Source organism: Spea bombifrons, chromosome 4 (assembly GCF_027358695.1).
Source record: "Spea bombifrons isolate aSpeBom1 chromosome 4, aSpeBom1.2.pri, whole genome shotgun sequence".
Taxonomy (NCBI): Eukaryota; Metazoa; Chordata; class Amphibia; order Anura; family Pelobatidae; genus Spea; species Spea bombifrons.
The window spans coordinates 49,403,633-49,547,811 of record NC_071090.1 but is presented as its reverse complement, the minus strand read 5'-3'; the positions used below and the strand labels follow the sequence as shown (position 1 = coordinate 49,547,811).

The following is a 144,179-nucleotide window of genomic DNA, read 5'->3' as shown; positions in this document are numbered from 1 at the left end:
GCTGGGTCTTTCTGGAAGAAAAGTGGCATACTTACAGATAAATACACAGGGATTTGGAATATGGGAATGACATAGGGTCATGCCCACTTAATGAAAGGATGGCAAGTAGAAGAATGAGTTGACATATGGAAGAAAACAAAAATATAACTTTTGTTACACTATAACAGTGTATGTACTAGGTCTAAAATAAACCATAAGTAAGTTAAATACTTACCGCCTTTCAAATGAAAATATTGGCAAATATTCCTACTTGTTTCTAACTGTCGTTTTCCCACAGTTCTGACAGATCAATGAAATTCAACCATTGTGGCAGGTCATAGAATGCAGTATTCCTTCTGAGATTTTGAGTATATTAAAGTACATATACATTAACCGATAATGTGATTATCTGCAGAGTATGCCTGGTAAAAAAAATGCCCTATTTAAAAAAAAATGCCACATTTGATTTTAAAGTCTGTCATTTTTGTTACAGAAGCACAAGCAAAAATGTATCTGGTAAATTATGTATTCAGGTATGTCCTTGGATTTTGTTTCTGCTTGCTAATAATCCTCTTCTCACATTGACTCTTGAGTAACACAATGTGAACTGAAAATAATTCTGCTTATAAACTAATAGGTGGAGGAACTGAAAAAGTAGGGAGAAAATCTGTAATAGCAACCTGCCAAGGAACCGTGCAGAGAACATTCTGAAAAAGCTTCACTGGCCTGAAAGAAGTCATAATAAAAGGTGCGGTAATAAAAAGCTTAAATATGTTATCCTTCTTCCATGTCTTCATACTATTTACCAGTGCTGCATCGCATAAGACAGTGCCTTTAAGTGTGGTATCACATAAATACTCTCCTGCTGGCCTGTGCTTTATAGAGGTTGAGAGTAATTGTGTGGAGCTTTGAGACACCCTGGTAGCATGACCTGTAACTCAATGAGCTCAGTACTGAAAATACCTGGAGAGTGAGAAATTCATAACTACTCCAACATTTTGAATTAATATGTTAAAAAATTGAATTCTTTATTTTTGATGGAAAAGTTGCAGTGCTGCAAGCGAGTCTTAATAAAGAAGTGCCTATTAATTGTATATTTTATACACATTTAGGTTCTTAAAATTAAGAAAGTTTTATATTAGAAGTGTCTGGAGCTAAAACTGAACCACTGTCCTTTTGTCTCCCATAATGCCTGTCAAGGCTGAGTGGGGTTCGGAGCGCAGCGCAGAGAGACACCGGGTGCAAGGGAGTGAAGTAAGGGCAATCCAACACACAAAGTCCAGTATCTTAGCCAAGGGTCAAAAGTCCGTGTAATCAAATAGAAGGTGCGCAGTACAACAAGGGTAATCCAAAGGCAAAGTCCAGAAATCCAGCCGAGGGTCAAAGTCCGTAAATCAATCAGAAGGTTCGCAGTACAAGGGATAATCCAAAAACAAAGTCCAGGAATCAAGCCGAGGGTCAAAAGTCCATATAATTCAAATAGAGGAATAACAGCTACAGGGTATAGGAATCCGGTAGGGAACTTGAACAACCAAGTAATGAAGTTACAGGGTTGCAGGTTTAAATAGCCCGCCTAATTGATACTCCTCCTCTCTCTGTGGCTGTCAATTAGTCCCTAACCCCTCCCCTGGCTGTCAGATAGGTTTGGGAGCGCAGGACACGCCCCCCCTGGCTGCCAGTAGCCGTTTGGGAGCGCAGGACACGCCCCCCCTGGCTGCTAGCAGCGGTCTGGGACCGCAGGACACGCCCCCCCGCCATACTGCTACTCCCTGCTTCTGCCGCGTGCGGCTGCCGCCGCAACGGAGACCGGGGACGCGGCCCGCGGCACGGAGATGCCGTGCCGTGAGGCCAAGGACGTGGTTGCTCGGCGGGGACGCCGCCGGGTAGGGACCGCCGCCGCCGCCGGGTTGGGACCCGACCGGAACGTGGCCGAGGACGCGGGCGCCCGGCGGTGTCGCCGTCGGGTGAGGACCCCCGCCGACTACCGGTAGGGTCCTGACAGGATCCCCCCGGAGACGCCACCTCAGGGGGCGAGCAGGTGCAGGCTTGGAAGGATGTGCCAGATGGAAAGCACGAATCTTCACTGGAGCATGGAAGTTGGAGGCAGGTTCCCATGTACGTTCTTCTTGGCCATAGCCCTTCCAATGAACCAGGTATTCTATGCGTCCATACCGATGACGGGAATCCAAGATGCTGTCCACTTCGTACTCATCTGCACCCGACACCGAGACCGGGGGAGGTGGAGGAGCTTGTGGTTTTCTTTGGTGCGTATCGGGGAACCATTTCTTGATGAGGGATACATGAAACGTGGGGTGTACGCGCCATGTGGTAGGGAGATCAAGGCGAACGGCCGAAGGACCATAAATGGCGGTAACGGTGAAAGGTCCTAGGTATTTTGGACTTAGTTTCTTTGATGGTCCTGGTAATTTGATGTGGGCAGAGGATAGCCATACTTTGTCTCCGACTTGATAAAGGGGTGCTGCTTGTCTTCGTTTATCAGCATGCCTTTTCTGATCCAGTTGTGCCTTGTGTAAGTGGGTCTGTAGGGTCTGAAACCCCTGTTGTAGGAGTTGTAGTCGATCAACAGCTGGGGGAACGGTGGCAGTAGGAGGTATGTCCACATGGAACTGCGGGTCGTACCCGTAATTAGCCCGAAAGGGCGTCATCCGAATTGAACTCTGTACCTGGTTGTTGTATACAAATTCAGCCACTGGTAACAGAGGGCACCAGTCGTCTTGGAGGTGTGACACATAGCAACGAAGGTACTGTTCCAGAATCTGGTTTATTCTTTCAGTTTGCCCGTTGGTCTGGGGGTGATATGCAGATGAAAGAAGTCTCTTGAGACGTAACCCTTTACAGAATGCAGCCCAAAACCGAGATGTGAATTGCACCCCTCTGTCGGATAGTACTGTTTTAGGGATGCCGTGGAGACGAAAAATGTGGCGGATGAACAGGTCTGCGGTTTGTGCGGCGGTTGGCAGTCGGTGAACAGGAATGAAGTGTGCCATTTTTGTGAGCCTATCGACCACTACCATGATAGTAGTATGTTGTTGGGATACCGGTAGGTCCACTATGAAATCCACCGCCACTTCTTCCCATGGTCGTTTAGGTATGGGTAGTGGTTGCAAGAGGCCAGTAGCCTTGACTGGTTGTTGTTTGGCTCGGGCACATGTATCGCACGATTTGATATATGTTATGATGTCCCGTTTCATCGCAGGCCACCAAAAGGACCTCTTAGCCAATTCATAGGTTTTCCGAACACCCCCATGTCCAGCTAGAGGATGATCATGTACGGCGTTGAGGATGTCGGGTTTGACTTGATCCGGCACGTAAAGCTGGCTGCCTCTGTATAGGAGACCATCATTAGAGTGGAGAGGAACGTCACACACCGGAGACGGTTGAGGGGTGCTGTGGGTTCGGAGTTTCTGGAGTAGAGACGTCCGGAAGGCAAGAAAGACGCCAGCAGGGAGGATGGTGTTTTCGGCCTCTGTGGTCTTTTCTTGTTCATCGTATAACCGGGATAAGGCGTCCGCTTTTCCATTGCGGGCGCCTGGTCTGTATGTTATGTGTAGGGGAAATCTAGTGAAAAACAGTGCCCAACGAGCCTGTCTAGGACAGAGTCTGCGTGCTGTCTGGAGGTATTCGAGGTTCCTGTGATCCGTGAACACTGTAACAGGATGTTGAGCGCCCTCCAACAGGTGGCGCCATTCTTCCAAAGCCATCTTGATGGCCAGTAGTTCGCGATCACCTACGCCATAATTGCGTTCGGCAGGGTTGAGGCGCTTGGAATAAAAGGAGACAGGGTGCAAGGAGTCCTTCTCTCCGTGTCTTTGTGACAACACCGCGCCTACTGCGGTTTCCGAGGCGTCTACCTCCAAGAAATAAGGTTTTTCTGGATCAGGCAAAACGAGTATGGGTGCAGTTGTGAACGTTTGTTTCAAGAGTTCAAAGGCATGTTGGGCTTGTGGTGTCCACTGGAAACGGTTCTGTTTGGTGGTCAACTGTGTGATAGGACGGATGATTCGGGAGAAACTGTTGATGAACCGCCTGTAATAGTTGGCGAAACCCACAAACCTCTGTACGGCTTTGACCGATGTTGGCGTGGGCCACTGTAATATGGCTTCTACTTTTTTGGGGTCCATTTCAATGTGACCTGGGGTTATGATGAAGCCGAGGTATTCTATCCTTGTTGTTTCAAAGGTGCATTTTTCAATCTTTGCGTACAGTTGGTTCTCCTGTAGGCGGTTCAAGACCTGTCGCACGTGTTTCCGGTGTTCCATCAATGACGAGGAGTACACAAGGATGTCGTCTAGGTATATTATTACGCAGGTGTCCAATAAATCCCGAAATATGTCATGGAGGAAATGCTGGAATGTGGCGGGCGCGTTACAAAGGCCGAATGGCATGACCCTGTATTCGTAATGACCATAGCGGGAACGAAAGGCCGTTTTCCATTCATCCCCCCTCCTTATACGTACTAAATTGTAAGCCCCTAACAGGTCGATCTTGCTGTAGATACATGCCCCACGTAGCCTATCCATCAGCTCAGGTATGAGAGGAAGCGGGTATTTGTTTTTAATGGTGATTTTATTTAGTGCACGGTAATCCACACATGGTCTAACTCCACCGTCCTTCTTACCCACAAAAAAAATACCAGCACCCGCAGGTGACGTTGAAGGCCTGATGAAGCCCTTACGTACACTACTTTCAATATAGTCCTTCAAAACCTTGAGTTCCGGTTCAGACAGGGGGAATATCCTCCCGAAGGGAATAGCGGCACCCGGTATCAAATCAATCGGACAGTCATATGTCCTATGAGGTGGTAATTGTTCCGCTTCCTTTTTATCAAAGACCTTAGCGTAGTCCTGGTAGGGTATGGGTATCTAGGTTGACGGCGTGGACACGGTGGATGAAACAAAGTGGGGTGTAGGTGAACGGGCATCGAGAAGACAGTGCCGGTTACAGTGAGGAGAGGAGAATGTCAGCGCACCAGCAGTCCAGTCAATACAGGGGTTGTGACGGCGAAGCCACGGTAACCCCAGAATTATGGGAAACAAAGGAGACGGTGCCAGATTGAAACATAGAGTCTCTTGGTGTCCGGTCCCAACGGTGAGGGAGACCGGTATGGTTTCGTTGGTTACTGGGCCTGACTTCATAGGGGTGCCATCCACCAGATGGATCGTGAGTGGTTGTGCCTTGGATTGGGTTGGGAGACCTGAAGCACGTGCCAGCGCAAGGTCCATGAAGCATTCGCTGGCTCCGGAGTCAATGATGGCCTTCTGCTGGATCCTTTTTCCGTCCCACTGTAATGAGACAGGGATGGATAAGTGGCTAGACAAGCCCCCAAACAATACAGGATACACAGGTGGAGAACGCTTACCTCTGGAGGCTAAGGCAGGGCACTGGTAGGAAGTGTGGCCCGGGCCTCCGCAATAGAGGCAGAGGTTAGCTTTCTTTCGTCTTTCTTTTTCTGCTTCGGGTAACGGCCCACGAGCCATAGGTTCCTCTGTTGTTGCTGGAGCAGAGGCAGGAGCAGTATGAAAAAACGGTGTAGGACGGAGAGGACCAATATTGGCGGACCGTTCCGAACGCCTTTCCCGAAAACGCCTGTCCATCTGTATCACCAGTTGAGTCAGATCCTCCAGGGTCTCTGGTATGCCAACCCTGGCTAACTCGTCTTTCAATTGTTCAGAAAGGCCCAAGCGAAACTGATGTACAAGGGCTGGTTCATTCCATTGGGTTTCCACAGCCAATCCACGGAATTCCGCTACGTATTCCTCCACATGCCTCCTTCCTTGCTTGAGGACTCTCAGACCGGTCTCCGCTGTGGCGGTTCTGTGAGGGTCATCATATAAGGCATCCAAGGAGCGTCGGAAGTCCTCCCAGTTATTCAAGGACGGGTGATCCGCCTGCAGAAGGTGGTGAGCCCAAGACATAGGGGCTCCAGTGAGCAAAGAAATGACGGTTCTTACTTTTACGAAATCCGTGGCATAGGCCCTGGGTTTAAGGGCAAACAGCAATTCACAGGTGGTAATAAACGCTTTATACTTGGAGCGGTCCCCGGAGAACCGGTCAGGGAGCGGTACATGAGGGTCAGGTGCCTGTGCGGCCATAGCGTCAGCAATAGGAGGAGGGACAGGAGGTGCAGGTGGAGCCGCTGCTATGGGAGCTGCTTGTAGGGCTTGCACCTGGGCTTGCAAGGTTTGTTGATTATCCTGCAGCCCTTGCATGGTGTGAGCCAAAGTTGCAATCTGCTGCGTGAGCGCCATGAAGGCATCGGTGACTCCTGCAGGCTCCATATGACTTGGTTGTTATGTCAAGGCTGAGTGGGGTTCGGAGCGCAGCGCAGAGAGACACCGGGTGCAAGGGAGTGAAGTAAGGGCAATCCAACACACAAAGTCCAGTATCTTAGCCAAGGGTCAAAAGTCCGTGTAATCAAATAGAAGGTGCGCAGTACAACAAGGGTAATCCAAAGGCAAAGTCCAGAAATCCAGCCGAGGGTCAAAGTCCGTAAATCAATCAGAAGGTTCGCAGTACAAGGGATAATCCAAAAACAAAGTCCAGGAATCAAGCCGAGGGTCAAAAGTCCATATAATTCAAATAGAGGAATAACAGCTACAGGGTATAGGAATCCGGTAGGGAACTTGAACAACCAAGTAATGAAGTTACAGGGTTGCAGGTTTAAATAGCCCGCCTAATTGATACTCCTCCTCTCTCTGTGGCTGTCAATTAGTCCCTAACCCCTCCCCTGGCTGTCAGATAGGTTTGGGAGCGCAGGACACGTCCCCCCTGGCTGCCAGTAGCCGTTTGGGAGCGCAGGACACGCCCCCCTGGCTGCTAGCAGCGGTCTGGGACCGCAGGACACGCCCCCCCGCCATACTGCTACTCCCTGCTTCTGCCGCGTGCGGCTGCCGCCGCAACGGAGACCGGGGACGCGGCCCGCGGCACGGAGATGCCGTGCCGTGAGGCCAAGGACGTGGTTGCTCGGCGGGGACGCCGCCGGGTAGGGACCGCCGCCGCCGACGGGTTGGGACCCGACCGGAACGTGGCCGAGGACGCGGGCGCCCGGCGGTGTCGCCGTCAGGTGAGGACCCCCGCCGACTACCGGTAGGGTCCTGACAATGCCCTACAAACCTGTAATCTAAGCACATCACAAGTATGCCATGTAATGGAAGTAATATGTAGAATTTGTTTATATTGAACTAGATTTTGGAGGATTTATTAATATGTATCATAGAAGAAGTCTATAAATGTATCATGAATAATATAAATAGGGTTCATTTTTTGGTTTTGGTCGATTCATTTTTGAAGAAAGAATTTTGTTTCCTGCCCTTTCGTTTATGACCAAATTTGGAGAGATTTTTTCATTTGGAAACAAAAAAAAGTTGACCGCTTCCATGTCTCTGTTTCTGCACCTCTGATTTTTCTCTTGTTCTTTTGTAGTTTTTAGTATTTATTCTTTTTTCAGTCTTCTTTCTTCATCCGCTTCTCTCCGGTATCAGCTATGTTAACCAGTTATTGATGGAAAAGTTCACCTTAGGGAAAAATGGTGGAGCTTTTGTGGACGTCCTCTCACCCGATTGGCGCATAGGACATAATGTAGTGCGAACTTCCACCAAAATGGCGGTGCTTCCAGTGACATACGCTTTCCCGATTGAGGGATCAGACATAACCTCCCTTACAAAAAAATTACTGCAGTTTTTCTGAAGTAATACTGCTATTTTTTGGGCATGAAAAAACTGCAATACTGCACTTTTACTGCAGTATTACTGCACATTTACTGCAGTTTTACTGCATTTGTACATCACTGTACTGCAGTTGTACTGCAGTTATTTTTGTACGGAAGTACAAATGCAATAAAGTTGCAGTACATTGCAGTACAACTGTAGTTTTGCAATATATAAAAAAAAGTGCGGTAAATGTGCAGTAAAACTGCAGTACAGTGAAGTACAAATGCAGTAAAACTGCAGTAAATGTGCAGTAATACTGCAGTAAAAGTGCAGTATTGCAGTTTTTCATGTCCAAAAAATAGCAGTATTACTTCAGAAAAACTGCAGTAATTTTTCGTAAGGGCTGGCGTGAACTTCTGTCAAAATGGCAGTGCTTTACGGATATACTCTCATCTGATTGGAGGATCAGGCGAGAGGACATAACTAGAAGTCTAGCCATTTTGGCCGGAGTTCGTGTCAGGTTATATCTGCAGAGATGCAGACCATGATAAAAGATGAAAGAGAAGATGAAGGACAGGATACAGAAGTGGTCAGCAGAGAAGGCAAACATTTAGAGAGAGTGAAAGAGAGCAAGTGAATGCGGGCCTATAAATTTCAGTAAACATTTCAGAGCTTTTTGCTTTCTTTTTGTCCAATTTGTGTGGGGGGGGGCTGGTCTTGTTTTTGTGGCTTTGTACGGATCACCAAATTTGCTGAAATACAAAAACAATACACTTATATATATATGGCTACAATTTTGTGCAAGTGTACCTAGAAACGTTAATGGTGTTTTGAAGACAAAGGGTGGTCACATCAAATATTGATTTGATTTAGATTTTTCTAAATCACTTTGTTACATGATAAAAATAAACTATTAACTTCTCTTTCTGAAAGCATTCTTACTTTATAGCTATCTGCTTTCGCAGATATTTGTTTAAAAAAACAATCTTTCCATGTGCATTTTCTTGTTGATCAAGAAAACTACACAATACCCCTCTTGCTCCCACAAATAATCATTTTTTCTCGTATGAATGTGAAAACTGTTCTTATTATAATCTATTATGTCTGCTTTGGAAGAAAATTAAGGTCTAATGAAATCTGCCTAAACAGTTTTAATCATAGTGAAGAATAGTGTCACCTTCCTCTGAGACCTGATCCTTATAAATGTCTGTAACAACCATTGCATAAAGAAGACTTCTACTGTCTTGTAAATATTTATTTAAGCTGCCCAAAAAATCAACCCTATAATGTTACACAAATAGTATTGATTTTTACTTACGTATTATTAATATACATTATTTGTGAGATCATGTATGTAAGTGTGTGTGTTGTCCCAGGCACCCTTGTATGATAAAATGATGGAGTACGCACATGTAGTCTCACCGTAATTATTCATTTTTAATAACAGTGTTCTCCTGTTTCACTTTCTCATGGAACACTTACTCTGCTTAGAGAGCTCCATCTGCTGGGTACAAGTATATTGTGGCTTGAAAACCCACCTCAACAGGAGCAAGTCGGCAACTATCAGCTTACCAAATTTAAAGTAATATAGTGATTAGGGTTGCAACCTTTTCATCAAAAAAAATACTGACCATAGTTATGGGTCGGGGAGGGTAGAGCCACAAAAGGTAGGAGCCTCAATGTTGCATGACTCTACTAGATTGAGCTTCAGGCTCTTTGGTACAGGAGACAGGTGTCTGGAGCTCAGTTCTCATAGAGCACATCCTGAAGCACATTGATGTCCTAAACAATTGAACCCTACTTTGGCTTTGTTGTTATGTTGACATGGTTATCCCACCACATCCGTCTGTCTAACATACCTAACAAGGCACTGTCTTAGAGATCTTTGTCGGGGAAAGGGCGTGGATGGAGGCTCCACCATTTAAAGCAAGCACTCCGAGAGGCCTTGTCAACTGAGCTAATACTGGGGAGAAGCGGATGATGAAAGAAGACAGAAAAACAAGAAGAGGCAAGAGAAGAAGCGGAGCTTCAGGAACGGAGACAGGGACGCAGAAGTGATCAGTGGAGAAGGAAGGAAGGAAGACTCAGCCGACACAGACATCCACATTGCACTTCTTGCAAGATGTGCTTCTACTATTCAGAACACCCAGGTGCGGTGCATCCTGTGCACCTGCCTATGTGCAGCTATGCATTTGTATTCACATATTCTGCCTGCTCAATTAATATACAGATATGTGACAAGTACTGGATCTTTATTTTCCAGGAAACTCTGGGGCCTCCTGCATTGACAGGAAGAACTGGGGAACATTTGCACACCTGGAAGCAGAACTCTGCCACACCTGGAAGGGCCCTGGAATACAGTAGGGGGATGTCATTCGGTCCATATAGTCTGCCCATTATTCCTGACTCAAACCCAAATCACTCATTGGTCCAGTGCCATAGTCAGGATAGCTTTATGCCTATCCTATGAATGTTTAAGGCGGCAAGGTGCGGTGTAGAAGGTACGAAATGGCTTGCCGTTTTGGGGGTTGGTGGGAGAGGGGAGTTAAGGGAAACTATTAATAATTTCCCTATTTATTTCTCTTTGTATATGTGTTTCTTCTGATTACTAATATTAAGTTAAAAAAAAAGAAAAAGGAAGGGGGAATGATAATCAGTGGAAATCCAATGTTCAAGACAGCCCCTTGGCTTTCGTAATTGCACATATCATTTGTGTTGTGTTACTAGACATGTGATCTGATGACCAACTGTCCATCAATGGACTAATTCTTTCCCCAAAACATGATGAGAAAAATCAATTAGATATTAATTCATTTCTAGGTTAGGGATAGATGAGAATACCCATGAGCTTATTTATTGATTAATTGATTTAGTTGATTTTTCTGATCATGTTTTTGAGAATTAATTAATCCATTGATTATCATTTTGGAATATTATGAATTATGTTTTGTTTATAATAAATCATTTACTATTATAATAATTTTTTTAGTACATATATTCTTGAGATTATGCCATTGTTATACATTCTACATATTGATACTGTTCTCACACGCTCGTACGGACATTTAACCCGGCACAGACTAACTAATTGAACAGGGAGGGAGACCAGTGGCATCTGCAGGGTAAGTTGCAGCATTGGGGTTTTAAATGCAACTTACCCTGCTGATGCCACTGGTCTCCCTCCCTGTTCAATTAGTTAAATGTCCGTACGAGCGACTTTATTGGTCGCTCGTACGGACATTAACTAATTGAAAAGGGAGGGAGACCAGTGGGATGTGCCGGGTAAGTTGCAGCATTGAGGTTTTAAAACCCCAATGCTGCAACTTACCCTGCAGATGCCACTGGTCTTTAACTAATTGAACAGGGAGGGAGACCAGTGGCATCTGCAGGGTAAGTTGCAGCATTGGGGTTTTAAAACCTCAATGCTGCAACTTACCCGGCAGATGCCACTGGTCTCCCTCCCTGTTCAATTAGTTAAATGTTCGTACGAGCGACTTTATTGTTCGCTCGTACGGACATTTAATTAAGGCATCAGCAGGGTAAGTTGCAGCATTGGGGTTTTAAAACCCCAATGCTGCAACTTACCCGGCACATGCCACTGGTCTCCCTGTTCTATCAGTTAAATGTCCGTACGAACGACTTTATTGCTCGCTCGTATGGACATTTAACTGATAGAACAGGGAGACCAGTGGGATGTGCCAGGTAAGTTACAGCACCAGGAGCCTAAAAGTCTGTACGAGCGACCAACAGAGTCGCTTGTACAGACTTTTAAAATCCCAATGCTGCAACTTACCCGGCAGATCCCACTGGTCTCCCTGTTCTATCAGTTAATAAATGCTAGAACAGGGAGACCAGTGGGATCTGCTGGACAAGTTACGGCACCAGGAGTTTAACAGTCTGTACGAGCGACCCTATTGGTCGCCAGCAGGGGGCTCGTCTGCCATCAACCAATGGCAGACGAGCCCCCTGCTGATGACCAATGGAATTGCTCATACGGACATTTAAACTCCTGGCGCCAGAGCGGCTTTAACCCCGTATTAACCCCTTAACCGGGGAAAATGAAGAAAAAACGAACACGAAGAATGTCCACGAATATTCGCCCGAAGAGAAGACAGGACCAGGCGAATATTCGCTGAATACGAAGTTGTTTTTTTTCCCGAAGACGAGCACGAAGACGAACACGAAGAGCCTCCTGGTGCCCAAGTCTCTAGGTTCTTCTCCTTACCTTGTATAAGATTAAACTTTGACCTATTTGTTACATAGAGGACAATCCCTCTTTTTCTACCTACTCTATCCATTCTGTATAACAAGTTTCCTGGTATAGCAACATCCCAAACATTTGTTCATTGTGTTACCACATGTTGTGGTTTAGCTATTTCTTTATCTAAGCTGATGCTGCTATTCTTTCCAAAAGTCCCCAAACCTAAGCCCTAACATACACTACCCCTTTAATGCTATCCTCACTCTCCTCCCACATTCAAATTTAAAATCTCCTCCAACCCTCCAACCGTCTTTTCCCCAGTATAGAAACTCTCACGTTGTTGAGGTGCAGCCCATCCCTGCTATGCCTGCTATAGAGTCTGTAGATAACTGCAAATGTCTCTAAAATCCCAAATCAATCCTTCCCACACCACTTTCACAGCCACACATTTATTGCCTCTCTGATGTAGCACACGGTACAGGTAATATTTCCAAAAATATTACCCTGGAGTTTCCTCTCCCTAAGATTGTCACCTAGTGCCCTGAAATGCCAATGTGTAATATGACTGCCAGATCATCACCTGTTCATCCCAACAATCTGTCTACAACATGCGGAACATAAGCACACTGGAGACAGCAAACTGTTCAACATTCAGGGTCTTGGTGTAAGATTATCTACTTTTCTGACAATTGAGTCCTCTACAACTGTAACCTATCTAGCCTTCTAGTACATCAATTGATGCAATATCAATAAAAATATATACTGTTCATACACTATGTTATGATGGTATCTCTAGTGCAATCTCTTAGACTAGGTGTATAGAAATTTTACTAACAAGAGTCATTACAGAACTTTTGTACACTCTATTGGACAGTCTATTGGAAATGTCTTGAAGCGTGTTTAATGACAAAGAAAAGCCTTTCATTTTTATTAAACACACTTGAAGAAGCTCTCACAGTTGAAGTGGCTTTCTATGAGTAATAATGCGTATTTGTCTAGACATTTTATGACCTTTACAATGTGTTAAGATGGCTTGGTTTTGTTTGAGAAAGAAACAACCCACTCATGTAGTAGACTAATGGCACTTTTAACAGTTTTTACCATATTTTTCCACTTTTTATCAATACCATGTTAATATGATATATATATATATATATATATATATCAGGAACCGTTGTTCAAAATACAAAGCCAAATGAAACACAGGTGCATTCATTACTAACAACAGAAACATAAAAGAAAAGGAGGACAATAATATTATTATTATTAACCAGCCTATAATTAAAATGACGTACTCTTTTATTCTCCCTCTCTCTTCCTTCTCTTTTTCTCCCCTCTCTCCAATCCTCTTTCCTCCATCATTTCTTTTTTAAATACCTCTTTTCTGTGACTTCTTCTTTTCCCTCTTTTTGTATCAGAATTTCTACCTTCCCTCTTTTTTCAATGACTCTACTACTACTATTCTTCTGTCTCTTCCTCTCCCTAGTCTTCTTCTCACTTATTTGCTTATTTTATTTATTGGAAGTGCTGACAAGAGCCAAGAGGGAGCGGTGACTGGCAAATGGACAGGGATAGCAACAAAGGACACATGCACTGCATGTTCACTCTGATTGGCCTTTACTTTAAGCATGACAGACAATTCCAATAGTGGCAAGGCTATAATATATACTACCGTTCAAAGTTTGGGCTGCTTAGCTGTTTTCCCAATGCAAAATGAGTTTCTATTTCTAATGATCAGGCTGCTGTACGCCTATGAAGATGTTCCTTTAAAAATCATCCGTTTCTAGTTACAATAGTCATTTACACTGACTACGCTGTCTACATTGTAGTTTTGATCCATTTGATGTTATTTAAATACATATATGCACATGAAAGAACTCATCCATTACTTGTTTTGTAACATATTTATGTTACAGTGAAAGACCGAAATCTGTAGAATGTTGACATTCACCGGTGAATGTCAACATTCACATAGTCGCTTGGTGTATGTCCGAAATATTTGCTAAATACCCTTATTTCTTACTTACACCGGCCAATGTCGACATTCACCAAGTACTAATGGTGAATGTCGGAGATTTATATTTTCTTCTCCGTATTTCAGTGGCGATAAAATATCACAAGGGTGACGTAACTTTTTCGCCTCTCTTTCCGAGAGGAGTGACCAAGAACTTAAAACAAACAGCACATTTCCAATAAGAAAAGAAAATATAATATTAATAATAAAAGGATTCAATTATGTGATTAGAAACTTATTTATTGCAACAACTTAAACTATTATGACATTTTGAATTACACAGAAGTCCCTTGCTTTTGCAACTGCATTTATTTGTGGAACACTTCCTTTTGCAATGACAGCGTGTATAGCCTTGCCCGCCGCTTCTCGAATTAGCTGCAGCTGCTTCTCTCAGCCCTCGGCTCCTCTCTTTTTGACCTCCACCAGAGCATATCTGTGATTGTCGACATACACCGGTGAGGGTCCGAATGTAATATAATGAAATGAAATATTCCATCTTTCACCGACGTATTTGGTATGTGTTGACATTCACCGGTGAAAGTCGACATTCACCAATTTTGGTCTTTCACGGTAACATTTATACTCCATCTCGTTTTGTTGATCTTTTACACTAGAGTTACAGGAAGTAGCGTATCTAGCGGGGGGCGGGGGCAGTCCGCACCGGGTGCAGCTGATTAGGGGGTGCCAACTTTCCGACACCGGGCACCCCTCCAGAGACGGACAGTAATATCCACCGGTGGAGGAGCAGGCTCGGTTGGGGAGATCAAGGATCTCCCTTTAACTGGCTTAAAATCACTCAGGGGACCTGGAGGTCTGTTAAAGACCTCCGATACCGCTCCCTTGCGATGCGTGTGGCAGCTTCTGCTGTGGGCCAGGGTTTGTTGTCAGATCCCGGTGCACAACACTGAAGCCGCGCCCACCGCCGTTGGTGCCCTCTGAACCTGAAGGAGACAGAAGAAGAAGAGCGAAGAGGAGGAAAAGGAGCTGACTGTTGAAAGGAGAAAAGTGACAGAGGAAAGGTAGGGGCATTCAGTGAGAGTGACAGTGAGAGTGGATTAGTATGTGTGGATTGGTATGTGTGGATTGGTAAATGTGGATTGGCAAATGTGTGAGAGTGATGGGTGTTATGCTGTACCATTTCCAATGTCTTTTTCATTATATAATTATGCTCTAAAGTACATCATAACTCCCATCACTCTATAATGTTCCATACAGCGGCAGAGCTGGGAGACAGAGGCCTCGTACTCCCACCGCAGGACTCCTGAAAGGTAAGTGAACTTCAAAGGGGGAGAGGGTAGATAGTTAGGAGGGGTGGATAGGGGGTAGATAAGGAGAAGGGAGAAGCGAGTTAGAAGGGGTAGATAGGGCAGAAGGGAGTGAGATGGGGGTTAGGGGGTAGATAGGGAGAAGGGAGTGAGAAGGGGTAGATAGGGCAGAAGGGAGTGAGAAGGGGTAGAAAGGGCAGAAGGGGATACAAAGGGCAGAAGGGAGTGAGAAGGGGTAGACAGGGCAGAAGGGAGTGAGAAGGGATAGATAGGGCAGAAGGAAGTGAGAAGGGTGTAGATAGGGCAGAAGGGAGTGAGAAGGGGTAGATAGGGCAGAAGGGAGTGAGAATGGGTAGATAGTGAGAAGGGAGGGAGAGGGGGTAGATAGTGAGAAGGGAGGAGGAGGGGGGTAGATAGTGAGAAAGGGCGAGGGGGGTAGATAGTGAGAAGCGAGGGAGGGGGTAGATAGTGAGAAGCGAGGGAGAGGATTGTAGATAGTGAGAAGCAAGGGGGAGGGGGTAGATGGTGGGAAGGGGTAGAAAAGGGGAAAGGTAGATAGTGAGAAAGATAGTAGTAAGTATATTGGAATAAAGAACGAGTGAGAATGAGTGAGAGAATACATGAATGTGCGGATGCATTGTAAAAATGAGTGAGAGAATGAATGAATGTGTGGATGAATTATCTGAATGAGGGAGATAATTAATGAGTTTGTGAGAATGCATTAATGAACAGTGAGAATGAGTGAGAGAATAAATGAATGTGTGGAAAATGTGTGTGAATGAGTGAGAGAATAAATGATTGTGTGAATTATGTGAATGAAAGTGTGAATTAGTGAGTGACTGTAAAAGTGTTTGTGTGTATGATAGATGTATAATTGATTTGTGGAAAGGCAAAGATGGCACAAGCAGGATGTTTGAGCCTTGGGGACCAAGATGACACAGGCAGGGTGGTTATGGGACAAAGATGGTACAGGCCGGGCTGTTTGGGGACAAAGTTGACTCATGCTAGGCTGTTTGAGGACAAAGATGGCAGGTCCTATGTGTGTAATCTGGGTGCTGGTCAGGTTCTATGTGGGCAGTGTGGACGCCAGGGCTGCCTTTGGGTTGTTCTATGTGGGCAGTGTGGACGCCAGGGCTGCCTTTGGGTTGTGCAACCTATCATCTATGCCTGTAGTTTTTATACCTTTATTGCTGAGTTTTTATGTGATTTCCAGTTGATCTATACCTGCAATGCTATGTTTCCATACATTATTACTGTATACTTGCAAATACGGGATTTGTATGTCTGATTATATGCCTCCAGTGCTGAGTTCACATGTGAACAATAATAACAACAATATTAATATATATACACTCCTATCATGCCCAGGCAACCAGTACATGCTAGAACCTGGACATGATAGGAGTGTGATTGCTGTTAGCAATCATAATCCTATCATGCCAAGTCAGCTAGTACATGCTGGAATCTGGGTATGCCTGGGCATGATAGGAGTGGATTTTTTTAAGGTGGGGGGTCATATTCGGTTTGGCCAGGTAATGCTGCATTTTCAGTTTCAGTCCAGAATTCGTTTCGGTGCATCCCTACTACTAAGCCAGACAATGAAGTGGTAGGGCTACACCACATCAATGTTTGGCTTAGTATATAGTGATAGGAGTTATGCTGCACTATTGTCAATGTCTGGCTCAATGTATAGTGATAGGGATTACGCTGTACCACTGTCAATGTCTGCCTCAGTATGTGTTATGCTGTACCACCTTCATTGTCTGCCACAGTATATAGTGGTAGGTGTTATGCTGTACCACCGTCAATGTCTTCCTCAGTATATAATGATAACAGTACCACCTTCAGTGTCTGCGCCAGTATATAACGATAGAAGCTATGCAGTTTTAAAGTGTGGACGGGGGTGCCACATAGAGGATCCGCCCCAGGTGCCAAATACTCTAGGTACGCCCCTGGTTACAGGCTAAACATATACAATTAATTAAAACTGCTTAATACTAGACTTGGGCGCCGGCCAACTCTTCGTGTTCGTCTTTGTGTGGGGGGGAATCTTTGTATTCTACAAATATTCACCCGTTCTTGTGTTTGGTTCGGGGAACTATTCATGTACATTCTTCTTTTTCTTCTTTGTTTTTCTTCGAGTTGCTCGTACCATGGTCTCCCCAGGCCAAGTTTCGCCGGCAGATGTTTAAGGCCTGTGCGAGGGACTCTATTGGTCGCCGGCAGGAGGCCCCTGTCGGCGACTAATAGAGTCACTCTTATGGACCTTAACTCCTGATGGCGAACTTACGGATTTCCGCTCCCGTTATCTACGCAGCATCGCAGGGTAATTATGGGAGAGGAAATCAGTAGGTTTGCTGTCAGGAGTTAAATGTGTATAAGAGCGACTCTATTGGCCGCCTGAAGGGGCCTCCTCTTGCATCAACCAATTGTTTGATGCCAGAGAAGGCCCCTGCAAGCGACCAATAGAGTCGCTCGCACAGCTCTTTAACTCCTGACAGCGAACCTACGGATTTCCGCTCCCCTTAATCCATGCAATGCTAAGTAGATAAGGTAGGCTAAATGGGGAAGTGACCAGGGAGATTAGTAAACGAAGACGAACAATAAGATTCTCTGTGTTGTGTGTCTTCGTCTTCGTCTATGTTTTGCCGCCATGTTCGTTTCTTCGGTATTTGGGCTGAACAACGAAAACACATTTGTATAAATTTAACAATGACATTCTCACCTTATATCAGCTGTTATTGTCTTTTTACCCAATAGAAAATGTGATTGTTGTAATTCATCAAAACCTTGTTTTGTGCAAATACAGCATGAAAAAGTTTTTTTTTTTTAAAAAAAAACTAGTTTCAATCAAGCCCGAACTAGCCATCTTGGTTCAGGCATAGTTTAAATGGTGGCAGTAAAGCATTATGCCCTACACTTACAATATGTTTGGTAGTTATTCATCTCAGGTTACAGCTTCTTTTTACCATGCTGTTTCTAAGGATATAATGCTTATGTAAATTGTTTTATTGTTTTAAAACCATTAAATATGTGCATTTATTTCATAAGCTTTAAATGCAGCATTTGAGAAAAGTGATAAAAAACTAACAAGAAGTGAAATACAGTGCTAGCAAAACAGCAAGAAAAGCTCCAAACCAAATACTCAAGGTGGTCTCCCTTGAACACACCCAAAAACAATAAAGTGAAAAAAGAGCTGTGGATAATAAATCACTAAATCAATATAAATCAATATGTACAACGTGTTGTTCACACCCTACATATAGAAGTTTATTCTGCGGGACCTTGACTGATTTTATTTACTCTTTATGATACACGCATATAGCACTTTATTAGTGCCGTTGTAAAGTGTGAGTTTGATACTGCACAAATTTTCAATCCTATTCATCTTGTAATTCGAGGTTGCGCTGTGTATTATTTGTTTTTTTATGTTTCATGTTACGAGTTCTAAATATTTGGACAGAAGATCCTTCCACATTCGGATATAAGTTAATGTATCTATTTTTTATATTAGTTTTTGATATCACAGGGTGTGAACAACACGTTTTACATATTGATTAATTTGAGAAAAGTGGCAAATCAGTGCTTCAGTGCTGAGTTGTTTTTTGTCTTTGGCCATCATGTCAGTGTGCTTCTAAGGTCCTCTGAAAATAATCATAGAAAACACCCAAGCAGTAGCACTGCTCAATATCTTTTTCATTACATTTACAAATACAATAAAGGAATTAGATGTTACTTTTTGAAAACAAGAACCTGGTGATGATTTGTCTGTCAATCTAAGGTTTGGTATTGTTCAGAATCTTAATTTTACATAACATAGATACAATTATTTTAAAATAAAAATAAGTACAGCAATAAACCAAAAATGTTTAAAATATAAAGTTCCCAGTTTTTCATTTCTTTATGCTTTCCCCTACTGTGCATATTTTACAAATCTTCATTGCTTGGAACACCAATAATTTGTTAGATTGGTGAGATTTTATATTAAGGCATCTGTAAAATCAGAATATACGGAGATAGAGCTACATTATATGCATTATGAGTAAAACTCAAATGTTGTGACACAGAACGTCTCCCTTTAACTGGTAGAGGTTCATAAGCTAATGGATGAGCTAATGAGTTTAAAACATATTAACTAAATGTAAATAATGTAATGATTAAATAGTAACCTTTCAAAGTAGATTTGAAATATGTGGGTTTTCCCTTAACGGAAACCCCTTAAGGGAAAATGCTAGAAAATAGTTCAAGGAAGAGTCCTCCTGTGCGAAATAATGGTTCACCACATGCAAAAGGTATGGCTTTGCATCCGGAAGGAGAGCGATGAGATGAGTTCAAAAATCTCTGTACATACAATACAGTAATGTTCTATAAAAATACTAAAAATAAATCCCTAGTGAAATAAATAGTGTGGAAGAAAGGGTGAATGAAGGGTGAACAAGTTTCTGTTAGGTCTATTTGAAATGTCCCATCGTTTCAGATAATTTGTAAAAAAAAAAAAAAAATAGAATAAAACATGGCCGGGTCATGATCTCAGTAGGCACATAAAAATGTATACTATAAAGCAGTGATGGCGAACGCGTGGCACGCGTGCTGCTGTTGGCACGCCGAGCCGTCTCTGTGGGCACGCTGTGGGCACGCCGTGACTACAGTCATACACTGTAGTCACGGTGTCGGCTCCCGCGCAGGGCCGGCCTTTGGGGCACAGGGCGCCACACTCCAGGGGGCGCCGCCGCGGGGTCCGACGCCGCCGCTCATCAGGGGGGTGCCAACTTGCGGCACCCGGCACCCCTCCAGAGACGGACAGTAATGTCCGCCGCAGGAGGAGCAGGCTCGCAAGGGAGCGGTATCGAAGGTCTTTAACAGATCTCCGGAGTTAAAGGCCTCCGATACCGCTCCCTTGTGATCCGCGCGGCAACAGCTGCTGTGCGCCGGGGTTTGTTGTCAGATCCCGGCGCACAGCACTGAAGCCGCGCCCACCGCTGTCCGTGCCCTCTGACCCGGAAGAAGACAGAGAAGACAGAAGAACTGAAGAAGAGGAGCGAAGAGGAGGAAAAGAAGCTGAAAGAAGAAAGGAAAGGTAGCAAAGCATTAAGTGAGAGTGGATTGGTATGTGTGTGGATTAGTATATATGTGTGGTTTGGTGTATATGTGTGGATTGGTGTATATGTGGGTATTGGTGTATATGTGTGGATTGGTGTATATGTGTGGATTGGTGTATATGTGTGGATTAGTATATATGTGTGGATTGGTATATATGTGTGGTTTGGTATATATGTGTGGATTGGTGTATATGTGTGGATTGGTGTATATGTGTGGATTAGTATATATGTGTGGTTTGGTATATATGTGTGGATTGGTATATATGTGTGGATTAGTATATATGTGTGGATTGGTGTATATGTGTGGATTAGTATATATGTGTGGTTTGGTGTATGTGTGTGGATGAGTATGTGTGTGGATGAGTATGTGTGTGGATGAGTATGTGTGTGGATGAGTATGTGTGTGGATTGGTATATGTGTGGATTGGTAAGTGTGTGAGAGTGATGGGTGTTATGCTGTACCATTTCCAATGTCTTTTTCATGATCTAATTATGCTCTAAAAGTACATCATAACTCCCATCACTCTATACTGTTCCATACAGTGGCAGATCTGGGAGGCAGAGGCCTTGCACCCCCACCGCAGGACTCCTGAAAGGTAAGTGAACTTCAAAGAGGGAGAGGGTAGATAGTTAGGAGGGGGTATATAGGGAGAAGGGAGTGAGACAGGGGAAAGGGGGTAGATAAGGAGAAGGGAGTGAGAAGGGGTAGATAGGGGAGAAGGGAGGGAGAAGGGGTAGATAGGGCAGAAGGGAGTGAGAAGGGGTAGATAGGGCAATCATACTCCTATCATGCCAAGTCTGCGAGTACATCCTGAAATCTGGATATGGCTGGGCATGATAGGAATGTGAGTGCTGTTCCGGCGCTCAGCTGTGAAGCGCGCACCAGGGGAAGACGGACGCCTCCCGCTCCCACCGCAGATATTGGAAAGAGCTAATACTTAATTCTCTGTTGTTATTATTTAAGCTCAATAGTTTGCATCTCTTGTTTCCCATAGTCCTCTGAAATGTCCCCTGGGTCCCACTGCCTTTCCTAAAATAATATCTTTCTATGAATATGTTATATTGATGCATACTGTTGTGTATAGTTATTTTGTACCGAAAAAACGTCCTCTCCATGTTTAATATGCAGTGTTGGCACTTTGAGGTCTGCAACTTGTTTTGATGCACAAAAATGGGCACTCAGGCCCAAAAACGTTCGCCATCACTGCTATAAAATAATGAGTTGTAGCTAAAATTAATAACACTTTTTAATATATTTGCTAAGTTTATTTCCTATAAAAAAAATCAATTTGTTATCTTGTCATTTGTAAATGCAATGGGCATATATTAAGTTTAATATAAAAGCTAAATGTGTAATATAAATGGATATGATAGGATGAATGAAAGTTACTAAATTACTTACCTTTTGTTCTTTGTCAAGATCTGTTGTGCTGTAATCAGCATATACTTTGTTTTAAGTTTAAAAAGAGAACTGTCACCATCACACTATTTAGCAACAACTAATTTCCTTTATTTAAACTCTCAATAGGCTCTGCTATTTGTCAATGACAGTAATTGTTTAGGGTATAGCAGGGCCATTATTTATTAAACACTAGTCTGCAACCACCAGACAAGGCCAGAGGCTTGTTGTTCCCACAGAAATCTTTTAGTGCTGCCACCATTGCAATGGATTCTAGGTAGGTATGTGCAAAATAGTTTAACAATTAACTATGTCCACTTTATTCTTTAGGAGATAGATTTAGTTTAAACATTCACCTCATGGAGGCTAAAATATGTTCTGGCATAACCAACATAATTTACTATATTTCCTGAATGGCAGTTCTGTCCTTTTCCCTTAGCCCTTTATAAAAACTTGACCAATCAACAACAGTCAGTAACTTAACTGGGTAGTGATAACTTGATGAGGGGGAACAATCATGCAGAGTCCCAGGAAAGCAGCTCCCATTATATATGCATAAGGTGGGTTTGTAAATACATATATTTCTTATGTCTGGACTTACTTAGTGTACAGAACTGTGACACCTGGAATTACCTGGTGTTCTGCATTAATTGTTCATAAAATCTGATCTACATCAGAGTCACAGTAATAGACAAACACAATGTACTTAAAGCAATAAGACACAAGCAATGATAATCTTTCATGTCTTTATTGAGCAAACCCATTAAACATTCACAGTGCTGGTGGTAAAAGTAAGTGAACTAGTCAAACCTCCTTTGTCAGCAAAAACCTCAAAAAGTGCTCCCTGTAACTTTCAATCAGACCTGCCCAACATACAGGAGGAATGTTAGACCAGAACTGCTTAAGCTAAGCCATATTCCTAGGATGGCTGGTGTAAACAGCTCTCTTGTGGTCATTCCACAGCATCTTTATTGGGTTAAGGTCTGGGCTCTGTCTTCTTTACTTTTTAAGCCATTCTGTAGTAAATCTACTTTGATATTTAGTATCATTGTCCTGTTGCATCAACCAACTTCTACTGAGCTTTAGCTGGTGGACAGCCACCCTGACATAAGTTCTGCAACGCCATCTCTGCCACATCTAAAATGGCCACCCGATATAGTCAATGGATTCTCCTTGGCTATTCTGCTCACTCCTGACCTTGATCTCGGCTTGAATTTTGACCATGCTTTAGTGTACTTGTGTCTGACCTAGCTTGTCTACTTATGCGGTTGTGCCATATTCTCCCTGGCGCTGCCACCTGGTTCTGCGCTGTGGATTCGCCTCTCCAGTTACAACCAAACCTACAAACGGTTACACTAGGATTCTTTTTTACCTGATTGATCATTCTGCGTTGTGCCCTTGGAGTCACCTTGACTGGGGACCACTTCTAGGGAGAGTAGCCACAGGACTAAGTCGTCTCTTGATTGTTGGTCTTCAGGCATGGTCCACATCAGCAGGTGCTTCTTGAAAAACGCAAACTCAATATGTTTGAGTGATTTTTTATGTCAAAGTGGCTCTAAAACACACCTCCAATACTCGACTCCAATTAGCTTTTGTTGAAGTGATCAGCCTAAGGGTTCACATACCTTTTCCAACCCAAACTATAAATATTTGAATGATGTATTCAATATGAATAAGAACAATACAATAATTTGTGTGTTATTAGTTAAAACAGAAATTAATTTTCACTTTCACATGCTCTCCCACACTCCCATTCATTTGGTCTAATTATTAATGCAACCAAATAAAAAACTTTTCACCACTTTGTACTCCTCCCAGGGAACGTCTGTTTCCTTTTTTAACTCCTACTTAAAATAGCCTATTTCAAAAGAGACTATCTCTATGTAGAAGCAACGCAAGTGTTTCTGGGATAAGTGTTACTGATCATATGATCTTATTTCTTTGAATATTTAGTGAACAAAGTTTGTCAGTGAAGGACATCCAAGGTCATACATGACAAATAAAAATACCAAGTTCACAGCACACTCAAAGAAGCAACCAATTTGATTCATTGGTTTGACTTCTTAAATAGCTTCCTTGTCAAATAGCCAAAAGCAAAGGGGGGAACTAGCAAAGTTAAGAGTCACTAACGTCATTCTGGTTCAATGTATAGCATAGATAAATTAAAAGCTACTATTATTTATCTGATTGGTCCCAGAGTGGTTAGCATGGGAATTACCAGGGGTGACACCTGCCTCATCCGTATACCAATCACCCATTTGCTAAATTATGGAGAGTTAGATGATTCAGCAAAAGACTGAGCAAAAGGGCATGAGTAAGCATCCTACAGCCTATACAGCTGTAATCATGCAACATGTTAGATATTTAAAAACAATTACAAAGGTCACTTGAATTTCATAAAAGAAAGGCTTACTAAAGACAAAAAAATGTCTGCATCTTGTAAATTAATCTGGAAAATTAAAATGTTGTATGCCTAATAACTAGAACAATTAATTATTATGTTATAAGAATATTTAAAATGAGTTTGGATTTAACGTTTCTATCCTCTGGAGAGTTTCCAACATAATAGTTACTTGGAGGAAAATAATTATTATACAGTAAGCATAGAAGCAACACAAATTAGCCCTTTGTTTTCCTATATTTAGCTGTATCGTGTAATCAGTGTTATAATTAAAATGTCATATTATGTTGCTAAGTGAAAAGGGTATAAATCAAAGATAACAACTGTTTTTAATGTAGCATCTCCATTATCTGTTTCTCAGTCCATATTGTGTGTAATTGTTAAAAACATTTATTTGGAGTAAATAACACTTTAATTAAATATTTTGCTGAGTACTAGACATGTGCAAATGGGTCAAAAACCAAACAGACAATTTTTTCGGTCAGATTTTGGCCCATTCGTTATCAGACAACAAATTCCGTTAAATTTTGAATTGAAATTTGTTGTTCAGTGCCCACATTTTCCCCCCAAATGGTAGAACTTCCAGTGATGTGCCAAGCAGGCTGAACAGGTTAAGCAGACTGAGCAGCTGGACGGGCAGAGCAGACTGAGCAGCCCAGTGATTGAGCGGAATAAGTGTGTGAAAGGGCTAAACAGACTGTGTGGGCCCGAGGAAAAGAAGCAAAAACAAGAAAATCATCATATTCAACAGTGGATTATTGGTAGCTGGTATAAGCAGTTTTGGACAGCAATCTATGGACAGTGATATTCTGCTATTATTGGAATTTCTGGTTGATTAATTTTCACTAACATTTGACTATAGCGGAAATATATATCATAGCCATACCTGGGATTGCCGGGTGAGCGATGCTCCTCTGGTTTTCCGGGTCGCGGGAGCAGGATCTTGACCCCGCTCCCCGCCCATTTTTTCATTTACATGGGGGTGTTCCTCCCGATGTCAGCAGAACGCCCCCGACATCAGCGGGAACTCCCCTGACGTCAGCGGGACTGCCCGCTGACGTCAGCATGCAGTCCTGGACGCGTCCTGCAAGGGAAGGCTCCGGGTAGCCAAAGGCGAGAAGTTCCCAGATATGATCATAGCTAATATGACAACTAGGAGGAGAGGCAATGTAAAAGCACACAAAATTAAACATAATACAAAAAAGAATCCATCTGAAATGGAGATAGAAGAGAGAGAGCCAATAAAGCACCAAATAGACCATCTATGTAGTATCACAGGATCAATCACAATCACAAAACCATTTATCTTTACCTATTTTCACCGATACTTTGGTGAATAATTCTGATCTGACAAGCTTAAAAAATGCAATTTTACACAACCACAGCATGTGGAAGGGATTACAAAAGAATTCTTGATTCAGTCTTTACAAATTCAGGTAGAAAATATCAAATCAGAGTTTAAGGCATCTATTGAGGATATTAGAAAGGGGATAATAACAAAGAATCAAAGGATAATTAAATCAGAAGAATAGATTAAAGATCTTTAATATGATTCAGCTTGTGTATAAATTCAGGTTGTAAAGATACAACAATTGTGTCTCTGAGATCAAAGGTAATAGATTTAAAAGGTAGAAGTAAAAGTAGAAGATATCATCTAAGAAACAGAGGCGTTCAAGAAGACATACTGCTAGGTGCTCTTAAAGATTACTTGTTGGATTTTTTCTCCTCATTACCTAGCTGTGTAGGACCATAGGATTTGTTAATTGAAACATGCCATAGGCTTTGTCCACCAAATTCAATTCAACTTATTGGTTCTAGAAACATAATTATTAGATTTTCAAATTTGGTTAACAGAGATTTGATTTTGCAAGCGGTCAGGAAAAAGAAAATTCAGTTCACACCTGATAATTTTCCATGATCTATCTAAACATATAAAATCCAAAAGAGCATCATTTAAGGCTTGTACAACAATATTAGTAAGAAACATATAACCTACAGGGGAACTCCTCGCTAATTACACTTGATAATAAACAGGCTTTAAGAAATTGAAAAGTATATGGTCAGAATATGCTCTGTAGGTTTACGAGTATGAAAAGTCACGGTCTACTTATTTCTTTTTCCTTATAGGCCTACCCTTGATGGAAGGTGTTAAAGATAGAAAGTTGAAATAGATCAGATAAAATTTATTGTACTATGTTGATTTTGTGTGTTAAAAAGGAGAGCTGAACATAATGATTATATGTGTATGACCATGGAATGTAAATTCTATATGCCTGATTAAACCTATTTGTATAATAATATTGATAAAGGGATGTATAGGGAAAAGAAAAAATAATGAATAGAGAGAAGGACATTGTATAAACTATTGTTTGATATAATCATACTACATTTTGATGTTATTCTGTGAATTTGTGTATATTGGAGCTAATAAACATAGTTGGACCCCATTGGTCACTAATTTTTAATTTCTGATAACAATAGTTATTAAACCTGAAATGGGCCTGAAGAAATACTGAGTTTATGGTAGAAATCCATAGTAGGATCACGAGCTTGAATAAAATCATGGTTTAGTTTTTCAAAAAATGGCGCCAAAATCCTCCAATTCCTATTTAAGTCCTCAGAAACCATTGAACCTTTCCCTCTGATGGTCATGCCTATGTTATAGTTCTTAGTCCACAGTGCATGTTCTCTGTACAGTTTCCTCTGTTTGATCCCAGCTTGCCATTTGTTGATCCTGACTTCTGGTACCCTGATCTTGGCTAGTTTTTCGTTGTTCTTAACTTCTGGCACCCCGACCTCAGCTTGACCTTGACCTTGATTTCGACTCATCCTTCTGGTCCAATTTTACTGTGTGTGTGACAGATACTGGAGAAACTAGCTTAATAAATTTATGGAATACTCTTAAGTGTTACATGAGGGGGCAATTTATTAAGCTTAACCCCTTCAATCCCCTATAGACGTACCGGGACTTCCAAAAAACGCCCATTAAGAAACCCCTATGGACATACCGGTACATCTAGCCCTTCGTGCATGGGAGATCAGGCTGTCGTTTGACAGCCTGGACTCCCCCCTGACAGCAGAAGCCAGCATCGCTGGCTTTCTGCTGCCCGATCTCCTGTGACAGCTTCCGACACGAAGCCGGAAAACTGTTACAGATAGAAATGCCCGATCACGCGATCGGGCTTTCCCTTCCAGGCGACGTCACTACTGACGTCACCTGGAAGTTCACAGGAGGACAGGGTCTGTCTAGACTATCTGTCTAGATTAAAATAAAGTAAATGACACAAAACCTTTACTTTTCCTCTCATTTATTTCTGGGCCTAGAAAGGTTTGTGACTACAAGTTCAGGATTCTGGATAAGTAAAAATGAAATAGTTCTACTTATTCTAGGGATGCACCAAAATGAAAATTCTGGACCAAACCCCCAAATTCAGGGTTCACTTAGCCGAAACCGAAAACAACCCCCCACCTTTAAAAATTATAAAAAATCCCACACTTTTAATAAAAGTAAGTTACACACCAAAATTGTGCAAAAAATATAATAACAATGTTAATTGTTAACAGCAATCTCAGGCATACCCAGATTCTAGCATGTACTGGTTGGCTCGGCATGATAGGGGTATGATTGCTGTCAACAATCATATATAAATTAATATTGTTATTGTATTTTTTGTCCAATTTTGGTGTGTTAACCACACTTTTATTAAAAGTAAGTAACATACCACAATTGGACAAAAAAAATTAACAATATGACTTGACATGATAGGAGTGTGATTGCTAACAGCAATCACACTCCTATCATACCCAGGCAACCAGTAAATGCTGGAACCTATGCATGATGGGACTGTTATTGCTGTTAGCAATCACACTCCTATCATGCCAAGTCAGCCAGTACATGCTGGTGTAAGTGATGTACAGACCCCATACTGCTGGCAGCATCAATACACAAGGGGGCAGCTAGCCAGGTTTCAGCATGTACTGGCTGACTTGGCATGATAGGAGTGTGATTGCTAACAGCCCATCATGCCTAGGATCCAGCACTTACACGTCCATGCTATCACACACACACTAATTCATTCATTCACAGATTCCCTCAATCATTCCCTTAATCACGCATACTCATTCAAACACCCTCCCCCATCCCCTTCCCTGCACTGCAGCTCTCTTGATGCCGCTCACAGACTTCAGCAGGGGACGCAGCCTCCCTCTGCGCTCTCTTGTACTGCACAGAGGAAGCAGGACTGGAACAGAGTCATGTGATATCACGTACATTCACGTGACTCTGCTAGGTTCCCCTTCCTCTGTGCAGTACAAAAGACCCTCCCACAGGTAAGCAGCGAGCTCTTGTGATCCTGGTTGCCCTGGCTGCCAATCTCACGCAGGCCGCACCTCGAGGTGCCGCAGGCTGCATTTGGCCCGCGGGCCGCATGTTGGACACCCCTGACTTAGCCTCTGGCTAAGACCACCTGTGAAATTTAATGTGAAGGCATCCTTGCGGTATTGTGCAGATTACCGGGACCCCCAGAGCCGGTGGGCAATTCAGGTCTCCAGAATCACCTGACACAAAAACAAATAGATTGGAAAGATATAGGCAAGGGTTTTACATCTGTAGGATATCCACATGAGCAAATCCTTAAAACCTGAATTCTTGAAGAGACCAATAGATCACATTTAAAAAACAGTAATGTTATTACTTATTAGCTTTTTGTTATAGTAATTTCTGAATCTAGCTCAGTTAGTGGTAATTTCAAGTGTATTAAAAGTAGGCTATTGTGGATTTCAAAATTATATAGTTGAATCCTATAATCATAATACATCCTGTGGAGTAAATGATTTCCTTTTTTATTATTGTTGCTTTGGATTTAGAAATAAATAAGGTCCATTATACAATGCTAAAGTATAGCCTTTATGTGATTTACAGAATCCACAGGATGGCTTCATTTTGTTTACTAAGTTTTGCAGCCCATTGAAATACTGTAATTAAAAAGGAACAACTGAAAATCTTAACCTGTTAAGCATATTTAAGGAATTAGTTATGAATAAACCATCATATGTTACTTGGGCGTAAGTAAACTTACCAGCATTTATGTATACATATTAAATATGGTCTGGTCGTCATCAAAGTAACAATAATGAACAAACACAATCTGTTTTAACTAATAACACACAATTTATTGTATTGTTCTTGTTCATATTGAATACACCATTCAAACATTCACAGTGTGGGTTGGCAATAGTATGTGAAGCCATAGGTTAATCACTTCAACACTGAAGTCAGGAGTTAGCAAACCCAAAATCTAATCAATGAAAGTGGATTAGAGGTGTGTTTTAAAGACCATTTTTTTAATAAATGGAATCGATTTAGTACTCTGGCCACTCTCCCCAGAAGTGGCCGGCCAGCCAAGATGTCTTCAAGAACACAACACAGAGTGCTCAGTCAGGTAAAAAAAAGAGCCCTAGAGTAACAGCTTAAGGCTTCAAGGAATCACTGGAACTGGCTAATATTTTGGTTCATAAGACTATCATACACAAAACATTGAACAAGCATGAGGTCCATGGCAGGACACCACAGAGATGGTCTCCAAAAAACATTGCTGCGAATCTGAAGTTTGGCAACAAGTAAATTGACACGCCCCAATGCTGCTGGGAAAATGTTTTATGGACTGTTAAAACTAAAGTTGAATTGTTTGGAAAGAACATGCAGCACTATAAAGGAGTAAAAAGGGTACCCCATACCCACATGAAAACATTATCCCAACAGTGAAGTATGGAGAGAGAATTATGACTAGGGGCTGCTTTGCTGCACCAGGGCCTGGGCCATTATTGAGGGGACAATGAATTCCCAGGTTTATCAAGATATCATACAGGATATTATCAGGGTGGCTCTCCTCCAGCTGAAACTCAGTAGAGGTTGAGTGATGCAGCAGGACAACTAGCCTAAACATTGAAGTAAATCTACTACAGAATGGCATAAAAAAGTAAAATCAGCCTTTTGGAATGGCCCAGTCATAGACCAGACCTTAACCCATTAGAGATGCTGTGGAATGACCTCCAGAGAGCTGTTCACACCTAACATCCTAGGTATATATCTGAGCTTAAGCAGTTCTTCAGAAGGTTGTGCAGGTGTGATCCGCAGCTACCGGAAGTAATAGGTTATTGCTACCAAGGTAGGTTTGACCAGTTATTAAATCCAAGGGTTTACTTCCACCAGCACCAGGCCCGGACTGGCCATCGGGCACACCGGGCATTTGCCCGGTGGGCTGGGCCGAGGCAGGGCCGGATTGACTTAGGGGCTAATGGAGCTGCAGCTCCAGGCCCCTACCTTAAAATAGGCCCAGTCACCTGCCCCTTAAGTACGCAGCAACTGCGACCGGGCCCGCCACTCTAGTAGCGGGCCCGCCACTCACCTGGCAGACGCGCGCGAGCAGCGTCTCTTCTACCGCCAGTGGGACGCAGGAATCCAACAGAGTCATGTGTCGTACGTCACGTACATCACATGACCCTGCTGCGCATCTGCTTCCCCTGTGCAGATCCGGGGAAGTCTGCGAGCGGCGCGTGCATCATCAGTTCAGGTAAGGGGATGAGGGAGGCTGTATGGAGTATGTGAGATTGAATGAAAGAGTGAATTAATGAGTATCTGTGAAGGAGTGAGTGAATGAATGTTTGTGAATGAGTATATGTAAATGAGTATCTGAATGAGGGAATTAATGAGTATCTGAATGAGGGAATTAATGAGTATCAATGTATGAATGAATATCTGAATGAGTGAATGATTATCTGTGAATTAGTGAATAAATATTTGTGAATGAATATGTGTGTGTGATAGCATGGATGTGTAAGGGGGGACAAAGATGCCACAGGCAGTCTGTTTTGGTGGCAAAGATGCCACAGACAGGCTGTTTTGGTGGCAAAGTTGCCACAGGCAAGCTGTTTTGGGGGCAAAGATGACACAGACAGGCTGAGTGAAACCGTCCGTGGAAACCCTCCGGATACGGGTATCAGTGTGGCAAAGCCTGTCCTGGTGTTTGTGATTGGGTGTCAGTGTGTAAGAGCCTGTCCTGTTGCGTGTGTGTTTGGGTGTCGGTGTGGCAGAGCCTGTCCTGGTGTGTGTGTGTGTGGAGGGGGTGTCGGTGTGACAGAGCCTGTCCTGGTGTGTGTGTCAGTGTAGCAGAGCCTGTCCTGGTGTGTGTTTGTGTTTGGGTGTCGGTGTGACAGAGCCTGTCCTGATGTGTGTGTGTTTGGGTGTCGGTGTGCCTGTCCAGAGCCTGTCCTGGTGTGTGTGTGTCTGGGTGTCAGTGTGGCAGAGCATGTCCTGATGTGTGTGTCTGGGTGTCAGTGTGGCAGAGCCTGCCCTAGTGTGTGTGTTCGGGTGTCAGTGTGGCAGAGCCTGTCCTGGGGTGTGTGTTTGGGTGTTGGTGTGGCAGAGCCTGTCCTGGTGTGTGTGCGAACACAGAAAAGAACCCCAGCACTCCAATCAGCTTCCAATCCTTAGGTTACTTTATTCAAAGAAAGCAAAACAAAAAAGCAACGTTTCGGCCAAACAGGGCCTTTGTCAAGCTCAAAACGCCCTGTTTGGCGGAAACGTTGCTATTTTTGTTATGCTTTCTGTTTTTGTTTTGCACTTTTTTCCTGCTAGCACTCAGCTTCCTGGGAGTTGAGTGCTGAACCATTTCTTCTTTTTTAACTGTCCTGGTGTGTGTGTGTGTTTGGATGTCAGTGTGGCAGAGCCTGTCCTGGTGTGTGTGTGTTTGGGTGTCGGTGTGGCAGAGCCTGTCCTGGTGGGTGTGTCTGGATGTCTGTGTGGGAAAGCCAGTCCTGGTGTGTGTGTGTTTGGTTATCTGTTTCCTTAATTTACAGTAGGAACTATTTCATTTTTACTTATCCAGAGATAAAACATAGTGACTTCAGGGGGCAAAACATTCAAGGCCCTGAAATCATTTAGTGGAAAATATAAGGTATTGTGTTATTTACTCTATAATATTTATTTCAAGGATTAGTCGCACTAAATTGTGGCTTCAGGCTTCCCATGTTGAATGACCAAGTATTATGTATATGTATGTACATATATGTTTTTTCATAAAAATGGGCTGCTCAGTCTGAAATGCCCGGGCCTATTTTTTGTCCCAGTCCAGGCCTGACCAGCACTGTGCATTTTTTACAGGTGTGTCCAATAAAGACATAAAAATATGTCTAATGTTATTGTGTTTGTCTATACTTGTGACTTAAATGTAAATCACATCACATTTATGAACAATTAACACAGAAAACCAGGTAATTCCAAAGGGTTCATTTACTTTTTCTTGCCACTGCATTTGTGCTAGAGGTGTTTAATACTGTTTAGTGTTGCAACAGCTTCAGTATTACTCATAATTTGTTGCACATATGAAAAACTATTTTTGTTACATTATAATTTAAGCACCTTGCATTTTTAATGGCCTTTCCTGCATAGTTTTTTCCTTCAAGTGAGCTTCCAGCTTTTAATGATTTGTATGCAATCCCAAGTGTGTTATTGTTCCTTCCTATGAAGGTTATTCCTGCTGTAAGAACATTCTGCTTGTAGAAACATTTTTCTCTGGTCCCCGTGGTGTTTTTATAGAGGTAATTCACTATATCCTACATTTAGTGTTTTGTTTTAAAAGTACATTTTTGAAGAGCTGCAAAATTGTCTTTTTTCATGATTCTTACAGTATGCCCAAAAGATTGTTTTTCCAACAGTTTGGAAGCCTTTTTTTTCTTAGTACTGTTCTGTGTAACTTAAAATAGGTCTAATTCTGCTTCATGATTGTAAAATACCACATAAAAAAAATACCAATAGCATATGGTTAGGTGTCAGGTATGCATGCAACTATATTTTATCGATAATTATCACTGTAAAAGCATGGGATGGGGGATGTGCAAATAAATGGCAAGTGATTGTTTCTACTACATGTAATCAACAATAAGAAATGTCATACAGTATTTGAGTGTTGGTTCCTTACTTGTACTGAAATTTAGAAGTGCATTCTAAATTTAGTTTAATTTCAGTCTTGTTAAATCCTGGATATTTTTACCTACTTGATAATTGACAGTGGGTGACTTATTATAGTTTTATCCGTTAACAGATAACTGTTTCTATTAACTAAACATCTTGACTTTTCAAGGCAGATTATGTAATCCACACATTTTGAATGCCAATTTGTTTGCAATTCTTTGGATCAAATGGTGTCCTGTGAAGTTTTTTTCTGCCTTCTTTGTTAGAATTTACAGCACCAAGTCAGATCACAGAATATTGCATGTGTGAGCATTCACAACTCATTAAAATATTAAATACAGTATTATATTAATAAATTAACCCCTTAAGGACAGAGCTGTTTTTTTGTACCCTTCGTGACAATGACCGTTTTAACATTTCTGCGGTTCTCATGTTTAGCTGTAATTGTCTTCTCTCTCATTTAGTGTACTGACACAAGTTATATATTGTTTTTTTCAGAACAAGAATGGCTTTCTTTAGGTACCATTTTGATCATATAATATAATTCAGAAAAGAAAATGATAAAATATGGTGAACAATTTAAAAACCTTTTCTGATTTGTTATTTGAAAAATCCATACTACTCATCTACAAAAGCTAATGAAAACAATTGCTAAATAAATTCTAATATTTGTCCTAAGTTTAGAAATACCCAATGTTTTTTTTGTAACTTGTTTGCACGCTATAGGACAATAAGTACAAGTAGCATATTGCTATTTCAAAACCATTTTTTTTCAAATCTGATCATACTGCCCCATGTCATATTTGTGACAGCTTTAAAGCCAATTCAATTTTCCCCATCAAACAATATATTTTTGGAAACTAAATACCTAAAGATATTGCAAATGCTAGTTTTTTAACTCTTACTTTGTGGGAGTAATTTTGTTGTGTTTATTTTTCACAAACATTGTACTTCAAGTATAATGTATGGCTCCCCCAAACACCCCCAAAATGTGGTATGTGCAATATCTCCTGAGTACAGTGATACAGCCTATGCATGGGTTTGTCAGGTTGTTTGGGGGTAAAAGGCCACATTTGGGGCATGTTCAATTCAGGTTCTGAACTTGAAATTATATCAAACCATATATGTTTAAAAACTTAATTTTAAAAGCTGGTATTTTAACCCTTTTCATGCACACGTTTTACCACCAGTTTTTGTCAAAATTTGCAGTAATATTTTTTGTGTGTGCTTTTTTTCACACACATTGTACTTGAAGTATGAACTTACTACTTTGGGTATATGTCAATGTCAAACAACACCCCAATATGTGTTCAGCAACATCTCCTGAGTACAGTGATACCACCCATGCATAGGTTTGTCTGGTTGTTGGGGGCCTAATAGGCCATTTGGACATCTTTGAAACTGGCAGTATTAATTTAGCCCATCAAATCATACATTTTTTTTAAACTAGACACCCCAAGGATATTATACGTATAAGGATGGTTCTCCTGATGGTAACATTAGTGGGAAATTATTTTTATGTGTTACCACATTTAAAAATATATATATATATATATATATATATATTCATTTTTCTGCATACCTGGGAACCATCAGAGTGTTTGCCCCAATCTCAGGTTGAAGGGGCAGATTCTTAGGGTCACATAATCCAGAGAGGATTCTGTTCAATTATACTCTGCTGTTAAAATATATGAGACTCACAGTCTCTGTTTTTGCTCCCAGTGTGTTATGGAGAATATCCTTGCATGAATGCAGATGACTCAGTTACAGTGAAGGAAAATATATTTGATCCTCTGCTGATTTTGTACGTTTGCCCACTGACAAAGACATGATCGGTCTATAATTTTAATCGTAGGTTTATTTGAACAGTGAGAGACAGAATTACAACACAAAAATCTAGAATAACGCAATTCAAATAAGTTATAAATTGATTTGCATTTTACTTAGTGAAATAAGTATTTGACCCCTTTACAAAACATGATTTAGTACTTGGTGGCAAAAACAGAGGTTTCTTGTAGTTGGCCACCAGGTTTGCACACATCTCAGGAGGGATTTTGTCCCACTCCTCTTTGCAGATCAATAAACATAGAAGTAAAGGTAACTCCATCCCTAGCACCAAATGGGAATATAGGCAAATGTTTAAAGGAAATCACCCCTATTAGGCTACATAGCAATAAGATCAGTGAGTGGTGGGTTTTATATTTTCTTGCAGCAGATATAAAGTTCTATTTGTTACCCTTTGTTAAAACACATGTGTAAGCTATGTGACAAAATGAAAAGCAAGACACACAAGATGTGGTACAAATAAGGATGTGTTAATAATTGTATTAACATTTTCATATTGCTTAATTGGTTCAGCAGCATATTTGCTGCCCAGCATGTTTACTTAATCAGCTGTTTAAATTATACTTCAAAGGAAAATGTCAGTGCTCAAATATTGTTTTTCATGAAGGAGTTTACATAGGAGATCAATAAGTATACCTATTGACTGATGAAAACTTGTCTGTCCCTTTCAGGCTATTTTCCAATTAAAATGTTTAATTATAATTTTTTTTCCTTTTGTTGAAGAATAATACACAATTCCTTAACGAAGAATAGGTGGAATCACAAAATTAGATACTTTTGAGTGAATTGTTAAAGGGACAGTGATATCTGTTATATTCTTCATAAGGATCAGTGAAACAAGTAGTGTTTTATGTAAATGAGCAGTGTTACACTTAAGGACAATGGTGATTTACTGTACTAGTGGCTCCTGCCCAGGGGCGTACCTAGAGTATTTGGCACCCGGGGCGGATCCTGTAAGTGGCACCCCCCCCCCAAATGTAAAGACATCTACAAAATTATGTTGGCAAGAATATTTATTGCACCAATTTGTAAACTGTATGTCAACTGTAAACAACAAGAAATCTGAAAAAATAAATTAATAACTTATAAGTAAAATAAATAGGTTTAAATAACATTTACTGAACATATAATAGTGCTTTCTTTAATAACCCCCCCAAAAAAACAACAAACACAACAAGTTTCTAAGAAGACCTAACAAATGAGTGACAAACATTACAAATTAAGTACTGGCTAAGCAGCTAAAGACACTATAAACTAAAAAAAATTCTGATATTATAATCAGGAGTCACCATAACATTGTTCTCTTTTTATTTAAGCATTTGCATATATAGTGGTGTTGCCATGTCGACTCATGATTATATATACCATATGAACCAGACACTGACTGTGGTATAGCATGACACCTATCACTATATACTGAGCCAGGCAGTGACGGTGGTACAGCATAATGCCTATCACTCTATACTGAGACAGACATTGACGGTGGTGCAGCTTAAGTAATTTCATTATATATTGAGGCAAACATTACAGTGAAACAGCATAACTCCTATCACTATACACTGAGCCAGATACTACAGTGGAACAGCATAACACCTATCACTATAACTGAGCCAGATATTGATGGTGGTACAGCATAACCGCTATCTTTATATACTGAGCTAGACACTTATAGTAGTACAACATAACTATCACTATACACTGAGGCAGACATTGACAGTTGTGCAGCACAACTGCTATCATTATATACTGAGACACGCGCTGACAGTAGTACAACATAACTGTTTCCATTATATACTGAGGCACGCGCTGACGGTGGTACAACATAACTGTTAATATATACTGAGGCCCACATTGCCGGTGATACAGGATAACACCTATCACTTTATAGTGAGCACACATTGACGGTGGGGCAGCGTAATCCATATCACTATACATTGAGCCTGACATTTACAATAATGCAGCATAACCCATATCACTATATACAAAGCCATTGATGTGGTGTAGGCCTACCACTTCAGTGTCTGGCTTAGTATATAGTGGTAGAGGTTATGCTGCATTATTGTAAATGTCTAGATCGATGTATAGTGATAGGGATTATGTTGTACTGCCCTCAACTGCAGATCAGGGGAAGACTGTGAGAGTCAGTACAGCCTTCCCTTCTTCTGACTGCACCGTGACATTGGGAGGTCCTCTCCCCGTAATCATCCCCAAAGTCCATTTGTCCCCTACGTCACTAAACCACAACTCTCTTTTAATTACTCCCTGTAGTTCAGGTATAGATCAAATAAACAACACATGGAAACAGCACGTGCAACTGAATAAGACATAAATATCCTGTATTTACAGGTATACATAAATAATGTATGGAAACATAGCATTGCAGGTATAAATCAACAGAACACACAAACCCAGCATTGCAGGTATAGATCAATTGGAAATCACTCAGCACTGAAGGTATAGATCAAATAAACAACACATGGAAACAGCACCCCAGGTATTGATCAACTGAATAAGACATACAAATCCTGTATTTGCTGGTAAACATAAATAATGTATAGAAACATAGCATAGCAGATATAGACCAACACATTAACACACAAACCCAGATTTTCAGGTATTGATCAATTGGAATTCACATAAAAACTCAGCATTAAAGTTATAGATAAAACACCCTAAATTACAGGCATAGATCACAGATTGCACACCCCAAAGCCAGCGTCCACATTGCCCACATAGAACCTGACCAGCACCCTGCGGTGGGGGTGCAAGGCCTCTGTCTCCCAGCATTGCCACTGTACGGAACAGTATAGAGTGATGGGAGTTATGATGTACTTTAGAGCATAATTATAATGAAAAAGACATTGGAAATGGTACAGCATAACACCCATCACTCTCACACATTTACCAATCAACACTTACCAATCCACAGATTCCACACATACCAATCCACAGATTCCACACATACCAATCCACAGATTCCACACATACCAATCCACAGATTCCACACATATACCAATCCACACATATACCAATCCACAGATTCCACACATACCAATCCACTCTCACTGTCACTCAGTCTTAATGAATGATTTCCTACCTTCTTTTCTACTTCTTTTCTTCTTACAGCAGTCTTATCTTTTTACAGCAGTCTCCCTCTTCGCTCCTCTTCTTCTGTCTTCTTCCGGGTCAGAGGGCACTGTGGGCGCGGCTTCAGTGCCGCCGGGGTTTGTTGTCAGATCCCGGCGGCACTGAAGCCGCGCCCACAGTGCCCTCTGCACAGCAGCAGTTGCCGCGCGGATCGCAAGGGAGCAGAATCGGAGGTCTTTAACAGACCTCCGGCTCCCTTGAGTGATTTTAAGCCGGTTCAAGGCTTAAACACTAGATAAAACAGTGTGGAAGGTGGGAGGGAGTTAACCTGTTTGTTGACAGGCTCCCCTAAAGAAGTGGGTCTTAAGGCATTTTTTGAAAGACCAAAGGCATGGGGAAGAACAAGAGCTTTAGTTGCATTTTGCATTAGGAATAGTCGAATGTGGGCAATATTTTTAAGGTGTAGATAGCAGTTCTATGAGACCCAGTGGATGACACCAAGGCAGGGAGTGTGTGTGGACGTGGTGATAATTACACCATTGATATTGAAAGAATCTGGTGAGGGAATGTTAACATTGGAGGGAGGGAAGATAATAAGTTCTGTTTTGGAGAGATTGAGTTTTAGCAATTGTGAGGACATCCATTTAGAAATAGAGGCAAGGCATTTATTGACACACTCTAAGACAGAAGGAGAGAGATCGGTATATGCTAATGGTGTGATCAGAAAGGTTGGATGTGAACCAGGAGAGAGCAGTGTCACGGAGGTCAAGATTGCTAAGGGTTTGAAGCAGGGCTGTCTTTAATATTGATTGGACCCTGGGAAAGCATTTCCATGCAATCACCCTCCCTCAACACCAATAAAACACAAAAAAGGCTCTGTAGATTAGAAGGAGACTGTCAGAGTAAGTGCAGTCTTCCCTCCTTCTCACCCTAGAATGACTCCATGTGAGATATCTTTACACCACACGTGCTGGGGAGGAGCACAATATTCTGTTGATTGCATTTGACGTAAAACATGAAAGTCGCAATCATAGCCGGCCTTAAGTGTTCAGGTGCCCTGTGGTGTGCCCCCATCATCACCCCCAGGGTCCCTTTGTCCCACTCCTTCACTCTGCCACATCTCTCTTTTCCACCTCAACTTTCTGGCTGATTAGCAAACATAGAAACATAGAAAATGATGGCAGATAAGAACCATTAGGCCCATCCAGTCTGCCCAGCCTCTGACTACTTTCCTTAGTACCTGCCCTTATCCTATATCTAGCTTGGCCTTAAGCCTATTCCATACTTGCTTAAATGTCTTTACTGTATTAACATCTACCACTTCTTCTGGAAGGCTATTCCATGTGTGCACTACCCTTTCCGTAAAGTAATATTTTCTGATGTTACCATTAAACCTTTGTCTGTCTTCCTTTATCTTGTTGATTCCCTTTAAGTATTTAAATGTTTGTATCATATCCCCTGTCACGTCTTTCTTCCAGGCTTTAAATGTTAAGATCCTTTAACCTGGGTTTATCCTGTAATCCATGAACCATTTTAGTAGCCCTTCTCTGAACTTTCTCCAACATATCTATATCCTTCTGGAGATACGGTCTCCAGTACTGTACACAATACTCCAAGTGAGGTCTCACCAGTGATCTGTTCAGTGGCATGAGTGCTTCCCTCTTTCTACTGCTAATACCTCTCGCTATACAACCAAGCATTCTGCTAGCATTACCTGCTGCTCTACTGCATTGTCTACCTACCTTTAAATCCTCAGAAATAATTACCCCTAAATCCCTCAACTCGTACGTTGAGGTTAGGAGATTATCAAATATTCTATACTATGTCCTTGGGTTTTTATGCCCTAGATGCATTACTTTGCATTTATCCACATTCACCCCTTAATGACAAAAAATCTCAAAATGCATTGTTTTCAATGGGTTTAGGGACCGCCCATTATCCTTAAGGGGTTAAATGCCAGTTGCCACAGCTCTGACCATTTTTCCAGTTTACCTAAATCATTTGCCATTTGGCTTCTCCCTCCAAGAACATCAACCATGTTGCAAATGTTTGTGTCGCCAGCAAATAGACATACTTTTCCATCAAGACCATCTGCAATATCACTAACAAAAATATTTCAGAGAATGGGTCCAAGTACAGATCCCTGAGGTATCCCACTGGTAACAAGACCTTGTTCTGAATATACGCCATTGACTACAACCCTCTGTTGTCTGTCACTCAGCCACTCTTTAATCCATTCAACAACATTGGGATCTAAACTCAGAGATTGCAGTTTATTCACATTTGTAACTTGAATACTATATCTGGCAGCAAATAGAATATGATCTTCTCATTGAGTACTCTTAAAATGATCAGGACTGACCAATAAATCCAGAAAATCATCCTCCCCTTCATACTAATACCAGGCTCTTTGAGGTTCTCCGCTCAGGAATGGTTCCAGTATACGTTCCCTTTCGGATGCTGGCCATCTTTCTCTCTCTGCCATGTGCTCAAAACACAGAAGATATGCCTCAATGTCATCTGCTGCAGTCATTTTTTGAAGAAGGTGACTTGCCTGAATCACCTTGGGTCCCTGATAGCTGCCCTCGGGGTCTCACTTTACCTTGTTAGACAAAGCTTGTATCTCCTGTTGCAGTGCGTGGGTAGCCTTTTGCTGTTCCTCATGGATCACTCTGAATGCCTTAGCTTGTGTTAGCAAGAAGTAGACCTGATCAGTGAATCTGAGGTATTTTCATACCCACAGACATATAATGTGACAGCTGCTTTTCTCCAACAATCATGACAAAAAGTAATTTAAAGATGTTTGTCAGGGGGTGGTAAGAACTTGACATGTGAAATTGGACCTAAAACTATTCAGAGAAGTTTTGGGTTCATTTGTGGCCCAACGTTTTTAGGAAACAAATTACGTTCCCTGCCTATCCAGTTCTCTCTCACATTCGCTAAATGTTTCCCTACCTTCTCTGCTGATCACTTCCGTTCCTGCCGACCAATTCCACATCTTCTTGTATCTTTTTTCTTATCCCTTCTTTTCTATCTTCAATCTGCTATCTTCTATCTCCGTATATATCTCTGTGGAGATAACCCAGGGGTGATCTCACACTCACTAGAAAAGAGAGATCACACAAGGAATATATTTTTTGTTTAATTACATTTTAAGATATTACTTTCAATGCCAAACTTGGCCATAGGGATACCAATAGAGTGCCTACACATCCTCCTTGTGACTATTAGTTGCAGATACTAATGGCTGGTCATGGAGTTGTGCAATTTTCTAGAGCAACAGCAGCATGTGCGTGGAAGTGTAAGCAATAACTGCTGAAAAAGGAGTTGAGTAGGACACTCGAAAAGTGTGCCTCAAAATAATAACATTTCAAATATGTTGAGTTTTTTTTGCCTAATCCAGATGACTTTTTAGAAATTTTGCTTTTCAGTTTTATTTTATAATCTTTATTTTGAGTTAATTCCATTACAAATATTACATTATTACATATATTGTGTTGCTAAGTATAGGATAAAAAGAACAATACCAAAATAACTGATTACATTGATTATTGTTGATAAATTGATATCCATTTGGGTGCTGGCTTCTGAATGAGATATCAGCTTCTGAATGAGATAAACAGTGACTTGTCACATTTGGCAGACGTCCACTTGTAATTGTAGTACAACAGTGGAATCTCTGCTACAACAATGATAGTTGCACCTGTTGCCAACATCATGAATTGATTGGACTTTCTTCAACCCAGCAGATAACGCTCGGCATAAGGCACAGCCGTGTTGTTTTTAGATGAATGTGTTAATTGTTGTTTAATTGATGCAGGTGTGTCAGTTATCTTACTGTAGTAGAAAACAATGTATCGTACAGCAAGTTAAAACACTGAATGTAATCTCATATATTGTTTCCTTTGGATTTTTTACATGCTGCTTTCCTATAATAACAATCATCTGTTCTGTATAGATTTGTTATTGGAATTTAAGCAGATTTACACATGTAATAGAACATACATTTCTCATTTGGATAGCACTGCAATTTAGTCCACATATAATTGTAAAGTATACAATTAGAACACAAATACATTTTTCTTACCCTTTATTGGTTGGTTATTGTTTACAGGTACATTTTTGCTATGGAAAATTGACTAGCAGTATAGAGTAGACATGTGCAAATGGACCTAAAACAATTCAGACAAATTATTTGGTCCATTCATTTTTGCACAAACGATTTTGTGTCCTACCTTTTGGTTCAGACAAAATTTGGAGGGCTTTCTCCATCACTCACGCTCTCTCACTCATGCTTTCTTTCAATGTCTCCCTAACATCTCTGCCAACTGCTTACATGTGACAGTATAATGCAGGTGAATTTGCAGTGAAAGAGAGGCGCAGGAATTCTTCTCTTCTGTAAAAAACTCAGGTGTTCTGCTACATACCCACCACCCCTCAGTAGAGTAAATCTTACTTTCATTAAGTAAGAGTTTATTACATGAAATAAAAGTTCAAAATAACCTGCTGAGTTTTGTGCGAACCAAAAGGGCAGGTAATGGATTCTGTTCTCCGAAGAATAATGAGCCAAAGACAAACCAAAAATTAGTCATAAATTATTTTGGGCCTTGTGCAAATCTAATTATTATTGTCCTATATGAAGTTTCATAATGCTTCATCTCTGTAGCAAATGTCACGTGCCTTAATGCATAAAAAACATAAAAAAATATAGAGAAAGGGGAACGCACAACCTAAAAAGCATAAACAGGCATACACATTCAGATTCCCGGGTTGCTGCTAGAATAATAAAGACTAAAGGCACACAAAACAAAGCACAAATTAGCACACATATCAAGTGTATATCATTCAAAAAGCACCTAAGACTTAAGTATTGAGAATTTTGTGAAGCTAAATTACCATATATTGCTCACCCCACCACTATAACAATGTACCTCAAGTTTGGTAAGACCTAATTTTACATGGCTATATATCTTACCAAGCAGCTAAATCAATGGCAATGCAATGCATTTTTACCCACATGAGACTCTCACACAATATAAAACCTTTTTTGGACATCATTAATGAGGCTACCCTAAGGTTTGATCAGAACATGCAGATATGCACAGCAAAAAAAATATACAGAAAGGGGAACGCACAGCCTAAAAAGCAGAAAAGGGCACACACATTCAGATTCCCATGTTGCTGCTAGTATAATAATCACCATATAGGGATGCACCGAAATGAAAATTCTGGACCGAAACCAAAAATTCAGGATTCACTTGGCTGAAACCGAAAATGACCCCCCTTTTGAAAAAACTAAAGAAAACCACTCTTTTATTAAAAGTAAGTAACACACCAAAATTGGACAAAAAATTAATATATATATATATATATATGATAAACAGCAATCACAATCCTATCATGCCCAGGCATACCCAGGTTCTAGCATGTACTGGTTGTCTGGGAATGATAGGAGTGTAATTGTTGTTAACAATATATATATATATATATATATATATATATATATATATATATATATATATATTGTTTTTTTACTGTCCAATTTTGGTGTGTTACTTACTTTTAATAAAAGTGTGGTTAACACACCAAAATTGGACAAAAACATCAATAACAATATTCTATATATATAATTGCTAACAGCAATTACACTCTTACCATGTCCAGGCAGCCAGTACATGCTAGAACCTGGGCATGATAGGAGTGTGATTACAGGCTTCCTATGCCGTGCCACCCCCCCACACACACAGACACTTACACATCCATGCTATCACACACTCATTCACTCATTCATATACTCATTCACAGATATTCAGTAATTCCCTTAATCACACATACTTGCTCATACAACCTCCCCTACCCCCTTACCAGAACTGCAGATCTCTCACTCGCAGACTTCTGCAGGGTCCCTGCTGCTTTCCTCTGTACGAACAACTTCTCTTGCATGTGTAAATTTGTGTGTGTTTACATATGTGTGCCAGAGTGTGTGTTGGAGGGTGGGCAAGGGGCAAAGAAGACATAGACAAGCTGTTTGGGGGCAAATATGGTACAGATAAGCTGTTTGGGGGCAAAGGTGACACTGTGGGACATGTTGCTTGGTGAACATCTAGGAAAAATGTCACAGTCAGGTTGTTTTGGGGTTAGGATGGCACTGATAAGTGGCTTGCGGCAAGCTGTTTTGGGGCAAAGGTGACACTGTGGGACTTTGGTGAAGTTTTGGCATCCATGGGTAGTTTTCACAACGGTGCTGTGAGGTTTCTAGTTACGCCCCTGCTTGATAGTATAGAATTTCCACTGGCAATTCTGATATTACTTCTTTAAATCAATGTTCTTAGTTCATAAAGATACTTTCTTTAACAGCTGAACTCTATGTGACCTCATTGGTTAGCTTCAAACATATGATGATCGTATGCATTGGTCACTAAGGGATTTGTTCAGAAGTGTAGATATCTCCTCTCATTGCTTTTTAAATAAGCTTAAGAAGGATTAAGAGAAGTTAGGTGTTCTCTGTCTAATGAGTGATTATAATGAAATTCAAATAAAATGCCCTTGAAGTTAGTCTCTTTACTAACTGACATGAATGACTAAAAATCTACAACTCAAACTAAAGTTTGATTACAAACTTAAAACTGATTCAAACTTTGATTTTGGTTAATATTTCAATCTCCCAAGTCCCAAAAATATTGTCATATCATTTTCATTATCTTAAGTTTGGTCTTTATTTTTTAACAATGTGGTTTTATTAAAAATGTCAATATTCAAAGGAACTTAAGCATAGGGGATTTTTCTTTGGTAAGTGAGACTACAGAAGTATCTATATAAAACAAAGCAGGTAACCATAGCCATAACCATACCTGGGAGCACTCAGGATTTGACCTTGAGTCTGAGATTTTCATGGCAGTGTCCCAAGATAAATTGTGAGGTTCACATAGTCTAGAACCATATATTTCATATTCTTCACTTATTTAATGACATATAAGTATCCCAAGTAGTGCTAATCTCCCTGTATGTCACTTCTAAATTACTAATTAATTAAATTACTAATTAAAGCTGCTGCTTTAATCCAGGATAGCTCTATGCCTTGACAGTAAATAAAACCAATTGTCTGCCATCATTAGTGAGTGTCTATAGTAATCTTTTTTTAATTATTCATTATTAAATAAATCATTGTAGAATCCTTTTATGGATATGTTTACAGTAAATACCTGAAAAGACTCATGTCAACTTCATTACTATAAAATACTTATATGATACTCCTTAAAAATGCCTTGTTTGCTGCTTGACATTTCTAATTCTGAAGATAAAACATTTCCAGGATTGAGATATATTTTCAGTATATTCTTCTAAAATCAGGTTGTAGAACCCTAACATTATATTCCTTGATTAAATTTTCCAACTGTGTTTCAATACCAGAAACCCTGATAATTTCCGTCAATATTAAGTGAATGATACCGGTGATTTCAGACTGAGAATTGTATTGGTTGCTTTAAAACAAGATAATGAAAACTATCATGGGAGCAGGTGTTTTCTTGTTCTGTTATTGCTTCTGTTGCTTTACTTTAAGTGTCTGCAGTTATACGAGATTGAAACCTTGATTGTTTGTTAGCGGTTGGAGTTCAAGTCTATAATAAACATGTTGCACTCAATAAAATCTACAATTTCTAGTTGTTGAAAATCTCTTTCACAAAACCAATGTTTGAACTGTGAAAACTATTCCATTTGGAGTTTCCAAATGTTAGATTGTTTTAATCTATTAACTGGCATATTTCTTAGTTTTGTTTACACAAGTCATATTTTTGTTTTTAAAGTATATTTTAGTTGTTTGTTGATTCAAGTTATAATTGTAATAAAATAAAAACTTCTGATCTCATTCCAAATTTAAATGGAATGCTATATAGATTCCATTGTTTTCCCTATATGACAGCTCCATATATTGCCTAGAGGAAATCAATATGTTCTCCTCTTCAATATCTTTTAGCAACAATAAAATGTTATTTACACAAGTTATAAAACACATGTATTCCATATATATTTTGTGTTACCTAGTATGGATATAAACCCATGAATTGAGTTAAACCATTCTAAGATATTCTTAATTATAGTGATCTCAGAGGACTCTAAGATGTAGTGTCCCAATAAAATGTATCAACTTTGACTCCATGTTACTTGTAGAAGTAAAGCTCTGACAAACTGGGGACATTCAAGCAGCATGTTGATCGACAAAAAAGATTTTAGTATAAAATAAAGATCTAAAATAAAATATAAAAACTAAAGAATAAGATATTTATAGAAACAATATGCAGGGGACATGGCAATTTATGTTTATGGGGAAAAGTTCTGCGTTTACTCTATGGAGGCTTTTCATCAATCTTAAACTTTATAGAATAATGTATTTATTTTCTTCAACAAAATAATTATCTCAAGCTCATATCTTGTTCCATTCCAGGCTAAACCTATAATACTAGCATACAACATTAGAAGCTCAAAATCTGACAAGAAAAGAGCTTTAAAAGTAGAGCTCTGAGATCAAGCATCTAAAATACATACTATATTGTAGCCATTATTTCAAAATCATTGCAATGTGTGGGTTAATTCAAGATTTTCACGCCAGAAAAGTGTACCAACTAACAATGAAGACCAAACACTTGATTGGAATTTATTCAAGACACTGGTCTCCAAAATCCACAAAAAATCCACAACTTTCTGAATTATATTAATTATAACACAAATATAACAAGGTTTATATTTAAAAAAAAATTGAAAGTGACTATAAAATTGTGTTAATTTGCAGTAATAAAACAGTGTGGGACGAAATGTCAGAATTTATATGCAAGCAGAACATATTCTTCCTCTTATATCACAATTTTATTACAGTTACAAAATCTGTACTATCACCTGCAAGGACAGAAAGTCATGATTTTCTTTGCCAGATTATAAATGAATCAAACACAAACTTTGCAGCAATGCTTAATATAATATGTGTAGTTACTCATAACAATATTTTCCTTTGCTGCTTAAAAAATAGGCAGAACAATCAATATTGTAAAGCATAACACATACTTTAATTAAAAGATAAAATTATATCAACCAATGTATTTGGTTAAAAAAAAAATCTGTTACTAAAGTCACCAGGATTTCTAACTCAATACACATTTGTAAATTAACAATGAGAGGATATTAGAACTACTGGATGAAGTCACTAAACAATTAATCCTACCCCAAAATGTAAAATTTAAGAATGTATGTGCTTTATAACATTAACCTTACTTAACAGCTTTAATGACAATTCATAAAATGTAATCTATCCTGCACATAATATAGCCATGTAATTAATTAGTCTTGTTCTGAAACTTCCAAAGGTACTCCACAGTGTTCTTCCTCCATGACACCAAAATTAGTTATCTATCATGTTGGTGGTGAAAAAATCATGTCTCAACACGGAAATGTAAAAACGGTCTACTGGAATATTTTACTTAAGATTTAGCAAAGCACAATTTATCTTCTCCCTTTCCTCATTCATTTGTCATTGATGGATACTGAAATATAGTCCTGCTAAAAACAATCTATAATGAAGATTATTACAAACTGCTTATTGATTTCTGTTTTCCTATTGGCTAAGGCATTATGTAGGCTACACATTATATTTTTTAAAAAAGTCAGATGCTAACCATTAAATTAAGGATGAGAATTAACAGTTGGTGCAGCCATAAATAAAGTACATTTAGTTGAAGCTTAAACATGAATGTGGGGCAAAACATGTTTTGTAAAACATGTTAATAAAACAGGTATATATTTGTCCACAGTTTTGGAATTTCCATACCACAAAAGCTTAAAAATCTGTTCTGCAAACACAGAATATTTTGTGCTTGTCTATATCACAAAGCAAAGCATTTTAACCAAACAGATACTGTGCTCAACTATGTAATAAGTGGTGAGTGTTAACAAACATATAAAGATATGTTAAAATAAAGCATTAATCATAGATAGTTGGTGCTAAGCATTGTGCTAATGACAATGTTTTTTAAGTAAGAATTCTGATAGTATGCATTTGATGAAGTAGTTAATAGCCACTTTAGCCACTTTATCCAGAGTAAATTCAATATAATTCCACAGCATTTTTTTATATATATATTCCATGCCTGGAAAACTTGCAATTGGTTGTGAAATAAGACAGAGCCCTTTTACTAATACGAGAAAAAGAACTACCCAGAATTGTAGAGGAATTGCATTTGCAGTCTTCAGCTAGAAAGCATTTTGATTTTTTGGAATTAAGCGGAGTTGATGACCACCTCATTTCTTGCTTTTGTACTGAGCTAGACATGCAGTCAGAAGAGTATTTTATTTTGGAATTGATTTAATGGCAGTTGTGCTACAAATATTGTAGCCCACTCCAATTGTCTATTTACAAAGAACTTCTTGCACTATAAAGTGTCCAAGGGTTGCCTTTGTTTTCATTTTCCATAATTGTGCATCACTTTCTTGGGTTTCACCTTTTCTTCAGAGTTATCGTGTTACCTGCATAAAAAAATAGAAAGACACTGGTTATAATAGTGTTTCATTGTAACCACTGTTACCAGAACTTTACTGATGGTAATATGTGAGTAGGATGTTAAAGGGATCAATAGATTCTGCTAGCAAAAGTATGAGTCGAGCCAAAATAGGTTTTGAATGATCACTTTTCCATTTTTGTAGCATTGCCATGATGTTCCGTACACAAACGAACAACGTCAATCAACAGTATTTGGTTTACGCATTGTGCAACATGGCCTCACTAATGAAGGACAAATCCACCAAACATACTTTTTCTTACTCTTTATAACATGCTATGTATTTTCTTGAAATCTTCTAAAATTATGTATAAATGGTTTACTTTATTCTACGTTTACAATGCGAATCCCGCTTGGGTGGCCTCTTTTATAGTGGAACCATTAACACCCACAGTGGCTTAAAAGACAATTTGAACATTTTGTCTTTTAAGAACAATTCAGTTTTTCTGCATCAACTTGTATATGATAAATTGGATTAACTAGTGATATGAGTACCAATTTCTGTATCATTATATATTATGACATAAGTGTGCTAAATCTGAAGTGTATTTCAAGTTAGCATTCTCTGTATGACTATGCATTTAAGGAAGTGTTAGGGATGCTATTTCTAGAGCTGCATTTCATGTAGATGGAACAACACCTTTAACATGATTTTGAAGCACTATGAAATATTATTTGGTGCAGCTAGAATCCTAATTTACAGTAAAGTCTATGGTAATATGCATAAAAATAAGAAATGACACAAGAACCAAATGACTCCCATACATCTTCTGCTCCAGATGAGGTCTCTGCAGAATGAGCAGTTTAAAGTGAATGAGTTCTTTATGTGCCTTTTCTAAATATTCCACGTGCCAGTACCTGAAACACTGAATTAAAGCAATGCCGAAATGATTCTGAGAATCACCTCTGCCCTATAAAACAATATGTAACATGTCATTTTTGCCTATACTGTACTCTTAATCTTTTGTGAACTGTATAGTAATATAAACTGAGGTTAGTGAAACTTTCACTAAAGAATTAGGATCATCTTCCATTTTTGTACATTGTACTTAATGTTGTAAAATCTATCTGTAAAAGAATGCTTAACTATTGTGAACAAATGAATATTTAAATAACTAGCAAATACTGTATATTGTACAATACAGAAAAGTTATATCTGTAGCATATTTACTGCATTTTTAACAGGCATGATTTATAATTGTAATGTTTTATTTGTATACGTTAGAGTATGAAACAGGAAACATATGTTGGGAAAAAACTGACATACTCTCATCATCTGAGTGCTGAGTCTTTCATTTTTAGCATTTACTTTAGTTACCATAATGCCAATACTATTAAAATGCTACTTATAAAATACGATTGATGTTATTTACATGTTGAATCTTCCCTCGCTGCCTTGTGAGCCAATGTGTTGTATTATTATGCAGGCAAGAAATAGTAATTGAACCCTTTGGAATTACCTGGTTTTCTGCCTTATACTTGTTCATAAAATGTTATGTGATTGTTATGTTAGGCAGCACTCAAATTATTGGTGCCCAAGCAGGACACCCGATCCAAAACAACAAAATTAAAATAAAACAATATAACTAAGTGCTTAGTAATATCATTTTATTTAATTGTGATCAACATCAAGCTAATAACACACAATGATAATCGTTCTTGTCATTATTGAATGAATACACCCATTAAACATCCACAGTGGATTTAATAACTGATTGAACCTTTTTTGGCAGCAATAACATGTGCTAGAGGTCAACATCATTTTTTCCAACCCACACTGTGAATGTTTGAATGACGTGTTCAATATAGATAAGACCAATACAATAAGTTGAAACAGATCCGTTCATTATTGCATATTTTGTAGGACTGCTCTTTTAAATCATTTTGTCAGTAAGCATGCTTAGCCTAAAATGCAAGTAAATAAAAATCTATATACAAACATATTTGGAAAAAAAACATTTTCTTTATATTACTTCCACTCCTTTGCTTTCTAACATCCATTATTTTCTCTAAAGGACATCTAGTCTCTAGATACATGATGCTTATTAAACCATTAGATAATTGAAGAGCAATTATGTCACAGACCCAGTAGAATCAAAGTATGTTGTTGCTCTGTCTTGACAAGACTTAAGAAAGTGAATTTGCATATTATTTCAAATCAACACCAGCCCTAGAATTTCCCAATAATAGCAACAATAATATTATAGGTTCCATGTAACTACAAAGACAAATAAAGAATGACTTTGAGGGCTTTCAGGGTGAGGTTCGTGGTTGGTTATGGTTAGAATAGGTGACGTTTAATTATATATATATATATATATATATATATATATATATATAGGCAGACATTTTGGGGTTTGTCCTTATTAATTGGGTTTACAGACCTCTTCTTGTCCCTCCCTCCCTCCGTATGGTTGTGGGATTTGATTTTTTTGTTCATGCTCTGCGTTGTCACAGCGGCGGGGCTGGATTGGTAAAGTGGGGGGTAGAATTGGTGGTTTTTGTTGGCTACGGTTAAATAATTGGTGTTATTGGTTGGTGTGGTAGGTTTCAAGCTGGCATGTGACTCAGAACCTAGGGGGTGGAGGGGTGTCGCGGTATGCCCCTACTTTGAAGTTTTTGGAAAAGTTATTGGCACCTTGTGGGTGTGGGATTATTGGTGGTTTATTGTTATGTTATCTGTGTTCCTTGTCTATGTGTTTTTGGTATGATGGGGGAATGTGTAAACTGTGACATTGTTATGGTTTGCTGTTCGGACAATGATTTATGATTGAAATATTTATGGTTTATCTTATGTTATTTTATTGTTATAACAAAGCTGTGGACAACATTTTTTCCAACAAAGAATGTGTGATTCTCTTTTATTGGGATGTGGTCTATCATGTGTTTTGTTATTTAAAGGTTTAACTTATTTTTACATTTTACATAAATACATTTGTAAATTGCTCATATTGCATAAAAGCAATGATTCCCCAAAAAAAAAACATTTCACCAGTACATATAGATTTTCATCACTAATGAGCAAAACGGATTTAAATGATATCCCTGCTGCTCTATAGCAATAGGGGATTTAATTTTTAGAATACTGAACATGAATGCATTTCTAATGTGCTTTTTATAAAAGTACAGCCAGGAGAGCATAAATATGTAATAAGCATAGAATGTGCCAATGCCTATATTAATCACAGGATACAGCACCGGATCGTGCAAAATAATTGATTGAATATATTTATAGGGTTTCAATGTGGTTAGTAGTAGTAAGGTCTCACTGGCTGATAAGAGACGGTAAAACATGCTTCTGTCAGTAACACAGAAACAGCGTTCACAAGGGTGCAATCAAGGTACCCTAGGGTAACGTTATATGGTGACAGGTCTGCTGCTGAAATCTTGATGTTTTTAGAAGTCAGTATGGTTGGGAATTTAAGAATTCCCCGCAGTGAGAGGTTTGCCTCTAATCTGAGTCATCTTACCTGTTGAATCATATCTCTAGGGAATGGAAGAGGGAGGTAAATTAGTGTTGAAGGCAGTGATTTTTTTGTTTTCTATTACACATATAATTGTAAAAGCAGCAAACAAGGTTTAAGGTTATGATATTATCACTATTAAAAACTAACTTTAAATGTGTCTTTAAACTCCCAGTGTCATTTTTCATGATTTCAAAGGAATGATTTCAATTTCTTGCAAGAAAATAACCAAAATATGGATTAACGCGTGTAAAGGAAAATGCATTTTACTATAATAAAGATATGCATCCCATTCATCTCGGTGTGTCTTTCTTAAATACATATCTTTATAAACTCTTAATTCTTTTATAACTAAGGGTGGTCTTTTAGTTTACAACCATAGTGTGAGTAGTATGCAAAGAATTGTAATGTAGTGCAAAGATGTAAAAGTGAAGCAATGACAGGAACAAATAATTGTTTAGTGACCAAACATTTACCTTTTTGCAAGAGAATTTTTCTTTGTACATAACTTCAATGTGTTTTTCATCATTATACTGTACAAAGGTCCATGATGAGTCATCTCATTTACAAACCTCTAAAGAAGGGACAGCAGAGGCTCACCATCCAGCTAGGAACTGGAAATTTTAACTAACAGCTCTAAGACTTCACTACCCATTCCTGAACTAAAGTAGTCAGAATATTTCCTAAATAGGGGTGCAGATCCAGGGCCTGCAGCACCTTGCACTTGTTTGTTTTCATCTGTAATTGGCACTAGAGAAGCGACTTTTGTTCAGTCTCAGCCACAATGTGAAAACACTTCAGTGCCTTTCTCATGCAAGTTACAGAGAGACAAGGTGACTATTCTTACAATCAATTATATATTAATATAACAGTTTCCTTTACTGTTTCTATAAAGGGTTCATCATGCAAATATGCTAGATTTCTGCTGCTCAGGGAACCATTTTTATTTCTTCAGAGACCATATGATTGTAGTAAACATCTTTAATGAGGGATATAGAGGAAGAACAGTTTATTTCAACATCCTAGAAAACACTTTGGTGGTGATACAATAAAATGAGTTACTATTGCAGGAAATAGAATTAACAGTAACAGTCTATATACACTATATGGACAAAAGTACTGGGACACCTGGGCATTACACCAACATGGACCTTTATGAAATTGCATTCTAAATAAATAGATATTACTATGTAGTTGGTCCCCCCTTTGAAGTTATATCAGCTTCCACTCTTCTGGGAAGGCTTACCACAAGATATTAGAGTGTTTCTGTGGGAATGTTTGCCCATTCAACATTTGTGACATTGGGCACTGATATTGGACAAGAAGGCCTGGCTCTCAATCTCCGTCAGGGCTCTGTGCGGGACAGTCAAGTTGTTCCCCACCAAACCCATCCAACCATGTCTTTATAGACTTTGCTTTGTGCACTGGGGCACAGTCATGCTGGAATAGAAAAGGACCTTCACCAAACTGTTCCCACAAAGTTGGATAGCATAGCATTGTCCAAAATGTCTTGGTGTGTTAAAGTATTATGATTTCCCTTCACTGGAAGTAAGGGGCCCAACCCTTGAAAAACAACCCCAAACCATTATCCCTCCTCTACCAAACTTTACAGATGGCACAGTGAAGTCAGGCAGGTAACGTTCTCCTGGCATCCGCCAAACCCAGACTAGACCATCAGACTGCCAAACAGAGAAGTGTGATTGGTCAAGCCACAGAACGTTTCCACTGATACACCGTCCAGTGGCAGCGTGCTTTACACCACTCGATCTCAAGCTTGGTATTGTACTTGGTGATATGAGGCTTGCATGCAGCTGGCCATGGAAACCCATTCCATGAAGCTCCCACAGCACAGTTTTTGTTCTGATATTAATGTCAGTGGAAGTTTGGAATTTTTCAACTATGGAATCAGCAGAGCATTGACAACTTTTATGCACCATGTACCATGCACTCTGTGATTCCGCTCTATGGCTTTATTTTCGTCTTCCGCTTTGTGGCTGAGTTGCTGCTGTTTCTAAATGCTTCCACTTTCCAATAATACCACTTACTGATCATGGAATATCTACCAGGGATGAAATTTCATGAATTGACTTATTGCAAAGATGGCATTCTATTGCAGTGCCACACTTGAATTCACTAAGCTCTTTAGAACAACCCATTTTTTCCGAAAACGTTTGTAAATGCAGACTGCACGGCTAGGTGCTTGATTTTATACACCTATGGAAATCAGTCTGATCGAAACATGAATTCAATAATAAAGAGGTGGGTCCCAATAATTTTATCCATATAGCGCAGATTGTACTAATGTGTGCACGTAATATATACATACTGTATTCACAGACTTTATCTTGAAATGTTCAGCAGTTTGAAAACTTTTTAAATTATTTCAGTATTCAATTGTGACATTTCTATGATGTAGCTACAAATAACTGCAATATGACATTTGGGCATCTGATTTTTTTTCTTTCGCAAGCACAGTAGTTTTGTTAATAAAACAGTGTTTATCTGTTAATTATATGTCCTCCAAGTAAAATTGTGAAAAAAGAAAATCCATGTTTTGTGTCAATACTAATAATTATACCCAGGAACATCTCAGGGCAAGCTAACTGGAGCTTATCCTCCCCAGGGAGGGGGTGGGGCTTGTCACATATGTGGGTAGATCTAGCAGAAAAAGGGCTGTGGCCCATCATGTAATGGGTGGGGCTTAGACAAGGGCAGGGCTAGCCCAAGCATTAAATTGGTTTGGAGGTGAAGGGAAATTAGGTGGGGCTGTGGGCACCGCTATACACCTCTCCCCTGCCTGGAGAAAAAGAGGACAGGCATGGTCAAACCAGGAGAGCTCTGATAACAAAATACATTTCAAGTTAAATACATATCTAAGTAAAAATAGAATGGGCATGATTTTGTCAACAAACCTTTTTTTTCTCACTGCAACATATTTGTTCCTTTCCAAAGCTAGGTTAAAATATATAGTAATAAAGACTGCATCACAAACATTTGTCCGGGGTGACAAACAGACATAACACCTGCTTTTTACACTTAAGGATGAAGTTACAGAGCAATCAAACAACCTGCACTAAGATCTGCATTGTCTAGTTAGTCTTTGGAAAGTACTTAGCAATCTGCAGAAATGGATTCCTCACAACTCATCACTTTACTGCCTTCTTACTTTATGATCCATGGTTATGTTATGGAATACTGTTTTGTTCATTTAAAAACCTGCTGAGATCTGTATTGCACCCTGTCCTTAATTGTGTCCTGTGTAGTTGCTAATACTGGATAAGCAGCATCTGTTAGATTTATTGAACAACTTTTGAACCTAAACTACATTTTCTGGGAATACTGCCAAAAATGCTAATCATAGCTTCTTTAAGCCTGCCCATCCCAAAAAAGTAGCATCTTGTAATTACTGGCAACTGTCCCAGAAAATATGTGGTAGTTAGAGATAACTCAGCTATGGCTGGTAAACAAAATAACTAAATTTTAGAAGTTCTGCCATTTGTTTTCATTGTTTCATTGGGGACACTCCTTGTTATCTTAGAATTTCACAAACGCACTAAATAGGCAATTTTTGTTAAAAGACAAGTTTGTACAAATCCGAATACACAAGTCTAGTTCATATAGATCAGTACATCGGTAGTTGCCACAACATAGGAAGATAACGTTTAACATTAGCTGGTTTACTAATGATGCTAGTAGCATTTTTGCATTATTAGTAATCCTATTTGAGGTGGAAACTATATCATTGTATATGCAAAGGATATTTATGATGCAGTGTACATTTACTAATATATCCATCAATATAAGAATTTTGCCTACAAGACAATGCAGTTAATTAGTATTTCATTCTAAACCTAGAAATTCATATTAGTGTTTCACATGCTTGACAATGTTATTTTGTTATGTTATTTACTCACTTTTGTTGTTTTCACTTTGTTTCCCGAGGCACAACTCCATCCTTTTTGATCTGGCAATACTTTACATTCTTCTCCTTCAAGACATGGCTGCATCTGACACCACCATTTCTGCTCCACTATTGATGCTAAACATAATTATAGATTATTACCACCATAATTATTATTGTCAAGAACATTAGTCTAAGTAGAGCTATTTAAAAGATGTGCACAGTAATCTAGTTACAGTCACCACTTATCACTGTAGTTTATGAAGCCAATTGTTTACTGATTAAGATCAGCGAATACAAATACACTGCTGAACATATATTCTACAAAACGTATTTTTTAAACATGCATGTATTATAAAAAAGTGTTATGTTAATGTTTTTAATGCCCCACATGGGTTGTACTCATATTACCGAGATGTTTACAACTACATCAGACCATTATTACTATGTGTTTACTTAATTGCTGTGTGTTGTCTTGTATGTAATATGATATTTAATCTGTATTGTTACAAATTAATTTTAGGTTACCTCGCTTGCTGTTTTATTTTAATTTTTGTTTCTTAGGGAAACTTTAACATCATATTAATATTGTAAAGGTTAACACTGACTCACCGGTTTGGTAAATCTGCTGGCATAGAGGAGAACCTTGTCAGTATCGCATTCATCTCCTCAACAAGAAGATGATATGCAAGGCAATTATGCACAGTTGCTGTATCCATCTTATGGCGTTACCTTTGACTTTGCTTGCTTACCTAGGTAAGTTGTACACCAGTTGGCCATCTCTATAGCTAAAATTTATGAGCCAAATTACCCAGAATGCATATATATGAGATGTTCATTTCCTGATCCTTTAATCATTTTTAAGTTTCCTATTTCAATAATGTTTTATCTTACAATCAGGGCTGGTGCAAGGATTTTTGCCACCCCCCTGGCTCCACCCCCACAAGTCCCCCGCCTAACTGGCTGACTGGCTTCCACTCCTCCCCATAGTGACAGCGAGCCGTGGCCGCGCTTCTAATGAATGACCGCGGCCGGCTGTCAAGCTTAATTTACCGTATATGTCTGTTTATATGTTTGTAAAGTGCTTTGAGTCTCACAGGGAAAAAAAGCTCTATAAAAATCGCAAATTATTATTATTATAAATTAAAATTCTAATTATTTACATGTGTAAAATATGTAGACACTTCTATTTTTCTCTTATTGTGTGTAATGCATTTTGTAACACTTAAACTAATAAGTAACATCATATGTGTATTTAAAGGGTGGTGGAATTTATAGATAATGTAGGACACCCAAGTAGTTTGCACCAAAGAAATTATTCAACATACCATCAACGCAAGAGGGAATAGCTCTTGTAGTCCCAGCCACCTGCCCTGGAAAACATGAGCACTTGACTGTCTGAGACCTTTCTTCTATCTTGTTCTTATTACAACATCTGTGGAGAGCCACAACTTCACAGGTTCCAGTTCTAACATGCTGTGCTGAGAAAGCAGTAACAACAAATTACAACATGTGTATAGTATTAATATTAGAAATCATTTATTTATTAAGGCTCTAGACATCTGCATATTTAAATGTGCATATTTCATTATAGCTTTACCATGTGAACACATTATACATTTATGTATAGGGATACTGTACATAAAATACATGCATTACTTATAGTGATATGTGAAAGATATTCATATATTCATATATTTATCGGTCTTGCTAATTGGACCTTGCCACTATTGCTATTGTGATAATGACCATTTTTCATATACTGCACGAGAATCACTTTTTATAAGTTATGGCGATACATTGATCCTTGTTTGCTGCTTCATTATATAAAGGTTACCCAAATATGATCATATTTCATATTCATGTTTTTCAAACCCAATAAACGGAACATTACATATGTACAATGGTCTTAAATGTTATGCAATAAAAATAGTTATAACAGCTTCAGCTGAAGAAGAATACATTGTAAAGATTGTATTGTTGCATTTCCATTACAGCATTTAGTACATATATTGTCATGGCTTTACTACTGAATGTTTATTACTTGTATTATTATTTTCATTACTAGAATAGTAGTACTAATCATTGGCAATAAAACCTTAAGTTAGAAGAATAATTAATACAATCCTTCTTACCCAAGCATTTCAAAGAAAATGGGGTGCACGTGACTTCAAGAATATTACAGAACAAACTCTCTACAACATAAACAATTTCTCTGTTAAAGTAGATCTCATTCATGTAGAACTTGAATGGGTAAGTGAAACACAAATGTTGCTACTAAAAAAATAACAGTAAGGATTACCTGCAGAAATTCAAGACACTACTATGAAATTATATAAAAGTCCTGTTCCTTACATAATTTATTATATTTAATTTATTTTTCAAAGACCATTACATTTTTACTCAACCTATGGCTGTTGTCTAACTGGAAAATATTCCATATATATATATTTGCTCTGGTCTTCATAGGGTTTTCTGTTCAAGTAAAATTAACACTGTAGGCAATATAATTCATGTTAAATGCAATTCCCTTTGAGCATTTGAGGACATACTGTATAGTTTGATAGATCACAGCTATGCCATTTCTCTAACTCTAATAGTTGGAAGAGGAAAGAGGGGAGATGAAGGTCTGAGCCTCTACACCAGGAAAAATGGGCAGATTAAATGGGCCAAATATTTCTGCCATGATTTTTTTGTTTCTAATAGTTTAAACACTATTCCATAATCTTTATTTTCCAAATTCAAGTGTAACATTTTCTAGGTTGATTGATCTCCTGACAATAATGCACTTAGAATTCAGACAAAAATGGAATTCTGAGAATGCTCATGTGCGCACCAGGGATAACTAATTACAGAAAACTGTGTATTTGATCTGTCAGAAACTCAAGAGTTCTGTCATCTGATCTTTCACCCATTAGACAAATCAGATACAGAAATGTCAAAGTGCAAAAACCTAACCAAAGACAGCAGTGCTAGTGTAGTTTTAAGTAAGGATATTATGGCTACATTTGCCATGTCATTGTTTTCCATTCCCCATACTCCGAGACATTTTGATTTTCTTTCACTGCAGCAATGACTTAAACCTATATTGCTTAATTTGCCAAATTGAAATTTTGCACTTCTGATTATTTCAGATGAAAGTAACTGCTGTGTTAAGTGCTTTGTTCACCCACTGTTTCTGGATGTTAGTAATCTTTCAGTAGAGCACAAGGAGTTTTTGATGTTATTACACTGTGTAATTAGTGTTTTTCTTAAACACATCTGGACAATATTACTTTTTACAAGGAGAATAACATTTATTATTGAAATCATGCACAATAATTGTGTTCATTAAAGCTTTTGAGGTCTACAACACCTTGATGCAAAGTGATAGGTGCTCATCTTTGTACTCAAGATAGCTCATGGAGACCATGAGACAAGCATTTTACCATCATGATATCTTGTATCTTTATCAACTCATTTGCTGATAGCAACCTGCAACCTTTTCTTGAAGACAATATTCTGCAAGTTGAGTTATTACTCAATGGTCTGGAAGTTGTGTGAGTGTATCATTAACTCAACGATTTTTGAGAGTGAGTGTGCTTCTCAATGAAATGATTGATCTGTTTCATGTATACTAAACCCAGCTTGTTTGTAAACTTGCTGATTCCAGGGTACCAAAATTGGCTGAATTGTAACCACAAACTCACTTCCATCTCCCAGTACAAGGCCAAGCAGCTCCAAGTTTATTATAGGTGAATATCATCCTACCATGGTGAGCTACCAAATCCACCAAGTCCAAAACTTCAAAACTGCAAACACCTGTAAAGCTTAAAAAGTATCATTGACACCGGGCCTAGAAAGAATTTCAGTAAAATATTATGAATTTCAGAACCACATATCACCTCTACTCTAACCATCCTTATTTAACTCAATACTGGCTCAGGATACCCTAAATTCCTATATGATGGAGGAGAACACTTTAGTGATACACAGACCAAATAGAGACCATCAGATTGTACTCATGTCGTTTCTTCCCTTTAATGAATCAGGACATTAAAATTCTCACAAAAACAATAGCAGATAGATTACAATAAATATCTACTTTGGTCACCAAAAGTCCTGTGACAGCAGTGGAGCCAAGAAGGCTTTCGCAATGGCCACAACTTATCCACACCATAAAATGTATACACTAACCCAGTCTCCCACATCCAAATGAACAGAGTAACCTCCTGGCCCACACCGCTGGAAAGGGGGTTACGGCAGGGGTGTCCTCTTTCCCTTCTCATCTTCAACCTGTAACTGGACCCCATCCTTAGGATATTACACTCCATCCATAATTTCAAAGGCATCAAAATAAGTCACAGAGAAAATAAAATCAGTACTTTTGTAGATGATATACTCCCTGAGGAGACCAAAACCTGGTAAGATCTTAATTTTACATTTACTTAAGCTACCCTACCCTCTGCAGGTTCTGCCACTTTTACTTAAGTGTAAAAGTAATACATTTATTAACACACACTTTGCAAACACCATATGGAAGTGAAGAAAGCCAATAATCATTGTAAAATTACAAAAAAAACAAACGTGTTGTGGGCTTTAACCTTTCAGATTTAAAAATTCTACAACGATAGACAGATTTCAAACCAGACCAATTATCTTGCCAGGTTGGTGGCCCTGTTTCATATATTTTTCTATGCTTTCAAAATCAATTAATAACCACCTTCTGAACACCACAATCAAAGCATACAAAAAATGCTGAAGCATGCGTTGTGTTGAAGTCACTTCATAATTTTCTCTTTTTTAAATATTTTGGGGGGATTCAAAGAGAACAGCACATGTCCAAAATACCACACTGAGGATGCATATTTGTATCTCTGTCTTTGGTCTTCCATTATAACAAAACTACTCTAAGAAACACACACATGATCAGGAAAGAAAATCAATGGATACATGATAGATTTTTTTCTATCTGTTTCAAAAGGACTGGATTGACTCCTATTTCACTAAGGAATCTAGAACCAAACAATTCTTCCACACATAGTCCTCATATATATAGAAAGTCTAGATTCCCAAAGACAAATTCTAATTTATTGTATCCATCCCTAGAGCATGACAATCATAAAATTGCACCTATCCCTGATTAAATCAAGGTCTGATCATTGTTATTTCAAGGTCTCGTATTTTTTTTAAACTGTTTACTGAGAACAATAACAAGTATTGCAGGATAGGGGCTAGGAAGGGTGAACTAAAGGAATATGGGAGGAAGAGTATTAAGATATAAGTTCATAGGCGTCCCTAAAAAAAAAAAGCCTGTTTTGAGGGATTTTTTGAAGGACCGAAGGCAAGGGAAAGACAGATCGGCCAGGGGAGGGCATTCCAGAGGATAAGAACTAGAAACCAAAGGGGAGGACAGACAGAGATCATTGCATGAGCAGTTAGGAGTGCATTTAGGAATGAGTGAAGATATGTAAGTAGGCAAATCGCTTTAAATGAATCTTGAAGTGCATAGGTAGCCAGTGAAGAGACTGACAGGGGGGAGGTGTACAGCATGTCTGCCTGGCATGCTCATACTTGCTATGTCACAAAAATCCCACTGGCACAACATACACAGTACTTGCAGAACTGAACTTGCCGCGCTACAAAATACACTCAAGATGCCATTTATACTAGTTATATTTATATTCATTTTTATTAATGTTAAATCGTTTATGTTCATCTTCTTTTACTCTGTTTATCAGCACAGCTTTCTCCTCTGTAAAAACAGATTTCCTGTGCATAAGTATTCAATGCTTTACAGAGGCCGCTTGGTCTGTCTCTCTAGAGGTGCATATTTTACAGACTAAGCAAACCTAAAGCCAAGCACATCCGCTAATAAGCATAAGAAACCCAAGCTATTTGTAAGCTTACATTGGTATGGCTTTTTTAGAAGTATGGAAAATGCAGATACAAAGTAACACAACACTCCTAATTATATATGTATGCTTGTATATATATATATATATATATATATATATATCTATATATATATATGAATAAGGCAGAGTAGCTGGATAGAAATGCCAGTAGCATTAGATGTTATGTAAGAAAGGAAATCAGTTGCTCTTTTTTAACTGCAGTAGAATGAGGGCAAGTCTATGAAGACTGTCCTTGTTATACATATATATGTAAATCAAAGTTTTTTGTTAAGTTAGAATGATCTTACTGTGTGTGTACATAGGCAGGATAATTAATATTTGGACCCTTTGCTCATTATTCTGGGAAGACATTATAAAGACCCATACATGTGCATATGTGCAATCTATATTGGGGGAGTTGAACAAAAATAAATGTTTTTTAAGTATTTTACATGCCCATATTTGCTAATCCAAATGAAATAAAGAAAAATATATGATGCATTTTCTCCAAAGATATTACAGGGGTTTTTATTAACTAATTTATGCTATATGCAGTTAATTTGAAGCCTATTATACTGGGTGCAGAGTGTGCATGGGGTATCACAAGAGGGGATGAACAGCAAATAGGCTGAAGACATATCTGCTGCATTAGGTGAAAATAAGAGAATATTGATGTCAGCATCAAATGTGAGCAAAACCTTTAAACCATATTTTAAAATGATGTAAAATGGTACAAAGAAAAGTTTTAGTGCAGACATGATATGATATTTTAAGAAGTAAATAGGAGATGTTACAGGAGCTGTGACATCAGCAACCAGGTATTCTGCTTTCTGGGGAGTTATTGTGAAATGGAATAAAACCATAAGATTTTGACAATAACGCCAGCAAAAACAAAATCTAACTTTTCTCCATGTCTAATCAGCAAAACAGTTGGTATCTGTGAAGAATAATATGAGGTCTAGCTACCTGAATCAATTCAGGGCAGCACTATCAATAAAATCACTAAATGTTATAGTGCCATTATTGTGTAGCACACACTTGTGTGTTTTTTTATGCTCAGCTTCCACGATAAATACCCCACCAACACATCCATCATTCTCCTACCACAACCTCTTAATAAAATGCTTATTCATTAATGAATGAGCACTGTATTTGCACTGTATTATCCCCCTGATTTGCACTGGGGAAAAACGTAATTGTGACACTCACTGATGATATACATTCAAGTGCATGATGGCTGACATTTTTCATAGTTGCCAGTGCCCATGATTTTATTGAACAACAGCGCATATATCAAACCGAATAATAAAAACAAAACCCTTTTTTTCAGGCAAGTCCCAACAACATTAGTACATTTATATCATATGTGGTTGTTCATACATGTAGATTACAAAGTACATGGAGGTGACGGCACACAACACATAGCAGGACTGATACACATAACAATGGTATTAGAATAGAATACAAAACAAATAGAATATAGGCTACGCTTTCTCTCTCAATTATCCCCTCTTCTTTGTACATTCGGTGCAACAGATGTGGGATCTAGCACCAATGGTCACCAGCAATACTAACAGTTCATCTTGTCTTTTGTGAATGCGTACAATAACAAAACAGAAAACTGAATAATGTTGCTGTCAAAATCATAGAAGTGGTGCAAATCTCTAGCAGTTGTATTAACGAATTAAGAACCCATCTGGGAACAGGGATTTATGTCACACAGGTTTGCAACAAAGTGACCATACATTTGGAGAGAAACACTTGCAAAACCAATGAATGGTATTTCTATAAATGTATAACAAAATCAAAAAATAAAAATAGGTATGACTGAGCCTAACATTCTGTGTCAATGAGTGATTTGAAAATATAAATCCAATGATGCTTAGTTTACGTCTTAAAAGGTTTCACTTATCTGGCAGAACTTTCCAAAAGTTGAAATCCCACAACTGGAAAGCTGCCTCTTTGCTACTCCTTTTCTCAAATTAAAAGGTAAGTAAATAAGGCATTTGATGGTTGTCAAATGTTTGGTAATGTACAGGGAGAAATTCTGGTGCAAAATGGTAACAAACATAGATTCAATTTAGCAACTAATGAAATTATCCTGCTGCTTGCTCTTTGCTTGAGAATTGCTTTTTTTGTACATTATTTCTGTAAAGTCTCAATTGCCATTAAACTTGTGCTTGTGTATAACAGTATGATGATATTTTAGAAATATACCAATAAAGACAGATGATTATAGATGATTATACTGCAATAAGAAGTAATATTGGGTAATTCAGTATGATCACTGATAATCTTGTGAACAAATCTAATTATTCCGTACAACAGCAACACTAAACACATGATGAAACATTATGTTCTATGTTCTTCAGACTGAGAAAAAGTTCCTAAATGGTAGAGCAATCTCACCAAATGTGTAGTGTGTTACATTTTCCCAATACGAACATTTACTTGGTTTTAGAGCAGAAATAAAGTAGCAATTTTTTTCGGAAGAATCGGCAGGATGGGCAGAGGGGGCAGCATTCCCATGTACTGCTCCAGCACTACCCTCCTCAACACAAGGGTGTCGGGGGAATACATTGAAACCAAAGGTGGGCCTGGCTGGGGCATCAATACACAAGGGGGGAAACACACACAAAAAAACAGTGTGGAAAGCATATTTTATGCTTTGTGTAGATTAACTAGCACAGTGTGGCAGAGCCTGTCCTGGTGTGTGTGTTTGGCTGTTGGTGTTGCAGAGACTGTCCTGGTGTGTGTGTTTGGGTGTCGGTGTGGCAGATCCTGTCCTGGTGTGTGTTTGGGTGTTGGTGTGGCAGAGCCTGTCCTGGTGTGTGTCTGGGTATCGGTGTGGCAGAGCCTGTCGTGGTGTGTGTGTTTGGTGTGTTGGTGTTGAAGAGCCTGTCCTGGTGTGTGTGTTTGGTGTGTCAGGGTTGCAGAACCTATCCTGGGGTGTGTTTGGTTGTCTATTTCCTAACAAATTAAATTATTAGTTATCTAGAGATAAAACTCCCTCCTGTTTTGTGTTATTTACTCTATTTCAATCTGCACATTTTATTAAAAAGGATTAGTGGCAGTAAATTATGGCTTCAGGCGTCCCGTGTACGATGACTTTTTTTAAGTGTACTGATGTCCTCCCAGTCCTATCACATAACATCAATATGCGTTAGAAAATCAGGAAAAGGTGGGCATGGATGGTTGGCTGATTCGGTGGCGCAACGGGCCACTTGAGTAGACTTGTCCCCCAGGCCTTAGGCTGCCAGCCCTCCACTGACTGGCTGTAATATCGATAACAGTGGAACCATGCATAACTTAAGCTACAGTCCAAGCAGTCAGTTCAAACACCTGGTTTGTGCTCCTCTGTATCAGCTCTGACCGAACTCAGTAACAAACATATAAGAGCATTTAGGCACTGGAATATCAAAATAGTGGAACTCCATGTTAGGAAGCATAATTGCCAAACTATATCGAATTACAACCAAGAATAAGAACCAAGGCTACAGGCAAAAAGACTAAGAATTAAAAATACAGATAACAAAATGTAGGCAAAGGTGAAAGTATACTCTTTCATGACTTAAGGAAGAGAAAAAAGAAATGCTCAGTACTGATCATTACGGTCAGTTTTAAGAAAATGCTTCAATGATAAACCCTCATGAGTTTGTATGCATGCTGAATGACACATTGTCCATTGTGGGTGTTGGTTAGTGTAGTGCCATTCTCAAAATTCATAAAAATCTGGCTTCAGTCCCGATTCATTGGACAAGTATATAGACACTAGTTCCTTGGTGATCTGACGTAGTAAACACAAGGAAACTAATGAACCATGGAATCTACAGCCGCTAGGTCTTTAACTTGGTTACTTGAGAGACATTTAATATTTTACTGCTCCTCTTGTACACAAATTAAAGTATAAAGTTCTGGTAGTGACTGAAAAAACACTGATTAAATAGCAATATTACATTTAATACTGTAAATGTTTTAACAGTCATGAAAACCCCTGCAGTCAATATTGTACATAAAGGAAACCCATATCATGAACAGGAAATAGTTCCTTAACTTTTAAAATAGGCACAACTTATAACAATTTCATGAGGTATATTTTCATAATAATCACTGGACACTTTTTATTTCCATAATTAGCTGTATAATCCAGCATTTAGATAATTTCAGGGGGAGGCTGTTAAGGGGCAAATGCTCACTGAGCTTCTCTGATTTAAATGTTTTGGGCCACTTCCCTAACAGCCAGTGGGAGCTCTTGATGAAATACCTATGTATGTTTGTTCAGAGTTTGTAGGTGGATAAATACCCACCATAACATTTAATGAAACGTAGATATGTTGCTACTGCTCTTGGTGCATGGGGTCCATGTTGTCACAAATATATTTTAATAACTGGAATACTGTAAAAGTTAGCTGAATGCTAAACTGTTTCTCTTACCTTTATGATGAATTGCTCCAACTGCCAACTTCCCCCAGAGAGTAACAATAAATATTATTATAAGAAATGTTCCTTTTGTTGCCTTCTGCAAATATCTTTTATTCATTCTGGAAAGACACATGAAATGTTTACATTATCTCACCATATGGCTGTTCTGCCTTTAAGCCAATAATAGCGATACATTTATATAAATAATTGCATTTTTATATATAAAAAAAATGTTTGATGTCCATACTCACATATGCTATGTTCTTCTATGTCCCTTCTCTTTTTCTTTATGATATAATCAGGACTTATGCATCTGTTCCCATTTAGTCTGCATTATTACAGAAAATAGCCAGATTTGAGATACATATGATCAAACACACACAAACTATACATACACTACAGAAGAGCATGCTTTAAGGCATTATATTAAAAAGTCCCTTAGTATCAGGAACCAATCATGCATTGAAGATTGGTTGTGATCTAATTTATGTTTACACTTTGCCCTGAATGACAGAACTTTCATTGTTTTCAACCCAAGTCAATACTGTTCCTGTGCAAAAATTACTGAACACATGAGTGCTCATTTATTATGTCCTGCAAAGCAGCACCAACGGATTATTTTAAGCCAAACCATTGTCTGACATCAAATCAACAATTTACCTGTCAGGCCTATTCTGATATAGCCTTTGTGTTAACTCTGTAGAAAGTAACACAATAAGCCTACCTTGTTGTAGAGGAATGCTTGTGCTCTCTTTGACCAAGTAGTCAAACTTAGATATTAGATCAATTATAGCCCTGCTCTCTGAAAAATCTTGTCTGTGCCATCTATCTATCTTTAATGGCATGAAAGTGCTCACTTAATGTGTTCTTATTATCATTATGTTCATTCCGCAGCTTTCTTTGGTTTCCAGCCACTACGGGTCTGCAGATAAAGCACTTATTCTATAGCACCCATTGTGCTCAGTTGACCGTTGTATGGTCCATTCTCAATGCTCTGCTCTTGTGCATTCATGTTTAGTATTTGTTTTTCATTAAACAAACCCCTACTACTTGCTGTGCTGCAAATATAACCAGACAGACTGCAACATATCCTACCAGGAAAATGGTTAGAGCTATTTTCTTTATGTAGTTAAAGGTGATACCTTTTATTTGACCTAGACAGAATCTCACATAAGATTCTTTTCTTCAGAGTAAATCAATAATTAAGTTTAAAAAGTGCAGTAATTCACAAAAACAGACATACACATAAAGAAAAAGGCTCACACTGTCATATTTATTACACACAGAGATAGAAGTGCACTTAAGTAAAATCACTAACCCCCTCCCTTTGTCATTTTTCTTTTATTTAGTCATTATACTGAAAAGATTTATCAAAGTTTTACTTTAGGGGGAAAATTACTCACCCATCCATGCACTGCATGAGCAATCACTTCAATTATTTTAGTTATTATCTGCAATACTTTTCAATAATTATCTCCAAAATACATTTTTAGGCAACTTAATGTACATGGGAAATATTTTTTCCAATCAGCTTTTTCTTTGTCCGCATTTGTGACAGAAGTAATTAAGGCCTTGATTCATTGGAATAATAATCCATCCCGGTACATTATGTTTTGGATAAGCCTAGAAAACGTTAACAATGCATGCCAAAATGATGTTGCTTAAGCCTGTTAAACAATTTCTAACAATTATTATGGGATTTAAGGCAAAAATATTGGGCAACAATAGATAGAAAAACATATTAGTGGATATGGCAATTTTATTTAGTTTATACTTAAAGGTAATTATAGTTATTTTCCTTAATATACTTCAAAATGTATCAATAAAATACAAAATACCATTTAGCACACAATAACAAGTCTTATTAAGGTCATGCTCAGATTATCTCTAGATAGTTAAATAGTATCTGCTTTACGATATATTTTACATGGCATTTCACAGGGACACAGATCAGAAGGCTTAATTATAAAAATATAATACATATATGATGCAGATACACCAAAACGAGCCACAGCCAGTGAAGCAGCAGCTGTCCTGCAGATCACTGAGGAAAATCTACAGGTTGCACTACAAAACATATATATCTTATAAAATGGATCAGCTAAGCAAGGGAGAATATTTAAACGGTGAAACAAATATTGGAACACAATGCCATTGTTTAAAACTACAAGTTTTGAGGCTTGGATTTATTGTAAGAAAGCATTTATTCACTGAAGGGATGGTGGACATGTGGAGTAATACCCATGGAATAAACATAAGACAATTCTGGACATAAGACGAGGAAGAGTATACGATTTAAGGTTTTGTAACCAGGGCAAATGCCATCATATAGGTAAACTAGGTGCCACAAAGGACACAAAATTATTACGGGGCACCACCAAGCATTGTTTGCCTAGCGTGCCAGTCCTGTTTGTAACAGCTAGTAAAATAACATTTCCCTTAATGTTAGTAAATTGTATAATAAACATAAAGCTTGAGGTACCAGAGGCTGATGTTATGCCATATTTACTTTTGGTGCTGTCCTAGGCCCAACCCAAGGGAATATACTGAGTCCCCCACCTCAGCAGCCACCATCCTTACTGCTGAGTGCCTGGATATGATGTCATATGATATAATTTTACTACATCAAGTGGAGGCTGTACCTTCTTGGCAGAGTTTTGTTTAGTGTGAATGTAGGTGAGATCAAGCCTTGATCTATCCCTTGCACAGTTGAGCCTATGGGCAATTTAATTCTGAGACAGGGTTATGCTGTTAAAAATATATTTATATACATATATAGGTGTGAATAATTTCTTTATATTTTAAAAATAGAACCATTTGTGAAACATATGGCATGGCAGTGTATAGTTCTGGTTAAAAAAAATAATGTCTTGCTGTATAGCACAATTTAAAATGGCTACAGTGCATTTTTTATAATAAAAGAAACGTTGGCATTAATGTTGTTGTATGGTGCTAAAATAAAGCAGGCTAATTAAAGGTAAAGGTTTAGTTACAGATACAGTCAGTCAAAGAGTCCCTAGTGCCAGAATAAAGTGGAAGACAATGTCTGCTGCTCTGTCCAACAGAGGGGATTAACATTTCAGGTGGTCCCATGACACAGAAGAGGCTATCTGTTTTGAGCCACAGCTTATAACTTTTTCAGTAATGTGTCAAAAATAAATTTGGCTTCCAGTTAAAAATGAAAATAAGCATTCCATTGCATTAAATGATAATTGGTTAAAATACATTTATTTTATGAGGACATTTTAATCCATATTTATTTATATTTAACTATATATCTTTATACCTCATAGAGGTGAGGCAGTCTAAATTAATAAAGCATACAAGTATGATGTTACATCTCCAATTTGTCTTTTTGTTCAATATCTGGGTTGCATTTGGTATATGGCTACCTACCACCCACTGGACACCTAGAAGCCAGAGGTTCTTGAGCAGTAACTGTGGCAACAGAGCTTAGGGGTCTTGGAATACTCAGAGTGAATGGCAAGCAGGGGTCAAAACAGACAGGATAAATACAAGAACCCCAAATCAGAGGAGTAAGCACAGCCAGTCAGTGAAGGAAAGCTGATGTCATACACAAGGAACTTTGAAATAATAGGAAAAGCCTCAGTAACTAAGTTGGCTAAAACATAAGCAGAATATGAAAGTACCTTAAGGGTTTGCATTTCATATGGCGACACAAAGTCTGAATGAAGGTGGAAAAGATCAGAAGCAACTATCTTCACTCCTAACTTGTCACTGGTTGTTATTACCAGTGACACTGTAGATCAGCTGTTCCAATGTTAACACACTGTTGGCTACAGCCTCTGCCTGCTAATATCTGAAAGTACTGTGTCTGCCAAGTTAAAGCAGATTTATCTGTGAAAATCATCCCTTACACCAATTTGGTTTTTCAGACACCATTGCTACCGTAGATGTTCACCAAGTGTGATCTGCTTGTGGAAATAACATTGTGGATGACATGATGTGAATAAGGTTATATAATGTAGAAGAGGAGGGAGAGGAAAATAGCAACTTTTTATTTTTACTTTTTTACTTTATAATTAATTAAAAGAGAAGCAGCAGAATACGTAACAGCATTCGGATTTTAGCTTCATCTTCTATTTTCCATTCCCTGAGCTATTGTTCGTACAAGAAAATGCACTATTAGAGTTCAATATCTCATGTTTCTTTAGAAAAAAAAATAAAGAATCTCTGCTTTAGCCAGCTCAAGTGCACATCCTAGGTGTGCAGAAAAACCAGACCACACCAAATGCAACACTGCGGTGAAACAGTGATTTCCCAAGAGTACTCTTGTGAGGGATATATTTCAACAAAGTGCTTGTCTTCAGTAGGAGAGGAAATGTGTTTTGATCCTGTTCTGACTGATGCACAACTCAGATTTAGCAAATCTTGATCAACAAAAAAAAAAGCTCAAAAGTAAGCATTATAAAGCTAAAATCAAATCTGATTTGGGCTTCTTTAATTAGCATTGCTCAGACTTTTGATGAGACTTAAGATACAATGCTGATGTAAAGCTCATTTTTGACACACATGTAAAGTAATGTATAATTACAGTGGGTGCCCCTAGTGAATTCTAAAAAATAACCATGTTGGATTAAAAAGGTTAATCTGTTTATAATGGTTTCAAACAATTTTTTTAACCAACTACAATTAGTACAAAAATATATTGCAGTATCAACATTTTTATAACATAAGATGACAGATTCTAGTTAACATGCATATAGTCTGCTACTACTCAGTAGATTTCAGTTGGAGCCCAGTTACTCTCGACTTCATTTGGATTGCTACAGAGCAATGTGTACCTAAGTATGCTTCCCGCTTATCCTTTCTACTTTCAGTAAAAGCACCTAGTGGACAATGAGTCTAATTTCCTTAATTCCTAAGTCCAATAACTCCAAAATGAATGCATGCACCGATCTGTGTGCTGTAGAATGCATTGGAGTCCATGCATGAATGAAATGATTTTGGGTACTAGACTGTCCCTTTGCATGATTATATTAACTTTCCTTCGTGAAAGAGGTACACTTGGGAGATAAATTCATTTTAGGATCCTGTGTCTTTATATACATTTTGTAATGATAAACCAACCACCATGCACTAGAAAAAAAACCACAGACAATGAGCCATTTTAGTGCAACTCTTCATTTCAAGAGTGTTTATGCAACAAAGATAATAATTGTTTAATTACAAGTCCATAACTTGAAAACGATTTAAGTAAGAACGAAGAAGAAAAAGATATAAATATAATAATTTTATGCATGCTGATTCAATGGAGGGTATGACATACAAAAATGTGACAAATTAAACACATGCAAACAGAAGGAGAAGAGGATACCAGTGGGCCTCAAGGGAGCTTTTTACATAAGTGCATTGCATGGTGCAACATGTTTTAATCCCCTATGTATAAATCAGCTATTAAACCTTGAGTAAGCATTGCTTGTGGACATGTGCATATCACTTTGCATTAAGTGACATCATAATATTAGTATTATTATTGCTAAAAATAAGGATGGAAGGAAAGCATTATATACACTTCCTTAATCTAAAACATAATAACCTATAACTATAAAAGCTACAAGCTAACATTTTCTATGAAATACAAAAAATAGACTGTAACAAGGCTTCAGAAGTAGACCATTTGTGCTCGTAACTCCCTTATAAATGCAAGATGATACATAAATGCTTCACTTACCGTCTTCATTCAGTAAATGCATCTCCCAAACAAATGAGGAAATATTCTCAACATCTGTAAGGAAAAATAATTATTGTCATTTAACATATCACACATTGAACACCAGAAATACTTTTCAGAAACAACCCCCATTTGGCTCTCCCAATTTTCTCAATATATTTTCTGCAAAAAACAACCATGATTCTTTTTTTCTAACAAAATTCTTGAGTTGTATCCTTCGTGCTGTCCATGTGGTACGTGCCCTTTTGTGGAAACACTAATAGAAGCTGAGTAAGAATGAGTTAGAGTGTGATGGAGCATGAGAAAGAGTGAGCGAGTATGAGAGAATGAGAGCGTAAGAGGGTGAGAGAGCATGAGAGTAGGAGAGAGTGAGTGTGTGTACTCTGTAATGAAGTTTGTGATGTTGAAGCATCATGCAATCCTTACAAATCACCACTTGACAGAGCTAATCCCATACAGCTTCAACAGCATATCAACCAGATTTTCAACTATGTAAACTCACAAAACCTCTACTGTCGGTAAATAGCTTTGCGACTATTGAAACTAATATATATTAGTAGTTTATATTATTTATTCATATATGTAGTTTATAGCCTTTATAAACTACATATTAATAAATAATATTCCATACATTTAAATATAATCTTTGGAACAAAATGTGTATGCTCTCAAACCATCTGAAATCTATCGTATGTGGCTCTTAAGTAAGTTTGGCCAGCATCTATGGCCTGTGGTCTATGGCAAGCATTCCTGCAAACATTCACAAAAATATGGCAACAAAGTGTTTCATAAGTCTGTTGGGATACCAAACATAATCTTTCTAGCTTGCTAGTTTTGTTGACTATTTAATTGCACCAGTATCCAGCTGGAGCAAATATAACCTTCTATATTATAACATTATTATAGTAGTGAGAGGTGAATTAGTCATTTTGTATCATGAAGGTTTATCTTTCTTTTAAGAATATATGAAAGGCATTTTTGTTGTCACATTCTTTTCACTATGGACACTCAACAAACATATATGAAAGTGTTCTTTTCATTGGAACATCTAATGCAAACATGAGGAATTTAAGTGCTAGAGCTCAATCTTAACATGTTTTAATGGAGCCCCGTAAAGTATCTTCTCAGTTTGGATTGATGAGCGCTATTTCTCAGACTTACATTCCAGTTGCCTTAGGCGGAAAGTTTACTGGTTCCACCACACACCCTTGAAAAACATTAAAAAGATGTTGTACCCATTGAACTTATAGCAAATATGAAGAGCATGAACAAAAATGGTTTTAAACTTAAGAAAATAATAGTTTTTAGGCAGGAGAAAATGAGCATGCTATTAGGCCCCTTTCCCTTTTCGCTAATCTCATGACACCAAACAATAGGTGTTTTAAGCATATGTCTAATATGCCTTACGAGGAATTCGATTATGTTCTTCCTTATATAATAGGTTTTGGGATATAGAATCATGGCATGTTTGAAAATTTAGATTTTTAAAGTGAGTGCAAGTTGAAAGGCTCAATAAAAGAAACAATAGATGAAGAGTTATGTGTCAGAGAGATAGGTCTAGCACACATATTGTCACCGTTCCTAATTGGAGCTGGACTCCAGACCATCTGGTTGAAAGGACTGAACAGCGCTAACACGCCACAAGAGATTTTAGTTTTGAGTTATCAGATAAAGGAAAAATTCCACTTTGTAAGGGTGTTCCTCTTTTTGTAGCATATATTGATCTCTGCTAAAGTAAACCCATTCACCAATGAACCAATGATCACCTTCATAACTATTGATCAGATAAATTACTTATAGTTCCATGTGGCAATTTTGAAAGTTATCTTTCTGACATATTTTCACTCAATTAAGTACATGTTTAGTGTTTATTTGGTTATGTAAAATCCGTATCAAGTTAATTAGCTGACTGTATTTACAGAAACATGTCCAATCTATATTTTTGAAGAGCAACTTTTCTTTTAGAACTCCTAATGTAAGTTTTCAAAAAAAGGGCTTTAATTAAAAATGATTCAATACTTTCTTGATCGGAAAACCTATTAAAGCTACAACTGATGTTATAATGGCATTGCTGGTAAGCCCTTGGAGTTCACGCTGTAGAACGCACTCTTGCGTTTTATGTCATATACATTCATATATTGACATAGATTTAAAAAATCACAAAGATCACAGAAAGCATAGTCCTATGTTAGTGTGCACTGAGGACTACCATTAAACATGGGAGTCAAAACTTCCCATGTTGATTGCAAGAAATGAAAGTTCTTACATTGAAAGAACGAGGACCAGAATCAATCTGAAAGTAAGAACTATATAAAAAATATTCCATTGTTGGCTCAAGTGATACCCTCTACATCCCATTTTAAAAAGAGCTCCTATTAGTGATATTTCAGCCTTTATTCTAATTTCTTTGTTAATATCAAGCCCCCCCCAGCAAAAAAGGGCTGACAAGGCCCTTATTATGCCTCTAAAAACAAATAAAACAAGAATTATTGTTGATGTTCGGCATCCACTGTCCAGAGAAAGAAGAAGTTGATCCAGAGACCCAGGAAAGCAAGTATTCACCTGGGGACTCTGGGTTAAACCCTGAATGTTTCCAGGTATGGGGTCACTGACAGATTGTCTGAAAATAAGGGATGCTATCTAATGGCATTAATGAAAGACGGTAGACAACGGCAGTCAAGTGGAGTATGCAAGGACAATAATAAAGATAGACAAGGCTATAGAAGATTGTAGGAGACACGGATTGAATTAGTGAGGCATAAAATAAGAAAGGAAAATTGAATAAATGAACATGCTATGCATAACATTGTTATGTTGACAGGTTTATATCATTCATTTAAACTTGTGTATAATTAGAGCATAATATAATCCATTGTATCAGATGTTTTTTTTTTGTCACAGCTCTTTCAAATTCAAACAGTTAACAAGTCCAATAAATTCTCTGTTTGACAGTCTCTGGATTCATCTACATTCACAATCACATGCTAAGTCGAATAGTGCTAGAAGGCAGTACTCAACCAAAGTGAACCCACAAGTGTTCTTTTTTAAGAGGGACAGTCTTTCTTTGGGATTTAAATCTGTCCCGCTTTCGTCACATGATGTCCCTGTTTTTTTGGAAGCTATGAACGTTTCATGTGTTTCATTGTATCACAGTGTTTTGTGGATAAATACATCATAGTAATGGATACAGACATATTTTGTTTATACATGTTTTTATTCTTTGCCATTCTCAGCTATATACAGTAATATGGACAGGTTCCAAATTTACATTAAAACAACTTGGTAAAGCCCTGCCCCCTAGAAACACACGCTAAAGATAAAGAATTCCTCTTTGGGCATTTGAAATCTTATGATAGGTATGAAACTGAGCAGCAGTTGCTGACCTCCAAAAATACATGTTTGGATGAGTTTGGTGTTGAAGAACTTTAATGGGCCACACAGAGCCCTTACCTTAACCCTATCAAACATCTTTGAGATGAACTTGCACAGAGATTGCGAGCCAAGCCTTCTCATCCAAGATAAATGCAAAAATTCCTATAGATACACTCCAAAATGTTGTGGAAAGCCTTTCCAGAAGAGTGCATGCAGTTATAGATTCAAAGGGGAGCCCCCTGGTAGACATGCGCAGCTAGGCGGACAGGGCCATGCATGAGTGTGCTACTTTTGGGAGTGGTTGGTAGCTGTAGGGGAGGGCCTTTAGGGGCTAGGTTATTTAAGGATAGGGCCCTTTCCAAAGTCATAGCCATTTCCTTACCTAGCCATTAGCAACCTCCTGCCCCCTGCCCTTGGTTTTTAATTATGTGTTGGTATGTGTATGTCTAACCTTTTTTCTTCTGTCACAGCAGGCAGGGTGTGGGTCCTTTTCCAGTATGGGTTGTTTTTTTGAAGGAGGAGGAATCGTGGTGATAAGGAGTGGAGGTTAGGTGCTCGTCGCTCCCTTGGCCTTTGTAAGGTAATGGATATGTTAGTGCCCACTGAGCTAAGAGAATGGGCTAGTGGTTGGCATTGATGGTGGTGAAGAAGTTATAGAATAGAATAGACAGTAACACAGTCCCCACTTCATTCATACATCACAAACTTTATATAAATGTCTATGTATTTAGAACACAATGTCATCAAAGTCCCATAAGTGAACTTTTTATACCCTCACATTTTTCCAAATCTATTAAACGTCTTAGTGAATAAATACATAAACACACATATGCTCTACCATCAAAGTAACCGGTTTCAGTTCTTAAGTGAAACAAAAGTGATTGCTATTGATTAAAACAGCTGATTTACGTATACTTTATATACCAGTGAACTTTTCTTGCAGTTACAGAAGTCAACAAAAGCACTCCACACTCAAAGGAAGGAGTTTAGCTTCCCTACTTGCCTAAACTGAAATTACCTTTGTGTTCCTCATGTTTATCCACAGCAGGTGTTTCAAGTTTCCAACACAGCAGAGATTACAGTAGCTTTGGAAATAAATCACTAAATAATAGAAACCAGTCATGCCAAAGAACTGGAATATGTAAGTGCCATGGCTTTCTGCTTGTCCCTCCACCTGTATGACTTTTATGTAACATATATAATGCCTCTAGACTACTATTCTAACAATATAGCCTCATACTGTAAGTTCTACCTGTAGTGAGTGTCAGCATAGTTGTTTAAATCATCTGTTATTAGCGCACTGAATCGTTTAGAAAGTGGTACTATGCCCCCATTATACTGGAAGATTGTTATTTCCATTTGTTATTATGGTATGTGAGCTCCTATTGAAATGTGTATTGGCAAAAATAAATGCAGTGTGAATGCGGAGCTACATTGCTCATTCGCTTCTTTCGCTATTTGGATTTTGGATCTTGAATAGAGCATTATTGAATAGCCATTGTGCACTCAGATCACAAGCTCTGCTTGGTATTGCTAAAGCACTGAATAGAAAGTGTCAATGCTTCTGAGTTAATATAGTAACAAACACTGTTTGTAAAGATCTAAATGAATGAGAAGAAAACAAATTACCGTATTTACTTGATTATGAGAAGACACCCCAAAATTTGAATATTAATTTAGGAAGAAAAGAGAGCCTAAATATAAGACTACCCTATAAGAAAAAAAGTTTTACTAGTAACTATTAATTCACATGTAATTTTTTTTTCATATTTAATAAAAACTATGATTGATGAGACAAATTATTTTTTTATTTCCTTTTATTTGCCAACCTGCCCCCAGTTATGCACATCTGCTCCCCATGTGCCTTATACCCCCCTTATATGCCACTCTGCCCCTTCTAAAATGCCTGTATCACTGTTGTCCCTGCAAAAGCACTCCTATATTCATTGTTTTAACAAATTGTTTTTATGACACTCTTTTTTTAAATTTCAGATTGCTTATTTTCAAGGAAATTAGATGATGTTTAATGAGATAAAAAAAAATGTATTAAAATATAACTATAATTATTTAAAAATGATATAAAAGAGTTTTGCTCAATGGCTACATTGTAACATTTTCAGTTAGCTGATGGTCTTGGTGACATTGGTAAATGTATTTTTAATATCAAATAGATTTTATCCAATAACACATTTGTTTCCATAATTATAATTTTATTTACAAACTAATGTCCTCTTTAATCATCATTGTACATCAATGTACATTTACTTAATCTCAGAGCACTACATTTAATATTGGAGCACTTGTAGTAATGCATTATAGCATTTATAATAAAATATATTCTGCACAGTTTACAAACAACCAATTGTAGAATAACATTTATTTGTTATTGTGCATACTACACCATAAAGTTCCTTGTTTTTTTTTTTTCTTTCAAGTACCTAGGATTCTTGAGAACTTACACCATCTGTGAAACAAAGGTTTTGGGAAGTATATCTTTGATACAATTTTATTTATTGATTTGTTTTGTTTTGGGTTTTTTTTTTCCACAACTTAGTTTTTTTGGAGCGCTGCCACTAATTACCTTTGTTAATACATGAGAGTACATTTTTTTTGACAATTTTGCATTGTAGTGGCTGGTTTCTTGTGTGTGAGTAATATATGTGTCCTAGTACACTACACAATTCCCCGGAGTAATTACTAGGTGGAGGCACTGCCATATTAACTCCTAACTCCCCTAACTCAACTATGCAGAAGCCAGGATCTCCTATGGGCTCCAGGCAGGATGTACACGCCATGAGGAATGTCAGGTCCAAAGTAAAAAGTGTTACACATATTATTACTATTTATATGCAGGTGCACATACAGGAGGAAGTTGACTCAAACACCCAGGAAATGAGTGCTTCATTCAGACACTCTGGGTCAAACAAAAATAGTTCTCATGTATGCTAATGACTAGTGTTTTGCAAATGGACCAAAAACGATTTGGACACATTTTTAATTTCATTTTTAAATCCATTTGTTTTCAGACAAAGAATTTTGTTTCCTGCCTTCTTTCAGTACGGACGAAATTCAGTGGGCTTTTTCAATTCGGAAACTAAATTCCATTGTTACTTACTCTCTCACATGTTCTTTCATGTTCTCTGTCAATGTCTTTCCACCTTATTCGCCAGCCGCTTTGTCCTGCCTCTTCTTGGTCTTCCCTTCTCCTGTCTTCTTTCTTGGTCCGCTTTTAAATATATATAAAATTGTGTGAAAAAGAAAATACACCCTCTGAATTCTATGGTTTTACATACCAGGACATAATAACAATCATCTGTTCCATAGCAGGTCTAAAAATTCTAAACGTTAGGTAAATACAACCGCAGATGAACAGCAGCACATGATATATTACACCGTGTCATGATTTATTCAACAAAAATAAAGCCAAAAAGAAGAAGCTATGTGTGAAAAACTAAGTACACCCTTACAGCTTCTATAGGAATTAAGATGCTAAGTAGCAGCCAGGCGCTGCTAATCAAATGCCCTTGATTAATTGATCATCAGCAGGTATAAAAGCCAAAGTTTTAGCAGTTTGCTGGTCTGGAGCATTCAGGTGTGCGTTAACACAATTTCAAGAAAGAAAGACATCAGCATTGATCTTAGAGAAGCAATTGTTGCTGCCCATTCATCTGGGAAGGGTTATAAGGCCATTTCCAAACAATTTAAAGTCTATTATTCTACAATGAGAAAAAACATGGTAGCACGGCTAAGGTTTGCAAAGTTGCATTTGAACAATGTCATTTGGACAGACGAGACCAAAGTGGAGCTGTATTGCCATAATGCACAGCACCATGTTTGTCAAAATTAAACACAGCATATCAGCACAAACACCTCATGCTAACTGTCAAGCACGGTGATGGAGGGGTGATGATTTGGGCTTTTTTTGCAGCCACAGGACCTAGGAACGTTGCAGTCACTAATTCAACCATGAACTCCTCTGTATACCAAAGTATTCTAGAGTCAAATCAAGTTGTTAAAATGGTCCAAAGTCCAGACCTCAACCTGATTGAAATGCTGTGGGGAGACCTTAAGAGAGCTGTGCATAAACAAATGCACGCAAACGTTAATGAACTGAAGCACTGAACCGTAATGATGTGAGAGACTTATAAAGTCACACAGAAAACAATTAATTCAAGTTATTGCTGCTACAATCATAGCTTATTTTTGTTGTTCATCTGAGTTGTATTTACCTAATTTTAGACCTGCTAAGGAACAGATGATGGTCACCAAGGAGGGCTTACTTTCTTTTTCACACGACAGTAGGTGATATCACTATAGGTAAATTTTTACATGCTGTTTTTTTCGAAAAATGTAAATGTTCTTCAATAAATGCAAATGTATTTTCACTGCAAAACACAGAAAATGTTCAGCCAATTTAAATCTGGCCACAAAGTGTGCCAAGTACATACTATTAGCTCGGATTATCATTTTGCTAAGGCTGATTACATTTTCTCCTGAATGGAAATGAGAAACATAATCTGTCATTATTAAAAATAGTAGTGCAAAGTGATCTTATGTGTCAATTATCATATTTGTCTTGTAGTCAAAATCATCACTAGGGATAAAGTTAACAATTTAGTGGATTAAAATCATGGTTTGAATTAACTAAAAACTAATAACAACAGTCACTGCATTCATTACATTATCTGAAAAAATTATTAAAAATAATTTCTAGCTACTGGTTTATTAAGGTTAGTTTATTTAGTTTCATTTAGAAAAGAAGAAGAATAATGTTAAAGTGAAGCCAACCGTTAAGAACGTCCATAAAACAGAATAATATTTTGATCCAATAGAGGTGATTATTGATTTGTCCATTTAATATTTCCCTTTGTATTTTGCAGAAGGCTGAACTTTCCAAATGTTCTATCTTTAAAAATAATAATAACTACAATAAAATATCTAATAAAATACACACTTACTAACACTAGTAATACTTCCTATAAAACATGAAATCCATATTATATTTTAGATATTTCACCTACTGTATATATCCTCAATATGTCTTATGTTGAGAGATGCGATGATGCAGAACGCAATTCATTCTTAAAAAGGACTGCAAATGAAGTACCGTACACTCTGGACTATGAGTTTGAGTCGCTTTTATAAAAGATTAATTGTTTAATATGACCCTTTTTATTATTCACATCTCCCTTATAAAATACACAATTAAAGTTAAATATTTATGAGTCCTGTTATAAGAATATCACACATTACATTTTATTATTTTTTTCCCTGTAGTGTTTCATATCCATATCACCAAAGTTCATTTTGCATTGTAATTTATGGAAGGTCATTTAAACTTTACAAAGCTGCAGTTTTGTGTCCCATACCATGAAGGTAATTACGTCTCTTTTCTCAATTTTTGTTTTGTCTGTTAGTTCCTGTCTCATACTGTCTGTAAAGTAATGTGTAGCAGTAAAACACATTAAAAATAATCCAATTCCTCAATAATTCCATTTGCCTGTCCTGCACTTGTTAAGAAACAACGATTACGATATACACATTAAAACAACAACTGTTGATATGTTTTGTGTCATATGTACATTATGTATTTTTGCTTTTTGTTTTTGTCCTTTGGTTTTATGTATATTATTTATTTTTGTTTCTGTCTAAAAAAAGAAGAAATTAAGGGGGGGATACACCCCTTTGAATAAAAAAGTATTCAAAACAAAAAAATAATCCAATTCAAAAAATAAAGAAATAAAATCTAAAAAGCTTTCTTTTTACAATTCAATAACTGCAATAGCTCACATTTCCAATAATGTTGATTGCTGTTTTCCCCTTTTTCGTAAATTTAAGAAGCATTTTACTCAAACTAGTAACTGCTAACACAGTATGAAATGAAATACTTAATGCAGAAGCTATAGTTTACATTTAAAGCCCACATAGACAATCGACTGTATTAATGCAATAAGATGTTTAGTTCATCTATTGCTCACACGGAAAAGGTAGTCACTTCTTGAATGCCTAGGAAAAAATATTGTTCATTCTGTTTAGAATACTTTTTAAAACTTTTCTGACTTAGTTACATGACTACTGAAGTCTACAAATATTGATAAAACACTGTCAAAACGGCATCACTGTGGATCAATTAGAATCCATGGTTAAGATGTTTATAGGTTTGAACCGTCTATCAGTAGAGAAAATATACTGTCTTCAGGGTGCCCAATGAATCCATTAACATGGTAAAAATAATGTCTGAGAAACTGGGGATTCTGTCTTTCTTTCATTGTATGGTTATATTTTTCTGATGACACTGGCTTGTGAACTAATTGTTGAGAGAGACATCTATTCGCTAAGCTGTTGATGTATGCATTTGCAGATAATTAGCTATTGAAATGTATGCTGAATCCATTATTGGGATGTTTGCACCTTTTTTGAAGTTAGTTAAAGGCGTATAGATACTAAATTTCCCTCCAGTGCCATTCCATTTTCCAGGATTTTCAAGGGTTTTAGTGTTAGAGTCTATCATTAGAATGAAGCCGACTGTCAGACCCCGAGGTCCACTTCTGCACGAAGCGAGGTTCACTGACTCATCATTGAAATGGCCATCTGGGGACATTTAAAGTCATGAGTTGCAATTGCTTTCAATCCTTTTATAATCATTCTACTTCCAATATATAATATATATATATATATATATATATATATATATATATATATATATATACGGTCATATATAAAATTATCTTGAAACACTGAACTTTAAGTCATAATTGTGAATTCTGTATAACACCTCCTCATATCAATAATGATCACACAGTGGGTAACTAATAGGGTTTGCCATCCTGGATTTGGGACAACACTAGTCTTGGTATAGCATTTTAGTGCCAAACACTTAAATTGTCATTTGTCTGCTTCAAAATAGTACAACAGTATAAAACTGTTATAAATCATTGTTGGTTAAATTGCATTCAGTATTGATAACAATCCCTAAGTATGTTTGTCAGCAGTGATATTATGCAATAAAATGATATATCATCCAAAAACATATCTTGCCTCGGACTTTATGTGCTAGGTTGGAAAATGAATGTCTCAAAAAAGTTAAAATATGGAGGAATATTTTCCCAAATGTTTAGCTTATCTTAACCAGGATTTAGAATAAAGTACAAGCTTTGCTAATAACGTTGAATAAATTCAATATCACAAATATGATATGACTTTATTAATATATCCTTAAAAGGTTGTGATATTCTTATTGTCGTTATTTGAAGGACAAGTAAGGACTACAACTATAATGGCTCACATATTCCTGATTGCTTGAGTATGGATCACTGTTTCCACAAGGCAATTGTTTTGTGTATCAGATGGTCAGTTTCTATATTTTCTGGTTTGTTTCTATTTATGTGTTTATATAGTATATATATATATATATATATATATATATACATATATATATATATATATATATATATATATATCATTGTGAAAAAATATAGGCTGATGTGAAAAATGCTGTAAAGTAAGAATGTTTTAAAAAATAGACTAAATTTTTTATCATTTAACAAAATACAAAGAGAGTGAACAGAAGAAAACTCTTTGGTGCTACCTCCCTTTGCCTTCAAACCAAATATTGATTTGATTTGTTTATTTTGTTTTTTGTTCATTCACTTTGAGTTATGTTAAAATGATATCTGTCTCTTTGTGAAAGCATTTACATCGTTTTTCACACCAAACTTTTGCACAGTACATGTATGGATGAATTTATTGGGTATTTTTGGCCCATTGGTTTCAGACAAAAATCGGAGAGCTATTAAATTTGAAATAATAATTGTTTCCTGAGGCCCACATTCACTCTCAATCTCTCTCATTCACTCTATCACACTCTCTGAATGTCTCTTTACATTTTCCGCTTCTGTGTCTTGTAGCTCCACTTCCTCTCTAGCATCCTCTTTATCTACTTTCCTTCTCTCTTCTGTCTTCTGTCTCAATTCTTCGTCCACATCTCCTCAGACATGACCTCCCAGTGATCTTCAGCAGATATGTCAAAACTTCCAGTGACATACAGGCCCGATTGGAGGAAGATCACAGAAGGTTATGTTCGGACAAAATGCCGGAACTTCCACTGACACCCTCTCCCCTATCCTCAAATTGGGGGAGAGGATGCTTATACATTTTTGCAGAAGTTCACAGCTGGTTACATTCACGCAAAGTGGGGGAGAGAGAGAATGAGAGAAAACATGGGAGTGAAAGAGCCTTGTTGCGTTCGTTTCGGGGGGGGGGTTCTTATAAATTAATGACATTTGTAAATTTTGGTAAATTTGCTATTCGTAGGAATAAAAATGTAGTCTCGGACAGATACATATATAGATAAATAGATATTGCAGATAGATGGTCAACTGAGTGACAAGTAACCTCTATCAATTAACCTATTCTGCTGTGTGGTAAACGGTAACATTTTTCAAGGTACGTTTATATCGATAAATCATATTTACAAGCACCTTGAGATAAACGCTTTCCATAGAAAATTAGCTATTATGGGTTTTTACTTTATTATATGAACTATTAAATGGATTCTGCTTCCCTTGAGTCAATTTGAATCTACCGTTGTGAAGTATGCCATTCAGCACGGCGTGCCAAATATTTTTCTAAGAACTGCATGTATATGATCTACATTGACAATAATTATCTCCTATTTTTCAAACTTTGCAAACCTGCCTAGCGCATTTATATGAATGTTCCATTAAAAAATCAGTGAGGTGAAAACACAGTAATGTAAAATATGTAAATGACTGAGGAAAACACATTTCCCCTCAATTGATGTGGATGCTTTTAAATGGATTTTATTTATTGTGTAAATTATTTTCCATATAGTTCTATGATTGCATAATGAAAGACTGTAATACTGCACAGTGTTTTTAAAACAACCCTAGAAAACAAATGCATGTATATGCAATCTCTTCCCATGTCAATGAATATGATTTGACTTAAGATAGAAATATATGTAAGCCACAGCTTAACTATGCAGCACAACATTTTTCTTTAGAGTAGCAGGTAATTGCTCCAGTACCAGGTAATTACATAATAACACTGGTGACTGCCCTGTTTGTCTTTGGCCTTCATTGTTCATTAAGTTTTCCAAACCATGTCTTCTAGAAGACACATATAAAGTAATAGACCTTAATATTGTAATAAGTGAAACCTACCCCGTCTGAAATATCAAGCCATGGTTTGATTTCATGTAAGTGCCAAAAGACAGAAACCATGTACAGCTAGTTAGACATACAAACTTCACCTGTGTTGACATAATTTAGATATGTATTAAATAGATAAATAGATGAATGGATATATGATAGATAGATAGATAGATAGATAGATAGATAGATAGATAGATAGATAGATAGATAGAATCTTGCAAGATTATGATTATAGATGTATATTGCCAGAAGTCCCAAATTCATTTATTAAATGAACATTAAAGTCATTTATATATGGAAAAATCAACTGAAACTAGAGTTCTACCATTAACTCTATACAGTATCTGACAGATGTCAGCCCATAGGTGTGCTTCTTGGTTCAATGATAAGAGGTGGCTTTAGGTAATTTAGGTTAAGATTCTAGCAGTACTTATTGGGTAAACTGCTTAGAATCTACCCACAATGAAGCAAAATCATTTGCTCCATTTGTCCATGTAAAGCAGCTTTTCTCCTTTAAAAGAATGTTCCATTGAGATGTTCGATCCGACCTTTGAGATCCCAAAACTTCATGTGACTGTCCATCATTCTATCTTGGACCAATTTGAAGGTATAACTTTTTACTAAAGACTCAAATCATTTATTTAATTAAATTAAAGCATACTCAACATTGCAAAACACGTTGGTGGTTTAAAAATAAACTCTTAATATAAATAAAAGTACCTGAATTCCCTCTCACTGACTTATTTGCTGCCCTTTCATAACCTTTTAATCTATACAAAATTCTATTTTATTGTCTGTCTGGGAGTAATGCCAAACAAATAATGCTATGTTATTTGAAGATAACATGGTTATAAAATAATGCAAAGTTAACTAATTCTAATAAACTCGATTATGGCTGTTATTGCTGCATATAATCACCTTTGTGAATAGGGTATTGAATATAATCTTTCATGAAATGTGTGTTTTGAGTGCCTTTCAATGTATGATACTTGTGTACAATATTATAGTACTCTACCAAATAAAAACATCATCCAGAAAGAAGAAGTGTCACCTTTGGAGATATTAGCGTAACTACATTAATTTAGCATTACTGCTTTAACTAGTTATGTTTGTCAATCAGTGTAATTATTTTGGAGGTAATTGAGTTAAAAGTAAGAGTCTATTTTGCTTCGCAGAAGCTGATATTTGTGTCAAAACTAGCAAGAAAAATAATATTCTGTTCAGATGTTATCTCTCTTTCTCCTATAGACTTTGAAGAGGGACAATAACTTAAGAGGGGAAGAAAATAAGGTAGTAAGTACAAATGGTATGGAAAAGCAGTTAAGAAAAATTAGTTTGGTATATAGTAAGGGGAGAGGTCTGTGCCACTTCCTGCTCATATCTCCACCTGATGTGTAAATGGAGAACACTGGATAAGATACCACGTTCCTTCATCTGGGCTGCTGATTTTGCAATGGGACTCTGCCCTCGAGCACTGTTGTCTAAGCAGGCCCAGACCCTGATTGGGCACATATACAGAAAACACAAGAACCTTTTAGTTCTCTTGAAAGAATCCAATTCTGAATAGTTTCACTGCTTACACAAAGTACCTTTAGCGTACCATCGCTACACTGATTTATTTAGGTTGAGCATTTTCCTAGCCTGACTCAGAGCAGCACCTTATTCACCTTCAGGACCTATCTCCAGAAAGGACAAGTTCCAAGTCCAAAAGGTAAACAAGTGGAAGACTGTAGAGCGGTGGTGAAAGTAAAAGTAGGCAATGGCAGATACTATTCTATGATATGAATGTACTACTTTTACATGCCCCCACTGTATCAATTTAGACAGGACAGTCCCAATTTTTAGACTCTGTCCCGCTGTCCCACCTATCCCTACCTCTGTCCCGCTTTGCCAGGGTCGTAGGAAGGGTGAGGCGAGAGAGGCACTGGCCTCCGGTGGCCTCGATCAGCAGCTGCAGCCTGCAGGACTGGTTGGGGAGATCAGAATCCCCCTGGAACCGGCCCAACATTAGGGAACGCAATGTCTGTCACTTCAGACCTCGGCTTCTGTGCACTCTAATCACTATGTGCCGACAATCGATGATGTGTGCCGGGATATGACGTCATCCCTGCACTTTGCATCAATACCCAGCGGACAGTGATGAGGGAGCACTAAACCAGACGTGTGAAGTGACAAATCTTGTGCTCCCACGACAGGATGGAGGATGAGAAAGATGAGATGGGTAGAAAGGGGTGTACGGGCCGTGTGTGTGTATATATATATATATATATATATATATGTGTGTGTGTGTGTGTAAGAGCAGTGTAGGTATTTGTTTATTTCCAAGCTGGTGTGTGTATGTGCATGTGTGTGCGAAAAAGTAAGGGTGTGATAGGACAGCGGATGTGTATATGCGTCTTTATGAGCAGGTGTGTGTAAAGGCAGTGTATGTGTATATGCATGTTTATGGGGAGGTTATGTGTAAGGGCGGTCTATGTGTATATGCGTGTTAATGGTGGGCAGGTGTGTGTAAGGGCAGTGTAAGTATTTGTGTGTTTGTAAGCTGGTGTGTGTATGTGCGTATGTGTGTGTGTAAGTGCAGTATATGTGTATATGCGTGTTACTGGGCAGGTGTGTGTAAAGGCAGTGTGTAATGGCAGTGTATGTGTATATGTGTGTTTATGGGCAGCTGTGTCTAAAGGCAGTTTGTGTAAGGGCAGTGTTTGTGTATATGTGTGTTTATGGGCTGGTGTGTGTAAAGGCAGTGTGTAAGGGTCCTGGGAGGGAGGCTAACATTAGCCTGTGGACTACTCTTCCAATGATGACACCTGGCTGGCTGAGAATCATGGGAATTGTAGTTCACAGCTAACATCTGCAGCTTTATCTACTGTTAACTGCACTTCCCATGATGCTCAGCCAGCATCATGGAAGTAGTATGTCTTGCTGAGCCTAATGGGAATTAAATTCAATGTGTTGGTTATTTTTAATATGCATGTTTTAAGAGGTGATGCAAGCGTGACATTGTAAAGTGCAATTGTTTGTATTGGTGAGTTGCACAAGAGCGATTGTAAAAAAAGAAAGTGCCCCTCTTTCACATTGTGAAATGTTAGGAGGTATGCCTTTATTACAATATGTTCCCATTAAGAAGTAAAGCTTTTACTTTCACGATATATAAACATTTAAAGTCCATCAGCAATTTAAAGCCTTGTGCGCATACAGCCCTCAACAAAAATGAAGATCTATATATCTATAAGTTATATAAGCAAAACGTTATTGAAACAATTGATCATATTTTCAAATTAAGGTTTACGATTGGTTTAAATGTAGAAACACAATTTTTATGAGAATGCTGTAGAAATAAAAATGTGGGTAAGTAAACTTTATTCCACAAATTATGCTTTTAATTTTCTTTCTTGTTAAAGCCTGTTGTGCAGAGCAATATCTGTTGCAAATATTTGCTTTCATAAATCATCTCCAGTGAAGCAATTTAATAGTGCATTCTTGAGAAGTGTTACATCTAGGTGATATTAAAAACATAAAACACTAGAGTGAGCAGTGCAAAACAATTACTTGATAATGTTAAAATCATAACATGGCTAGTAATAGGAAACGTTCATGCTCTCATGATACATTCGTTAATAGCTGTATCTGTTTCAGCTAGTTATAAGAGGATATACACTATATGACCAAATGTATGTGGACAGCTGACCATCACACCTATATGAACATTTCAAAAACATTCCCAATAATAGTTTCCCTCTCGTTTGTGGTTAGATCAGCCTTCACTCTTCACTTAGCTTATCTGTGGGAAATTGTTCCTATTCAGCCAAAAGAGCACAGTATTTATGACACACTGATGGTGGATGAGACGTACTGGCTCACAATCGTCATTCCAATTTATCTCCACTTGAGTTTCTCCACACCAAACAAGTCAACCAATGTTTTTTGAACCTTGATTTGTGCACAGGGTCTCAGTCATGCTGTAACATGTAAGAGCCTTCCCCAAACTGGTGCCACAAAGTTGGAAGCATAAAATCATCTAAATCTAACAGTGCTTATGTTGATGTTGCTTCCAGAGGCAGTTTGGAACTCTGTAGAGAGTGATGCTACAAAGGACAGGTGAGTCTGTGAGTGTGCATGGCCTACAGTCTCAGGGCTGAGTTATTGTTACTCCTAGATGCCCCATTTCCACTGGGGCAGATTTAGCAGGGCAGAAAGTTCACAAGTTGACTTGTGGCAAAGGTGGCATCTTATGGCAGTGCCAAGTTTAAAGATTGCATGCTTGCTTTTATACAACTGTTAGCAATAGATGTGGCTGAATCATCTAAACTCAATAATTAGGAGCGGTGTCCACATACTTTTGGTCAAATAGTGTATATTCATACTTTACATTGGGCATGAAAAAAGAGGCATCACATTTGGTGGAAGATAAAAACCATTCAGCACCTTCAGTCCCTTGTTTTGTTTTATAATTCTTAGTTGTCAAAATTATTTTTGTATATATTATACATTGGTGTCGGGCATTAGCAACCAAAACGTTTGAGGAAAATTTTTTCACTTAGCTTACAAAATATTTGAAATATGCACATCATTTCTCTGCTATGTTTTTCCTGTTACTCTCATTTAGTAAGTGGTTTCCCTAACAATATGTTTCCCGATTTAATTGTGCTGTTCCAATTAGACATGTTCATGTTAACTATCATGTTGTGCTAAATACCCTTAGTAAATTATGAATGGAAAGTTTACTTAACATACATAAAAACAAGACAGAAACTTATTGGAAGCCTTTTCAATTTGTAGCAATAACCTATAAGTCCTTAGTCTTGCATCACATGACAATTCAGGATTCCTTTGAAAAAATAATTATTTCTGGGAATGATATTTCTAATGCTCCATTTAGCTATAACAAGTTACATCCAGTAGATGAGGTAAAGCAGCATCTCTAATATACTACTCACCATGATATTAGAGAAATTGTTGGTGTTGCTTCCAGAGGCAGTTTGGAACCCTGTAGAGAGTGATGCTACAAAGGACAGGTGAGTCTGTGAGTGTGCATTAGAGAAATTATTCTAAAATACATTTTGTTGTATGGAATGATGTATACAGTATATAAATGTATAAAAATAGGTTCATATGACGCAAAATTTACCTACCTAAAATTGTTTGCAAAAGTGTTTTTAACCCAGATCGTATGAAAGCATAGAAAATAATTTCAGCAATTCATCTTTTCTGGGATTGAAACAAAATTGTATTACCATTGTAACATTGTTTTAATTAGGAAAAAGGAGTATCTTGGAGTATGCACAGCTTTACTTTATTTGGTAGCCATTTATATTATAAAGAAAAGGAAAGCTGGGTACAAAATACAACCTCAAAATACACACATCTGTAGCCATATTTCTACAGCATTTTCCAAAACTGCAAACGGCCCAATTGTGCTGCAAGAATCCTTAGACTTCCCTAGGACCTTGCTGATCCCATACATCAATACACATACACATTCTAACCCTACACGTGGATATACACATTCAAGCTAATGCCACACAGTAGCACACACTAACACTTTATATACATACTGACACACTGACACAACAGTACAGTACACATACTTACACATATACATACACACCGCTGCTTCTCTACTCAGTGGCGTAACCAAAAATGACAGGGCCCTTCGTGAGACCAACCGTTGGGACCCTCAAGCTCCTCCTACACACACACACACACACACAGTAACATACATATACACACACTAACTTACTTACACACACATACTAACATATGTACTTACACACACATCAACATACAAGCGCACTTACACATACTAACACACAAAAACTAACACACTTACACACAAACACAGTAACAAACTGACATACGTACACACACATACTAACACACAGTAACATACCTACGCACGCAAGAACATACTAACACACACACATGCAGTAAACATCCTTACTTATACATACTAACATACACACACAGCAACATACTTACAAATGGTAACATATTTATTTAGGCTTACACACAAACCCTACTTTTGTTGGCTCAGGATGCGTTAGGCCAGTGTTAGCTGTTCTGGCCCCTCAAGATCCTCACACGCTATGTTTGAGTGCAGAAAATAACATCATATTCAGGCGCTCAGAATGTTGTGCCAGAGGGAGCATGGCCTGCAGCACCGGCCTAGTGCTATGTCCCGTGGGAATTAGGGTAGCTGGTGCTAGGGGTTCTTGGGGCTCTCGCTTCCCTGTGGCCAAGCACGGGGGTCTCTCAGGTACAACAATTGTACCCCGTGATGGTGACCTTGATTGTGAGCTTGGCTTAATACTGTTAATAAAATGAAGATTTCCAATTGACAGAACTACTCACTAAATATGGAAACTATCCATGCCACCAACCTAATCTGATGAACCCACACTGACTATCTAATAAATATATAATAGTGGCCAAAACCAAGATAAAATTACAACGGTAAGGCATCCAGCCATTGGGAGCGCTGAACAAAAAGCCACTTTATGTTTTTTTGTAATGTACATCACTAACTTGATTCAACCCATTCCCTTATCTTTCAAGCTTCCAGGTATGTGTGCAGTAAATGATAACAGAATATCTACAGTTCCTTCCAGAAACATGAACAAGGATGGAATGTTGAGTGACCAATAAGTTTCTGTGGTATATTTTCTAAAATAGCAGTAGAGCTGTATGAAATTAAATCAGTACTACATCCTATGACGCAAGGCCATTTCATAAATAACATCTCATACGTTACACAGTGAGCAACACAAAAACATCATATTTTCTGCAATCACAAGCTAAAAGGTTTGAAAAACGACAATACATTCAAGATTTCCAGACACAAAATATGACCCGCTAAATGCTTTATTAGTATGAAACAATGCAAATTTCACTGATATTAAAGGCTTTTATACTAATAAAGCTCTGGCAGAAAAGTCACAATACTTTTCTTTACACAGTTTATTTTATGCTCCCAGTTTCTGTGATTATTACTTAGTACATGAACTGATGTTTTCTTTTCCATAATTTGCATTTCAATTGCATAATACATGTGTCTCTTCTATTAAGAGTTTCATATCGGCACAATTTAAACACATTCTAGATTTTTGCATGAATAAATCATGCAGCTATTTCTAAGAACAATATTGTATAATTTGTGTAATTTTATACAAGTTTCTTGAATTGTTTTTGGAAGGTAAAGGTTTTTAGATAAGAGTTATAACATGCACTTCTACAGAATTACCTCTTGTTTTTGTTTTTGCTGTTTTAATATTGTTCTATATATACAGTGGAAATGCCAATGGATTTGGTGTTCCCAGTGTACCATCTGCGCTAATAAACCATTACCCATCTGTTAAGCATGAGTTACCAGGGAGGACACAGCCAAGATGTGCTTGTTTCCTGGCACAAACAATGCAAAGTAGAATAATACATCATTAAATTCATTTTTATAGATTCCTAGAAACTAGTTCCTGCTTAACATAAAGCAAAACTGTTCTGTCACTAGGAATTTCAATGTATCTTTGATTAGTGTAATAAATATTGATTTAACATGTCTAGATTTTAAGGACATTCCAGCAGGGCCCTCCTTGCCTTTTGTTTCTGTGTGTCTACATTGTCATGTAATGCACTACTTGTTATATCCTATTTACTAATTGTACATTATTGGGGAATATGATGCCACTATATAATTCAATAAGTAATATTAATAGGGAACAAAAGTATATAATATGTTCTTAACATACTTGGAGTATTAGAAAAAAAGGGTAGAAACTAAAGGCCTTGCATTTATAGATGCACAAAGAGTGTTGACTATAGTATTAAAACATTTAGTACTTCCACTGATTTAAGCCCGTTGGACAATGTTTCTGTTATTGTAAAGGTGCACTGTATAAACAAGGGGGACTTCCCCAAACTGTTGGAAGCATTTCATTGTCCAAAAATGTCCAAAATTTCTTGGTATGTCCGCTTCAGCATACCAAGACATTTTGGACAATGCTATCCTTCCAACTTTGTAGGAAAGGTTTGGGGAAGGCCCTTTTCTATTCCAGCATGACTGTGCCCCAGGGCACATAGCATGGTCCATAAACACATGGAGTTTGGTATGGAAGAACTTGACTGGTCCACACAGAGCCCTGACCTCAACCCCATCAAATACCTTTGGGTTAAACTGGGATGGAGATTGGAAGCCAGGCCTTCTTGTCAAACATCAGTGCCTGACCTCACAAATGCTCTATTGGATTAACGGGCAAACATTCCCACAGAAACAGAAATCTTGTGGAAAGCCTTCCCAGAAGAATGTTAGAGCTGCAGATAGGGGACCAGCTACATATTAATGTCTATGTATTTAGAATGTGATTACCTAAAAATCCCTGTTGGAATAAATTCAGGCATCCCAATACTGTATAGTATCTGCTGTATCTCCATACTTACTGTTTTCTCAGATATATTTTATTTCCATGTTCATACTTCTGTTTTTCAAGTCATGAGACCAACATTACTTTGCTAAGATCATAGAAATCCAAGAAATATTACACCTTCTGTAAATAAATAATAATTTACCGGTAAATATTAACATGTATTTGTTCATTAGAGTAGCAAGGACTTGCTCAAAATCCAAAGCATTATAAGCCCCCCTCTATGTTGTAGGCAGAAGTGGATTTGCAACATAGTAATTTGAAACCAAAGCCAGTGCATTTATCAAAGGACAGAGCAATCATAAATTATCTAACAAGCAATGCATCTGCCCTCTGTAAACCTAGTAAAATGATGGCAAGCAGAGTATGCAATATATCAAACAGCCTCTGTTAATGCCATATCATTTATCAATTTTGCATTTTTTGTTTGCTTTTAAATTATATAGTTAGACAAAATCTAAAATTGTTGGTTCTGCAGTGTGCTGCATGGATGACATTAAAAGAAACAAAACTAAAAACCACAGGGCCCTAGTGCAACAATTGCTCCGGGGGCCAACCAACTTCAACTGATCTGTGCCATTATTGCCCCCATACAACTTGTCTGTACCTTCCTTACCCCCCCCCCCCTTGCAACATACACTCTGGCACATATACGTAAACACACACAAATGACACACACTCATGCTCGCTAGCACACATGTACACATTCATTCTAACACATGCTCCATCTCACCCCACTTACACATACATGTTCACACAAATGTACACATCCATGCTAACACACACATCCATGCTCACATATACAATTACACATTCATGCTCAAACATACAATTACACATCCATGCTCACATACATACATAAATACAAACACATGTAGATACATCCCACCTCCCTCCCGCCCCTCTTACTTCTTACTGCTCCTGCATCTTTCTCTCCGGCTGCTTACACAATGAGAGATCAGCCTCACTTTCACGGCAAGGTTATGTGACATAACACAATCCTGATACGTTCCTGTCTCCCCATGCCGGTTCAAAATAGTTTAGAAAGGGCTTTTCTGACCTGGACTGGACTATCCCCTTGCAGGTTGAATACAGGTACTGCTTTCTAATCACAATGTGATTAGTAAAATAAATGTAAAAAAAAAAAAAGAAGAAGAAGAAGAAAAAATAGTTAAAAAAAATGTAAAAATAATTTCCCACTAATGTCACCATCAGGGGAACCTTCCAGTTCCATTTTTTTTTAAAAAAGGCTATATATATATCGGGCGTTGGGACTGGATCGCCAAATATCAAAGTTATACACTGTAAAATGTGCATGCCCCAAATGTGGCCCTGTTCCCTCCAAACAGCCAGGCAAACCCATGCATGAGTGGTATTACTATACTCAGGAGATGTTACTAATCACATATTGGTATGTTGTGTTACAGTGGCACATACCAGGACCTGTTAATTCATACCTGAAGTAAAATGTGGGGGGGGGGCACAAAAAATTACTACCACAAAGTTTCACAAAGACTGGTGGTAGAATAAATGCATGGAAAGAGTTAAATTACAAGCATTTGAAATACCCTGGGGTGTCTAGTCTTCATAAATATATGGTTTGATGGGATAAATTGGATTGGCTAGCTTCAAAGATATACCCGAAGTAGCACATAGGGAAGAATTACCAGATTTGGGAAAAAAAGGTTTAGAAATAGCAAAATGCTACTTGTACTTATTGCCCCATAACATGCAGAAAAAGCAAAGTGTGTGTATATATTTGTAAGTGTATGGTGAATCAGTAAGTGCATTTGTAAGTATTTGGTGTTAGAGTGAGTGTGTATGTATATGGTGTCAGGGTTAGTGTGTGACTGAATGGTGGCAGAGTACATGTGTTAGTGTATGGTGTTAGGATGTGTGTGCTATGGTATGTCATTAGCATGTATGAGCCCATGGTGTTAGCATGTGTGAGTGCATGATATTAGCAGGTTTCTGCTTGTTACTGTATAGTGTTTTGGGTTTTTAAGTTTATAGATCCATAGAATGGGAAAAACGAATCCACTGCAAAATGTATTATATATGAATGTTTAGATCTGGATGTTGGAAGTATCTCTGTGACAGAACATGAAATGTACAATGAAAATTCACTTGGCTAAAATAAAAACATAGGCGATATAGCTAAATTGTAAATTTGAAGGTAAATAATTCATATTCTCCAATACATGTGGACATGTCTATTATTAATTAACATATGGTAATCCACAAAAAACAAAAAATCATGTCATTAATGACGGTTATTAATGTGCAATTTAAAGAGCTGTTTCCCTATTTAAGGCATATCATTAATTTTTTAGCAAATGTACAGATTGCAATATAAATAGACATCACATGGCAGGCATCGTTAAAAAATCACCATATTTGTCTCATCACAAATTAAATATTAAAATTATTTTAGGGAAAACTGCATTCCATTTGAACTCATACGGCAACTGAGCCATAGTATATACAGTAGGTAGCGTGTAGGTGTGGAGCAAATGGAGATGGAATTTCAAAGACAGTCTTTAAATGGCTGACCAGCAATATCTATAAAAAATATAGACCGCTGTTTAAATAACATTTAATGATCTGGCAATATGCTATCAAAAGGTAAATGAAAATAGTGCAGGGCAGACATCAAGAAGGTTGTTGTTCAAAATCAGCTTGTTCTTTTTTTGAAAGCAACACAGTCAAACTTCAGACCACTCAAAAGCTTCCAGTAGAATCCACTACGCCTCCCACATTACACGGCTTCAAAATGTCAACAGGGATTAAAATATGTGCCTATGGAGCTGTAAGTGTCAATAACCCCACTCTGCATCAGCATTCATGGTACAGAACATCCTACCTTTAACATATAAATTAGCACTTTCAATGCAACAAACCCCTTCAATACTTAGGGTGTTAAACTAAACAGGTAGAAAACCATATATGAAGTAAAACTGCAGTAAGAAGTTACAGCTAATAAACAATGCAAACATAATTACAATCATGTGTAACTAAATGCCAATAAAACAATCCAGAAACAATCCAACATTAGCAATTCTAAAAGACTGAAGCAGAATGCAATCTATAACTGGATATTTAGTAAACGCAAAGAATGAATAATGACATTTGATGAGAAAAACAAAATGTCTAAACATGAAAGGAGGAAAATACTTTTTATGAAGGAACAAACAACAAGTAGGGGCTTGATGCATTCTGATAATAACATATGGCAAAAATCACTGTAAGTCTGCCAAAGCAATAGGATTTGGGAACTCAAAAGTATGAACTAAATAGATTACTGAGAAAAGATATACTATTCAGCACTATGAAATATGATGATGCTATATCGATCAATAAATAATAATATTCTTATTAAGATGGAAATTACAACAAGGATATGACTGCTTTTAGGGTTAATTTTGGTTATAAATTCAGCATAAGAGCTAAGAAATTGCATGTGTATATAATGGTCTAAAATGTTATGTCTTTGCCAAATTGTATACCTTGATGAAGAAAGAGGTGGAGAGAAATCAGTCCACTAGCTGAGGTTTATGAAAGCTATGCACACTAATGAAGATACCAATGGAAATGAAGAAGAAAACAGTGTTCGAGGACCACGGATATATCGCATTTTCATCGTGATAGAAAAATGCTTGCTTTTTAGGCAAAGGGAGGCCCAATACATTAGCAAAGTATTCTCAGCGCTCTTTTTTGGGGCGTTATGACAAAGATATTTTGTAACACAAATCTATCTTTTTTACTCTCCAATGGAAAAGCAGGTCCTGGTCACACACTAGAAGATCAGTGGTTATATGGCTAATTGTAGCATGTATGTTCATTCCAAAGTATCTAAATTGGTAAATTCTAGTGCAAAGCCAATAGACTACCGCAGTAATTGAACCAGGCATATTTAATTCTTTATGAGGGCACACCATGTTCCCTTCAGGGAGAACTCTTCTCTTAAAAGGCCCTTGTGGTATCTTCATTTACTCCCAGCTGAATTAGTTAGAGATTTATATTTTTCACCAAGCATAATTAGATTCAAAGACAATTGAGTAAAAAATACTGTATATATCACCCATCAGATATTCAAACCAATATTAGGTATTTAAATATTTTCATTATATGGAGGCATAGCAGACAGCCATTAGTCGAAGTGGAAAATCTAGAAACATCTAACATGGACTGAGGCTTTTATACACTTTTTATTTGCTGGGAAACCTGTCAGTGCTTTAAGAATGACCCTGTGGCAAAGGAGCTGGATTTGTAATCATAAGGTCCCACTGTATGTGCAGATCTGGCTTAAGGCAACAGCAAATACTAGGAAGAGTAATCCCCAATGGTGAAACTAGAAAGAGACCTATATTAATAAAATTACTTTCCTTGCTTTAGGATTCTAAATGTCAAGGTGACAATCTTAAGATGTTTAGGACAGTATTAACCTGGAGGTTGGAACTCCATCCACAGATTTATTCTGAGTTTTTGTCCTTAACCTACATAGTTCACAGAATTTAAGCTTGAAAAAGATTAAAATGTAATACGGTACATTCCAATTATTTTTATTTTATAGGAGGCTTGCTTATACTATTGTGTTTGAGACAATGGTCAAATAATAAGCTGCTGGGAAAGTAAAATGGTTTACAGATAACCAAGGTTTTATTTACTAAACAGCAATCTTAAAAATGTCAGGTCAATCTATTTAATTGCAATGGCAGCCATTTCAGTTAATGATGTATCCGTTTCGTAAGTTATTATTTCAATAACATTTTCTCAGCAATTTATCTTCAATTATGGCTATGAATATATATATAAATATATTTATTAGGTTACTCTGTGCTCTTTGTACTCAAGTATACTGCTAGAGTGCTGTTGTGATGCCTCAAGCCTAGTTATATATACACTGTTCACACTAAATGTTTGCTGATGGAGTCAACCTTTGTTGATCAAGCTCCTTGATCGGCTTGGATGACTTTAGCCAGTTCTACTGCTGCAGGCACTACAGAGCAATGAGTATATCCGACATGAGTAGATGGTTTTGTCAACCAGTATGCTAGATTTTCATTTTTTGCTATGCTTTATTAAAATATAGCCAACACTTCTACAGCATATTAGTTTCTTATCAGCATAACAGAATTAGAGCAGTGTACAGATTCTCATACCGACAGGAATATAAATGAGCACATAAGCTTGTAGCAAACATAAATAGTTATTGTATGCTTTGAATGACAAGCGAGTCGGCTGCAGCTTATGTATAACTGTCATAGTTGTGACTTGGTGTCACAGGCTAAGTGTCAGATTATATACTTATCTTAATAACATGATTTGCTAAGCATTCAAACACGGCTGCTAAAAAATAGCATAAAGTTACAGTATTTTAGATTAACATGATGATTCTTCTTTATGGTTATTTCATAGTAGTTAAAATTAACTTAGGTTGGCCTTTTGGGTGTTCCACCATGAATCTGGCAAGTTGAGGCAAGCCAAGTTGAAAAATCTAGCACTGAACCCAGAATTGCTGCCATGATACCCTAACGTCTGCAGTCACTTAGCTACCGGCAAGTTAATAATTGGAACAGTACACTAACTGATAAACATGGCATGGCCCACACACCAGAAAATGAGGAAGGAAAATAGGTCAATGCAAATGCCTACTTATGTTGGGAGGAGTGTTTTTGGTTATTTTTTTTGGTGATTTGGAAGAGGAACTATGTATTGGTTTCCTTATTTATTTTCAGGGTTGCCAATGGAAACCTTTATTGGCATTTTGTCGAAGTGTTGCGTTAAAGAGGTTAGTAACTCAAGTTCATCACTTAAAGGGAGAAAGAGAAGAAACAGTTCTGACAATTAAAAAATACATTTTCTTCAAATATACATATCGAAACCATTTTTTTTTTCACTTAAATGAATCTTTTTTGTCCAGAACAATATGAAAATTATAACAACTCCCAGGTCCCTTTCTTTTACAGTTGGTACCAGTAAAACATTGAGAATTCATCATTCCATATGTGGGTTATGTATGTAGGGTTTTGCATCCCTTTCAGCTATTATTCATTTGATTTAATGTCCTTTCCTACTGCCCATTCACTAGAGAATAGAGAGAAATACAAATTCAAATTGCACAAAAAGGGGCTTTTCATACAGAAGTAATACATTAAATAATAAATTAGTTTTATTTGAATAAAAATAATCCCCCTTGTGATTTTCTACCAATTAGTAAAATATTTTACCCCTATTTTCTTTCACATCAGAGAAGGCAATCAAAATTGGCAGGAATACTATAATTCCATATGTTTAAGAACACTCATTTTTTATCCTTTTGAGCTATTACCCCTGGTGGTTGGATTTAAATTATAGCTGTAACTAGTGTGCCAATTTAATAAACTCCTTTGTTACTGATTTACAGTCGCAGTAGAAATCACTTGCATAACAGTTTTCACAAACGGCTTCTTGGAAAAAATGATTGAATATTCTCCAGTATATACCAAGCAACAAAATCAAACTCCTGCCCAGAGTGATAATGAGATTTTCAAATGTCATAACATAGGAAATTTTTTAACACATAAATTACATATTTGTTTATTGTTCATATAAAAATTTTTATATGTTTCACAAAAATATAGATGTACTGCGTTGTTTTGTTAAAAAAGTACAACGTCGTGACTTTATTCCAGTTATAAAAATTTTTTAAAGACCATTAGCACGTCGTTAGGGGTGTTATTGCCAGTACAGATCCACTAGTCATAGAGTGGCTGCACAGGGCACTGAGCTTATACGAGGGCCAGTGATGGCCCTCGTATATAGGGTTCTTTCCTATATCAGCAAGCATGTTCAGGCGGGAGAAAGGAACTGGAGACATAGTTGACATTTGTTTCTAGAGAAAGCTAGAAATCTCATGTTCGGATTGTGGGAACAGCCTCTGGTTGGGTATCCACATCAACGATGTGGCGCTCCCTGCACATCCCAACCTTGAATATCAATGCATTCTTTTCAAATAGGTTACGTCTTCAAAATGGAGGCCCTGGAAGTGCTTTATTTATTTATTTTTATTGGGTAGCACACTGAGGGATTAACATTTGTGTCAGCCTGGTCTGAAAGTTGTAGATGGTGGTCCTGTCAGTCTATGTAAGCTAAATAATAATGCGTTTTACCATTTTTCTTTACATAAACATATATTCTGTCATATAACATAAATGTAACATAAACATTTTTAATCCCATTCACACTCTGAAAAAGAGTATAATTTAGTTACCAAAATTGTCTTGGCTGTCTGTAAGTATAACTGAATAGTGGGAGAGAGACATTGTTGCTTCTATTAACCCTTTAAGGACAATGGGTGGTCCCTAAACCCATTGAAAACAATGCATTTTGAGCCTGTACATGTACGGGCTTTGTCATTAAGGGGTTAAGCTTCCTAAACTTAAAAAAAAACAAGACATGTTGTTCCTTATCAATCATTCTTCTTTGGGTACAAGATACAAAGCAGTATGCCTCTATCACTTTTTCTATTTTTAGCTATTATGTTCACCTAGGGGAGCTCGTGTAAACAAATACACAAGCGCCCCTAGGTAAATATAATAGCTAAATAGGGGGTGACAGAAACATATCTTATGTAAGGCTCAAAAAAAGGGTAGAATATATGTGTATTATCGTGTGTGTAACACGAGCGCCCTAGGTGACCATAATTTTGGATATCAGCATTTGTTGTTTTAGGGCTGCAGCTGAGAAGACACATAAGCAGGGGGAGTACCCATTCTATTATTATTGACACCTTTTTTTCACTATTTTGGTTTTCATTTTGACACCGGTACTCTTACCACAATCTATCTACACCCCTTATTTCGCTGCCAGCTAACACAGGAAAGAACTGTGTGTCAGTGCTCCCTACCAGTTCAATGCCGTAGCCTAAATGCAAGGACGCAGTCTATTTGGCCTTTGCAGACACTATAGTACTCTCAAACACCAACTTATTGTTGCTACTCAAAATAAGTCAAATTTAGTCCACATACTTATTTCCAGTTGTATAGAAAGCCACAAATTACCCCTTACCTAACGCTTTAGGATGCTTTTTTTCCTATTGATTGCATGCACACTATAAAAATGAATCAATACATTTATAACTAAATCTTGTAATATGTATTAAGCTACCATGAATAAAACATAATAAGAATAACAGAATAAGTCGACACATTTATAAGACCATAGGCCATTTTATGATGACAGGGGAGTGTACAACACCTCGCTTCACAGTACTACAAATGGACCACTAGAAATTAGAACATTAAATGCCTCTGCTTGCCTTTTTTGTTAAAGCTTTTCATGCAGGTTTAATATATACACACTGGTGCTGCGCTGTTCCAACTCCATCATCTCTGATGTGAAGGAGATTTCAAAAGCTTTAACATAAAGGCTTAATAGTAGGAGGTCCGCCCTGGTACTTCTTGACCTGCTCCTTCTCAAGTTCCTGTTTTCCTGTCATAGCTGACCAAACCTCTCTATTGATGGTTTTCAGAAAGCCATAAATCTATTTAAAACTGCAAAATGGCTTTTAAAAGAAGAGCTCTCTGAAAGCCATTGTATAAGTAATAAATTTCATCTTCAATTTGTTCATTACTTGTGAACATCCTCCCACAAAGCTGTCTTAATATGAATTACTGGGAGAAGAACCTGTTTATAAGCAAATTAACACTTTGTTCAGCAGATGTACAGCTGAGAACTTTTAGACAATCTACACTTCCTCAAAGAGCCAGACAGTTTGCCTCATATTGAAAGTCCAATTTTCAACTCAAAATGTAAGAAAGTTTAATTTTCAGCTACTAAATATTTTGCAAACAATCTTTTACAAATTACTTGTTAAGCAAAGTGGGGTTCTGGTCCACTGTGTTCCATTTGTATGTATTCATTCCCATGATCATGCTGCCAGTGATATCCATCCAGTAGCCAGCATCATTGGATTCTCATTGACACATACAATGTAACAAATCGCTTACCAAACGTTAAATTTAAAGAGAATGCTGGGAGAAATGTGTCTGCCGACAGCCTAGTCGGCGTTCTGCCAGCAGGGGGCAGCATAATTGGCTCCCCACTGACAGATGCAATGTAACATTGTAAACTTGAAATTGTAATGGTATGATGAGGCAGGACCCCAGATGGCGGAGGTAGCCAGGCCAAACAGGAACCAGAAAGTCAGAGAACCAACCGGGTCAGACAGGTAATCAGGATAAGCCGAATCAGAATCCAGAGACGAGGTCAACAAGCCGAATCAATACCAGACGAGCAGGAATCAGGAGCCGAATCAGGAGACAGGAACGAGGTCAACAAGCCAAGTCAAACCGGAGCAGTAGTCACAATCAATGCACAAGCAAATAGCAAAATACACCAACCAAGGGTGAACCAGAAGAGGAAGTCCAGGTTTAAATAGGGACAGGTGGAGGTGTGTCTAGCATTAAGGAGGTCACCCGAGGTTATAAGAACACGTTACGTATGTAACGTGTAATATTACTTTTTGGCCACACGGTGGCGCTGTGCTACCTGTTTGCCGCGTGGTCGGCCACGCGGTGAAGACGCCGACCGGGTAGCGGTGGTACTAGCTGCCCGGGAAGCCGGTCGAGGAGGCAGCGTCGCGGGAGCGGCCACGGCGCGGGACCGGAGAGGCAGGTAAGTCCTTACAGTACCCCCCCTCGAGAACCGCCCGAAGGGCGACCAGGACCCCTGCCAGGCCTCCCGGGGTATTTGGAAAGGAAGAGGCGAACCAGCCGAGGCGCGCAGACTTCAGAGGCGGGCACCCAAGATCTTTCTTCAGGTCCATAACCCTTCCAGTGTACCAGATATTGCAGAGCACCCCGGAAGATGCGGGAATCGAGGATGGAACGGATCTCGTAGTTCTCCGAGGAGGTGACCGAAACGGGACCAGGACTGGCCAGAGGACGGGTAAAACGGGAGAACAACACTGGCTTCAGGAGGGAGACATGAAACGTGCGAGGAATACGAAGGTTACGTGGCAGGTTCAGTTCATATGTGACAGGGTTAATACGGCGTAGGATGGAGTATGGTCCAATAAAGCACAGTGCTAGTTTTTGCGAAGGACAGCGAAGGCGTATGTGACGGGTAGAGAGCCACACCTTGTCTCCAGGCATAAAGGAAGGGGCAGGTAACCTTTTACGGTCATAATACTTCTTTTGTGTCTGAGAAGCAGCTATGGACGCAGAGCGGACAGAGGACCAAACAGAAGACAGGTGTTTTAGGTGTGCGTCCAAAGCAGGTACCCCTACCTCTGGTACCCCTACCTCTGTCTGTAGGCAAAACAACCGGGTGGAAACCGTAGACACAATAAAAGGGAGTGTGTTGGGTGGAGCCTTGCATGGAGTTATTGAGGGCAAACTCCGCAAGTGGGAGGAGGTCAGCCCAGTCGTTCTGGTTGTCGTTAACAAAAGCTCGTAGATATTGTTCAAGGCGCTGATTAGAACGTTCCGCTGCCCCGTTGGTTTGGGGGTGATAAGCTGTGGCAAAGGACAGGGTGATACCTATGGCTTTACAGAAGGACCTCCAGAACCGGGAGATGAACTGGACTCCACGGTCAGATACGATATCCTGGGGAATTCCGTGGAGTCTAACAACTTCTCTCATGAAGATGTCCGCGAGTTCTCTGGCCGAGGGAAGTTTAACTAGCGGAACAAAATGAACCATCCTGGAAAAGCGGTCCACGATGGTGAGTATGGTGGTGTAGCGGCGGGATAGAGGAAGTTCCACTATGAAGTCCATGGCAATATGGGTCCAGGGACGACAAGGCACCGGAAGGGGCCGTAGGTGACCAGCTGGAGGAGTCCTGGGGGTCTTGGTAGTGGCACATATGCGGCAGGATCTGAGGTAATCAGCCACGTCTTGTCTCCAGGAGGGCCACCAAAAACGGAGGCCTAGGGCCTGGCAGGTGCGTCGAAGACCAAGGTGGCCAGAAAACTTTGTGGAATGGTGTAACTGAAGTATCCTTTCACGGTTCACAGGAGGCACAAACAGTTTGTCAGGTGGGGTATGGGCTGGAGCAGATGGTTGGCTGGCTTGAATGCGTTGTAGGAGGGGAGAAGCAACGGCTAGAGATACAGCGGAGATAATACGGTTAGCTGGGACGATGGGTTCCGGGTCTGGTTTCTCCTCTGTGGCTGTGCAGAACATACGGGATAAAGCGTCGGCCTTGGTATTTTTAGACCCCGGGCGATAGGAAATAACATAATTAAAACGGGATAAGAAGAGAGTCCATTGTGCTTGTCTGGGGGTTAAACGTTTGGCATCAGCAATATACTGGAGGTTCTTGTGGTCTGTGAGAATAGTAACAGGTATGCGGGAACCCTCTAGGAGATGACGCCACTCAGTAAGGGCGAGGATGACTGCCAGTAGTTCCCGGTTGCCGATGTCATAGTTCCTCTCCGCAGGAGAAAAGCGTTTGGAAAAGAACCCACAAGGATGTAGCGGCCCTTCGTGTGTTTTCCGCTGAGATAGGACCGCTCCAGCGCCGATTTCTGAAGCGTCTACTTCTATAACGAAGGGTTGAGAGACATCAGGGTGAACGAGGACCGGAGCAGACACAAACAGATTCTTCAATTTCTGGAAGGCCTGAACAGCGGAGGCAGGCCAATTATGACAGTCAGACCCCTTTTTAGTGAGCGCAGTCATGGGAGCCACAACCTTAGAAAAGTCTCGGATAAATAGTTAGCAAAGCCGAGGAACCTCTGGAGTGCTTTCAGTCCTTGTGGTTGAGGCCATTGCAGAATGGCATGCAGCTTGTCAGGATCCATTTCAAACCCTGTATCGCTGATGACATAACCAAGGAAGGGTACGCGGGAAACTTCAAATACGCATTTCTCCAATTTAGCGTATAAACGGTTTTCACGAAGGCGTGCCAGGACCTTTTTAACGTGTATCCGATGTGAAATAGGGTCCGGCGAGTGGATAAGTATGTCATCAAGGTAGATGACAACGAATTGATGAAGATAGTCCCGGAAACAGTCATTAACGAATTCCTGAAATACTGCTGGGGCGTTACAGAGCCCAAATGGCATTACTGTATACTCGTAATGGCCAGAGCGGGTATTAAAAGCTGTCTTCCACTCATCGTTCTGACGGATACGAATGAGGTTGTAAGCACCACGTAAGTCCAATTTAGTGAACACCTTTGATCCCTTCAGGCGGTCGAGGTCGAACAACTCGGTAATGAGTGGCAAGGGGTATGTGTTTTTAATGGTGATTCGATTGAGGCCCCGATAGTCTATGCACGGGCGTAGACCGCCATCTTTTTTAGACACAAAAAAGAAGCCTGCACCGGCGGGAGAAGCGGAGCGGCGGATAAAGCCCTTTTGGAGGTTTTCTTGGACATAGGCCTCCATGGCCTCAGTCTCGGCCGGGGATAACGGATACACTCTGCCCCTTGGGGGTACGGTGCCAGGAAGCAGGTCAATAGGGCAATCATAGGGACGGTGAGGAGGCAAGGAGTCGGCCTCTTTCTTATCAAACACGTCAGCATATTCCTGGTATTGCGGAGGCAGGATGGTGGTATCTAAAGAGGCGATTTTCACTAAGCATGGTTGAGGGAACATGCAGGAGGAGCACCGCCAGGAAGTGATCTCACGGGTAGACCAATCGATGTCAGGGTTATGCAGCAGCAGCCAAGGATAGCCCAACACTATGGGAGCAGCCGGAGAAGATATTACATGTAGAACCACAGTCTCTTTATGGAGAACCCCTATTTGGAGACGAAGCGGTGTAGTGTCATGGGTCACCGCTGCAAGTAGGAGAGGCCGCCCGTCGATTGCCTCCACAAAAACTGGAGAGGCTTTCTCCTGCAAGGGAATGTTGTGGAGCCTGCAGAAGTCGCGGTCGATAAAGTTTCCGGCGGCCCCAGAGTCAATAAGGGCTGGGGCTAGAATGGTTCTCTCCTGGACAGTGAGAGCAGCAGGCAAAAACAGCAGGAAGGCCTAGAGGAGACTCCCCAATCCTCCTTAGGCCCTGTAGTTTCCCGGCTTCACGGGGCAGGAGCGCACGTAATGACCTTGTTTGCCACAGTACATACAGAGGTCCTGTTGGCGCCGGAGGGTTCTCTCCTCCTCGGAGAGATGTGTGGAGCCGATCTGCATGGGCTCTTCAGGCGGAAGAGAAGCAGAGTCAGAAGCAGCGAGACGTGGCGCAAAACGCACTGGACCCCTTCTTTGGCGATCTCGCTGTACCTGGCGTTCCCGGAGGCGTAGATCAATGTGGCCAATGTAGGCGATGAGTTCTTCCAAGTCCGTGGGCAGGTCTCGGGCTGCTACTTCATCTTTCAGGCGGTCAGTCAGGCCATTAGTGAAGGCAGCAACCAAGGCGTCGTTGTTCCATGCCACTTCTGCAGCCAGGGTACGGAATTCAATGGCATAGTCCGATAAACTGCGTGTACCCTGACGCAATGAGAAGAGACTTGACGAGGCAATATGGCCGCGACCTGGCCTGTCAAACACTTGACGGAAAGTGGTTACAAAGTCATTATAATTGTTGACCACTGGAGAGTTGCGTTCCCAAAGAGGAGTTGCCCAGGCCAGAGCCCTGTCAGTGAGTAGGGCGATGACATACCCCACACGGGCTCTGTCGGAAGGAAACAAGTAGGGAGACATCTCGAAGTGAATGGAGCACTGATTGAGGAATCCACGACAGGTAGCAGGATCTCCTCCATATCTGGAAGGAGGAGGTAAACGGAGGGTATGAAGACCTGGGTCAGCAGGCGGTGGAACAGCAACAGGTGCAGCAGCGGGCACAGGAGGAGGACGTGCTGGATCAGTCCTCGCCAGGAGGGTTTGCAAAGCCTGAGCAAACTGGTCCATGAGATGATCCAGACTTTCAATACGGGCTTCACAGGTAGACATCTTCTGGCCAATCTCCGCGGGGTCCATGGTGACCCTTGGTACTGTAATGGTATGATGAGGCTACCTGTTTGCCGCGTGGTCGGCCACGCGGTGAAGACGCCGACCGGGTAGCGGTGGTACTAGCTGCCCGGGAAGCCGGTCGAGGAGGCAGCGTCGCGGGAGCGGCCACGGCGCGGGACCGGAGAGGCAGGTAAGTCCTTACAGAAATGCTTTAAAGAGACACTCCAGCCATCATCAGTGCAATATGGTGGCACCTTTGTGACGTCCTCAACTCCAATTGGAGGAGAGGACGTCACTGCAAGAGCCGCCTTTTTTGGGTTATAGCAGGTTGAAGATAGAAATGAATAGATACAAAATAGATGATGAAGAAGAAGATGTGAAAGCGGAAATGGTTCGCAGAGAAAGTAGGGAAACATTTAGAGAGTGTGAGAAAGTGAACAAGAATGAAAGCTAGAGATAGAATGTGAATGTGGGCACTGGGCAACGAATTGTGTTCCCGAATAAAATAATTTGTTGCCCAAAAACTAATGGGTCAAAACCCATTGGTGTAGAGCAGGTATATGTATCTGTGGAGAAGTAGATTGGGTTACTGTGTTGCCAGCCGCCCTATCTGACATTTGCTTGGTGTGCCAGATGGCCTGTCTGTGCCAATATAAGGTAACACATATGTATCTTTTCCTACCTTAAAGTATTGACTTTTTTTATTAACTATTGGTTGTTACATGGATTTAGGATTCTTGGCAACAACTTGTATAGATTTCCTACATTTATAAAATAGCTCACTGTCATAACATGGTACATGCTTGCGCGTGTCTACTACAGCAGACACACCATACCCAGGCACCCCTATAGCAGAGGTGCTTAGCTGGGTCACGTAACACAATGCTATGTGACCCTGCATTAGTGGTGCGGCAGCTTGCACAGAGAGTGATAAGCTGTGTGCAAAGTAACAGTGAGTGTGTGGTGTTAAGTGTGTGTAATGTTGTAAGTAGATGATGTTATTGTGAGTTTGCCTGTTAATGTATGGTGCTAGTGTGTGTGTGGTAGGATGACCTCATCGGACATGTTTTCCAGGACACAAATCATTTTTATTTAATGCTGACCAGGCCACCTGATGAGCGTAGGTACAGTGCTGTCCTGCAGTATGGTGGATGTATAACTGATGAATTGGTTCCCTTTACTGAGTCAATACATCCCACCTAGTGTGTGGGTGTTAGAGTTAGTTTGCATGTTAGTATGTTTTAGTTTGTGGGTAAGTGTGTTTGCTACTTGTCGGAGGGGAAGAAGGCACCAAAGAAATCCTGCACCCTGGTGCCGGTAACCCTAGGCTCACCCCTGCCATGTTGTATAGTATGCCAGTATGTTGCTTAACGTAACCCCTTAATGACAAAATGCATTGTTTTCAATGGGTATAGGGACCGCCCATTGTCCTTAAGGGGTTAAATAACTTACCCTGACATTCATCTAGTTAAATAAACAAGACTAACCTCTTAATTAACATGGAATCTAATGGTCATCTCAAACCAACATGTGTAAGTACCACACATCACAAACAACTATTTTATCATTAAGAAATATATAAAAATGAAAAGCAATCATAGAAAAATATCTGTTCCTTTCACCCATGATTTTCTGCTTGTCGTATTTTGTAAAACTTCATCATACATTTTAATATATAAAAGTAAATTGGTTTAGATTGTTCAAGCTCACCAAGGCTCTAAGATACAGTATACTATTAACCTTTCTATTTTAGTGAATCTTTTTATTGAAAACATTCTTAGAGGAAACCCAAACTCGGCTTCCAATTCTTAAAAAAGTCTCACATTCAAAACTATCAGCCATTTGGTTGCCCCTTGTGCTTGTTAACAAAGTGCCATACTTATAAGGGTGATGCCACAGCTACAAGACAGTTTGGGGAACTGCTATAAGATACCATGTTAAAGCCAGTCTTTTTTAAGTTTTAAATTCTGTAGCTCTAGCGCCTAGCAATTTATGAAACAATTTTATCAAATAAGGTTGTCATTGGCATCTTAAAGTGATGATTGACATTCCTTGTGCATCCCCATTTACATTGCTGGATGCCAGTCCCAACTTTGATTTATTAATTGCTAAACAAATAACAAATATCTACAGTACACTATTATAAGCCATGCTCTTTGTTAAAAAGTTAATATAATTTTCAGTCTTTGTTCAAGATTTTGTTTTATTAACGCAATCCAAATGCTTCCGTGCAAAGCATATCTACATCTTAATTACAAATCACTAATAGAATTGTTTCACTAAGTGAGTGTCATGAAGCTAATTAACAAACTGACAGTCTTTTCATGCTTCCAACTTTTAAATCTTGCCAACAGGAGAGGACTGAGAAGTAAAACAGGATTCATTCAAGAATATGCTATCACAATAATCTCTAATGTAAGGAACCCATTTTCAGTTCTATTAAGTTAAACTGCCTTTTTTACTTCAGCCAATGGCTTTGTTTTCTATTTATTCAAATACAGGATAATGAATGAATTATGGATTTTTAACATACCCCTTTAATGAATGTTAGATGTTTATACCTAAGTGAATTGCATTAGAAACCTCCATTAACCAATGGGGGGATGATCTCCATCTAAATTATAAGTAAAAACACACACTTTACACGAGACACAGACATCAAGGCTCCCGATTAACCCCATATCCTGTTCCCAGCAGAATTTAAAAAAAATACCCTTGAAGTTGAATATAAATAAAAGGCATTTTGTATATAATATTTATGAAATTTGATTAATACTTGAGAAGCTATGCATTAACATTGATTTCAGCATTGACACAGGTGTCTAAGACACACAGGCAAATACATGTCCAGGATATGCAGACATAGATCTAAAAATAAGCTACATTTTTGTTTTATGCTAATCACATGGATTTATCATACTTATTACTCCATGCCTAACACATACACTAATGCTTACATTATTTATTAACTAATACATATTGAATTACTACACAATTTCCTTTTTTTATGATGCAGTTGTAGATATGTACTACATGCCCATCAGCTCCTCTGCCTGGTAATATCTTGCTATTTATACATTCTACAAGAATGCTGTAAATTCACAGTGAAAAATATATGGAAATGATATGGATGTGGCTATAAGCAAATGTCACATGAGGATTGTAGTTGTGTCACCTGATCGCAAATGGTGCTCATACATATGCTACTTGTATCCCAGGAGTCTATGCATAAGCAGAGGCGTGGAATTAAACTATAAGAAAAAATGATTTGTATATACATTTTTTGTTTTCTATCAAGATCTGTAACTTTTTAGCAAACCATCATAAGCTTGGAACCACAAAATATTTTTAAAAAGGCAGTGCACAGCCATGTCAGAGTGAAAAAAAAAATGTCCGCGACACCGAGTTTAATATATAACGATACTTCTTCAGTCCTTGACTTTAAAATAATAACATTCATTTTTTTTCTTAATAACTTTTAACTTTTTTAAAAAAATTAAGTGTTGGCAGTGTTGACAAAAATAGATTCTCAAATAATATTAACCTAATTGGCTATAAGCATGTAAGCGATTTCTTGTTGTAGATAATTTGATGTGCACTTTTTCAAACATCTAATCATCAATCATGACTGAAGGTAGAAAACATTTTGATGTACATTAAAAATCCAATATAATTAAGAGAAAAAATTAGGGGCAAAATTAAAGCCACTATTATTTAAAATTAGAAAAAAATGGGGCAATAAACATTTGCAGTTAATTGGCTACTATTAAAAAATAATAGATTGGATCAAATTCATTAAATAAATCAAAAACATATAAAATATACTCTTAGTAATTAAAATATTAACATTTGAAAACCGAGCAATGGAAAAATGTATCACAGACCGTAAGACAAACCAATTTGAAGAAGATGTTTTTTCGCTTAAAGACGTGGAACATAATTTACTGTAGTATATTCAACAAATACTGACAGTAAATGCTGGAAATTATTTTCTATTATTGTAGCTGTAGGATCTCAAGGTAAAATAGGATATATACATTTTTTCTTTTTAACTTTCCAGAGCTCTTCTTGTCTGCTTATCAAATTTTTCCTTAAGGTCATTGTTATTTATGGTATAATGTAGACTATATATAATTGTAAACTATAACTTAATCCATAATATGTAAGAAGGGGATGTTTACACAAAAGTTGCTAAAATATTACAAAAGCAAAATTATTCAACCTTCTGGGTAGCCTAGCATGATTTGTGTTGTAATCTCAAATATGGCACTGCTACTCCAAAAGGCAATGTAAAGTTGTTTTTCACAACTAACTAAAGTAGTTCATGATATGATTTGTAAATAAAATATACCAAGGCAGTGTCTCCTGAGCACCAGAAAGGACGTTTGTGTATCAGGTGTCCTAACAGGTAACGATGTGACAGGAAAATAGGACAGAGGGGTTTGGGTCTCAAATAAGGTTCCTTGAGCGGTATCGACTATAGTTTTTGAGTTTTGACACATTTTATATAAAGTGTAAAAATATACAGAAATACATACACACATCCATTCTTAAAAATCCAAGATTCTTGCCATGTCGGACAATGAAAAAATGTTGACTCTAACAGATTTTGGCACAGTATTATAAATATTATTTCCCCATATAAATATGAAACAACAACCATGCCAAAAACTAGTAATGGTTTCTAGTATTTAAAAAAAAAAAACGTAAAAAATGGAATTTATTATATTGGTACAGACTTTTTGAACGGTAGTCCAATATTTTATTATATCAAATAATATAATATCTCTTTGGCCAGTAGACAAACAATATCTCAAGTTGTGCTTTAAAATATTATTTAATGTGGTGTTCATTTTAGGTGAAGAAAGCATTAATCTATATTAGACATGTAATTTGCACTAGTTCTCTCGGGGCCTTGGGTGTATTAGGAATATAAATCTATATGTTTGATTTATACAATTTTGAAATGGGATAAAAGACTCCTAGTGAGAAGGTCACTGAACAGGGGTGGACTGCCATCTTTTGCCCAATGGGCAAGTAAAGCGTGGGCACCAGCAACAAATTTTGGCTGAACCAAATGAGCAGGAGATTAAATATATTGCCCAAAAAATGAATTTTGCACATATTTAATATACACACAAACTTACACTAACAAACATGTAAAACAATATGTTGCTCAAACTTCAGTAAGAATTAAGCACTGATAAAATGGCTGCATGACCTTGCATAGAATAGTCATAGAATAGCCTGCTAAGTAGGCATTCCCAAAATTCAGTATCAGTGTACAGTAGGATATACAGAGGGTATGGTTCGGGTTAGGTATGTTGGGCTGATGTGCTAAGAACTGCTTTTCATTTAGTCCATAGACAAAACAACAAAACAACAAAATCATACAAACAGAAAATATATAAAGTACTTTTCTTTGAGATGAGGTAGGAAAGAAAGAACCCTAAATCAATCTTATTTAGGTTTGTAGTATACTTAGGAGTTTTTCCCATTTTTTTATTTTCATAAGATTAAATCCATTTAATTTAGTTATACCCAATTCCATTTTACAGTGATAAATTGTAATTGTTTTAATCTCTTCCCTGTTGGGGAGTCTTTTATTTTTCCAATTTCTTGCTATAAGTATTCTAGTAGATGCAAGGATATGAATTATTAAGCTTCTATAAAGATTAGTAGTTTTAGGCCAATCTAAATGTAAGAGAAAGCAGATGTGCTAAGAACTGATCAGGAAGTAGCTTTAAAAAGGGTATGCCCCATTTTATCTTGATACATTTCCAGATAAGGTGTCAGATAAGTAAAGGCATGGCTGCCTTGTCTATAGAATAGCCCAGTAGTTAGCATTAAGAGGTCAGCTTGATTACACAAGACATCATTAAGTCATGGGATGCTTGAGTCATAGAATGTGGATAGGAGTCCATGATTTAGCACTGATTAAAGGGCCATATTCACAGGGCCCATGGTCCACATCAATGTGGATTGGGCAGTAGACTTTAGGGACAAAGACATAGGACATGGGGAAGCTTGTGAGTGGGGATCGCATGCTTTGAAAGCAAGTTATGCCTGAGTCAGGTTTTACAAACACTTGTAGGCCGGGTCCCTGGTAAGTGGTAAGCAGTAGACGTATACAAATGGGCCGAAACCAAGTCAGACTAACTTTTTTTTTTGCTTTAGTCCATTTACTTTTTAGACAACAAATTTAGTTTCCTACCCTTTCAGTTTCACATTCCTATTCATGTTCTCTCACACTCTCATTCACTTCCTCACACTTTCTCTGAATGTCTCTCTACCTTCTCTGCCAATCACTTCTGTGTTCCTGTTTAATTGCCCTGCAGCTCCCCTTCTCTTGCATCTTCTTGTTCTTCTGTCTTCTGTCTTTTTTCCTTCGTCCTCTTCTCCTCATGTCTTTTCTCTTCATCCACTTCTCTGTGAAACTGGACAACCAGTGAACTTCTGCAAACGAGCAGGGACCCTGGGTACAACCTTTCCCCTTGTTCCTCCAATTTAGGGAGAATGTATGCCCAAAGGCTCCACCATTATGCAGAGGTTCACTGGGAGGCCAGAATAATGAAGACAGATTTGCTTAAAAAGAGAAGCATTCCTGCACCTCTCTTTCTCCCTGAATCTATCTGTATTATTCTCTCTGTAAGGGTGGAGCCACAAGGACAGCCTCCCCATCATTCCACAAGTCAGGGGACAGGGTGTGGCCAGAGGCTCCTCCTTTTGGGGAAGTTCACCTGAAGGCCAGGTACATAGAGAAGCAGAAAAAGAAAAAAGACACAAGGAGGAGTGGACAAAAACAGAAAAAAGAAGAATAAGATGTAGGAGAAAAGGGGGACCTCTGGGAAAGGAGACAGGAACACAGTAGCGGTCGGTAGACAAGGTAAGGAGAGACTGAGAGAGAGCACGAGAAAGTGTACAATTGAACTTGCATGCTCTTTAGGGATACACAATTGGTTTTGTGCATTAGCTTGGTGAACATATCATATAAATATAATGAAATCATATGTCCTCGAGGATGCCTTGTTTAAATGATAAGCAAAACATAATTTCAACAAAGTCTTTTGATGAATGTATTTTTTCTAGGTTGGCCTTCAAAGCCATGTTAATGTTAAGACCATGCAATATCAAATATATTAATATAGAAAAAACGTTCTATATTGTACCATATATTCATTTAAAGATTGCTGCCAGAAATAAATCTGTCAAAAGTTGCTGAATAGCAATCCGTACATAGAATGTAACGAAAAAATGAGATTAAAGGGGAAAAGGTGATACATTTTATCTGTTTTTCCATTGAAATCTACATAAGGATTGCTACTAAATTACCTGTGGTAGATTTATCTCCAGCATTGAAAGCAATAAATTATTTTGTAATTTACAGAGTAAATATGTGTGCCACTTTATCAGGACATTATCTAAGAGTATATAATCTAATGTTTCTGAACCTTTGGTAGACGTACCCCTAGGGGTATCTCTGTTATGCTTTCAGCTAATTCTTTTTTTTCCCATAAATTAATTCCGTTTGGTAAGACTGGGTTGCTGTTACGAGTACATGTACTCCTGTATAGATCCTGCGGAGGTCTCTGATGACGCCTGACGCTGATCAAACATGGCATGATCAAGAAAGCAGGGCTGCATGGGATAATCAGAGTGAAAATAAGATGAGTTTCTCCCTATTCAGAAAATGACAGTAAATTTTAAAAAAATACTTGGGAAAAATGTACAATAGATATTTAAAGAGACCCCTATAATGATATCCTCAAGAGTACCATCTATTTACAGGAAAGTTCCAAAGACCTCAAAAGAATATCTAGTCATCTAGCACTGCTCTATTGACAGCAATGTAAAAACGTAAAAATCTTAATAAAACAAAAACTATTAAAACTAAAAAATACCTAATAATCCTCCATCCAATAAATGGTTTAGTTTGTAAGTGATGTCATGGTGTCTGTACCTTGAAAATCCAATGCAAGTAAGGTATAACTGTACTCAGGGGATGCTGCTGAATATGAATCTTTTTTCTCAGCAGTGAAATCTGTTGCATGGAAAAAAGTCCTATTCACGGTTACACAAAACTTGCTTTTTTAATCCAATTTTATTTTAGGGTTAATAAGTATTGTATTATATTTATGGTTTCAAAAGAATGCCTTTCTTTTACTGAACCAAACAATATAGAGTATATCGGTACACTAAAGGGAAAATAATGGCCCAACAAACATATGGCAAACATGCTCCAGTCTTTAGGGCTCTAAATATATTATCTCATGAATAACATTGATAACAAGAAAACAAAAACTGGGCCCATTTCTTAACACATAAGACCTTTTTTAGTTCTGTATTTATTTCTGCATTCTGTGTCACATCATTCTTACAGAGATCTTGTCTGAGCTGTTAGAAATATTAGGTTTCTCCGACATGCCCAATATAGCTTCACTTCTGCTTGCAGATCTGCTAAGGTAGACAAACTCTGAATTTGCTACTCATTTCTGCTAAAGATAACCTTGTCAATTCCTTATCTGACTATTGAACCCATATGTTCAAGCTGCGGGTTACCGATTACACCTATTAATGTTGTACGTTACCTATTTCAATTTTTTTAATGCATAATGATGCAAAGATCTTGAGAATTACAATCACAATTACAATTTTTACCCCTTGTAAAAAATTAGTATAAGTGCCTTACATTTTAAGACATCTGAATTGTATTATAGAAGTAGTGAATTACATTTATTTCTTCATCGTTTGTGTTCCACAGGGTATACATCCAGTTTTATAGGAACATATAATTTCATTAGCCGATAAAAATAATTTGGCCCATCCAGTCGGCCCATTTTTTCTGATATAAAGACCCAGGTCTTAATCAGTCCTTGGTTTTGCCTGCTTAGATTCCCTCACTGTACTTTTCCATTTACCTAACACCCACTCAGTAGGGTTAATTATTTTTGTTAATTAGATTGAAGGAAATACTTAACATTTGCATTGAAGAAAGAAAAAATAGAACTAAAATTAGCCATGACATCCATCAACATAAATAAAAATTACTTTTTTCACAGAAGTAAAACACTTAACTGCATGTATTGTGTTCCCTGTCAAAATGAAAAGTACAAGCAAAGAGCAATAAACTCCTCTTCCAAGATGAAGGTGTTTTGTGTAGAATAGTCCTTGACAGACTATAACACAGCAGAGTAAGACAGACACAAATGAAGACAGGGGATAAATTGTAAATGGACCACATGTAACCTTACATCATATTTCCTAAACGTAAAAATATATATCTTACAGTCCTGGTGTATTATTCTATATTGATATCTCCTTCTAAAATTATCATGCTTTCTACCATAACATATATGGTGAATGCCTGTATATTACAATTAGTGTAAATTGTAGTATGGATTATAATATTAAAGTTCTAATAACATTTTATTTTTAGTTGTGTAAGAGTAAAATTATTTTAGGTTAGTGTATTTGTTTTAATAATGAATAATTATTTTAATAAATATGTAGAAAATTATGAATTGTAGTTGTACGAGAAAAAGCAAGGTGTATCTGTTGAATTTAAATGAGCACACCTCAAACCAGTGCCTTATTGTCACCTATACTAGGTAGGCCTTGGCCTAGGGAATCAGTCTGGAGGACAGCCACTGGGCCATTGTATTTCACAATTAGCCTCCCTTGTATACTACAGCTCTTGATGGGTAGCTGAGGAAGACCAAAACTCTCCTCTCACAAGCCCACTTATACTGTAATGACTTTGGTAGTATGTTTTAATCACGACCTACTGCAGAGAGGCTGACCCTGATTTTTTTCAAAGTCTACTAACCGACTTAATTTATGGATCATACAGCACCAGCTCGGCCTCTCTTGTTAGTGAGACTTGCCAGAGCTAGTCATTTATAGTGAGGGATTTCAAACCACTCTACCGCCAACTCATCCTTTACTGAGCAAACCCAATGTACAGTATTTACACTGGCTCTAGCATGTGAAGCCAGTGAGGAGGCTATCTAGGATGTGAGCTCATCCTCTAGGTAGCCACTGGAGAGGATATAGCTTGTTCTGGCTTGGATCTGGCTTAAATCTCTACCCATGCTGCCAAGCAGCGACAGGCATCTGGCTCAAGCCGACATTGACATGCCCAACTATTTATATATATAAAGATATTGGAGGCAATAGCAATATGTGCCTGTAAAGAGTAAATATTACTGTATATTATATCAGAGGTCTATCTGCAGCTTATTACTGTGTCACATAAACTGCTTGAGAAGAATATTGTAAACCATTAAAGAGAAATCTATTAACTGAACCATAAAACAAAAAAGAAAATAACCTCAAAATGACATTTTGTTAGGGGAAATAGTTAAATTATTTTGATTTGTGCAAAGCATGATTTTAGACAGTAACCCACAGGCTAGAAAATCAGTAGGAGGAGGAGAATGTTTCAAAAGACTGAAGTCTTTTTTGTTCAACACATTACATATTGCAAGCGGAAATGGTGCAGAACTAGACAGCAGTTTGACTTGAAAAAAGAATTTAAGATTTTATAATTTAAACTGATGGGAAAAGGGAGCCAATTTCACACACGTCAACAATTTTGCTGAATATTCCCTACTCTGGCATAAAATGCACTGAGGTAGAGATCTGTATTTGTGAAGGGCAATGCCAAGTACCAAAGGACAGCGAGAATCTGTTATCAAAAAAACACTCCATCTTCCAATAATCATGTCTTCTGGATGTCAGTCTGCTTCTTTTCTTCTCTGGTAAAGTATAATTAATGAAATGAAAATAGTGTCTCACATTCATGCCAATTTAGCCATAATGACATATGAACTAAAGATAAATCCTAAACTGGGTCTAAATGTGACCTTGGACAGGGGAGGCAGCAGGAAAACTAACCAGCTTTTAAGCACTACAATGTATCTCATTGTACATCTCTTCAATGTATGATGGAGCTAAGTCAAATGATAATCAGAATATATATATATATATATATATATATATATATAATTGCAGTGTATTTTTTTATAGTTTAATTCTATTGAGAATATTTGAAAACACAATATAGACCAGCGACTTTGGGAAATGGAAAAGGTCATTCTTCTGCTTTTTTCCACCCGAGATATGTGATTCTTGGGATAAACCTGCATAATCTGACACAGTGTAACTATAAGGATATGCAAGATGATGACAGTTGGCTGCCTGACACATTGTGTAAATCTGCTTTTCTATCAATCTGTGCAAATGGAAGAAATGTCTCAAAAGAGCTTTGAATGCCAAGACAGTTCTAGAGTACACGTACCACAGCTACACTGTTTCTTTTTTCCCCAGTCTTGTTTATTTAGAAATGTTATACGAGGAGACACAGGATGGCTATTTTCAGGTTTATTCACTATATGCAGGCAGGACATTATTCAAACCCAGTGCCTGTCTACCTCGATCTGGCTTTTCAAGAATTGAGGGAGGGGGTGATCTGTAGATTAATCAACTCAGACCTTAATCGATTAGTGCTAGTTTCTACTGTTCACTTCTCCACCTCTGGTACTACCAGGTCCAGTAAATATGTTATGTTTTATATATAATAGAGTTTATTGATGCCTCTATTCTATTTATATTGTATACATGACAAATTTTGTTTTACGGTTATTCATAGTTTCCTATCTTGCCTCATACCCCTATAAAAAGGTTTTTTTGGCACTGCTGTTTCAGAATGCTTGCATGCTGCATGATTAATGGTTTATGTAGCAGTATCACCTACTGTTTTGCCATCAATAACTTCAATTTATTAAAGTTACATGGCACTAATAACTTTTAGTTTCTCAATCAAAGTCAGTTTTTGGAAAGATTTGGATCAAAAGAAGGCGTTCTGGTAAAAGAACTGGTAAATATAACTAGTTTGTACCTACTCTAAACTTATCCTATCCAACCAGATCAAACTACTCCTTCATACCATGGTAACTACACAATTTGGATGTGTAATAAATAATTATTGTGTCTTCAATCATTAAGCGCCACTTCAGCCATCTGTTCGGTATACTGACTGTTAAAACGTTGTGGATTGTTATGTTTTCAGGAACTCCGTGTCCTAAAAACAAAGCTTGCGTTTACTCTCTTAGTTAGCCACTAAAGGTATAATTTTTTTCCACACTTATGTGATTTATTACTTAAGTACCTTAAATCTTGTGCACTTGACTGGCTCATAGTGTGCCATTCTTCCCATTTTAAAATATGATATATATATATATATATATATATATATATTATTTGGGCTCTGATGAGATATTAACAGTAAAGGTAAGCATTTTCTATCCATGTCTAGAGAGAGGCTCACCCTTACCAAGCATTGGGGTATTAGATTAAAAAACATTTAAATGTTGGCCATACACATCATAGCAGTGAAACAACGCACCACAGCTGAAAAGGCATGATGTCACTCCTTGACTTTAATTACAGCATTGCACCCAACACACCCGCCATACACCGCTCCCTTCACCTTGTGACTGTGTAACCTTGCCAGAAAAGCTCATTGTATATTCATAACAGCATTAATGAGCAAATAAAATATGCATAGCCAAGCTTATCTATGCAAATGCAGGGTAGAAACCCACCTCAGTATGCATGGACATGTGAAGATCTGACAAACCTACTTACAGTGCGATAAATACCCCCATTACATACTTCATAAAAGTCATTGCTGCGTGTGCTGCTGAGTAACATTTAAATATAACATATTTCACGTTTTCAGTGACAGGACAGTTTGAGCCTGTCAGCCACAATATGTTTAACCTTTTATATTAAAGTAAGGGGTTTCCAGAGCCATAAGATAATTACCCTTCCACTGCTATCATGCCAAATAAATGATATTTACCTTTTTGAGACAGTTCTACCAAATGGGGAATGGTTTGCAAGATAACAAAATATCAGGAAAGGTTAATTTCAGGCTAATAAGATTATTTCAGTGGTAAAATATTAGAACAAATGCTCGAAGTCTAGAACTAGAGGGTCAGAGGTTTAGATGCAATGTAAGGACGTTTTACTTTACTAAGAGGGTGGTAGATAAATGGAACAGCCTCCCATCAGACTAATAGAGGCTCTGGTTGAACCTCTACAAGTATATCTATATACTGTACATATGAAATATGCTCATTTGGAGTTTGTTACTATCCATTTGACTTATTATTGTTTTGAAATAAATTTTCAAGGGCGAAATGTTGGGACAAGAGGCCACAGGCTAAATCTGTTTTATTTTACCGGCAAGGAGGTAGATAAGTGGAACAGCCTCCCATCAGAAGTCTGTAGAGCCTCATACAATGAGGGAATTTAAACATGCATGGGACAGGCATAAAACTCTAGTGGCATCATAAAAGTGCTGCTTTAACAGGAATATGACCTCACGACTAGGCACACGGAGTGGAATACGGACCAATACTTAGATTTAAAATACAATAAAAGTCATAAAACGGCATATCACATAACAATGTATAGAAACAAATTGAAGTTAGAAAGAGAGCTCGTACACGAGTGTCTATGAAATGCCTCTACAGCTATTTTCTTCAGGATGTTTCTAGTCTTCCTGTGGACAGCCACTCCAGGAGAAAGGCAGAAAGGTCATGTCTTTCCCAAATGCCTCTTCAGCTTATCATATTCATCCGTCCGCCCTATTCTTGAACTTTAAACAATACTTTTGCTAAATATCAATAAGGGCCGATATTTAAATATAAAGAATTAACATTTACAAAGCCCCAAAATATATATGTGTACAATACAGAAGAAGAGAATTGACAAAAATCATAAAAACACAGCAAGAGCAAATGAAATCATATACTTTGGAAACAATTACATGATAATTCATTTTATATAATTGAAAATTCTCTTCTGTGACAAATGTCTTTACTAGGCATAATACTTTCAATTGTGTTGCCTAATTAAATTATATCTATTACATGAATTATTTGCTTAGCAGTAACAAATACAGAGATATAGATTGCAATTCCTCCCTGAGAACACCCTAGAAAAGTCTAAGGAAAAGATGCAGAAACCTGGCTGCAGATAGTGTATGTTATAAGGAAAAAATATATATGCTTGAACACAGAGATGTTAAGTATCACATAATTCAAAATGACAATTGTAAGCTTTTGCTAATGTGCCGGCAGCCCATTTTACCATGTCTGTGCACACAGAGCCCGGAATCACAGCAAACTGCGGATTCCTGACTTTCAAGGGATATTTTATAGCCGTGCGTAACACCACGCATCTATCTTCAAGAAATAACAGTCGGTGAATATACACAATGGTGCAGCACCCTGTGTTTCTTTTAATTAAAGACTATAAAACTACAAGAACTCTACCACTGTGTGTGGTATCGTATCTCATATTTAAAACCAGATATTAAATAATTTTAACTACATACAGTATGAATGAAATACATTGTACATGTATCACCAGGCTTAAAATAATTATGTGTGCTCACGTGCCTATTTAACATAAAAAAAAATACACATATGACACATGTATATTGGTATAAATATGAAATAAGAACCATTGTAAAAATAAGCAGAGACAGGGATGTCCCCAAGATCAGAGAAAGTAAAAAGTCATTTATGGGCATTGCTATTGTCATATCTCTCTGTAGCTCCCATAATTCCACCACTGCAGAAAATATCTCCCCCCACCATTGAAATACTTATTCAGCTTGGGGTGTCTGGGTGCCAGTTGCTAGTGTTCTACAGCAAGAGATCGCATGGATATCTTTGTCTTACCTGGGCCTTTGTGTGGTTGCAAAGTTTACCAGAATACTCAAACTCAAATGCCAGGTCTCTAATAGCATGGACCTTCAAGGAGACATTACTGCCACCAGATCTGGTCCACCAGTGTGTGGCTGCCCACTGAATCCCTTCAGCCTCACTCTCCAAAAGTATAAAAATATAATAAACAACCATGAGTATCCAATAAACAGTCACACATAATTTATTTGGCAGCCACTGGCCTAAAAGTACCAGGGTCACTTACTCATCTGCAGACCACCCCTGATAGGAACCATCTAAATGTTTCTGTGGAGTACTCCATAATTGGTATGCTGCACCAGAATTGGTCCATTTTGACTTAACAGACCTAATGTTATCTACATTGGTACAGACTACAAAACTGAGCCTTTCTGGTCATCAAAATATCCCGGCAGTTGATAAATAATGTTAAGCAGCCATGCTGAAGGTAATATATTGGGAGGCCTGGTAATGTGAAAGTATGCACAGCATTCACTAGAGGAAGTAAACAAGGCCCCTTAAATACCTAGCTTTAATCTACCACCTCCTTTCTATGAATAGCGTTTCTCAATGCAATCAAATCAATATTTGTTTTAACAAATGTTATAAGCCAGAGTTTCAACGGACAAAGTTTAAATATAGCTCATAATCATATAAGTGGAAACTGCTTATGTATTGAGAAATATATTGGACACAGTTTGAGATACAAATTAGTCTTGACTCTTGAGAATCGTTTTATTCTAAGAATGACGATTTTCAACAATTGGTGTCCACAAAGTGACATTTTAGATAATTATTCAAAACACTCAATAAAATGTGGAAGAAATTGTGTCATTTCAAAATTCAGGTACATAAAAAAAAGCCAACATGAAATATTTGAGTACTCCCACTCAATCTTCACAAAAAAAATCCTAAACTTCCCCAATTACATACTAAAATGTTATATTCTGAGCAATGTGTATTTTTTGTTAAAATGTGGCTAGCTAAATAAAAAAGGTCTGTTATGACTATATTGTAATGATCAACATCCTGGTGAGATTCGAAATTATATTTCACTCTGTTTTTACTCCCACTCTGCACATCATTCATTGCTCAAACTGTATTTTTCATTTTCAGTTTCTTTCCAAAATAAATATGTGAATTATTTTTTTCCTAACCAAGAAATCATACTTTGATTACTCATCAATAATTTACAGTGAGTCATATCATGTATGCATGAGTGTGTTAACTAATGGATTGGACAGCAGTGCATAAGACATGAAATATAATATTAAATCCTTTTTACGGATGTTATCTTGCACATAGTAAAAATGGGTTTCAAGAAATGTAAGACAGATGATCTAATAACAGTTAGCAGCTTTCTGAACATTTGCATAGATTAGTAGTCCTTGAACTTTTTTCTCCTGGGATCCAGTGTCATAATACTACTTATAGGGGAGGGCAGTTTTGACCCATGGGGCAAGTCCAACCAAGTAACCTCTAATACTGTGGCAGTATTCACATAGAATGAGAAGGATTAATCTCATCCTTTAATTAGTTTAATACTAATCTGTAACAGAAATTACAGTGTTAAATGCTGTTGTAGGGTGCTCAGTAAAGTTAGGGCAGCGTGAAGGCTCTTGTGCGAACCAATGATGGGCACCTCACAACCCAGCCCTGGGCCTTGACCCCATGTAACAGGAACACAATCAGAAAACATATATCACATTTCCATTTAAACTTTGTTTTGGTTGGATTGCGTCCTTTCCTGGATCCTTTGTCAACCGTTGCAGTAATTTATATCACAGGCAAAGGATCTCTCCAGCCAGGACAAAAATTATTAATCTAATCTATTAAAATCATTTAAAATGTATTATGTATCTTAACCTTATCATATAGTCACTATATTGATAGCTGTACCAAATTTATGAGAGAGTTTAAACCTAGTTTATTGTGTTATTACAGTCCTATGAAGTTAAGTGGTGCCTATTGTTATGTTGTAAATTGTAACAGTGCTGCAAAGTATGTATGCCTAAAATAATAGTATTAATAGCATACAAATGAAGGGGAAAACAATAGGGGTGATAACTGGCAGATCCAAGTGGGCAGCTCAAACATATAAACCATGATTACAGCAATCCCCAAAAAATTACATCCATTACACAGGCCTGTCAAGCAGAGCAGATATGCTATCGGGGTATAAATGTTCCCTAAAGTATTTGGCATTACAACCTGGTGGCTGTAAGTGGAATTGCAAGTAAAAAATGTGCAAAACAAAAAACAAAACATGGCCCAAGATGAAATCAGAGATGCACAGAGAGGACTCCCTCATCAGTTTCCCACTAACATAAAAATGTCATACATAATGATTTGTGAAATAAAGCCAAATTTTAAAAACATGCAAACACCGTAAAGCTATACAAACCTTATGCACACAAATATTGCTAAACAAATGCTGTATGAGTTCTCAATGTATCATAATTACTACATTTTATCCTTTGAACATATTTCCAGGCAAAAACAATTTCTCAGTTTAGATGCAAATATAAACACCCATTAATCATCGAATTGTTTTAATGCAAATTATTTCCCAACACAGAATTACAATAAGCAATAAATAAAAAGGTTTCCCTGGTAGAAGCAGCTGCATATAGTTTTTTTTCTTCGTTTGTGATTTGAATAATCTCGGTATGACCTACAGCATGGGACCTTATAGCAATGTCTTTGTAGTCAGTTATATTGTTGACACTTTTGAAGAAGGTATCAACTACCCCTCTGTGTTACAATGTACTATTCAGCATATTTTGGCAGAAGATGTAAAAATACAAACATATAATCACAGCACAGCTGCAACATGTGCCTTGATGTTGAAACAAAAGGCACCAAAATGTAACTGCTCCATATAACAGCTGAAGCATGGCAGGTACACCCTACAGGAAAAGAGGACATTCAAGGGTTTGAAATGCAAATAACCTGCTGGAGGGATGGAGCTATAATAAATTATGGCAAATGACCAGGTATTCCCCAACCGAGTTATGGTCTTAAATGAAAGTAAACAAAATCAGTCCTTGACAATCTGAGTGATGATAATTACAGGATATTGTATTGATTCAGATTTGGCTTTGAAAAAAGATTTGGCAATAGGAACAGCTGTATTTGTTTTACAATGGCATGTATTATTCCACAGAAAGCGGAGCAGCCAAAGACCATGCATCTTATTTCTTGGAGTCCAAGAAGTAAAATTGCTTACAAGAATGTGATTAGGCGAACGTTAGCGAGAGAAAGGGAACAACTGTGTCTTCTGAATTGCATTGTGTAGCTGGATGTTATTGGAATAGTTTGTTAAAGGGCTTTAACTAACACCTGTAATGCATATGCTAACTTTTTACTTTTTAAAGTCTTAGTAAAAAGTGAATGGAAAACCATGTCTTTTCAGCAATTTTCAGCAAAAAAATAAGTAAAATGCTTAAAAAAAAAACACTGCTCTGGTACCGTTTACTTGATGTCAATTGTAAAACAGTTCTGGGTAGCAGCTTACCAGGGAAACAGGGCATGTTTGCCCTTGCATCTTGGTTTAATAATGCACACAACTATGCCACATCCATGCCATTAGACATTAACATGCAGTCTTCCTAGACAGTAACAAATATTTTTGTACAATAACATTCATGTGTGATTGAAAATGTGTCAAAATATTTTTAGAATTACGTATTTTTGTGTACGCTTATTACGAAGGCACACCCACACATATAACATGCACACATTTCACACATTCATATTCTTTTAAGAGCCATGAATTGGTGAATATCTCTGGAAATCATTTTTTATTAGTCTACGCATATTCGTTCTAATGTATATGCAGAATTGATGGATCAAGTGGAACGATTATCTGTATTAAATACTTACACCAAGATATGGGCACACATACCATGACCTACATCTGATTTTGTCAAAGTCCAGTTTACTGAACCAATGGCATACAATCCATAGGGATCCACATAGGGATCCCACTCAGTAGTTGACCATCTGCAATCACCAATGGGACACTAGCTTGTAAATGGCATTTATTCACTAAAGGGAGAGTTTGCAGAAGAGTTGTGTTTCAGGCATCCTGACTTCTGCAGCATGTGGAACTGGCCCTGTATAATGTATAGTTCCATGAGCCCGATTTTTCCGGAATCTGATTACCATTGAATTATATATTAGGCAGGGTCAGCTCAGCCGTTCTTGCCAGTGGTGGCCCTTCAAAATGAATAATACATTGAGGGGGTTGACGTCATCTGCAAACTCTTCTTTGACTGAATAAACTCCATTATGTATCAAAGAAGCAGCCTTAATCAGGTTGAATTCATTTCTATATGTCTAAGGGAGAGTGAGCACAATGTAACACTATTTTGCCTTACTTTTGATAACAATGTAACATATTTCTGTGTTTCTTAGCCATAGCAATGTAATGAAATTGCAAACAACAAAGAAACATTGTTTCGCATGACGCAATGTTTTTATGGGCAATTTTCTGCAATAAAAAAGGGTTGGCAATATTCGTTCTATAAACACAGTTGGGTGTTCAGTAGACAAGGCCCCTGCTCTACAATGCAGGGAAATGCAGGAAACAGCTGGGGATAAATGTCTGGTAAAGGAGTAGAGACACACACACTGCTTCAGAAAATAAGCGACAGGGTTCAGGAGCCGTGCAAGGAATGCAGGTAGGTATTTAGGACCAGTTCCATGAAATGCATTCGGACACAGTAAAGCACGCGTATGTTGATTATTATTTTTAAAGATATGATTTCGGAGCAATCACTGTCTGTCAGATTATTTTCTAATAATGCCTTGGTGGTGTCCATTGAAAGATTTGACAGAAGTTCTGGGTCTGAAATAGCAAGCATTGAGAAATTTTCATTTTATTGAAGGATAGTGCTTGAGGCGCCGTCAGACTATCAAAAAAACCTTATATATACGTGAAATGAATGGCGGCTTTAGTAGCTACGCGTTTAAAGATAAAGTGAGGAGAAGGTATGGATGAACACTTTCTGATTGAAACAATGCAATTAGGATTGTGTCATTTGTGTTTGATATACAGTTAGGATCTGCAATATAACCCAAAACGTTCTGTTCTTATCTTACTGGGACAGAGTTTGGCCCACTATAAATATGCAAGTGGACCAAAGGCTAGTTTTTGCTAAAAGTGAGTTAGCGTTAGAAATAATTACACCCAAACATTTTTAGACATTATTTTGTTATAATGCACGGAATTAAACGTATTCAATATGTGTGCAGGATTTTCTAAAAGAAAACAAAACTGTAAAGATGTTGATGTCGGCACACTAGCTAATGGGTTCCCAGTAGTTGCGCACACATCTGCATGGTTGTATATGTGCTTTTCCACCATGCTTACTGACCAGGTTCATTCACTAAACTAGCAAGCTCAGGAGGTAAAGTAATTACGCAGCCTATTAAAACACTGATGTTATTGTCAGAGAAATGGTGAAGCAAATATGGTTTAAATCACTAAAGAAAACAAATGTGCATGGATGCGAGTGAAGTAAGCTAAAATGTGTACTTAACAATAATGGTCGAGTAGTTCCGAGCATATTACACTATTCCCCATCAAATAATAGCCAACAATGTACCCCATTTAAACACAAGCCTTTTCTGCTTTTCTACCCCCTTTCATAATTTTCAAGCTGCATTCATGAAACCCACTGGTCATTTCACAGGTTTTACTTTTTGAGATCTCAATAACATGGTACCTCTCCTCAGTCCTTACAAACTTTACCTATGTGCCTCTTACCCACCCCCGGACATGGGATCTATCCAAGTAAGATGAAGTTTGCGCTATAGCTGAACATTTCAGTTCACTGATATCACCATACATTATGAAGCTTCTCCTACAAGTAGGACTGAGGTGGTCTTATAATATATAATGAAGTGATGCGAGTATTAAGAAAGCACCCAACATTATTTATGCATTATGCAGGGCCATATCTAACCTAATTCCAAGAAAAGAAAAACACACTGAAGTGTTCCCTTGATATTACATAGTAATTATTTAACTGTAGACAACTGTAGAGATTAAGTATTTAACTATCCTGCAAATGTCCTTTTTAGTGAAACGATGCCATAGCCCTTCACCAATTCCACAGCATACTCTTCACTATTCAAACTAAGACATGTGGGGGGGGGGAAACTAAATCATGTTAAAAAATGGCAGGGGAGTAACACAGTGTTACAAAGAAACAATGGCTGTAATATGTTACTTCTCTGCCACACACTGCTGTAAATTTCCTTAGTCCACTGACAATTGTTGTAAAACTTAAGTATTATTGGTATTTCCAATTTCAAAATGAGCACAGATTTTGCAATTTTATAGACTGTAAAAATGATCATTTGTGCGTAGCGGGCAGCGCACAGGCAACTTGTTTTTCAATAAGAATGAATTACTTTACAGAAAGTCTCACGGGATTCTCACGCTCAGAATAATGCACACAGATTCTCAGAGAAAGAGAGGTGCAGAAACGTTTAACATGGTTATCGCAAAAGCAGGCTTTTTCACCTGCTCGAGCAGTACCTGCCATAAAAAACATTAATGAGCACCAAAGTGGGCAAAAACATGAATGCGTTTGTCCTGCAAGAATTTAATAGTTGCACTAAACAGGCTGTATACAGGCCACAATATTTGGATAGCACTGCTAGCATGCACGCATGTCAATTGAATGTCAACATTCATTTATATTTTTTTCAGACAAGGATACATTGAAAGCCTGGCATGTTTGTTGGCCTTGAAGACCGTGAAGTTGTGTAGCCGTGTATTAAACTTATCGTACAATTAGATGTAGCTGCCATCCGTGTGATATATATGGGGCTGAATTTGGTCCAACTGAGTCATACAATGGTGTTATTAGAGGCCAGGATAATGTAGGGGAGAGTCGGGAGAAAGAAGAAAGAGAAGAACAAGAAGCAGAGAAGAACAAGAAGAAGAGCTGCAGAGAAGAAGATGGAGAAGTGGAGACACAGAAGTGTTGTTGGAGAAGCTAGGAAGACATTAAGCGAGAGAGAAAGTGAGGGAGGGAGCGTGAGTGACAATGAATCCTGTTCCCGAATCGAAAAAGGCTTCCAAATTTCTTCCAAATCAAAAGGGCGGAAAATTATTTATGTATGAAAACAGGCCACAACATTTGGATATCGCTGTTTACATGCACGCATGTCAAGTATTAATACTTGTTTTCAAACAAGAAAACCCTGGCACGTTTCTGGGCCTTGAAGACTGGAGTTATGCAGCCAGGCATTAGGCAAAGAATTCCAACTCATTTCCTATTGTACAAATTCATGCTATCCATGTGCTAAAGGGGGCTGAATTTGGTCCAACTGAGTGGCAAATATGACATCATACAATGATGTTATTATTACTATTATTTTTAATAAATGTATTTAACAGACTCAATTACATGCTGGCTTTGGCCTTTAAAATTGCCTTTGGTGTTGCTCATTTCCTGCAGTTTCCTTATTATTGTTGTACTCATACCCCTCAAAGTCATTTCACTGTATACCTTTTTAAAAAATGAATTTAATGAGTCTGAGACACATATCCTACCCCCATTTTTACAATGCTATTCTTTCTGTGGTAAGCAATTATATAAATCACTTCCACTTATTCTGATTTCAATGCATGTGTTCCGAAATAATACTCATTAAAGATTTTGTCGTTAACAATACTTCATTTAAGGTATATATTTTATGCATAATCCTGTTAGACGTTTCATGAGCCTATTATCAAATGAGCTTATATTTTAGATAGGTGAGTATCAAATGAAGCCCTATCTGCGCATACTTATCTTCTTCCTCGTGACAGGGGTACATTCAGTGCACTTCTCTTTATATAGATCAGCCTGTGGGCACACAATGCAAAGGTCCATTTTTTTCCTTGGTAAGGGAAATGTAGTCTTGGGCATTTGCTGTATATTTTTCAGGTATTCTGTGCCCCCTACCAGTTTGAACTTTGGGAGATCGCAACAGTTGGCAATCCAGCATTGGATACTCCAATACTTTGTAAGCAGCTAGAAAGCTAAATATTATTAGCAAGAAACGCTCCTCTTCACCTGCAGATCTACAGTATTTTTTGCTCTTGGAGTACTTCCGTGAAAATGGGCAGAACACCCATCCACGCCATGGGGCCAACCTGTCTCCTCTTCCTCCAATTGAGAGAGAGGGTGTGCGTGTAGGATCAGCCCTGTGCAGGGGAGAGTTGGGACACGTGGTGATCGAGGAGAAGAAGGAGAAGTGGGGAAGAAGGAAGAGAGGAGCTTCAGAGAAGGAAATGGAGACACAGAAGCGGTTTGTGGGAGAAGGTAGAGAGAGAGAGTGAGAGTGACAATGAATTCCATTTCTCAAAAAAGCCCCCCACATTTCATCCTAACCAAAAGGGGGTAAAACTAAATTCATTGCTAAAACAAAAAAATTGTCCGTATCATTTTTGGTCCATGTGCACAGGTATTTTTCGGGGGGTTCCATTTATCCTTAAGACATACAGGTATTGCAATACCCTGGCTTGGTTGTGAGTACAAATAGGTTTTGTATTACATACCTGATCAAGTGAAACCCCTGATGTTCCAAAAAGCATTTAAACTAGGAGGCTATATACTGTAAATGGCCATAATCTTATATTAACAGTGGATTCTACAAACACATACAGAAAGTCCACAAACAGTTGGACTGGAGAAATATGTTACATACAGTATTATCAAAACACCATTGTCTAAGTGAATTTTAAAATCCTGATTGTAATTCATATATCAGTGATTTGACTTGAAGTAAGTTGGGTTTAGTGCATATAGCACCAATGAACCGACATGCTGTGTAGAGAGTGATAAAATCAAACTATATATCTCTCTCTTCAGCGCTCAGTATTTAACAATAACTACAAAGCTGCAAAGCTCAATAAGCTCTTTCTTCCTTGTGTATTTTAATGAACAAACAGCTGCACAATAATGTGACTCAATGAGCCATTTCTAATTAAGCAATGCTGTAACAAAGACAGTCATACAGAATGACAGGCTTCTATCAGCGGTGTTGCTCAATATAAGATTGTAGGCTTTTACAGTAGAAAGCTAGCTGCCATTTGTCTTCAATCCACCATTCCGCCATTGTACCTGCTTTACTATGATATATTTCATTTGTACGATCATCTATTCACTTTTAACATGTTACAAGGAAAATATAACATAAAATATGTTTAGTAGATATGACCAGACATCTTTAATGTGTTTGTTGTGCATTGCCTAGCAAACTGATTAATACTGTAAAATAGCTAGTCTACTTTTAAGTGTTACTTCCCTAATCCCTTCACCTATGTTGTGTATTTGCCATTGTTGATTGTGTAAAGAGATTAGTCTGGTGCGGATGTTGTCTGCATAATCCCATACCATTGTGCTATCTGTTAATTAAGTTAATCATGTCCTGTTTCCTGTGTTTAACATTTTCTCCTCTATGTCCAGTCCCAATAAAGTGTTTTCTCTTGCATCCATGTTTTCTCGTTACAAATACGTATGGATTGAGGTATATACCGTATATCCATACACACATGCATATAATGGCTAGCTATGGGGCTGGCTGAGCATAAAGAGAATGCAACTTGATTGCTTGGCTTGGCTTAAGGTGCCGTTCCATTTAAACAAAACAGTAGCTGAGCTCTTTACTGTGTTGTTTAAAGAACCCTTTTAAAAAGCTTTATTTCAATTTATATCTATCAGTGTGTGTTATTGTGCCATGTGATAATTAAGCATCCCCTTAGGAATTAGGAATCAGGAAAAATCTGACATGATGAAATAAATATTTATGTTAAGTGTTTGGACTTTGAGTAGTACTGTGGATTATGCTTCTAATGTACAGCATTTGAACAGTATGCAGTGTCTTGCATTCTAGATTTATGAATAGATCCTTTTTTGTGTGGAAGATCTTTTAAAGTCAGAGAGATAAGTGCTGTACTGAGCAGAATACACTACAGGCTCTTCTGCACTGGAGGGATTAAAATAAGCATAGAAAATTGCTCGAAATTGAAAACAGAATCATTACTGTAATAGGTGGTGCAATTATATATGGTGGAAAAACAACTGAAATAAACCATGCAGTTGCTATCACAATAATCTATGCACAATTCAATTTTTAATTAGGTCACAAGTAAGAAAAGTGACAAGAGAAAGCTGATGTAAGCAGTGTGAGAGATGAATGCAATTATCTACAACTTTTCTCCGCCATCATCTTTCAATCACTATACGCATTGAAATATTTATTGAAATTCTACTATTCTTTCTGTGCAAGTGGTATGAGTGGTATTCAATGGGTTAATCTTAAAACATTGTGGTGATGTTAAAAATGTATTAAGAATCCACGGTTAACCTCTTATATGCTACAGACACTGCATTTTGCTATGCTACACACTGCTGGAGGTATGTTTAAAAGGAAAGTGGCCCATAGCATTAAATTACCCCTGCAAATGGTGTTAACCCTTGATGTGCCTGGGATGGCTAGCCGATATATATCAGCTACAACTAACTGTGGTACTATAATATTTATTGGTTAGGTTGTGTTTTGTCATTTGGTGTCATAGCCATGGTAGCACCTTTATCAGTATTATGCAGCTCTTCAATGTAGCAGATAACTAATTCACAAACAGTATGGAACTAGCATTAACACACTTCTATTTTAACCAGCTTACTACTAATGCATTACAAATTCATATTTATTCATTTGCACTTTTTGGGTCCTAAAAAGGCCAACAGGAACTCTTTTTATCCAGCCCATCTGAATTCAGAATTCGGTAACAAGATGCCACTATATGCTTTAAAACATTTCTTTAAAACATTTCTGTACCAGTCTCTTGTACACACATCCATTTTTTATTATTTAAAAACAAACAGAAACCTATGCTAAACACTGCTCTATACTAATGGTCGTGGATATGATCCTAGGAAATGGCATTGTTGAACCATTGTTCCATTATTTATCACAATCCTAAAAGCATAGAGATGCACTTTAGTATAGTGTTAGGTGAGCTATGGCTATCTCTGAACAATGACCAGTTCAAACATATGCAAAAGAGCCATTGGCAAAATATTTGGACTAGGATTAACTGTAGTTGCTATAAATGTTAATGTTGAAACTAAAATTGCCAAAAACCCAGTTTATTGGGACAATTATTTGTTAATCAATAATGCTTTACATTCCTTATTACTAAAAAAGTTATTTATCTCTTATTACTACTAAAACAGGAGCCACCCACACTTTTACATCCCTGTACTTCATTGCTGGTTTTTATTTTCAAACAACCCATTGCTAATAATTCCATAGGAGGAAAATAACACAGTTTTAATATACTTGGTAAAACTGAGTGACGCCAATAGATCCTCTATGATGTTTTACTACTAACAAAGGATGCTTAAAATTCATTTACAGGCTAAAAACAAGGGTGGGTAAAGTTTGCCCTGCTCCCCATAGCAAAGCACCCATCTCACACTACAGTATAATGCAAGTTACTCAATCTGAAATGCCACAAGACACATATACAATATACATCATATCTGCTCAATGGTAAATTAACACAAATAAAACATTGTGGGACCTGCCACGTGTACACATAATACAAAAGCTTTCAATGTAATTCTAAATAATTCATTTGATCTCTATATATCTTAATTAAACCCCCCATTACAAAATGGTCTCCCAGATCAATATGAAATGAAAGCTCTGAAGATACCCAAGTCAGGACTAGTCTGTGATCCACCGAGAAGGCTTGAGTATGCAGGTGCAGTCTTCACCTATTCCCATCAAAATGCAGCAGATCCAGGCTCCTTTAGTTTAGGACCTTATCCATTAAAAACAGCCACTAGGTCTCTTAATTAATTTCTGTCCCCTGAACTCCATCTGCTCCATTCTCGCATCCTGCAGGAGGTCAGCCCTGTTCCAGCACTAATTGCTCTTCCTGACGTGTTCCTGAATACTCAAATGTGTTCTGTATACAGAACACCTGGAATCAGGAGATCTTAATCAGACATTATAAATATAATATCTACCATATAAAGTAAAATAAACAAATCCTATATTATGGACCTGCATAGGATTTGATCACTTAGACAAGTCACAGCGATCTGCTTTAACTTTTAGCCTGTGATCATCATACTTTTTTTGCATCCAGCTCCACAGAGCAAATGATTTGAATTCTCTCATAAAGGAAATAAATAACACCGTAGTTTGACAAAGAGCAGCCAATTTGCCTTGTATTTAAATACAGGATTAGATACAGGATAAGACTGACCTACCTGCCTCCAGATTGTCAGCTTCAGTGGCTGTTTAGGTCCAGGGTGCTGAAAGGGATTCTCATCAATGTAGCATAGTGAAACCACTATATGTCTTACGATCCATACACAGGCTGTACAATCTTCTGAGATTTTAGATTAAAAAAAATGAATTTTGGGGAGAAGTAACTGAAATCTATGATCTCACTTTTTATTGTTATTCTTTTTAACACATCAGAGCTCTGCAGCTAAAATATTAGCCCTGTTGGGTTGCACCTGGACAGCCCACACTGCACTCGCACACGTGCAATTCAAGAAAATATCCAGATCAAGTCCTACCCTTGCAATCTCCTTTTCATTATTTCAGCCGACAATTGATGGGTTCTGTTCAATCATTTAGGCGTTGTTTATACTTTCTTTCTCTGGGGAAAGATAATTAAAGGAAATGGAGCCTCCACCTGCAGCAAATCATGTTGTAATCCCAGCTCTGAGAGTTTAGACAGATGGACGATCTCCTTGTCTAGCTGTCTCTATAAAAGGTAGGTGTGGGCATCCCAGGGAGTATAATCTAAAAAAAAAAAGTAATCTATGGAACTGAAATCCACATAAAAATGCTGAATTTTAAGATCCGCCACCTGCACCCTCACTGATAGAGGGATCCTATCTTGGTAGATGCAGTGTTCTCCTCCTGTTCTCCTCATGGGCTCTCAGCTTTTCTCTTACTGCTAGAATTTCAGAGAGACTCCGAAGAACTGTAACCCTCAGGAACAACTGTGGGTGGAACTGCGTGTCTATGCATGTTCAGTACTGCGGACAGGTCCAGCATATATAAAAAGATGGGAGGGGGTGAGGAGCAGTCCCAAAATGAGTTGTAAAAAAATGCACTTTTAGGGATTTGATAAGAGGATTTTACAGATTCACAGATTTTAAACAAATGTTCAATCAGCCTGATACGTCTGCCACTGCACCAATAAATAGTACATTCTGCAACCTGTGCATTTATCACTTTTCTTTTGATGAATGTCATATTTAGTCACGTACAGATTCTTGTTAAGCCCTGATGTAGACAATGAATCTTTGATAACAATTTACAGATTATGTTCCCCTATCAATGGATGCTGAATATGGTGCCTTAATAGTATAGAGCAGTTATTTTGCAAAAGTATGAAAGGGATTGAACTGCCCTAAACCGTGTACTCTGTCTCCCTCTAGAGGCCAATACATAATTCTACATACGAGATTTCACTATTGGATGATGACTTTTGATTTAGTTTATAATTTAAAACATTCTACCTGGCATTAAATGTGTTTGTTTATTGGACACATTTATTTGTTTTTATTTAATTAGTCCCTACACCGTCTTATTTGTTCGTTTTTAAAATAGTGGAATAAAAATTCCAATGTTTTTCTATGGCACACTAACAGAAGTGATCACAGGGGTTGGAAAAGACTGCCCTATTTAACATGTATACAAATGTATCAAAGGGTTTGGGAATCACTGGTCTATTGTACATATCACAAGGTTGTGGAAAGAGTTAGGAATCAATGATACATTTTGTATAAACAAACGTGTGTCACAGGGTTTGGGATTAATACACATACAAAAGGGTATCATGGGAGCTGAGAATCACTGTTCCAACTTCTCATTATACATACCCAAGTGTGCAATATGGGATAGGAATCACTGCTCTGGAAAAGCACTTGGCTAGACATTCGTGCTCACACAAACACAATTTAACATCCGTGCTCTCACACACACACACAATTACACACCCATGGTCACACAAACAATTACACTTCCATGCTCACACATACACACAATTACACATCCATGCTCACACATATTCACAATTACACATGCATGCTCACACACACGCACAATGACACCTGCATGTTCACACACAAAATTACACATGCTCACACACACACAATCACACATGCTCACACACACAATTAGACATCCATGCTAACAATCATACATACAGTGAAGGAAAATATTATTTGATCCCCTGCTGATTTTGCACATTTGCCCACTGACAAGGACATGATCAGTCTATATATTTAATAGTAGGTTTATTTGTACAGTGAGATACAGAATAACAACAAAAAATCCAGAATAAAACATTTCAAATAAATTATAAATTGATTTGCATTTTACTCAGTGAAATAAGTATTTGATCCCCTATCAATCAGTAAGATGTCTGGCTCCCAGGAGTCTTATATACAGGTAACGAGCTGAGATTATGAGCACTCTCTTAAAAGGAGTGCTCCTAATCTCAGTTTGTTACCTGTATAAAAGACATCAGTCCACAGAAGCAATCAATCAATCAATCAATCAGATTCCAAACTCTCCACCATGGCCAAGACCAAAGAGCTGTCCATGGATGTCAGGGACAAGACTGTAGACCTACACAAGGCTGGAATGGGCTACAAGACAAAGCAGCTTGGTGAGAAGGTGACAACAGTTGGTGCGATTGTTCGCAAATGGAAGAAGCACAAAAAAATTGTCAATCTCCCTCGGTCTGGGTCTCCATGCAAGATCTCGCCTCGTGGAGTTTCAATGATCATGAGAACGGTGAGGAATCAGCCCAGAACTACACGGGAGGATCCTGTCAATGATCTCAAGGCAGCTGGGACCATAGTCACAAGAAAGCAATTGGTAACACACTACGCCGTGAAGGACTGAAATCCTGCAGCACCCGCAAGGTCCCCCTGCTCAAGAAAGCACATGTACAGGCTCATCTGAAGTTTGCCAATGAACACCTGAATGATTCAGAGGAGAACTGTGTGAAAGTGTTGTGGTCAGATGAGTCCAAAATCGAGCTATTTGGCATTGCCGTGTTTGGAGGAGGAGGAATGTTGCCTATGACCCCAAGAACACCATCCCTGTCACGTTCGCTAGCACCAAGGGCACTCACCGCAGGAGTTCTTCTGCACAGAGAACCACCAGGTAACTCAGGACTTAGATGATCCCAACAGTGAGGAGACCGCCGTGCTGGTAGAAAAAGGTAGGTACTGAACTGAAGCAGTGAGGCGCAGCAAGCAGCAGGTAAATAGAACAGGATAGCCGAGTCCTTACACAATGCAGGTACACGATGCAGGTAGTCAGACAAGCCAGGGCTCAGGTACAGGATGCAGGTAGTCAGACGAGCCATGGCTCTACCTGGAACCACAAGTGCCTCCCTTCGTCTGGTAGTAGGATAATGCTAGTATAGTCAGCCAAGCCAAAAGGTCAGGTTAGGCAAAATGGGGTACTCAAATGCTGAAGCCAAAGTCAGGATGCTAGAAATCAGGAGCAGTCAGAAACAAACAAGGTCACAAGGCCTTCAATGATGAGCACTTGAAGCTGATACTATGATCCCCCACAGGTGTGAGATCCCTTAGCTTGAGTACAGCAATAAGCCTCTTGATCTGAACAATCCAAAAGCTTCTTGGGGCAGGTCAGCAACAGACATAGACATATCCACTTACATGGCATAGGTCTGAATATCCCAAAAAAATCTCATGAATTGATCCCTCAGATTGCAGAAAGTGTTAGTGCTGTAATAGGAGTAGGTAACTAGCAGACAGAAGCATCCAGCCACATTGTATGGCTCAGGACTGCCACCAACTGCCCCATTGATGCCCATTCCCCTCTGCCCGAATGTACTGCTCAGAGGATATGGGACCCGCTGCTGCGTCAGGATCCAAAAATATATAACTTTAATTGGGAACACAACTTAGGAACAATAGAAAACTGACTTCATTGGTGGCCATAGAGAGCTAGGTATGGTGGACAGACCAAGTTGAATTACCACTTGGACATACAGCACGTGTACAACTCCTGCTTTGGCCTGCCTAACTATTAATATTTACTTTCAGTATAAATTTATTTTGTGCTCTAAAAAATATGAGGCTTTTCCTGGTAGTGTAAGTGTATTACTGAAAAATAACCCAATATTTGAAGAAACGGCTTCTACTTTTAAAATCAAAATAATTAATTCAAGAAAAATGTAAAAAAAAATCTTCTGCCGCAGTCACTGTAGGACTATAAGTAGTTTTACAGATTCTCCAATGCACCCCACCCCAGTCAATTTCCTGCACTAGTAATACTCTCACACTAGCATTGGAGCCTAATATAGTATAACACTATCTTGTCTAACACTGTCATTGATTGATATTGTGGTGATGTAAATGTTTCTGGATGCTACTGACAAGTTAAAATGGTGTTAGCAAGCTTATCTGACTATGCTGCCATAATCAATGAGACTGTCCCTCCACTTCATGCCAAGATTGTATTGGCTACTTCTATTTATCCCTTATTTTGTAGCTCCTCAACAGAGTCCGTTCCTGTTTTTCCATCTGAAAGAGCACCAAAACAGGTTGAATGGTGCCAAAATGGACACATTTCTAAGAAATATTCTGAAGTTTCGTGTTTGTTTTCATTTGTTTTGTTGTGGGACGTTGTGGGCCTTGTTTTCGGAGATTTTTATGAATGCACAAATTAGATAAAATGAGTTAAAAATTATGTTTGTACAACTCTGAAAGTCTCTTAAATATGTCAAGGAGATGATCTAGTGATAAATAATTTGCCGTATTTGGGGTCAGGAATTATTTTTTTGCATTGAGAAACATAATTGGCTGGGAATTCACTGTGTTTTTTCTTTGCTTCCCTCCAAATCAATCTATTTTTACTATTCTATGATTTTCTTTAATAAAACTTTGGATATTGCTGATGGAAAATAAAATAAACACATATAACCCTTGTTTTGTACCTGATTTACTTTACTTCAAAGAATAGACAAATATGTTTCACACATCCAGATTTACAATCTATACCAACACACACACTTTCTACATTCTTTGACCCTGAAAATCTTTAAATATTACCAATCCATCCATTGAGTTGTGATGCAGCAGTGATCAAAACACAGTATGAATGCTCGGGTGTCCTAAACTGAGAGTAAAATATGGAGACTCATAGAATTCAACCCGAGGCTGAGGTAAAAACCCTGAGATTCAAGGTCAATCCTTACACCTCCATATTTAAATGCAAATAGTCCAAACTTAATTTACAATTGATAATTATATATCATAATGGTCAAAACAAGATATTGGACTTCTTATTGGTCATAACCAGGGTCTCACTTAGGTGGGGGTCCTGGGTACACTGCACCCAGTCGCCCGGTAACCGAGGTGCCCAACTGGGTCACATAGAATGCATTACATAACCCCACTGGGTGATGAAAGGGCTACACGCAAAGTAAAAGAAAGAGCGGGGAGCTGTGTGAGCTGCAGTCATAATGGAAAAGAATGAGGAAGAGAGTGTGTGTATGTATGTATGTTAAGTGTATAGTGTTACAGTGAGTGTGTGTTGAAGAGTTACTGTGTGTGTAAGTGTATGTTGTTAGAGTATGTGTTACTGTATGGCAACAGAATGTGAATCTGTAAGTGCATAGTGTTCGCATGCGTGAGTACTTTGTGTTACTGTATGGTATAAGAGTGTGTAATGTATGGTGTTAGCATGAGGATATGTGAATGTTTTCCACTTTTGAATAATCTTTCTCACTGTAGAACGATGGACTTCATTTCCGCCTTGGCATTGACACACCTGAATGCTCCAGACCAGCAAGCTGCTAAAACTTTGGCTTTTATAGAGGTGGTCACACTTGCTGGCGAGGCCTTATAAACATCAGTTAATGAACGTATATGGAGCCCTGTAACCGCCCTCCTCCTCTATGGTCTTAGGATTCTTGCCACTGATTGGCTTTGTAACATATCAACATTTGCTATTTATTGAGTAAGGCATTTAGACAAACACTCTATTTGATCGACACACTTTAATTTATAAACATGTTATGCATTTTCCATACACATTACTGTAATAGTTAGGGCTGTAGAACACAGATACACTCCTGCCCAGCAAAGATTGTGAGCTCCTAGGAAAGGGCAACATTAGGAGAGTAAAGAAGGACTGGATTTAGGTCAGAAAGTGGTATTGTCCCTAGGATTGCCACCAGGCCCGGACTGGGACAAAAAATAGGCCCGGGCATTTAAGCCTGAGCAGCCCATATTTATTTATTTATTGTTAAAGCCCACCCTTCATGTACCATCTTTGCATTTACCGTATTTGCTCGATTATAAGACGAGGTTTTTTTCAGAGCAAATGCTCTGAAAAATACCCCTCGTCTTATAATCGGGGTCGTCTTCTAATCAGACCTCAAATAGAGGTCTGATTAGGAGACTAAGATCCAGATCCCCCGCACCGCTGCAGGGGACCTGGATCCTCCTGTCGTCGCCCCCCCCACACACACACACACTTACCGGTGCTTCCGGAGGTGAAGTTGGCAGCGGGGGTTTGTATGCGTCCGTCGCAAATACCTTCCCCGACTGTCAGAGTTCCAGAGTTCCTGATCTCTGACAGCCGGGGAAGGTATTTGCGACGGACGCATACAAACCCCCGCTGCCAACTCCACCTCCTTCCGGCTGCCGCGGAATGAGACGTCAACCCGCTGCCCCGGCAATACAGCAGGAAATTGGAAGCACCGGTAAGTAAGTAAGTAAGTGTGTGTGTGTGTGTGTGTGTGTGTGTGTGTGTGTGTGTGTGTGTGTAGGTAGGGCATTTCTGGAATGCCTTACACCCCTATATGCCACTCTGGCACTTAGGGGGTTAAAAGGCATATTATGGGGCAGAGTGGCATATAGGGAGGTATAAGGCATTTCAGGAGGCAGAGTGGCGTTAAGGGGGCATTTAATAGTGCACTCTGCCTCCTGAAATGCCTTATACCTCCCTATATGCCACTCTGCCCCATAATATGCCTTTTAACCCCCTAAATGCCAGAGTGGCATATAGGGGTATAAGGCATTTCTGGAGGCAGAGTGCTCTATATAATGCCTTTTAACTCCCTTAATGCCACTCTGCCTCCTGGAATGCCTTATACCTCCCTATATGCCACTCTGCCCCATAATATGCATTTAACCCCCTAAATGCCAGAATGGGATATAGGGGTATAAGGCATTTCTGGAGGCAGAGTGGCACATAGGGGGTCAAAAGGCATACCATGGGGCACAGTGGCATATAGAGGGTTAAAAGGCATATCATGGGCCACAGTGCCATATTGGTGTGGCAAGCCTGGGGGCAGATGTGCGTAACTGGGGGACAGGTTGGAAAATACAAGAAATAAAAACAAAAAAAAAATATTTTTCTCAATCATAGCTTTTATTAAAAAAAATAGTTTACATGAATTAACATTTACTGGTAAAACTTTTTTCCTTTAGGGTCGTCTTATATTCAGGCTTTTTCTTTTTTTCCTAAGTTAATATTCAGATTTTGGGGGGTCGTCTTATAATCAGGGTCGTCTTATAATCGAGCAAATACGGTACTCACTCATTCACACAAATCATTAACACATTCATTAATGCAGTCTCATAAATCATTCAAGCAATTCATCCACACATTTATTCATTCATTCTCATACGCATTCACACTACCCCCTTTCTTCATCTTATCTGCCCCTTCTCACTATGTTCCCCCTTTTCACTATGTAACCCCCTTCCCCACTTCTCAATATGTACCGCCTCTATCTATCCCCTCTCCCCCTTTCTCACTATCTAACCACCCTCTGCCCCTTCTCACTGCACCCCCCTCCCTCACCCTACTTACCTTGTTGCCGGAGCAAGCAGCAACTGCGACCGCGCCTGTGGCAGGGCAGGATTGACTTAGGGGCTGATGGAGCTGCAGCTCCAGGCCCCCACCTTAAAATAGGCCCAGTCAGGACCGGACTGACTGGTCCTATATGGCCGCATTAACGCAGAGCCCCTTAAGCCTGCCGCAACTACCCCCTCCTAACTATCTACCCTCTCCCTCTTTGAAGTTCACTTACCTTTCAGGAGTCCTGCGGTGGGGGTGCAAGGCCTCTGCCTCCCAGCTCTGCCACTGTATGGAACAGTATAGAGTGATGGGAGTTATGATGTACTTTTAGAGCATAATTTTATAATGAAAAATACATTGAAAATGGTACAGCATAACACCCATCACTCTCACACACTTACCAATGCACACGTATACCAATGCACACGTATACCAATCCACACATATATACCAATCCACACGTACACCAATCCACACGTACACCAATCCACACATATATACCAATCCACACATATATACCAATCCACATATATATACTAATCCACACATATACCAATCCACTCTCACTGAATGCTTTCCTACCTTTCTTTTTTTCTCCTTACAGCTCCTTTTTCTCCTCTTCTTCAGTTCTTCTGTCTTCTCTGTCTTCTTCCGGTTGAGAGGGCACGGAGAGCGGTGGGCGCGGCTTCAGTGTTGTGCGCCGGGATCTGACAACAAACCCCGGCGCACAGCAGCTGTTGCCGCACGGATCACAAGGGAGCGGTATCGAAGGTTTTTAACAGACCTCCGGCTCCCTTGAGTGATTTTAAGCCGGGTTCAACCCGGCTTAAAATCACTCAAGGGAACCGGAGGTCTGTTAAAGACCTCCGATACCGCTCCCTTGCGAGCCTGCTCCTCCAGCGGCGGACATTACTGTCCGTCTCTGGAGGGGTGCCGGGTGCCGCAAGTTGGCACCCCCTGATGAGCGGCACCCGGTGCGGACCGTCCCCTGGAGTGTGGCGCCCTGTGCGGTCGCACACCCCAAAGGCCGGCCCTGCTCTAAGCCACGGCAGGGCCGCATTGACTTAGGGGCTGATGGAGCTGCAGCTCCAGGCCCCTACCCTACCTACGGCCGGATTAACGCAGGGCATAAGGGGCAACTGCGACCGGGTCCGCCACTCTACGGGGCCGGGAAGTCCCCACCAAGGCCGGCCTTACGGGTCTGCGGCCGCACAGGGTTTAAATTAAAACATCGGGTTTTCTTTTTCAACTTTATTTAACATCCTCCATGTTAAATAAAGTTAAAGAAAACTTTATTTAACATGGAGGATGTTAAATAAAGTTAAAAAAAAAACCCTGATGTTTTAATTTAAACACTGTGCGGTCGCAGACCCGTAAGGCCGGCCTTGGTGGGGACTTCCCGGCCCCGTAGAGTGGCGGACCCGGTCGCAGTTGCCCCTTATGCCCTGCGTTAATGCGGCCGTAGGTAGGGTAGGGGCCTGGAGCTGCAGCTCCATCAGCCCCTAAGTCAATGCGGCCCTGCCGTGGCTCGGCCCACCGGGCAAATGCCCGGTGTGCCCGATGGCCAGTCCGGGCCTGATTGCCACCTGTCTGGGGTTCACCTGTATAGTTCTGCCATCTTTATATCCAGGAAAATGCTGTGCAGGAGATATGTTAGTCTACATTCTGCAATGAGGTCGACTATACAGCTTTTAGACATGTTAAAGCAACTGATTGCTGCCCTTAGCAGGGTCCTGAGAAGGACCATGTGTGGGGGATAGTCGAGGTGCCATGCAAGCTCATGCCAACCTGCAGGAGGAAAGCTGAGGTATAGTCTAAAGGTGTGCATGTGCAGGAGATTTCCTGTAGATCAGGTGTCCCCAACCACCGGGACGAGGATCCCCTTGCAGAGGACCTGTATCTTCCTCTCTGCCAGCCGGGAAAGGTCTGCGCAATGCATGCAGACAACTTCCACTGCTGCCGGCACTTCCACCGGGGCTACTATGACGGATCGCCGGCATAGAAGCCCCGGCAGATGTGACGAGCAGCAGCATAGGTTGTCTACGTGCATCATGCAGATGTACATTGGCTGCCCCCACTAGGCGCCAGGGAGTCTGGGGGTGCATTGGTAAGTCGGGGGGGGTCAGAGTGGCATATCTAGGAGGACATAAATCATATCAGGAGGCAGAGTGGCATATCTAGGGGGGGGCAGAGTTGCATGTCAGGGGGGCAAAGTGGCATATCAGGAGGCAGAACAGCATATCTAGTGGGCATAAAGCATATCAGGGGCAGAGTGGCATATCAGGGGGCAGAGTGGCATATCTAGGGGGCATAAAGCATATCAGGAGGCAGAGTGGCATATCAGGGAGGACAGAGTGGCATATCTGGGGGGCATAAAGCATATCGGGGCAGAGTGGCAAATCTAGGGGAGCAGAGTGTCATATCTTGGGGGCATTAAGCATTTGGGGTGGGCGGAGTAGCATATCTGGGGGGCAGAGTGCTGCTTGTCTTAACGGATGTTAAGACAAGCAGGGAAGTTGCAAATACGTGTCATTATATTTTAAATTTAATAATAATAGAAGTAAAATGCACAATAAATGTAACGCACTTGAATCAAACCAAAACACCCCGCCCACGGTCCATGGAAACATTGTCTCCCACAATGAAAAGAAAGACGGTGAGTGATACTGTTAGCACGGAAACACACACACACTTGTTCTTCTCTTGTCTCCTTTCTTGCCCACCTTTTCCTTTTTTCCCTTTTACTTCTCTCATTTCATCCCTCATTTTTTTTCCTTGTCTTTCATCCTCCCCTCCCTCTACTAAAGCAATTATTTCAGCAATCGCAGTAAAAGCACGACCAT

The 144,179-nt window shown here is 38.5% G+C and overlaps 1 protein-coding gene across 1 annotated transcript; it reads right to left on the bottom strand.

The window, feature by feature from the left end:
• Window positions 1–48,180: 48,180 nt before the first annotated feature.
• TAFA2 (TAFA chemokine like family member 2) lies at window positions 48,181–134,442 on the bottom strand. The gene is made up of 7 exons (XM_053464349.1): window positions 133,731–134,442; window positions 71,834–71,887; window positions 66,390–66,466; window positions 66,151–66,257; window positions 57,169–57,321; window positions 55,854–55,978; window positions 48,181–48,443 (listed from the first exon to the last, which is right to left on the bottom strand). Exons 4-7 carry the CDS (start codon window positions 66,254–66,256, stop codon window positions 48,432–48,434), a joined length of 396 nt encoding a protein of 131 aa, XP_053320324.1. The 5' UTR covers window position 66,257; window positions 66,390–66,466; window positions 71,834–71,887; window positions 133,731–134,442; the 3' UTR covers window positions 48,181–48,431.
• Between the last annotated feature and the right edge of the window lie 9,737 nt (window positions 134,443–144,179).

Excerpts from the sequence above, each read along its gene's own strand:
- TAFA2 (XM_053464349.1), bottom strand. The coding sequence starts at position 66,256 with ATGAATAAAAGATATTTGCAGAAGGCAACAAAAGGAACATTTCTTATA. Across the intron at positions 57,322-66,150 it reads TGGAGCAATTCATCATAAAG|CACAGCATGTTAGAACTGGA; the intron begins GTAAGAGAAACA and ends CTGCTTTCTCAG. Across the intron at positions 55,979-57,168 it reads TATTCCCTCTTGCGTTGATG|CATCAATAGTGGAGCAGAAA; the intron begins GTATGTTGAATA and ends AATTATGTTTAG.